Source organism: Bufo gargarizans, chromosome 11 (genome assembly GCF_014858855.1).
Source record: "Bufo gargarizans isolate SCDJY-AF-19 chromosome 11, ASM1485885v1, whole genome shotgun sequence".
NCBI lineage: Eukaryota > Metazoa > Chordata > Amphibia > Anura > Bufonidae > Bufo > Bufo gargarizans.
Genome location: NC_058090.1, coordinates 10,450,435 through 10,594,613, shown reverse-complemented (window position 1 = coordinate 10,594,613; position 144,179 = coordinate 10,450,435). Strand labels below are relative to the sequence as shown.

At 45.3% G+C, this 144,179-nt stretch overlaps 2 protein-coding genes across 2 annotated transcripts; one reads left to right on the top strand and one right to left on the bottom strand.

The window, feature by feature from the left end:
- Positions 1-26,192: 26,192 nt before the first annotated feature.
- Positions 26,193-37,850, top strand: FBXO33 (F-box protein 33). Its single transcript, XM_044272017.1, has 4 exons — positions 26,193-26,958; positions 30,119-30,229; positions 30,574-31,259; positions 36,601-37,850. Exons 1-4 carry the CDS (start codon positions 26,540-26,542, stop codon positions 36,870-36,872), a joined length of 1,488 nt encoding a protein of 495 aa, XP_044127952.1. The 5' UTR covers positions 26,193-26,539; the 3' UTR covers positions 36,873-37,850.
- A 23,716-nt stretch (positions 37,851-61,566) lies between these two features.
- Positions 61,567-106,670, bottom strand: LOC122921942 (melanoma inhibitory activity protein 2-like). The gene is given in 34 exon segments (XM_044272278.1): positions 61,567-61,983; positions 64,014-64,221; positions 66,131-66,198; positions 66,787-66,921; positions 67,373-67,531; positions 68,054-68,176; positions 68,683-68,712; positions 69,561-69,640; positions 69,897-69,964; positions 70,070-70,105; positions 71,002-71,062; positions 71,136-71,237; positions 72,907-73,001; positions 73,003-73,046; positions 73,165-73,255; positions 74,532-74,578; positions 74,662-74,785; positions 75,366-75,488; positions 76,583-76,687; positions 77,961-78,032; positions 78,121-78,231; positions 78,791-78,862; positions 79,039-79,127; positions 80,251-80,272; positions 80,489-80,542; positions 80,544-80,621; positions 91,768-91,859; positions 92,628-92,771; positions 94,755-95,576; positions 99,807-100,439; positions 101,477-101,582; positions 102,223-102,309; positions 102,829-102,962; positions 106,495-106,670. Coding segments are annotated over 34 exon segments (4,521 nt in total). The 5' UTR covers positions 106,613-106,670; the 3' UTR covers positions 61,567-61,795.
- Positions 106,671-144,179: the final 37,509 nt, after the last annotated feature.

The window sequence follows — 144,179 nt, the reverse complement described above, 5'->3', positions numbered from 1 at the left end:
AATACTGCTCCTACGTACAAGAATATAACTACTATAATACTGCTCCTACGTACAAGAATATAACTACTATAATACTGCCTCCTATGTACAAGAATATAACTACTATAATACTGCCTCCTATGTACAAGAATATAACTACTATAATACTGCTCCTATGTACAAGAATATACTACTATAATACTGCTCCTATGTACAAGAATATAACTACTATAATACTGCCTCCTAGTACAAGAATATAACTACTATAATACTGCCTCCTATGTACAAGAATATAACTACTATAATACTGCCTCCTATGTACAAGAATATAACTACTATAATACTGCTCCTATGTACAAGAATATAACTACTATAATACTGACCTCCTATGTACAAGAATATAACTACTATAATACTGCTCCTATGTACAAGAATATAACTACTATAATACTGCTCCTATGTACAAGAATATAATTACTATAATACTGCTCCTATGTACAAGGAATATAACTACTATAATACTGCTCCTATGTACAAGAATATAACTACTATAATACTGCTCTATGTACAAGAATATAACTACTATAATACTGCCCTTCACTATGTACTGCTCTAGGAATATAAACTGCTATAATAACTGCTCCTATGTACAAGAATATAACTACTATAATACTGCCTCCTATGTACAAGAATATAACTACTATAATACTGCTCCTATGTACAGGAATATAACTACTATAATACTGCCTCCTATATACAAGAATATAACTACTATAATACTGCCTCCTATGTACAGGAATATAACTGCTATAATACTGCTCCTATGTACAAGAATATAACTACTATAATACTGCCTCCTATGTACAAGAATATAACTACTATAATACTGCTACTATGTACAAGAATATAAGTACTATAATACTTATCCTTTGTACAAGAATATATCTACTATAATACTGCTCCTATGTACAAGAATATAGCTACTATAATACTGCTCCTATGTACAAGAATATAACTACTATAATATGCTACTATGTACAAGAATATAACTACTATAATACTGCATCCTATGTACAGGAATATAACTACTATAATACTGCTACTATGTACAAGGATATAACTACTATAATACTGCTCCTATGTACAGGAATATAACTACTATAATACTGCTCCTATGTACAAGAATATAACTACTATAATACTGCCTCCTATGTACAAGAATATAACTACTATAATACTGCTCCTATGTACAGGAATATAACTACTATAATACTGCCTTCTATGTACAAGAATATAACTACTATAATACTGCCTTCTATGTACAAGAATATAACTACTATAATACTGCTCCTATGTACAAGAATATAACTACTATAATACTGCTCCTACGTACAAGAATATAACTACTAAAATACTGCCTCCTATGTACAAGAATATAACTACTATAATACTGCCTCCTATGTACAGGAATATAACTACTATAATACTGCTCCTATGTACAAGAATATAACTACTATAATACTGCTCCTATGTACAAGAATATAACTACTATAATACTGCTCCTATGTACAAGAATATAACTACTATAATACTGCCTCCTATGTACAAGAATATAACTATGATAATACTGCCTCCTATGTACAAGAATATAACTACTATAATACTGCTCCTATGTACAAGAATATAACTACTATAATACTGCTCCTATGTACAAGAATATAACTATAATACTGCTCCTATGTACAAGAATATAACTGCTATAATGCCAGTACTATAGTTGTGCGTGCATTATTACCCCTGAAAGACTATCATGCTGCCTTGCTTTGTACCCCATCCCACTTTAAGATGCTGAATAGACCATACACCTTGCAAGGTTTCAGTCATATAAATCAGACCATGAATTATGGAGTGGCCTTGCTGTCATACACTTAGCAATATAATATTAGATTTTAAATTCCCACTACAACCTGCTTTCTGTTCCCCTTAATCATTTTTGTGATAACAGGTGCTATTCAGTCAGCAGGGAAAAAAGCAATCGCAGGGACGTTCCGGCATCCTTGGCTCATGTTGTGATTGCCACATAAACCAATGGCGGCTCAGAGATTGAAGAGGCTAATAAATGTTAGCCAAAGAAGTGGCCATTTACTGCACAGAACGCAAAAGAGCGATGTAGTGGAGAGAGGAAATGTCCAAGATGACAGCTTGTTTTTGAGAAGACTCAGAGGTCACCCCGTGATTGTCTGATTTCTTCGATTTAAAGTTATTCCTTCACCATTTATGACCCATATACAATCTATGTAAAAATGTGAGTGAGTATCTGTAAAACTAAATCACTGTGCACATACATTACATTACTTATCCTGTACTGATCCTGAGTTACATCCTGTATTATACTCCAGAGCTGCACTCACTATTCTGCTGGTGCAGTCACTGTGTACATACATTACTTATCCTGTACTGATCCTCAGTTATATCCTGTATTATACTTCAGAGCTGCCCTCACTATTCTGCTGGTGCAGTCACTGTGCACATACATTACATTACTTATCCTGTACTGATCCTGAGTTACATCCTGTATTATACTCCAGAGCTGCACTCACTATTCTGCTGGTGCAGTTACGGTGTCCATACATTACATTACTTATCCTGTACTGATCCTGAGTTACATCCTGTATTATCCTCCAGAGCTGCACTCACTATTCTTCTGGTGGAGTCACTGTGTACATACATTACATTACTTATCCTGTACTGATCCTCAGTTATATCCTGTATTATACTTCAGAGCTGCCCTCACTATTCTGCTGGTGCAGTCACTGTGCACATACATTACATTACTTATCCTGTACTGATCCTGAGTTACATCCTGTATTATACTCCAGAGCTGCACTCACTATTCTGCTGGTGCAGTCACTGTGTCCATACATTACATTACTTATCCTGTACTGATCCTGAGTTACATCCTGTATTATCCTCCAGAGCTGCACTCACTATTCTTCTGGTGGAGTCACTGTATACATACATTACTTATCCTGTACTGATCCTGAGTTACATCCTGTATTATACTCCAGAGCTGCACTCACTATTCTGCTGGTGGAGTCACTGTGTACATACATTACATTACTTATCCTGTACTGATCCTTAGTTACATCCTGTATTATACTCCAGAGCTGCACTCACTATTCTGCTGGTGCAGTCACTGTGTCCATACATTACATTACTTATCCTGTACTGATCCTGAGTTACATCCTGTATTATCCTCCAGAGCTGCACTCACTATTCTGCTGGTGCAGTCACTGTGTACATACATCACTTATCCTGTACTGATCCTGGGTTACATCCTGTATTATACTCCAGAGCTGCACTCACTATTCTGCTGGTGCAGTCACTGTGTACATACATTACTTATCCGGCACTGATCCTCAGTTACATCCTGTATTATACCCCAGAGCTGCACTCACTATTCTGCTGGTCCAGCCACTGTGTATACATTACTTAGGCCTCTGGCACACGAACATTGTGCATCCGTTCCGTGCATTGGGGACCGCAACCGTGTGGCGGGCGGGACGGATCGAGACCCATTCAACTTGAATGAGTCCGTGATTCGTCCACACCGCAAAAAAATAGAACAAGTTCTATTTTTGGGCGGTGTGGAGGCACGGGCAGAAACACCACAGAAGCACTCCATGGTCCTTCGGTGGGGTTCCAATCCGTGCCTCTGTTCCGCATCTCCGTGATTGCGGACCCATTCACGTGAATGGGTCCGCATCCGTGATGCGGAGTGCACACGGGCCAGTGCCTGTGTATTGCTGACCCGCCGTATGCCGGTTGCAATACGGCCACGGACACACAACGTTCGTGTGCAAGAGGCCTTATCCTGTACTGATCCTGAGTTTTATCCTGTATTGATGACTGGTGGCATCTATAAGGGGCAGTATAGGGGATGGCAGTATATATAAAGGAAAGTATAGGGGGTGACAGAATCTATATGGGACAGTATAGGGAATTCCAGTATCTATAGGGAGCAATATAGGGGTGGATATATATATATATATATTTATATATATTGTGATGGATTAGCTCTCTTTCGGGGGTCAGTCTCACAATTATCTCCACCAATAACTGGATTTCTGTTCCAACGTGAGATTTATTTTATAGATTTATCATACAAAATAAAGACCTGCCCGTCAAGGCACTAACTACTACAGGGAGTGCAGAATTATTAGGCAAGTTGTATTTTTGAGGATTAATTTTATTATTGAACAACAACCATGTTCTCAATGAACCCAAAAAACTCATTAATATCAAAGCTGAATATTTTTGGAAGTAGTTTTTAGTTTGTTTTTAGTTTTAGCTATTTTAGGGGGATAACTGTGTGTGCAGGTGACTATTACTGTACATAATTATTAGGCAACTTAACAAAAAACAAATATATACCCATTTCAATTATTTATTTTTACCAGTGAAACCAATATAACATCTCAACATTCACAAATATACATTTCTGACATTCAAAAACAAAACAAAAACAAATCAGTGACCAATATAGCCACCTTTCCTTGCAAGGACACTCAAAAGCCTGCCATCCATGGATTCTGTCAGTGTTTTGATCTGTTCACCATCAACATTGCGTGCAGCAGCAACCACAGCCTCCCAGACACTGTTCAGAGAGGTGCACTGTTTTCCCTCCTTGTAAATCTCACATTTGATGATGGACCACAGGTTCTCAATGGGGTTCAGATCAGGTGAACAGGGAGGCCATGTCATTAGATTTTCTTCTTTTATACCCTTTCTTGCCAGCCACGTTGTGGAGTACTTGGACGCGTGTGATGGAGCATTGTCCTGCATGAAAATCATGTTTTTCTTACCTTGCAGACTTCTTCCTGTACCACTGCTTGAAGAAGGTGTCTTCCAGAAACTGGCAGTAGGACTGGGAGTTGAGCTTGACTCCATCCTCAACCCAAAAAGGCCCCACAAGCTCATCTTTGATGATACCAGCCCAAACCAGTACTCCACCTTGCTGGCGTCTGAGTCGGACTGGAGCTCTCTGCCCTTTACCAATCCAGCCACGGGCCCATCCATCTTGCCCATCAAGACTCACTCTCATTTCATCAGTCCATAAAACCTTAGAAAAATCAGTCTTGAGATATTTCTTGGCCCAGTCTTGACGTTTCAGCTTGTGTGTCTTGCTCAGTGGTCGTCTTTCAGCCTTTCTTACCTTGGCCATGTCTCTGAGTATTGCACACCTTGTGCTTTTGGGCACTCCAGTGATGTTGCAGCTCTGAAATATGGCCAAACTGGTGGCAAGTGGCATCTTGGCAGCTGCACGCTTGACTTTTCTCAGTTCATGGGCAGTTATTTTGCGCCTTGGTTTTTCCACACGCTTCTTGCGACCCTGTTGACTATTTTGAATGAAACGCTTGATTGTTCGATGATCACGCTTCAGAAGCTTTGCAATTTTAAGAGTGCTGCATCCCTCTGCAAGATATCTCACTATTTTTGACTTTTCTGAGCCTGTCAAGTCCTTCTTTTGACCCATTTTGCCAAAGGAAAGGATAATAATTATGCACACCTGATATAGGGTGTTGATGTCATTAGACCACACCCCTTCTCATTACAGAGATGCAGATCACCTAATATGCTTAATTGGTAGTAGGCTTTCGAGCCTATACAGCTTGGAGTAAGACAACATGCATAAAGAGGATGATGTGGTCAAAATACTCATTTGCCTAATAATTCTGCACGTAGTGTACTGAGCCCTGACTTACCTATACAGAGCACTAGTCACACAAGGAACACTAGTGCGGCTTTCTCCAGCCCTATAGTCCTGCAGCCTCCTGGCTGTAACTTTTCAACAGCTTCTGCGGGGATTGTGGCCCAGTAGTCCTCCCGACACCGGCCTCATGACCCTTAGTCCCAGGCGTTACCCAAAGTTCCGGCTAGCATCCAGCCCTGTGGCCCCTCAGCCAACCCGGTTGAGACCACTTGTACAGAGCCTCCACAAGACTCTGTTTCACAAAACACTCTTCCCTGACTGACAGTCTGGGCTGGGATCTTATCCCAGACTGTGGCACCTGGCGCTGCCTCAGACCTGGTGATTGCCGGGGAAGACATGGAAACTCCTGCCATAAATCTCCCCTAGCAGCCATAAGGCCTGTCACTGCCTCACATACACCCCCCCCCCCCCCCCCCCATTGTTCAAGCCCGGAGGGGTGAACTCTAGCATCAAACCAAGAGGCTCGTGAGAGGGCAGCGACCTGGCCTACAGGTCTTCCCCTTATTCTGCCAGACCCAGGACAACAGCGCTTGGTTTGTCACCAACATGAGTTTATTACGGAATAGATAAGACCTACAGGATTTTCTTGCCCATTTCATGATGAGGTACTCTCTTTCCCGAGTGAGGATGAAGCACTTTCGCACCCGTGACCTCTCTCTTTTCTTTTTTCTTTTTCTCTCCACATCTGGCATTCGGCCTCTGGAACTTCTCTCAGAAGAGGTTTTTATACAATCGGCAGGCTTTCTTTTTAGATTCTCTGGCATCTGCACATGCTCCTCATGTCCTTTCTTGGACTGCTGCAGCTCTTCACTGAACTGTTTCCAGTCATGGTGGTGTCCCGACCCTTCCTCCTTTGCCTTGCGGGGCTCCTTCAGCAGAGCATGCTTGTCCCCACTCGCTTCTTTTATGGGTCTACTGTGCACATCTTCCTTCTTTCCAGGAGTGGGTTCCCCCGCTTTGGCGGCAGTTTCAGAGACCTCTGCTTCTTTAGTGGTTTTTCCCACTACGGTAGCCGCTCCTTCGGTCTCTGCAGCACTTGAGGACTTCACGTCCTCCAACACCTCGGCCTTAACTTCTTCAGCCTTTGTTTTCTTGGACCCGACATCATATACTTGCCCTCTTAAGTCCTTCTCCTCATTCTCATCAAGGAAGGAGGCACCAGGGACTTCACCAGACTCGTCGACTTCTGGCCTTTTCTCCAGAGACTCACTCAGGACACTGTTCTCCTTTCAGGAGGAATTCAGGAGAGCCAGCCCATAGTAGTAGACAGGATCTGCATACTGGCCATCCATTTCCTCGTATTTCTTCCCCAACAGGCTGCTGGCTACTTGGAAGGCCTTGTAGGCGGAGGGTATGTCTTTTGTGACCAGGTCCTGGCTACACACTGCTACACAAGTCCTGGCTATACACTGCTACACAAGTCTCTTGGCCTCTGCACCCACATCAGTCCCATCAACGGGTTCGGCAGAAAGATCTTCCATCTTCTCTGCCTCGGTCGGCACCGCAGCATCACCATCCCCATATCCCTTCTTAACAGGCTCTGGCTTAGACTTCTTGGCCTCTAACTCTTCAGGCTTAGTCTTTTCCAACTCATAGATGTTCTTCCCGACGTCATCCTTTGAGCTCATGAGATCCTCCATCTCTGCTCCTTGTTGCTTGTTCAGCCTCTTAAACTCATTTAGCTCAACGGCTCTAGCCAAGGAGAGGGCCTTGGTTTCCTTCTTCTGATCATCAGCCTCCGCTTGGTCACGTTCTTCGGCATATCGGGCCGAGATGTACTTCTCTTCAGCCAGGAGCCGGTCAAACTTCTTCTGTTTCTTCTTAGTTTTTCACACCAGCTTGTTGGAAGCGCCCCACTCTTGGACCTCCGGCACCAGCGGCTCTTCGCTTTGTTTTGCTGCAACAGCAGATGTAGGAGTACCACCATTCTCCTTTAGACACCCTGTGGGAGTTCCACCCAGGCACTCTTCAAGCCAGTTGTCGATGTCTACTGTAGACCTTTGTGTCTTTCTGGATTCTTTTCTCTTCTGGACATAAGGCCGTAGACTCTTTAATTCCCTCATCTTTTCTGGGGTCTCCTCCTTTGACCCCTCTGCCGCCTTCTTCGGTGACTCTGTGCAGACAGCTAGTCCCGTCTCTATCTTATCTAGGGACCGGGTGGAGAGAGAGAAATCGTCTTCCTGATTGCAGCTGTACCGACATGTCAAGTCACCTACCACTGCCTGGGTATGGGTCTCAGACACTAGGCTGACGTTTCCCCCCCATCAACTCTCGTCACATCAGGTACTGTATACCTATCATCTGGTCGCTACCAGTAACCAACTCAATTTCACAAGACCTCGACATGGTAGCTTCCCTCTCAAAATTGCTAATGGTCACAGCACATACGTCACATATACTGCTCGTGTCCTTATTAATCCTGACCGCTAGGGGCACCGATGAGCTGATCCCCACCTGGGACACCTCCCCATGGAGACCGCATAACCACCTCTGGTATGTGCGGTACACTCTAATATTGCCAAACCTTCCGGTTTGTACACCGCATTGGGTTCCCCTAGCTGTATTTACTCAACATTTATCAACACCTCTGTCTTTTTTATAATTTTTCTTCTAGGGGTGCTGTTCCCCTGACCACATCTTGCAACGGTAAAGACATGTCAATACCATCACATTTTTAATAACAAGTCACCTTTTCATTATGCACTTTATCAGCACCATTGTTTCTAATGGCCACTTCACTTAAAGGGTTAGGTACCAGTTCTGCAGGAGTCTCATTACTGACTGCAGAAGTGTTTCCACTTCCCCACAAATTACGAAAGAACGGGAAATCACTGCCTAACATTCCCTCATACATGAGTGTATTTATGCCTGCAAGTCCATCAGTCCCAGCTGTCACCGTAGTCTCACGCCCAGTCCTTATTAACCGCATGTTGTCCAGCACATTTATCACTTTACCATTCTCAGGCTTTACTTTTGTGCTACCTCTTACCCGGGCTAGCATGGGATCTCAGATTTTTGCCATCCCTAAACTAGCTTTGGTCATGGGCAATTTAGGCAACACAGCAACACAGTCACTTCTTTTTTCACATTGTCCCATACTTTGGCAACAGTTTCTTGCCTCGGTGACTTATCGCCTACCGGCCCAGCAGGTACCAACTGCCGCAGGTTCACGGTCACTGGGTCTGCCACACAATCAAAAACAGGAACGATCTTACCCACTGTTGTCACGGTTCGGCAGTCTCGGGAGACTAGCACATTCCATGGACATCTCTACCGAGATCATCATCCAAAATCCAGCTTTTGGAGACCTGCCCTTGATTCCTGGTACCATGATCACCTGCAGACTCTGTGAGGCAACCGTTGCCACTAGAAACGACATGGCCTGGAGTCCAGACCTCTCCCGGACAGTCACTCCAGCCGCAGACGTTGGGACTCTGTGCACAGTTACAGGGTATATGGGAACTCCTGAGAATCGCACCGCTCTCCACCTCCTTTTCTTCTCAACGGTTGCCCTTGGCAATGGCACACTTCCGGGTGTGCACACTTATGCAACCACATTATTTTAGTTTTCTTCCCTCCACCTAAAAGATTTCAGTTCGTTTTTCAATTGAGTTGTACAGTTGATAGGTCACATTAAAAGGTGCAAAAAGTTCCGAAATTATTTATCTTTATCTCATTTTTTTACATCACAGAAACCTGACATTTTAACAGGGGTGTGTAGACTTTTTTATATCCACTGTATATCAGTATTGGGGATCTTGGAATCTATAAGGGGCAGTATAGAGGCTCCCAGTATCTATAGGGGGCAGTATAGAGGATGGCAGAATCTATAAGGGGCAGTATAGAGGCTCCCAGTATCTATAGGGGGCAGTATAGAGGATGGCAGAATCTATAAGGGGCAGTATAGAGGCTCCCAGTATCTATAGGGGGCAGTATAGAGGATGGCAGAATCTATAAGGGGCAGTATAGAGGCTCCCAGTATCTATAGGGGGCAGTATAGAGGATGGCAGAATCTATAAGGGGCAGTATAGAGGCTCCCAGTATCTATAGGGGGCAGTATATGGGATGGCAGAAACTATAAGGGGCAGTATAAGGGATCCCGGTATCTATAGGGGGTAGTATAGAGGCTCCCAGTATCTATAGGGGGCAGTATAGAGGATGGCAGAATCTATATGGGGCAGTATAGAGGCTCCCAGTATCTATAGGGGGCAGTATATGGGATGGCAGAAACTATAAGGGGCAGTATAAGGGATCCCGGTATCTATAGGGGGCAGTATATGGGATGGCAGAAACTATAAGGGGCAGTATAGAGGATGGCAGAATCTATAAGGGGCAGTATAGAGGCTCCCAGTATCTATAGGGGGAAGTATATAGGGTGGCAGAATCTATAAGGGGCAGTATAGAGGATGGCAGAATCTATAAGGGGCAGTATAGAGGCTCCCAGTATCTATAGGGGGAAGTATATAGGATGGCAGAAACTATAAGGGGCAGTATAGAGGATGGCAGAATCTATAAGGGGCAGTATAGAGGCTCCCAGTATCTATAGGGGGAAGTATATAGGATGGCAGAATCTATAAGGGGCAGTATAAGGGATCCAGATATCTATAGGGGCAGTATATGGGATGGCAGAAACTATAAGGGGCAGTATAAGGGATCCAGATATCTATAGGGGCAGTATATGGGATGGCAGAAACTATAAGGGGCAGTATAAGGGATCCTGGTATCTATAGGGGCAGTATATGGGATGGCAGAATCTATAAGGGGCAGTATAAGGTATCCTGGTATCTATATGGGGCAGTATAGAGGATGGCAGAATCTATAAGGGGCAGTATATGGAATGGCAGAATCTATAAGGGGCAGTATAGAGTCTCCCAGTATCTATAGGGGGCAGTATAGAGGATGGCAGAATCTATAAGGGACAGTATAAGGGATCCCGGTATCTATAGGGGGCAGTATATGGGATGGCAGAATCTATAAGGGGCAGTATAAGGGATCCCGGTATCTATAGGGGGTAGTGTATATAAAGGGGCAGTATAGCGGATCCCAGTATCTATAAGGGACAATATAGGGGTGACAGTTTCCCAGCCCAGTAGAAGAAAATGACAAACGTAGCCGAGTTCCTCCTCCCCCTTCCAGGACATGTAATCAATATTCAGGTGAGACATTCTGCAGGTAAATAACGAGGAACCGGGGTCCTAAATAATTTGCATAAACACAGTAGAAATGTAGATTTTTTTCGGTTTGCCTCGTGGCTGATGAGGATGTATATGAGCGCAGGCACAGTGGACGCAGCGCACACAATACAAGTATTCGCCGCCTCAGCAGTCGTCTCTATTTTTTTAAAATATTGAAACGTTTCCTTCATTTCAAAGCCTCAAACACAAAACAAGAAAGAGACTTGTAACGCGTCAGCGTCTGAGGAAAGAAAGTTCTGCTTATCTAGAGTAAACATACCTCATGTATCGTCAATGCCAGAACCGCAGGCTAATACAAAGAGATCCCACATCACAGGCGAGTTCAAAGCGCGTTTCAAGACAGAAGATGCGTTTAAATGAAACAATATTTTGGCAAATGTTTATGAAGACTCGTTCGGCAGCAAAGAACCAAATGGCTCTGTCTGAGAATGGACGAGGACTGGGTCCCATGATCATAAGCAGGTAGGGACATCATACGAACATATGGGGTACATCATGTTGTGCAAAGTTTGGATCGAAGTGTTAATTTATGAGTAGTGCAGCGCGTTTTGGGCTGAACTGGTTCCTTTCTCAGAAATATCGCAGCTAGGGAAAGACGGGATGGTCACTTCTACTTTGCATCTTATTTCTTACCATATCAACGCATTTCAGGTTAACCTGACTGGCCTCCTGAGAAATACTGTGGTGGTTACTTCAGCCTTAGTAATGTGGAAGACAAAAGATGCTATAAGATGGGATGGTTTCCGCCACTGCCAGTCCGCCATCTGGAGCGGACACAGGCAGGGCTGTTAAGCCTTTTTCCCTGACCTGTAAGGTAGGTTCACTCACTTCTGGATGCCTGTGGGTACTTAAGGTGCCTTTCTCAAGGGATAGGTGTCTGAGCAATAGGTTTCTCTAAGTTCAGTTTTATCAGACATTCAACACGTTTCAGGTACACTTGTCTCCTTCTTTACAAAAGCAATGTGTATCAGGGCAACCTGTCTCCTTCCTGGGAAATGTAACGCATTTCAATTCAACCTTTCCCCTTCCTCAGAAATGCAACATGTTTCAGGTCAACCTTTCCCCTTCCTCAGACAGGCAACATGTTTTAGGTTATCCTATCTCCTTCTTTAACAATGCAACACATTTCAAGTCAATCTGTCCCTTCCAAAAAAATGTGTATCAGGTCAACCAATCTCCTTCCTTGAAAATGTAACGCATTTCAGGTCAACCTCTCTCCTTCCATTAACATGCAATGTGTTTCGTTCCTTAAGAAATGCAGCTCATTTCATATCAACCAGTCTCCTTCCATGAAAATAAAATGTGTTCCAGGTAGACATCTGTTTGCTCTGAAATGCAACGCATTTCAGGTCAACCTGCCTCCTTCCTCAGCAATGTAACCCTTTTCAAAGCAACCTGTCTCCTTACTTGGAAATGCAATGCGTTTAAGGTCAACCTGCCTCCTTCCTCAGAAATGTAACGCATTTCAGGTCAACCTCCTTCTTGGAAATGCAGTGTGTTTTAGGTAAAATGGTCTCCTTTGGGGATATTTATCAATAATGGCGCAATTTGAGGCAAAAAAAATACTAACATTACAAAACCAAAGTGGTGATTTGTTTCACCTCATATATCAAAAGCTTAGTAAATGTCCCTCATTTTGTTTGCACACAGATCTACCCTGCAACTTGCGGGTGACCACATTTTGTCATGGCGCCGCAGTCTTAGGCCTCCTGCACACGAATGTGTGCGCCCCGTGGCCGTGCTGCAGCCAGCAAATTGCGGCACCCACCGCGGGGCAGCCGCAGCGGATCCCGGACCCATTCACTTTAATGTGTCCACAATCCGGTCGTTTCGCAAAAAGATAGGACATGTTTTATCTTTTTGCGGAACGGAAGTACGGGACGAAACCCCACAGTAGCACTCCGTAGTGCTTCCATAGGGTTCCGTTCCGCACCATTCTGCATCTTCGGATTTGTGGACCCATTGAAGTGAATGGGTCCGCATCCGTGATGCGGAATGCCCACGGAACGGCACCCGTGTATTGCGGATCCGCAAATGCGGTCCGCAATACGGCAACGGGCAGCACACGTTTGTGTGCAGGAGGCCTTAGGGCTCATGCACATGAACGTATTTTCTTTCCGTGTCCGTTCCGATTTTTTCGCGGAACCATTCATTTCAATGGGTCCGTAAAAAAAAAGGAAGTTACTCCGTGTGCATTCTGTCTCCGTATGTCCGTATTTCCGTTCTGCAAAAAAATAGAACATGTCCTATTATTGTCCGCATTACGGACAAGGATAGGACTGTTCTATTAGGGGCCAGCAGTTCTGTTCCGCAAAATATGGAATGCACATGAACGCATCCGTATTTTTTGCGGATCTGTTTTTTGCGGACTGCAAAATACATACAGTCGTTTGTATGAGCCCTTATAAGGAAAACATCAATCTCCTTGAAGATTTGTATAAAGACTTTGTTCTAATTATTTATTTTGAGGGGGGGTTATATATACACAATATTTATAAATAAATAGATATATAGACTCTGAACTGGTGCAGATGTACACATCTTACATGACGCCTCCTGACATCATGTACCTCTTAGGTCTGTGGGCATGAAGCGGTTAACCAGCCCAGCTCAGATCCCAGGCCGCCATAGACGTAGACATATTAGATTTTGGATACCTCCATTTGCTTGGGAGCTTCATCCATCACTGTCAGCGGCAGGTCTGATCCTCGATAAGAGCATATTTCATATTGTGATTTCTTTATCGCGTTGCATTGATAATCCCCCCTCCCCCTTTTCCCCAAATCCCAACCTCCCCCCCCTAAGAGAAGCGGTGCTTCCTGAAGCTTTGCTTCCCTCCGACAGGAGTCTGCCCACAGAACATCATTTGTTTTGTCATCTTTCCCAAAGTAGTCGAGGAAATAATTGGCTGCATTGAATGGAAGCGTATTATCTGCCGCCGTTCCTCCACCTGTCTCTGCGCTCCTCCGCCAGGTTTATCTCAAAAGCGAAAACCGTTGACAGAATAAGAATGCGTTCCTGCCATCTGGGGACTAATTCCAAGTGTTCATTAGAGCCATCCATCATAAGAGGGCCGGCAAGATGGAAGCTGCGGCATATCAATGCCTCTGCTCGCTGCAGCCCCTAATCAGGAGAGGCCCCCTTTAAATGAGGTTTGCGTTCTGCAATTTGCGGAATGGAACGGGCAGTCCATAATACAAATGCCTATTCTTTTCCACAAAACGGACAAGAATAGGACATGTTCGATTATTATTATATATTTTTTTCAGGGCCGTGGAGCAGAGCGAGTGATGCGGAAAGCACACGGAGCGCTGTCCGCATCTTTTGCGGCCCCATTGAAGTGAATGGGTCCATAGCTGAGCCATAAAAAAGATGCGGACCCAAACAATGGTCGTGTGAATGAGGCCTTATAGTAATAACTCTTAAAGGGGGGATATGCGCTATCTGTAGAACGGAGCCCGCAAAGTGAAGGAGGGCTCGCGGCACATGCGTGGCCGCCCTCCTTTCATTCCTATGGGAGCGGCGAAAATAGCCGAGCGTCACACTCGGCTATTTTCGGAAGTCTTATTGAAATGAATGGGAAGCGAACTGCGCAAGCACGGGCACCACTCCATTCACTGACGGAAATAGCTCAGAGCTCCCATAGGAATGAATGGAACACTCCCAATGTCCAGGATCAGACAACCCCTTTAATTTTTGTAAAAGATTTGCACATTTCCTGTAGACTTTCTGTTTCCATTCCTTGCCATTGCTTGCTGTCAGTGAATGGAAACACCTTTCTGTAGGCTGACAGGCCCATCCTGTCCTAGATAAAGGGTTTGGCCCATCTGGCACATAGATGGCATATCGTTAGGATATGGCAAAAATGTCAGATAGGTGCAGGACCTGTTCCTATCTGCAGAAGGGGAAGTGAAGAGAGAGAAGCCGTACGTGCGCAGCCACCCCTCCGTTCAACGCTACGGGACTTAAGAAAATAGCTGAGCGAGAACTCATCTATCTCTGGTAGTCCCATAGCGGTGAAGGCAGAGGTGACCAAACTCGCGTGGCGAATTCTCCTTTCACTGGTATGGAACGCGCTGGCTCAGCTACTTTCGGAACTCTTATAGCAATGCATTGAGAGCACGCCGTTCATGTGCAGTGCACTTTCCTTCACCTCAGGGGACCCTTCCTGGAGATAGCAGCGGGTCCCAGCGGGTCCCAGAGGTGAGACCTGCACCTATCCTAGTAATATTTCATCAATGGACCAACCCTTTTAAAGGGCATCTATCAGCAGTTTTGTCCCTGTGACACTGGCTGACCTGTTAGATGTGCACTTGGCAGCTGAAGACATCTGTGTTGGCCCCATGTTCCTATGTGCCCCCATTGCTGAGAAAAATCATGTTTTAATATATGCAAATGAGCCTCTAGGAGCAACGGGGGCGTTACCATTACACCTAGAGGCTCTGCTCTCTCTGCAACTGCCGCGTCCTCTGCACTTTGATTGACAGGGCCAGGCATGTTGATATTTTCACTGCCTAGTAATAGTTTGGGGTATTAGAGGAACATGGCTGAAACAGGAGCAGCATAGTATGGAACAGTAGTACTACTGCTTCCCAATTCTAGTGCTAATATCGCCACCTGCTGCTCGTTTTGTAATTTTGCAAATTTTATCTCCTTTTTACAGGTTTTATTAAGCCCTTTCTAAACTTTAAAGGCTACAGCTGACCCCTCAGATTTATATTTTTTAAAAGGCATTTTTTTGGTCATTAATTGCCCTTTTTACAGTTGTTGTAAGCCATGGGGGGTTTAATTTAGCCGTTTATACTTGTTTCCAAAGGGAATACATTTTTTAGTGCAATTACTCAATGTGGATTTGAAGCTCTCCCATTTATCTCCCATTATGTGAAAGTAGCTGCCCCCAGTCTGTGCCCTGAAAAGATGCGCTCAACCCGGGGAAATTCAGTGTTTTTGCTCTAGCAGCCAGATTTTGCTTCTTATAGTTTAGGGGGAATATAATTATATTGTGGTCACTATTACCTAGTGTTTCTCGAACGGTAACATTTCCAACAAGCTCTGCATCATCAGAGATTACCAGATCCAACAGAGCATCGCCCCAAGTGGGAGCTTCTACAAACTGGCCCATAAAGTGGTGCTGCAGAAGGTTAAGGAATCTTCTCCCCTTTGCGGTTGAGGCAGAACCATGACCCCAGTCAATGTCTGGGAAGTTAAAATCTCCAATTATAACCACTGTACCAGCCTGTGCCGCTGCTCTATTTGATTATACAGTTGAACTCATATCTCCTCTGGGATGTTAGGGGGTCTATAGAATACACCAAGTATTATTTTTTTCAGTGTTTATATCCCTTTGTAATTCCACCTATAAGGTTTCCACATCCTCACCATCCGCACCCACAATTGCCTCTTTCACACTTGTCTTCAGATCACTCCTCACATACAGGCTCACACCACTGCCTTCTCTATTGACCCGGTCTTTCCTTAATAGTGTAAAACCCTGAATATTAACAGCCCAGTCATGTGAAGAGTCCAACCGTGTCTCAGCCACGCCAACTACATCTATGTGTTCTTCTAGTACCATAGGCTCCAGCTCCCCCATTTTTGCTTACTAGACTTTTGGCATTTGTGAAAATACATTTAAAATTACTATTTAATTTCTCACATTCAGTTCCCGTAAAGTGAAGGTCTGTGATTTTTTGGCTTCCTTGGTTGATGCTGTTTGTATGTAAGAGGTCCATGTTACCAGCAGCTCCATTTCTCAGCCGTGTACAGATCTGCCCAGTCACCTCCCTACTTTCCTCACTAACCCCAGCCCCCAATAAATCCCTATTGTCACCTCCTATATGCCACTCTCTATCTACACTGTCTACCCCCCCATCCTCCCAGATCCTAGTTTAAAAGCTCCTCCAGCCGTCTAACCATTCATTCCCCCAGAGCAGCTGCACCCTCCCCATTAAGGTGCAGCCCGTCCCTACTGTAGAGCCTGTAGCCTACAGAGAAGTCCCTAATCTCCCACTGTCTCTCTAGTGACGCTACCCTGGAGGCCCTGACTTTGTCATTGGTACCAATGTGGACCATGACCGACGGGTCTTCCCCAGCCCCACCAGCAATTTGTCTATCCAATTCGTAATATGCCGAACTCGGGCACCTGGAAGACAACACACTGTTTGGCATTCATGGTCTCGGCGACAGATGGCCCTGTATGTTCATCTAATAATAGAGTTCCCTACCACTCTCCTAGTTGCAAGGGTCAATGTCCTGCTGCAGTGTTGCTGGCCCTAATATCAGCCAAACAGCCTCCTTGGCACTTTCCATCTACCCATTCTTGTAACATTAACGAAACTTCTGATCCCACATTCCTGATCTTGCCCCCCTCCACCAACCTCCATTTCACTGACCCCAGCCAGTTGTCACAAATACAGGGGATGGGAGGGACACAGAACTAGGCATCAAGGCTAGGGAGAGGAAAAAGGTCACCTCCTAGGAAGCCCCTAAAACCTGGCCCTGACTCCTGTCAGTATGTATAGACCCTGAAGGTGGGAAAATACATACGCCGGAACCTAGACCCTAGGAGCCCTGAAATTCCCTAGGTACTGGCAGGGAATGAGACTCTTGGTTCCTTCCCGGGTGAACAAACCAGCGTCTCCCTGAGGCCTAATAACAACAAGCACAAGGGAAAACCAAATACAAAGAGCAGTACAACTTATCTTATAGAAAATGGATGAGCAGGAACACAGGTAAGGTCCACACACCAACTCTTCCAAATCCAAGCAAAGAATATCAACCGCATGGTATGAAGTGTGAGACCAAACTAAATAGGGAATGCAGTAATGACCATGGGCTGCACCTGACAAGAGGTGTGGTCATTACCAAGCCACAACAATTAGAATCAAGAGACTGTCAGTTAACCTCACGTGCAGTCAGTCTCTCCGATCTTCTAACCTCTGTCACAGAAGGTACCGTGACACCAGTACCTGCACAGTGAGGTCTAAACCTCTCTCCAGGTTTGCAATGCCCCTAAGTATTGCAAGCTGCGCATTTAGATCCAAGATCAGGGCTTCCAAATTTGCAACATGCTTGCATCTAGTGCAAATGTATTCACCCTCAAATGGCTCTTCGAGGCACGCATACATTGCACAGGACACACATTTAGTAGCATTGTCCGTGGAGCACGTTTAAATAGGGATGAACAGTAAAGAAAGAAAACAGTAAGGCCTCATGCACACGGACGTTCCGTGCATCGGGGACCGCAATTTGCAGTCTCCAATGCACGGGCAACATCTGTGCGGCGGCCAGGACAGATCGAGACCCATTCAACTTGAATGGGTCCATGATCTGTCCACACTGTAAAAAAATAGAACATGTTCTATTTTTTTTGCGGTGCGGAGGCACGGGGAGAAACACCACTGAAGCACTACGTAGTGCTTCCGTGGGCTTCCGATCCGTGCTTCCGTTCCGCACCGCATCTCCTTGATTGCGGACCCATTTAAGTGATGCGGGGTGCACACGGCCAGTGCCCGTGTATTGTGGACTCGCTGTATGCGGGCCGCAATACGGCCACGGCCGGGCAATGGCCATGTGCATGAGGCCTAAATCTCAGTTTAGATTTAGACCCCTGTCTGCTGTAATTGGAGAACTTCCTAGAATCAAGCAATGTACAAGGGAACGCTATCAAACCTTAGTTTTTTGCTCCTCGTCTTAAACCCTGGTTCTTTAACTCCACTTATTCACAAGCCCACTTAGTCAACCAAGGCCAGCAAAGGTAAATGTGAATAAGCCTCTGGGTCCAGATGGATTACAGCCAAGAGTTCTTGGAGAGCTCAGTTCAGTTATTGATGTGCCTTTGTTTATAATTTTTTAAGATTCTCTAGGTACTCGTACAGTGATGAGTGATTGGCGCAAGGCAAATGCTGTGTCCATATAAAAAAAAAGGATCTACTGTAGGTCCTCCACAGGTAATTATAGAACAGTTAGCCTAACTTCTGTTGTGGTAAAAAATATTTGAGGGATCCTTAAGGGACTATATACAGGAGTATGGGACTGTTAATATTATAAGTGATAAGCAACATGGGTTTACCAAGGACAGAAGCTGTCAGACTAACCTGGTCTGGTCTTATGAGGAGGTGAGTAGAAGCCTGGACAGAGGGGCGGCTGTGGATATAGAGTTCCTGGATTTTGCAACAGCTTTTGATCCTGTCCCTCATAGAAGTTTAATAGGTAAAGTAAGGTCTATAGGCTTGGAAAGTATAGTTTGTAATTGGATTGAAAACTGGCTGAAGGACCGTGTCCAGAGAGTGGTGGTCAATGATTCCTATTCAGAATGGTCCCGGGTTAAAAGTGGTGACCCCAAGTTTCAGTGCTGGGTCCTCTATTATTTAATTTATTTATTAATGATATAGATGACAGGATTATTAGCACCATTTCTATTTTTGCAGATGACACTAAACTGTAGAACTGTACAGTCTATGGAAGATGTCCACAAACTACAAGCTGACTTGAACACTCTGAGTGATTGGGCATCAACTTGGCAAATGAGGTTCAATGTGGACAAATGTAAAGTTCTGCATCTTGGTAGTAATAATCTCTGTGCTTTATATATCCTAGGGGATGTAGCGCTGGGAGAGTCACGTATAGGGAAGGATTTGGGTGTCCTTGTGGATGGTAGATTAAATAACAGCACACAATGTCAATGTCACGACGGGGAGTGGCGAAAACCCCCCACCGTACAATGTCAGAGATATATAAGTTAGCAACTAAGCCTGGATGCTGGGATCAGGGAGCTGGTCACCTCCTAAAGCATCCCTAAATCTGGCCCTAGTCTCCTCTCTGTATGAGCCGACCCTGATGGTGGGAGGGCCCATACGCCGGAACCTCAGAACCCTGAAATCCCTGAATTACCCTGAGGAAAGGAGAAAGAGACAAGAGATCAACTGGTTCATCCAGGACACGGATGAACCAGAGTCTCCCACAGGCTTAGCAACAAGGAACAACACCAAGGAAATTACAGGTAAGTAACCAGTGGCCAGAGACAACAGAACCAAGAACAACAGTAAATCTGGTCACTAACCTGCAGCAGCTGCTGGAAGACACCAAAGAAGAAGACAGCTGAAGTAACCTGGAACCCAAACAGACACGCTGCCATCCAAACACCTTCCGGATGCAGTCCATACTGACACACAGGAACCAGGACTCCAGCAACTGCACATCCTAGGAAAATGGTTCACCCCTCAGGGAAACCAACCCCCTTTCGGAGGGACAACACACACAGAGAAACATATTGCACTCATGCAGGGACAAACACCAACAACATCCCAGACATGTAACAACAAACAAGACGTACAACAAACCCTGAACATAAACCCACACCAAACATACATGTGAGGTTGGGTACATAGAGGATACAAGGGAGACAAAGGAATGGCATTGCTAAGAGACCTTAATGTCCACCAAGGTGGCCCTCAATGACTGTGCAGATGGAATAGCCACAGAATGGAGTATAGCTTCCAGCCGACAGCAAGGCTAGAGCACAACTAACCTCCAAGCTATAATCAAAGGCTAAATAGCTAGAAGAGACCACACCCTGATCTAACCAAGTCAAGATATAAACCCCACGCACATCACACAGCAGGGAGACACAACTTAAAGGGGAAGTACACGTGCAAACCGCAAACTACACGTTGCCACAAGCAATGAGTCTGCACGGCAACCGCGTAACGGTCAAACAACAATATGACCGTGACAGTCAATCAGCTGCTTCTATGGCCACCAGGATATTTTCATGCATTAAACGAGGCATGGACTCGCAGGGCAGGGATGTAATATCACCACTTTACAAAGCGTTGGTGCGGCCTCATCTGGAATACGCAGTCCAGTTCTGGCACCAGTCCATAGAAAGGATGCACTACAGCTGGAAAGAGTACAGAGGAGAGCGACTAAACTGATAAGGGCCATGGAGGGTCTTAGTTATGAAGAAATATTAAAATAAATAAATGTATTTAGTCTTGAGAAGAGACGTCTAAGGGGGGACATGATTAACCTATACAAATATATAAATGGGCCATAAAAAAAATATGTTGTTCCATGTAAAATGCCCTCAAAAGACAAGGGGGCGCTGCCTCCGACTGGAGAAGAAAAAGTTCAGTCTCCAGAAGAGTCAAAGCTTCTTTACTGTAAGAACGGTGAATCTGTGGAATAGACTCCTCAGGACGTGGTCACAGCAGGAACAGTGGACAGTTCTAAAAAGGGTTTAGATGAATTCTTAGAAGTAAATTAAGTTAATCCTTATGAAAACGTGTAGAAATCTGAGTCTCACTTCCTTCTGGGATTCGCGTCCCCACCTATCACTTGGTTGAACTTGATGGACTTATGTGTTTTTTTAACCGTATTAAGAATAGCATGGAACAGTAGTACTATCGCTTGCCATTTCTAGTGCTTATATTGCGTCCACGTGCATCTAATACCCCACACTAGTAATAATGTGCAGTATTAGAGGTACGTGGCCCAAACAAGAGCACTAGTAATAGTGTGGGGTATTAGAGGCATGTGGCCAGAACAGGAGCAGCATGGCATGGCCAGTGCATAGGGCGTGGTGCAGAGGAGTAATTCTGAAGAGGGTGGGGGTAGTGAATGGAGAAGGGTTTGATCAGGGGATGAGATAGGCTAAACTAAAAAGATGTGTTTTAAGGGAGTGCCTAAAACTGTAGATGTGAATTAAGCTAATTTCTTAGGGTAGGGCATTCCAGAGAACTGGTGCAGCTCAGGAGAGGTCTTGGAGATGAGGGGGAGGAGTGAGGATTATGGTGGATGTTAGTCATAAGCCATTAGCTGAATGGAAGGCACGAGTAGGGTGGTAGACAGAAACAAGGGAGGAGATGTAGGGGGGTGCTGCATTGTGGAGAGCTTTATGCGTGAGAATGAGGACTTTAGGGATTTTTTTAGGTGTATGAGAGGGCAAGAGATTGCATATAGGGGGCAAAGGAAAGATCAGTGTCAAACATAACAGAGACAGCAGTCGTGCTGCCTAGGCGTGATGATGGTGCCACACACTGAGAGAGAGACATCAGGTTCAGGTAGGTTAGTAGATGGAGAAAACACCAGTAGTTCAGTGTTTGAAAGATTAAGGTAGAGAGAGGACATGATGTTAGACAGCTACAGTATGGGGTGATATCACGGGAAAAAGTATATAGTTGGGTGTCATCAGCATAGAGATGATACTGAAAACAGTCTAAGGCTGTGTAGAGAGAAATAAGGAGAGGACCTAGGACTGAACCCTGAGGAACCCTAACCGCAAAAGGGAGAGGAGGGGAGGTAGAGCCAGCAAATGACACACAGAGAGCGGCCAGAGAGACAGAAAGAAAACCAAGTTAGACCTTAAGGTTAATAGATTGAAGCATGGTGAGGAGGAGATGGTAGTCTCCAGTGTCAAATGCTGCAGTAAGATCAAGGAGAATTAGTAGAGAGTAGTCACTTTTGCATTTAGGAGAATTAGTGGAAAGTAGTCACCATCGCATTTACCTGTCAGTAGGTCGTTGGTCACTTTGGTGAGGGCAGTTTCTGTAGAATGTAGAGAGCGGAAACCAGATTGTAATGGATCAAGGAGAGAGTTAATGGAGAGATAACAGGTGAGGCAAGAGTACATCAGACGCTACAGGAGTTTAGAGGTGAAGGGGAGATTAGAGACAGGTCTGTAGGTATCTGCGCAGGATAGGTCAAGAGAAGGTTTTTTTAATAAAGGGGTTATATCAGAGTGTTTGAAAGCAGAGGGGAAGATGCCAGAAGAGAGAAAGAGGTTGAAGATTTTGGTGAGGTGAATGGTGACAGCCGGAGGGAGAGACTGAAGGGCAGAGTTATAAGTTGTCAGCATGAATTCATAATGGAATAAGTGTTGTGGTGTGCAGGTTTTTCTCCATAGCCATTCGGCACTGCTGGAGTATTGCTGGAGGAAGCGAGTTTGAGGTGTAAGCCTGGGTTGCTTTCATCTCTGTTTGGAGGTTCTGAGTGTAGGGGGCGCTACTTCATCCAGGGTGCTTCTGAGGTTATCATTATAATGTTTGGAAGCAAGATCAGGACAGGAGAGAGAAGAGATTGGAGACAATGATGACTGTTGGGTGTCTGTAGGATTCTTAGTGTCAATAGCATGTAGTGTTCTGAATGTGTACTAAATGGAAGTGTGCTGAGATGCAGGAGGAGTTGTGACAGTGAAGGAGAGAAGGTTGTGGTCAGAGCGCAGGAGAGGAGAGTTAGTAAAGTCAGGAAACAGGAAGAGCCAGAAGAAGACCGGGTCAAGTGTGTTACCGTCTTTATGCATCTGAGAGTTAGAAAGTTGTGAGAGGCAGAATAGTGAGTGCAGCTCTGGAGTATAATACAGGATGAAACTCAGGATCAGTACAGGATAAGTAATGTAATGTATGTACACAGTGACTGCACCAGCAGAATAGTGAGTGCAGCTCTGGAGTATAATACAGGATGTAACTCAGGATCAGTACAGGATAAGTAATGTAATGTATGTACACAGTGACTGCACCAGCAGAATAGTGAGTGCAGCTCTGGAGTATAATACAGGATGTAACTCAGGATCAGTACAGGATAAGTAATGTATGTACACAGTGACTGTACCAGCAGAATAGTGAGTGCAGCTCTGGAGTATAATACAGGATGTAACTCAGGATCAGTACAGGATAAGTAATGTAATGTATGTACACAGTGACTGCACTAGCAGAATAGTGAGTGCAGCTCTGGAGTATAATACAGGATGTAACTCAGGATCAGTACAGGATAAGTAATGTAATGTATGTACACAGTGACTCCACCAGCAGAATAGTGAGTGCAGCTCTGGAGTATAATACAGGATGTAACTCAGGATCAGTACAGGATAAGTAATGTAATGTATGTACACAGTGACTGCACCAGCAGAATAGTGAGTGCAGCTCTGGAGTATAATACAGGATGTAACTCAGGATCAGTACAGGATAAGTAATGTAATGTATGTACACAGTGACTCCACCAGCAGAATAGTGAGTGCAACTCTGAAGTATAATACAGGATGTAACTCAGGATCAGTACAGGATAAGTAATGTAATGTATGTACACAGTGACTGCACCAGCAGAATAGTGAGTGCAGCTCTGGAGTATAATACAGGATGTAACTCAGGATCAGTACAGGATAAGTAATGTAATGTATGTACACAGTGACTCCACCAGCAGAATAGTGAGTGCAGCTCTGGAGTATAATACAGGATGTAACTCAGGATCAGTACAGGATAAGTAATGCATACCTCCCAACCGTCCCGAATCCAGGGGGAAAGTCCCGGATTTCAGTGGCTGTGCAGCTGTTCTGTTACGGGGAGGTATAGCCCGCTTTTTGGTAGCTGTCTGCCATAGGAAGCAGAGATAGCTGCCTGTAATGATGAAGCAGAGAGCTGTCCGTCGGGTCCCTGCTCCATCATTCCTCCCCCTTGCCGTTGTTCCACACTGCAGGTCTGGGCCGGGGGCTCAGTGTATCCTGCTGCTGAGGAAAAAGGTGACTATGTGGAGTTTTTTTTTTTTACTGCCTGTAGAGGGGACACTATATTGGGCATATTACTATGAGGGGGCGCATATCTGGGCATATTACTATAAGGGGGCGCATATTGGGCATATTACTATGAGGGGGCACATATCTGGGCATATTACTATGAGGGGGCGCACATCTGGGCATATTACTATGAGGGGGCGCATATCTGGCCATATTACAATGAGGGGCACATATCTGCGCATATTACTATGAGGGGGCACATATATGCCCATATTACTATGAGGGGCACATATCTGGCCATATTACTATGAGGGGGCACATATCTGGCCATATTACTATGAGGGGGCACATATCTGGCCATATTACTATGAGGGGGTACATATCTGGTCATATTGCTAAGAGGGGGCACATATCTGGGCATATTACTATGAGGGGGGGCATATCTGGGCATATTACTATGAGGGGGCACATATCTGGGCATATTACTATGAGGGGGCACATATCTGGGCATATTACTACGAGGGGGCGCATATCTGGGCATATTACTATGAGGGGGCGCATATTACTATGAGGGGGCGCATATCTGGGCATATTACTATGAGGGGGCACATATCTGGCCATATTACTATGAGGGGCGCATATTGCTATGAGGGGGCACATATCTGGGCATATTACTATGAGGGGGCGCATATCTGGGCATATTACTATGAGGGGGCGCATATCTGGGCATATTACTATGAGGGGGCGCATATCTGGGCATATTACTATGAGGGGGCGCATATCTGGGCATATTACTATGAGGGGGCACATATCTGGGCATATTACTATGAGGGGGCACATATCTGGGCATATTACTATGAGGGGGCACATATCTGGGCATATTACTATGAGGGGGCACATATCTGGGCATATTACTATGAGGGGGCACATATCTGGGCATATTACTGTGAGGGGGCACTTAGGGAGCCGGATGGGATTAGGGGCTTAGTTATGTTTTGGGCGGAGTTAGAGGCGTGGCCTAGTGGGGAAAGAATGTGTGCGCTGCACATAGTGTCGCTCTTCCTTCTTTTCAAAAGTTGGGAGGTATGGTAATATAATGTATGTGCACAGTGACTCATCTTTTTATGTAGCTGGAAAATGTTCAAACACAGCAAGCAGAGTTCTTGAAATGTTGAAGGAATTAAACATAAATCATATGAAAAGTTGAATACGTTTGATCAGATTTTTATTTGGTATATGAAATGAAGAATGTTATAAAAGGACGATTTTTTTTTTTTGCAAAATTCATAAAATATTTACAATTATCATTGAAAATCGATTCTAGTTGTCGCAGATTTCAGGCTGTGACGTCACCGCAGTGGCACGCGTCAAAACAACCGCAACATCCTCCGGACCGTACCATAAAAACGTAGGGAAGGGCCGCCGTCACACCCCCTTCAGCTACCTTATTACTTTCCCTTCCAGCCTCTAACACACTCAAAATACATAACTACGAACCCCTGTTATTCCTGCGGGGTGGTACAATCTAAAAAACGCACTATCCTTGGTCAAACTGGAAGATACTATTTCTCAGGAAGGGTAAATATCATAGCAAAAAAAACGAGAAGCAGCGCCCGATTTTTAGTCTTTGTTTTTTTTCTTATTTTCTCAGAAAAAACGGTTTTACAATACTAACGGACAACTTATGCCAGTGACATATGACAGAAGGGGTAACCTTTTCTCTGTCCCCTATTAGACATGAAGAGTGGTACGACCTGTATACGCAGTTGCTCGCTGTGAGATATACCATCTCAGTGCAGAGGGGGGGGTTCTGTCGGTGAGGAATGACACGGGTGGCACGACGTCCCTGTCCTCTCAGTACAGTCGTTCTCCTTCGTTGTTTTCAGGCAGTTTCCGCTTAATAATTATAAATAAATGAGAGAACGGACTGATGTCAGGTCACCTCCCCCCCGGCCTCGGTGCAGGTGGTAGATTCCGCAGCGCAGTGTGAGCTGGGCCCGCCTTCTCTGTCATCTCTGCTTGCTGTTCCCCGGGGTCCGGAGCGGACACTCGGCCACAGGCGGCGCTCGCTTCCCGGACACTTCCATGGCTCTGTGCGGGGATGTGGGAGCCTCGTCCCTCCCCAGCGAGCTGGTCGTGCATATTTTCTCGTTCCTCCCGGCCGCAGACCGGCTGAGGGCCTCGACGGCTTGCTCTCACTGGCGGGAGTGTCTCTTCTATCCGGCGCTGTGGCCGGAGCTGCGCCTGAGCCTTCAGGCTTCCCTGGCGGAGAGGCCGCGCCTGGAATTCCTCATGCGGAAATGTGGTTGCTTTGTCCGGGAGCTGCGGGTGGAATTTGCGGCGGAGAATTACCTGTCCGGCTCTGCCGAGCCCAGCGGCGCCTCTCCCCCCTCCTGCTCCACACAGGACGACGGGGACTCGCAGCCCTCCGGTAGGTGGCTGGAGGTGCTGAGGACCTACCTGGAGCTGGTGCTGTGTGTACTGAGCAGTATCCGGGGCAACAGGTGAGTGACCGCTCAGAGCCCCGCCCCCTGCCCCTCCAGATGTGCACTGTACAGGGACCTCCCCCCACACTGTGTGACCTCTCCCCCCATCCCTCTAATCTAGGGACCTCCCCCAGACTGTGACCCCCCCCCTTCCCCCTAATCTAGGGACCTCCCCCAGGCTGTGACCCCCCCCCATCCCCCTAATCTAGGGACCTCCCCCAGGCTGTGACCCCCCCCCCATCCCCCTAATCTAGGGACCTCCCCCAGACTGTGACCCCCCCCATCCCCCTAATCTAGGGACCTCCCCAGACTGTGTGACCGACCCCCTCCCCCCTAATCTAGGGACCTCCCCCAGACTGTGACCCCCCCCTCCCCCCTAATCTAGGGACCTCCCCAGACTGTGACCCCCCCCCCCCGAACCCCCTAATCTAGGGACCTCCCCCATCCCTCTAATCTAGGGACCTCCCCCAGGCTGTGACCCCTCCCCCAGGCTGTGACCCCCCCATCTCCCCTAATCTAGGGACCTCCCCCAGGCTGTGACCCCCCCATCCCCCCTAATCTAGGGACCTCCCCCAGACTGTGTGACCGACCCCCTCCCCCTAATCTAGGGACCTCCCCCAGACTGTGTGACTGACCCCCTCCCCCCTAATCTAGGGACCTCCCCCAGACTGTGTGACTGACCCCCTCCCCCCTAATCTAGGGACCTCCCCCAGACTGTGTGACCGACCCCCTCCCCCCTAATCTAGGGACCTCCCCCAGACTGTGTGACCACCCCCATCCCCCTAATCTAGGGACCTCCCCCTAATCTAGGAACCTCCCCCAGACTGTGTGACCCCACCCCCCCTAATATAAGGACTCCCCCTCCCCCCCCCTAATATAGTGACCCCCCTCCCTCTAATATAGTGACCTCCCCCCAATATAGGGACCTCCCCCACACTGTGTGTGACCCCCACCTCCCTCCCTCTAATATAGTGACCTCCCCCAGACTGTGTGACCTCCCCCCCCTTCCCCTAATACAGTGACCTCCCCCAGACTCTGTGACCTCCCCCCCAATATAGTGACCTCCCCCAGACTGTGTGACCTCCCCCCCTAATATAGTGACCTCCCCCAGACTGTGTGACCTCCCCCCCCTCCCCCTAATATAGTGACCTCCCCCACACTGTGTGTGACCTCCCTCCCCCTAATATAGTGACCTCCCCCAGACTGTGTGACCTCCCCCCCCTCCCCCTAATATAGGGACCTCCCCCAGACTGTGTGACCTCCCCCCCTCCCCCTAATATAGTGACCTCCCCCAGACTGTGTGACCTCCCCCCCCCCTTCCCCTAATACAGTGACCTCCCCCAGACTCTGTGACCTCCCCCCCTAATATAGTGACCTCCCCCAGACTGTGTGACCTCCTCCCCTCCCCCTAATATAGTGACCCCCCCTTACACTGTGTGTGACCCCCCTCCCCCTAATATAGGGACCTCCCCCAGACTGTGTGTGACCCCCCCCCTCCCCCTAATATAGGGACCTCCCCCAGACTGTACATAACACCCCACATTATTATCAGTGCTCCCCTCCAAATATCTACAGAGCAGATTTGTCCCCTCTTATTATCGCTGCCCCGGTCCCTACTTACCAAAGAGACCCCATTCCTCTTCTTTATCCGTCCTATCCCCTCTAGCACTGTACCCCCCCCCCCTATATACAGAGCCCCCCTATACTTACTGTGCAGCCCCTCTATTTACTGTACACTATATCTATACAGACATGTTTTACGGAAACGCAATGCACACTGAATAATTTCAGGTTTTTTTTTCAAGCCCCATTGAAGTGAATGGTTCCGTGTATAGATGGGTAAAAAAACGGAATGGAAACAGAAAAAAAATACGTTCCTGCGCATGAGCCCTTACTGATAGGACACGAGCGGACTGGCATTTTGGCAGAGATGGTGATACTTATAGATGTGACTGCGGGAAATGGGGCGCTATCGACGGAGCGGTCACTTGCCCTCTACCCCAGCACTGGTAGCTGCCCAACTTGCTCTCCAGCTGTTGCAAAACTACAAGTCCCAGCATGCCCAGACATTGTTTTGCAGCACATGAAGAGTGACAAAAATGGGTCATATCTATAAGGAGGCTCCTGCAGATCGGGGGACAGCGAGTATGACAAGGCGCCAGGAATACGGCAGAAGCTGGACGTTCCCGTAAGCTGCCGGGTCCCATTGATGCCGGATTACGGGAACTTCACTCTCCTGGTTTGCAGCGCGATGGATCCGTTTCACGTTTTCTTGCCGGTTCAGTTCTAGTCTATGTGAGGCGATCCATCCGCGTCTCCATAGCAGCAGCCAAGGACGCAGAGCCGCGTTTCATCACCTTCGTCCCTTGTGAACCTGCACGTTTGTGGTAGCCGCCCAGAGAATCCTGCGAGTCTCTACGGATTCGCCCTACGTACGAGCAGGCACATAATGCCGGGCACGACCTCGCTGGAGGCACCTCAAACAGCTGATGGTGGGGGTGACCGGAGTCTGACCGCCGCCAATCTCATACTGATGACCTATCCTGAGGGTAGGTCATCAATGTGTAAACCCTGGAGGGGTAGAGCCAGGGGCGGACCGGCCATAGAACCTACATGGTGGGCCGATACCCAGGGGGTCACCCCGGGTACATAATGATCTGATGCTCTCTGTTGGAGCCCACCTGGCTGGCGTCCGCAGGTTCCTCCTGAATTCAACTGTACCGCCATCCTCAGGATGATGATACAGTTGAATACTACAGCAGGGGTGGCAGTATCGTGCTGCACTGTGGTATTTGGTTCTGCTGGGGCAGGTATTTTGTCCTGCACTATGGTATTTCTGGCCCCACCTTCTGTCAGTTTGGACCCTGGGGTCACTTTTGTTTTGTTTTTTGCCAGGACCTCTTTAAGTTCCCAGTCCACCCCTGGGTAGAGAGCTATGACTGAAATCGATGCCTATGGTCACGGTTCCGTCAGGAATCGCCTAGAAAGTAGGTTTCCTGTATATAGAGTAGGTCACTAGTACCCTGCCAGGACCTTCCTCCTCTCCATAGAACGTACAGGGGGCTCACACCACCCAGTAGGAAGCAAAAGGGCCACGAAGGGCGGTTGTGAGCTTTGATGGAGACCCCAAAACTCTCACTCCCATCATCTGATCTTTACTTGGTTTCCTCCTTTACAGGAATCTTCAGAAGCTGAGCCTCTTTGGTGACATCAGTATTTTGCAACAGAACGGCACCATAACAAGTACCTACCTAAATAAAGTGGACCCGGGCGGCAAAAAGATGCAAAAGTAAGTCGAGCAATGTGGCCTTCGCTTTGTCTAATCAGAAACCATGTCCTAAGACTTCCCATAATCCTCTACAACGGGGGTCAGAAACCCTCTGGTGCGCTAGTGGTTGTGAAACTACAACTCCCAGCATGCACAGTTGCTCAGCTGTTCTCAGAACTCCCATAAAATTTAATGGAGCATGCTGGGAGTTGTAGCTTCACAACAGCTGGAGCACCAAAGGTTGCTGACCACCTCCTCATTCTACTGCATGGGGTTGGTAGTGTTTCGACTACAACTCTCAGCATGGCAGAGTCATTTCTCCGGAAGTCTTGTGCCGCAGAACTTATAGAAGTTTCTATCTGCAGGATCCAGCAGCTGTTCGAGGAGATCCTGGCAAACAGTCGGCAGCTGAGGTGGCTCTCCTGTGGATTTATGCTGGAGATCGTGACGCCTACCTCTCTGGCGTCCTTGTCTAATCCAGTGGCCAATACCATCGAGCACCTGAGCTTACTGGACAACCACACGTCGGTCAACACCACCCTGTTGACGGCCATTGAGCTGGAACGCTTCGTCAACCTGCGCTCCCTGGCTCTGGACTTCTGCGACTTCACGGCGGAAATGACGCGAGTGTTGGCGAACAATAACCACGTGCCTTTGCATCGACTCTCTCTCCTGGTCCACAACACTTCCCTAAAGAGTAAAACCCTGGACAAGATGCCAGAGGACGAGGACTGGAGAGCCTTGACCCGAAACAGCGGCAACCTCCGAGTCTACATGATGGCGTTTGACGTGAAGAGCGACGACATGTTACGAATACTTAAGCCCAGCATACCGCTGGAGAGGATTCACTTTGACAGCTACATCACGTGCGTGTCCGGGGCGGTGGTGGACCTCATCTCCAGGCAATACGACACATTCCTCACGCACTTCATCCTCATGAACGACGTCAACGACATGTCTGGGTTTCCCGATCTCAGTGACAATAGGAACGAAGACCCTCTGGTTCTCTTGGCTTGGAGGTGCATGAGGCTGTCCCTGCTGGCTATCCACGGTAAGGAGGGTTATGGGTGCTCTGATTGTGTGCACTGAAAGTAAAGAGATCATACGTGCTGTGTGCAAGAAATTCTTAAAGGGCTTGTCCTGTTCAGCAAAGCCACTTTCATACACCCTGTTCTGAGCTGGTGGTCCTCTGTTCATGGTCCTCATCTCTTGTCCAGCTACAAAGGGTACCTGACATGTCCTTCATAACATAACTGACCCTTTGATAATGTACAGGCACCACATAATACTTAAAGGGATTCCTCAAGCTATAGATATTGGTGACCTTTCCTCCAAATAGGTCATCAATATCAGATCAGTGGGGGTCTGTCACCTGGAACCCCTGCTGATCAGCTGTTTAGGGCTGCCACTGTGCCGGTGGCTATACAGTTTATAGAGCTGAAGGCAGGCAGCGCCACACAGTGTAGTGGCTGTGTCGGGGTACTGCAGCTCAAGTGAATGGGTCGACTGCAATGTCTCTACAAAGTAGACGGCGTTCAGGTAAACATTGGAGAGGACACAGAACTTGCATGACTGTTGGGAGTCGGACCCCTGCCGATTTGATATAAATGAACTGTCCTGAGAATAGGTCATCCATATCATGAAACCGAACAACCCCTATAACCCTATTGGTACGGCGATGGGTAAACATGGCCATGGATGGTGGGTTTCCACTGTTTCAAAAAGCAGATGCCATGATTAAGTGTGATTACGGCATCTAAAAGCTGGGCTTTTTACCGGCATCCTCTGCGGCCAATGAGAATGCCAGTAATTAAATTCAATACCCAGGGTCTCTCTGAAGAGACCGAGGGTATTGGAGCTGCAATTCTTATTTTGGCCAGCACGTGGCAGGCCAACATCAGAAATGTGCAATTCTGCCATCGTGGATCTTTATGAAACATGATGTTACAGAATAAAAAAATAAAAATTTGTGAGTCTGTAGCCTCAAACACGAGTTACAAAACCATAAAGTATTAAAAAAAATTAAATCGCCCCCTCTTCCTTAGAATAAAGAAATAAATACATAAATAACAACAAAATATAAACATCATGGGCATCAGTGTCCAAAACGTCCGTACTATTAAAATGTATGGCGTAATGGAAAAAGGGTCAAAGTGCCTCTCTTACCCAATTTTTTTATTTTTTATAAAATGTGATAAAAAAAAAATTCGTAGCAATAAAAACTACAGGTCGCCCCCACACAGCTCAGTAGGTATAACTATTATGGGGGTCAGAATATGGATGACATCTTTTTTCAAAGTTGTAATTTATTTTTGCACTATTTAGACATAAAAACCTATACATATGTGGTATCTTTGTAATCGCACTGACCCAGAGAATGGTGCGCACAGGTCAATTTTGCCGCAAAGGTAATGTGTAGGAACAAAACCCGTAAAACGGTGGAGTGATTGCGTTTTCTTTTCCAATCCAGCCCATTTGGAATGTGTTTTCCCGCTTCCCACTACATGCTATGCAATATTAAATGGTGGCATTAGAAAGTACAACTTGTTTATCAGAAAATAAAAAAAGGTTTTGCTACGGGAAGATGGAGAAGAAAAATAAAAACAAAAAAAACCTCCGGCATCCAAGGGCAGACCCAAGCCACTCTGTGCACCCTTTCTCCTCCTGTTTCTTCTGCCAACCCTTCCGTCTCCTTGACTTTCTACATAGTCATTTCACCTGACCCTGTTGGTAAAAAAAAAAATTGTAGAGTAGCACAAAATATCTATAGGGGCTGCTATAAGTGCTGTATACACTGCTCACAAAAAGTTAGGGATGTTTGGATTTCGAGTGAAATTTATAGAAAACATTCCAGCTCCAGTGATATTATATCGTGAAAGTCGGACATTTAAGTAGAAGCAGTAATGGTGATTTCCTCATCTCAAACAATTTATTGCCACAAAAGCTGACACCAGTGCTGGGTATACCGCCACAAAATGTCAGTGTCTCAATAATTTGTCATGTGGCCTTGAGCATCAATTCCAGCTTGACAACGACGTCTCGGCTGTTCACAGGTCGACTCCTTGTCTGCTGAGGCATGGCATCCCACTCTTCTTGAAGGACGGCCCTCAGGTCATTGAGGTTCTGGGGTACAGAGTTACAAACCTCTACACCAGGGATGTCAAACTCGTGGCCCTCCAGCTGTTCCAAAACTACAACTCCCATCATGCCTGGGCATACTGCAGCTATCAGGGAATGCTGGGAGTTGTAGTTTTGCAACATCTGGAGGGCCATGAGTTTGACATCCATGCTCTACACCGTGACTCAGCTGATCCCATAGGTTTTCAATGAGATTCAGGTCTGGAAAAAGTGCAGGCCACTCCATTTGAGGTCCCCCAGCCTCCAGCAGCTGTTCCCTAATGATGTGACCTTGATGAGCTGGAGCATTGTCCTCCATGAAGATGAAATTAGGCCTGTGCTGTTCATGCAGAGGCTCGATGACTGGATTAAGTAGTATGGGCTTGTCACTGCACCATTCACAAAGTGTAGGGCAGTTCTGTATTGACTGGACACAACTGTCCACACTAACACCACCACCACCAGAGGCTCGTCTGGTGACAACAGTGGCTGATGCATAGCGCTCTCCTTGAAGTCTCCAACTTCGTTGGCGGCCATCACTTCTGCTCAGCGTGCATAGACTGTCATCAGTGAACAGCACTGGTCCCTCGTCCAACGTGGATGCTCCCTGGCCCATGTAAGACCATTACGCCTGTGCCTGGTGGTGTGGTCAGGTATCCTTGCAGGTCATCTAGCATGCAGACCACTGCTGATGTAAATGGTTTTGAATGGTCTGATGTGCCTCTCACCTCCCATGTGCCTGGAGTTGCATGGCATTCATCATCAAAGTATAAGGTCCCCATAAAGGGGTTATCTGGGAAATTATAGTGATTGACCTATCCTCTGGATAGGTCATCATTATCAGATCAGTCCCAGCACTCCTGCCGATCAGCGCCGCCGCACAGCCGGCTCCCTGCATCTCTCCATAGCACAGCGCCGTACATTGTATAGTGGTTGTGCTTGATATTGCAGCTCAGCCCCATTCACGTCTGTGGCGCTGAGCTGCTCCTACATAGGCCATGTGACCGATGTACGGTGAAGTCACATGGCCTAGAAAGAGGCGCATCGCTCACAAAGTGGCCGGCCTCATCTAACAGCTCATAGGTCATCAATATTAATTAAGGGAAAACCCCCTTTGTCGCAGTGTGAGACCCCTTATTGCCTCCAGTTTGAATGCTCATCCACCCCACGTTCCCCCGATGAACAGGTCTGCTCTGTTCTTTGCTGTGACTGTTCATGGCTCAGTTCATGACGTCACTGCATCGTGTCTTCTGCTCCGAACCATCGGAGGCAGGGGAACTGTGAAGCAGAGCGGACGGGCTGACTCCAGTCTACTGTATGTGTGTCCTGAGGACATGCAGGGTCTGGACAGCGGCTAGCCTCCTTCCTGGTTCAGACTGCAATCTGACAGTTGGAAGTTTCTATCCGGGGCATCTGCTGGAAGCTCGGGGCGTCTCTGGTGGATGGATTGTGATGTCCTCATATCTCTGGCATCGCTCAGATTTTTTTATTTTTTTATTTTTTTTAATCTGGATTTGCCTGTGGAAAAATCTGCACCGTGTAACGTGGCAGCAAAACGGAAGAGATGTTAACAAATAATGTTGTCCACACAGTGCAAAAAAGTCTGTGTAGACTTTTAATTCTTAGCGTGTACGTTATTTATTTTTATTTTATTGCTAATTTCTATTGCAAGGACAGGGTGCTGTTTGTTTGCCGTTGTCCAATCTGACTTGCGGATGATGGGGGGGGGGGGGGGGTCCTTAGCAGAGGGGACCCTCCTCAATAACAACCGTAAGCTCTAATGAAAAGGGGCTCTCAACATTGTAAACTTCAACTTCTGCAAATTTCAATATTCTTTCAATGACTCGTCTTCAAGATCTCTGCCTGCTGTCAGTGAATGGGAATATTGTTCGCTCTCAGAAGCTGAAAACTTGGTTTTATGACGTTGCAGTGTGCGACATTCGTGTTGCTGTCGCGTGCTGCGTGGCAAGACCGTTCATGTTTCACCATACTGCGCTACGTAGCGGCTTAAAACCAAAACAAAAAAAACTTAGGCTATGGACATCTTTGAGGCAGTTTTTGTTTGACTGCATTTTACCAAATTTTGGCTAAAAATCATATTTTCAATTGGCCTTTATTAAAAAAATATTGAGCCGCTCTGTCACAAAGGGGTTAACTGGTTTTCTAGCTGTGTGACTGGTTACTTTCACTTTGTGACTGTAATCTAATAAAGCTTATCTGTAAACTGCTGAGGTCTTAAATGCTTATATAAGCCACGTTATCGGTAAGACAAGAACTGAGCTATAATGTCAGAGAGCAGAGATATGGAGCCCGTCAGCTCCCCAACTGAAGGAAAAGAGAGAGACGCCAAAGGCTGCTACTAAAGACCAAATGAAGAAAATGAGTACAGCGCAATAAAAAAAATGTCCCCAAAGGTGTCCTTAGCCTTTAAAGGCTATGGAAATCTTCAGGCATTTTTTTTTTTTTTTTTTTTTTAATGATTGCATTTTACTCATTTTGGGCTACAAATCCTTTTTCCACTTGGTCGTTATTACAGTGTTCAGGTATTTTTGAGATTACAGTTTAAAAATCAGTCTGTTTGCAGACAATCATTCCTGAGTTTGGTCAGCTGACGGCTCATGTGAATCCTTTTGCCCATCTCCTGGCCTTATAAACACTCGTTTAGTCTTATTAATTTGATAAGGGTTTAGCTATAATGAGTGTTTATAAGGTCAGGAGATCAGAGATGAGGCTTTACATAAGCCATCAGTTGATGGGACTAAGAAGTGATACTCTGTAGACTATTATTATTTTTTTTTAACCCTTATATCTCAAAGTTGGCTTAAAATATTTAATAAAGACCAACTGAAAAATGCTTTTAGCCCAAAATGAGTACAATGCCGTCTTAAATTTTTTTGCCTCTAAGGTATCCATAGCTTTTAATGCTCAGCAGGTTCAATGTTTTTCTGTGTGATTATTGGCCGCGCTGTTAATCATCACGTTATAAAAATCATAAATTGGCCATGCAGCATGCTTCTGCAACATTTGAACCCAGCCTTACAAAAAAACACCAGGAGTAGTCCCCCACCCCTATAAAATAGAAGAAAAAAACCATCCGGGTACTTCTGCTTCCTGCACACGTGGCCGGTATCGAACAAGTGTATGACGGGCGTATTTACGTGCCCGTATTGCGGATGAGTGTCAGATTGGCGACTGACCCGGACTTGCCTGTAAAATATGATATATATCTATTCCACCCACTCTCCAGTAATACTCTCATCATCTCCCTCCTACAGGTTACACAGTCTGGGCCCACAACCTGATAGCAATCGCCCGTCTCCGAGGTCCAGACCTGAAAGTCCTGGAAGTGACCGAAGAAAGCATAGACTTTGACCAAAGCGAGCTGGCCGACCAAGACGTGGACCCGGTGCACAACCTCATAGAGCAGGTGTCCATCGGGCTGGCCCGGCCCTGGCGCGCTGTCATGGACATCGAATTGCTCAGCGTATTCACCGAGCCGGCTCGCCACTTTTACCGAGAGATGCAAAACTTCAGCGAAGGCATTTAAACTTTTTTTTTTTATTTTTTTTTTTTTTTTATATCCAGATTTTTTTTATTTTATTTTATTTTTGCTTCCGCCCCCCCCCCCCCTCCCCACCTTTTCCTTGTGGTTACAATATGCAAGTAGGGTCTTTATCATGTTCCCTCAGTAGAGTGAGTTAACCCCTTTGTGCTGTGTTTAATCAGTATTAGCGCTATGTAAAAAAAAAAAAAAAAAAAAAATTGTCCGTGTGTATCTACTCTATCAGACTAAGGAACGGGTGACCGGGTCTGGGTTCAGAAGCTGAAAGCGACGCCGTTCAGGCTCTTCATGGTTAAAAGTGATTCTCCTGGACACTGGAGCTCGGCAGGTCATGGGCGGACAGTAGAGAATCTCCTTTCCTGCGCAGTTAGCAAAGAACGAGAGCACTTACGGCAGAAACTTCTTGTGCAGAACAAAAACCTTCTTGATCTTCTTCTTTTTTTGTTGTTTGTTTTGTTTTTACTTTTATTTTTTTTAATTTTTTTTGCTTTACCCCTTCTACATAGATGTTTTTTGATTTGCATGAACTCCACTGTGGGGCTTGTGTCTGGAAAAGGATAACTGGCGAAATTGCACTTGCCCCTTCCAGGTCAAACAAAACTTAGGGGGGATAAGTGCCCTTTAAAGGGGTCGTCCAAGACTTTGCTATTGCTGGGCTATCCTCAGATCGGTGAGGGTCTGGCTCCCGGCCGATCATAGACTCTGCGGCAGGGGTCAGCAACCTCCGGTACTCCAGGTGTTCTGAAACTACAACTCCCAGAGTGCTCCCTTCACTTCTAGGGAAGTTAGAAGAACAGCCTGCTGGGAGTTGTAGCTTCACAACAGCTGGCGTGCCGATCCCTGCTCTACAGCGAGTGCAGCGGCATCTTCCTGGACCAGTGATGTCACCTTCATCGGTCACATGGCTGATATTGATTACCTGGTCAGCAATATTATATGCGTTTTTCTGTATTTTCATGTAGGCGGGGGGGGGGGGGGGGGCTTCTTTTTTCCTTTTTTTTTTTTTTTTTAAGATAATTTAATAATCTATGCCAGCGATTCTCTATCGGATGTGCGGTAATCGTGTTGTTGAGTAGTTTAGAGTATATATTAGCAGTATATATTGTGCTTGGTAAGGGTTATCTCAGCATGCCTTATTACAGGTTAATTGAAGTGTTTAGTCCTTTCCTATGTAAGACCAGGGGGTAGGTGGTGACTTTAGGCAGGCTGTTTCGGCTGCAGCTAGGTCACATGATGCTTTTATCCCCTTTTGGGTCATGCAATATTATAATTTTTTTTTTTTTTATGTTTTTGGCCACTAGGAGCAGTGACACTCCAGAATAGCAGACCATTCAAGCCACAGCGATCCATATGATCTGTGCTGGAGAGCTGCCACCTTCAGGCGTCACTTTTTTTTTTCATGCAGTGCTGTGGTTGCAACGGCAGGAGGTGTGTGTGTTGTGTTTTTTTTTTTTTTGTTTTTTGGTATCAATAACTTTATTTTTAATTTTTTTTTTTATTTTTTTTTTTTCCTCCCTTGGAATATCTAATGGTATTTCTATGTACAGCATTAGATGCTTGCAAGCTTTTAGTCGTGAGATACCCGACAACAGGGTCACTGGGTTTTCTCTGTCAGCGCCTGTTTCAGCTGCCAAAGAATAGATAAAAAATAAAAACTTTAATGAAGTGCCCACATGCTGGCAGGAGGGGAGGGTGGGGGAGGGCCCTCGCCGCCTTCAGGGGTGGCGTCGGCCAAGATACTGCTAGATTGTAATATAAAAAAAAAAATATAAAAAAAAAGGTCGGGTTTCGACCTGCGGTACGCAGCTGTGCTGTGGTTCAGTGTGAACAACGCCTCAGAATTCTTAAAGAAACACACACCTGTTTTCACTGTGACTAGCGAATGTAAAAAAAACAAAAAACAAGTGAAGAGCTATCGCTGGTGTAAGCTGCTATCATGCGTTACTACGAAGAAAACATTCCACGAAGTTTGTTTTAATATCTCGTTCTATCCGAGAGGCTTGAAAAGCCGACTTAATCTCGTTTCAGGGCAACCGCGGTACGGACGTGGTCTCTGTGAGACTTCCATCTGACCCCAGTTTTAAGTGGTACGAATGTTGTGCATTTAACGAATTAAGAAGAAAAAAAAATTCTATATATCTATGGACAGTCTGCAATAATGAAACAATAGCGGACGAAGTGTGTGCGTGTAGTTGGGGGGGTGTCCAGCAGAGCTGACTGCATCCCGGGCCGCGACTTCGGAAATCCGACGATCTTATACGTTCAAACTGATGTCCGGCTGCGAATTCTATTTATGGGAATTATATTAAAAGTTTAAACGAAGTTTCTATTGTGTTTTACTAAATGGTTTTACCATCTCGTGTTTAAGGACGCTGCTCTGGGACAGGTGTGCGCTGCGTTTATCGCTCCAGCACATACCGTAACGGGTGATTTTATATGACGTACATCAGCGAAGAGGAACCGCTGGCACGCTGTGTGTGTGGGGGAGGGCGGGGGAAACAACATACATGCCAGATGTGGTGGGAACGATGGCGGCGGTGGTATATTTTTTTATTTTTATCAGCAAGGTCTGAATGAAATGGGGGAGACTAATTCAGTAATTCCTGACGGGAAGAAAAAAAGGAGAGGAAACAGCCGAATGTTCGCAACGACTGATGTTGTTTGGTTTATGTTCAATGTATGTTCTTTTAATCAGTGAATAAAGCATTAAAATACTGCAGCCGCCTCGACTGGTTTCTGACACCCTACGGAGTCGCTGGTGTCATGATGGCATCATTTATTTATTTGTTTTTTGGGGGGTTGTGTTTGGTACAATTTATTATTATTTTTATTTTATTTTTTTAAGATTACACTTTACTCATTTTGGGCAAATTTTTAATTTTTTTGATGATTGCAATTTACTCATTTTGGGCAAAAAAATAAATAAAAAATTCCCATCGGACTTTATTAAAAATGTTAAGCCATTTTTGACATACAAAGATTATAAAAAATCAGTCTGCTTGCCAAGTATCACTTCTCAGTCCCATCAGCTGACAGCTCATGTGAAGCCTGATCCCCTGACTTCATAAACCTTCCTTATAGCTTAGGCCTCTTTCACACTTGCGTTGTCCGGATCCGGCGTGTACTCCACTTTCCGGAATTACATGCCGGATCCGGAAAAACGCAAGTGTACTGAAAGCGTTTTAAGACGGATCCGTCTTCAAAATGCTTTCAGTGTTACTATGGCAGCCAGGACGCTATTAAAGTCCTGGTTGCCATAGTAGGAGCGGGGGAGCGGTATACTTACAGTCCGCGCGGCTCGACCCGGGGCGCTCCAGAGTGACGTCAGAGCGCCCCATGCGCATGGATGACGTGCCATGTGATCACGTCATCCATGCGCGTGGGGCGCCCTGACGTCACTCTGGAGCGCCCCGGGAGCCGCACGGACGGTAAGTATACTGCTCCCCACTACACTTTACCATGGCTGCCAGGACTTTAGCGTCCCGGCAGCCATGGTAACCATTGAGAAAAAGCTAAACGTCGGATCCAGTAATGCGCCGAAACGACGTTTAGCTTAAGGCCGGATCCGGATTAATGCCTTTCAATGGGCATTAATTCCGGATCCGGCCTTGCAGCAAGTTTTCCAGATTTTTAGCCGGAGCAAAAAGCGCAGCATGCTGCAGTATTTTCTCCGGCCATAAAACGTTCCGGTCCTGAACTGAAGACATCCTGATGCATCCTGAACGGATTTCACTCCATTCAGAATGCATTAGGATAAAACTGATCAGGATTCTTCCGGCATAGAGCCCCGACGACGGAACTCTATGCCGGAAGAAAAGAACGCAAGTGTGAAAGAGCCCTAAACTCTTATCAAACTGAAGTCAGAAGAAAAGGCTTCACATAAGCAGTCAGCTGACGGGACTGAGAAGGGATATGCTGCGAACAGCCTTTTTTTTTTTTTTTTTTTTTTTTTTTTTTTTTTTTTTAACCCTTGTATGTCAAAAACGGCTGAACATTTTTAATAAAGATCAATTTAATAAAAATGATTGTTGGCACAAAATGAGTAAAATAAAATCAGGTATCCATAGCCTTTAAGGCAGGGATGCCCAACCTGCAGCCTTCCAACTCTTGCAAAACTACAATTCCCAGCATGCCTTCACACCCTACAGCTGTCAGCGCATGCTGGGAGTTGTAGTTTTGCAACAGCTGGGGGGCCTCAGGTTGAGCATGCCTGGTTTAAGGAATTTTGTTCAAAACTTCTATACTGATGACCTGTCCTTAGGACAGATCGTCAGTATCCGATCACTTCGGGTGCGACCTCCAGCATCCCGGCTCATCAGCTCTGAAATTGCACAGCTCCGTGGATACGGCAGCATTCACTGCAGTGGGGGCAGCTCTTTCCACTGCTCATTTGCCTATAGATTGGCGACACGTTTTTTCCAGAAGTTACTGATCACATTTAGCAGAGCAAGCCCTCAAAGGCAGTGTGCCTGTTGTATTTTCCAGTGGCAGACTCCATTTAATTCATGTTATGAGAGAAATTCAGGGAAACAGCGATTTTTCCATTAGAATAAGCAATAATTCCTTTATTTTTGAACAATATGTATTATTTTCCCTCCCGCCCCCACGACAGCACCACCGAGAGAGGATCTGCCCCAGGGAGAGGAAACCTACAGAATGAAAAGGCGGAGCCCCTCTCCCACCTCAGTGGTTTCCTGTCCCTGCAGTGGGAGACCTGCAGTTTTATTTTCAGGTCCGTACCGCTAGTCTGTAAGTCCCAGATATGTTCTGGAGGACTAGGTGGTAGTATACCTGCTGGGGTCCATCGCCCAGAGGATGGGCTGGCAGGACCCTAGGAGATGGTGGTTGTCTGGGGCTTCCACTTTGTTCTTGCGGCAGGTGCGTGTGCTCCTCCAGGGGAGTGAGGCCTCGCGATGTCCAGAGTGGAAGGATCAAAGGAAGCAGCCCCAGGAGGGGGTGTTGCATTCAACCGCATGCGGCCCGGATCCATGGGGGAACATGTCTTCCGGAGCCTCCTCTCAGTGTGTGGCCCAGACAAGGGAGAGAGCGCAAGGGTCCTCTGTGAGGGTTGAAGACGAATCTTGATTCCCCTGATCTGCTCTTTTTCTTTACATTATAAGATTGTCCTGATTGGATGCAATGGAGGAGGAAAAGAGGCCTGATTCGGCAGAAGGGGAGATCCTTGCATCGGTACCGGTTCTGTTTTGGAATGAGTGGGTAAGTGCCCAACAAGTGGTACTGTGTTGATATTTGGTTATTTATTTATTTATTTATTTTAGACAAGGCCTAAAAGTTTTGGCTAAGGGCTCTTTCACACCTGCGTTCTTGTCTTCCGGCATAGAGTTCCGTCGTCGGGGCTCTATGCCGGAAGAATCCTAATCAGTTTTATCCCCATGCATTCTGAATGGAGTGAAATCCGTTCAGGATGCATCAGGATGTCTTCAGTTCCGGAACGGAACGTTTTTTGGCCGGAGAAAATACCGCAGCATGCTGCGCTTTTTGCTCCGGCCAAAAATCCTGAAGACTTGCCGCAAGGCCGGATCCGGAATTAATGCCCATTGAAAGGCATTGATCCGGATCCGGCCTTAAGCTAAACGTCGTTTCGGCGCATTGCCGGATCCGACGTTTAGCTTTTTTAGAGTAGTTACCATGGCTGCCGGGACGCTAAAGTCCTGGCAGCCATGGTAAAGGGGAGCGGGGGAGCAGCATACTTACCGTCCGCTGCGGCTCCCGGGGCGCTCCAGAGTGACGTCAGGGCGCCCCACGCGCATGGATCACGTGATCACATGGCACGTCATCCATGCGCATGGGGCGCTGTGACGTCACTCTGGAGCGCCCCGGGAGCCGTGCGGACTGTAAGTATACCGCTCCCCACTACTACTATGGCAACCAGGACTTTAATAGCGTCCTGGGTGCCATAGTAACACTGAAAGCATTTTGAAGACGGATCCGTCTTCAAATGCTTTCAGTACACTTGCGTTTTTCTGGATCCGGCAGTGTAATTCCGGCAAGTGGAGTACACGACGGATCCGGACAACGCAAGTGTGAAAGAGGCCTAAAAGAAAGGAATAAAGAATGTGCGTTATGTGGATGTCCCTTATCTTCCTCATATACTAAGAAGCTTTGCCAACAAGACAGTAGCGGAGGAGCCTCCATGTCTTCTGAAGAATATAAAAACACTCATTAGGCCAGTTCCTTGAAATCCTGTAAACGTCATCAGAAAAGATCTGCGCAAGGCTGGTTATCATATATGGATTCTACAGTTGATAGTGAGGAAGTGGTGGAAACATACGACTCAGATTTTTCCTCATCCTCTGAAGATGATATGGAGGGTAGAGCTTTATTTCCTGTAGAAGATACTGACAAATTATTGAAAGCTATTTGTTCTACTCTGGATTTAGAAGATGTTAAAGATGATAAATCTGTAGTCGATTCAATGTTTGAGGGACTTCAGGAAAGGCGGCGTAGATGTTTCCAGTTACATAAGTGTTTTGGCCCTCGTAAACAGAGTCGAAAAAAACCTGATAAAAAGGCATTGAAGTTTTAAAAGAAAGTATCCCTTTGAAGAAGAGGCCTCTTCTTGGGATAAAGCGCCAAAGATTGACGTAGCTATATCAAAGATTTCTGAAAAATCTTCCCTACCGGTCGAAGATGTGGGTTTCTAAAGGACCCATTAGATAAAAAAGTAGATTCCTGTCTCAAAAACACCTAGGAAGCAGCGGCTTCCACGTTTAGACCGAATATTGTGACCACGGTTACGGCCAGATCCATGATTATCTGGTTGGAATGATTAGAATGTCAGATTAGGGATAAGTGTCCTAGAGAGCGAATTCTAGCCTCCTTGCCCACTTTACAGAAGGTGGCTTATTGTCAGGGAGAGTTTTTGTTTGGGCCTGATTTAGATTCCCTTTTGGAGAAAGCTGCGGATAGGAAAAGGAAACTTCCCGGTCTTTCTCCAGATTATTCTTCAACCTCCCTTTCGTTCCTCATCTAGATTTCGGGGAGGAGGTCAAAATAGTGACAGAAACCAAAGTTTTAGATCTAAAGGTTTTTGGGGGTAAAGGCTCCCTGTTTGGAGGTTCCTCTTCCCAGCCTAAGAAACTGCCTTAGCAATGACGCCGGGGTGCTGTGGGTGGAAGACTGAGTTTCTTTCTTCCCGCATGGAAAAAAAGTAGCAGGAAAATGGGTCCAGGAGCTCATAGGAGAAGGTTTGAGGTTAGATTTTTGTTCAAAACCCCCTCCAGAAATTTGTGGTCACAGAGGCTTAAGGTTCTAGGAATGTCTGCTATGGAGGTAGAAGTCTTAGAGCTGTTGAGAAGCAGGTTCTAATTCCAGTTCCAGTGGCAGAAAAAAATGGGGTTCTCCTCTATTTCTGGTAAAGAAACCAGACATCTCTTTCCGCACGATTTTAAATCAAATTCCTTCTTTTAAGAAAATTCAAGATGGAGACAGTAAAATCAGCAGTTAATCTACTGTATCTCAATTGTTTTATGGCAGTCTTAGATCTGAAAGACTCGTATTATCACGTCCCCATACACCCTTTGCATCAGCAGTTCCTCAGAGTGTCAGTGACTGTCTAAGGAAGTATTCATCACCTTCATTTTCAGGAGCTTCCGTTTGGCCTGTCTATGGGCCCCTCCAGCTCACGATAAAACCCCTCTGCACGGAACAGACTAGACCAGGTCCTTGGCATGTAAACAGAAGAAAAGGTTCCAGCATCCAGGATAAAATGTTGCCAACTTCTTTATTAAACTTCGGTTACAATCCAATTAAACAGACATGATCTCCCTCCACTGCTCGAGCGATGGAGGGAGATCATGTACTGTTTAATTGGATTGTAACCGAAGTTTAATAAAGAAGTTGGCAACATTTTATCCTGGATGCTGGAACTTTTTCTTCTGATAGCAAAAGTAGCCTCATTTATAAGGAAAGAGAACATTTTATTCCTTCCTTATCTGGACGACTTTCTAATTATAGCAGGCTCTCGGCGGGACTGTATGATGGCGGTGCAAAAGGTGACAGGAATTTTCGAAGATTTAGGCTGGATGATCAATCTAAAAAAATCCTGAATTATGCCGGAAACTAGTCAGGTGTTTTTGGGTCTTCTCTTGGATTCAGTAGTCCAGAGTTTTTCTGACCAAAGAAAAGCTATCCCGTGTTCATACAAAGTTGCAGATGCTGAAATCATCTCAGAGCCTGACTATTCGGAAAGCCATGTCAGTCGTGGGGTCACTGACCTGTATTCCAGCGGTAGAATTGGCCCAGTTTCATGCTCGGCAGCTACAGGCAGAGATTCTTCTAGCACTAAAGAAGAGTAGGGGGATCTTTGGACTCAAGGAGGGTAATTTCAAGGAAAACGTTAGAAGATCTGTCCTGGTGAGAAGACAGCACAAATCTAAGTCAGGGGATTCCTTGGAGTTGTTCCGATACAGTGGTTTTGATGACAGATGTCAGCCCTTGGGGGTGTGTGGGGGGCATATTTTTCGGACCAAATCATTCAAGGACAGTGGTCACCTGTACAGAGTACATTCTCCTCAAACAGAAAGGAGTTGCTGGCTATAAGACTGGCCTTGGAGACAGCAATACCCTTTATTCATTTAAAACATGTGAGGATAATGTCGGACAATGAGTCAGTTGTAGCTTACATAAATCATCAGGGGGGGGAACAAAATCAGTTTCCCTCATGAAAGAAGCAGATCTGTGTTCCGAAATCTGGAGCGGAAGGTCAGTCATATTTCTGCTCTCCGCATAAAAACTTCCAGGTGGATTTCCTGAGCCGTCCTCAGCTGAGACAGGGGGAGTGGTCTCTGAACCGTTAATTTTTTTCGGAGATAGGTTGATGATCTTTTTGCCACCAGAATAAACAGGTGGAGAGTTTTTGCTTTCTCAACTCGAGAGAATTCCCAAATGGGGTGGATGCTTTTCTTCAGAAATGGGGGTTCCACTTAGGCTACGATTTTCCTCCCTTCCAGCTTATTCCTCTAGTTCTCAAAAAGATCAGAGATGAGGGTGCAAGAATGATTGATACCCCCCTTCTGGCCGAGAAGGGCATGGTTCTCTCTCCTGAGGTCTATGTCAATAACAGACCCCTGGATTCTTCCAGAGATCCCGGACCTTCTGATGTAGGGCCCAGTTTGTCATCCAAATGTCAGGGGCCTACACCTTATGGCCTGAAATTTTAAAAGGTCATTTGTCACGGTCCCTCCCATGACAGAGGTGAGAAGATCTTAGAGACTGGCGGCACGTGAGGGTATCTGACAGTCTCTCTATGGAAAAAGAGATTTTGTCCAGCTTGTGGTTGTGGTAATCCAAAAAGGCTTTATTCAATATTCAATAAAATCCTGGTGCAAAAATGCAGAGTCTACATGTTTCGGGTGCAATTCAATCTCAGCCCTTACTCATGACTGTTTCAATAACACTGTTGAGTTTACCTTTACCTTTTTCTGTCACCACCTCTTATTGGTTTTTGAACCTTTTCAATACCTTGTACTGACATATAGGAGACATCCCCACCATGTGCCATAGCAAAATGGAGACTTGCCGCCGATATGTTGCGGTTCTCATGGTGCGGTATGTCTGATATATGTTTTCTGATACGTGTTTTTATTGCGTTTGTTGTACATCCTACATACTGCAGCATGCAACTTGTGCAAGTTATACAATAAATCGCATAGGTGGTGTTGCAGTTTAAAAACCTGGCCATTAGTGCTGGATTCAAAACTTTGACAAATTTTTATATATTTACAGCAAGTGCAGATGGAGTGTCCACATTTATAGTTTCCTTTTGTTGACAGCCATGTACTTTTTGTTCTAGATTTATCATTTTTGAAAAGGGATGGGCTCACAAAGCTGGCTACGGTGGGTGCCTTCCGTGCTGCACATTTAATGCCTATTTTGTGCCATTGTTGCCCATTTTTTGTCACATGCTAGCACTGGGAAGTGCTTTTTAACAATATTGCAAATTCGGATATATTCATTGCTGTATTGTGTGACAAAAATATTTTTCTTTTCACATTTGGAAAGCTCTCTGGTTTTTTTGTCCCCTAGTTCCCACATGTGTAGCCAGCAATGTGTTTCTGTTCATATTTGAAATATCTCTGTTGCATTTTTTTCTACATTTTTTCTGAATATGCTCTGTGTGCTAACCTTCTCATAATTTCTTGCGCCTCTGTCTCGTCGCTGCAATTTCTTCTAGCCCTGATTAGTTCTCCTTTGGGTATATTTTTGATTGGTGTGAGTAGGGTGGCATGATTTCGCATGCAATAACGTATTTCCTGCTGTTGTTTTTTTTTATATGTGCTGGTGTATATGGAGGCTGTGGCGGAGTCCCCCCCCCCCCCTGAGACGGAGATCCAGGAACTCTATGTTCCTGGCGCTGTGTTGAACAGTAAATTGGATACCGTTCACACACGCGTTCAGATATTCTGCAAAAGACGGTATGGCCGCCACATCCCCAGACCAGATTAAGATCAGGTCATCGATGTAACGGCCATACCATCTTATGCTATCTGAAAACGGGTTGGTGTCGATGAGGAGAAAGCCCCTCTCCCACCATGCCATAAAATATTAGCTATGGAGGGAGATAACTTGGCCCCCATCGACACCCCCGATGTCTGCAGGAAAAACTTTCCATCAAACATAAAATAATTCCGTCTCAGAAGGAAGTCCACCACATATTCTGTAAGCACTGCCGAAACATTTCCAAAATTCTCCAGAAACCACCCTAGAGAAATGTTAACCAGGTTATGGGGGATACTAGGATGAAATGCAACCACATCCGCTGTCACCCATAAGTATTCTTGGGACCACTCTAAATTTTTGTACTGCTTGTAAGACGGATTTCGTATCCCTAAAAAAAACAGGGATATTTGGGATCAGGGGTTGCAGTAATGAGTCTACCCATTGGCAGAGGCGTTCTGAATACGACCCTATACCCGAGACGATTGGTCTCAGGGGAGGGGGGAAAATTGATTTGTGCACTTTTGGCAGAGCATGTAAAATTGGAATAACTGGAAATGCAACAAAGATATAGTCATGTCCTTTTTGGTTGAGAACACCTATGTTAAATCCATGTGATAACCGATCTTTTAATTCTTTCTGGAAAGTGGGGATCTGGTCACCCGGTAAGGCGCTATAGATCCTATCATTGTGTAACATCTGGTGAATAAGGGATCTATATAGTTCACTATCCAGGATGACCACCGCTCCCCCTTTCTCAGCTTGTTTCACAACAATGTCATCCCTGTTGCTGAGATTTCGCATTGCTAGGGATTCTTTTTTAGATAAATTATTTGAGCAAAACTTTTTGTGTTGTGAAACAGAATTGTTCAATGAGACTAGATCCCTTATAATTAGTTCTTGAAACCTATCCAGTGCATGTGATCTGGACTGCACTGGATAGAAATCGCGGTTGGAAGGGTTAAAGTCTGACGAACAATGAACAGGATTGACAGGAGGACACAGGTTTCCCAATTCTAGTAGGTCATATACATGTAGCATTTCATTGAAAGACCTACTGGCTGAATCCAATGTATACTCCGGTATTGAGGTTGTATTATTGGTCGCTAAATCAAAATCTGCATTGGAGGCGAGCACATCGGCTGCAGCATCTCCCGGACTAGACACCTGTGCGTCTATTGATTGGAAGCGCTGCTGCAGGGTTAGACTGCGAGCCAATCTGTTCACGTCCAATATACCGTATTTTTCGCTTTATAAGACGCACTTTTTTCCCCCAAAAGTGGGGGGAAAAGGGCCGTGCGTCTTATAAAGCGAATACTTCGCTGGCCGCTATGCTGCACAGCGCGGCCAGCGAAGTATCAGTGTGGAGGGAGGAGGCGGGGACACTCATGGCGGGGCCCGGTGCAGTGACTCTACTCTAATACACTGGGCCCCGCAACTGTTAAACATTCAATTTGATCTCTATATCTAATTGTAGACGCGCTGTACGGTACTTACTGTAGTACCGGAGGTATAACATTAAGACGGCGCAGCGCCTGCCCCAGCTCCCTCCTCATGCGCCTCCTGCCCCAGCTCCCTCTGTCATGCGGCGCCTCCTGCCCCAGCTCCCTCTGTCATGCGGCGCCTCCTGCCCCAGCTCCCTCTGTCATGCGGCGCCTCCTGCCCCAGCTCCCTCTGTCATGCGGCGCCTCCTGCCCCAGCTCCCTCTGTCATGCGGCGCCTCCTGCCCCAGCTCCCTCTGTCATGCGGCGCCTCCTGCCCCAGCTCCCTCTGTCATGCGGCGCCTGCCTGTTCATTCATAAAGTGAGATAAGCAGGCATGCGGCGCATGAGGAGGGAGCAGGGGCAGGCGGCACATGACCGAGGGAGCTGGGGCAGGCGGCGCATCAGGAAGGAGCTGCGACAGGCGGCGCATGACCGAGGGAGATGCCGGTCTGCGCCGTCTTAATGTTATACATCTGGTACTACAGTAAGTACCATACAGCGTGTATACAATTAGATATAGAGATCAAATTGAATGTTTAACAGTTGCGGGGCCTGGTGTATTTGAGTAGAGTCACTGCACCGGGCCCTGCCATGAGTGTCCCCGCCTCCTCCCTCCACACTGAACCATCTGATGGGGGATCTGTAGATGACACTTATGGGGATCTGTGGATGACATAAGTGTCATCCACAGATCCCCCATCAGTGTCCTCCACAGAGCCCCCCACAGTGCCCCCCACAGTGTCCTCCACAGAGCCCCCCACAGTGTCCTCCACAGAGCCCCCCACAGTGTCCTCCACAGAGCCCCCCACAGTGTCCTCCACAGAGCCCCCCACAGTGTCCTCCACAGAGCCCCCCACAGTGTCCTCCACAGAGCCCCCCACAGTGTCCTCCACAGAGCCCCCCACAGTGTCCTCCAGAGAGCCCCCCTCAGTGTCCTCCACAGAGCCCCCCTCAGTGCCATTCACAGATCCCCCCCCCATAACAGTGCGTCATCCACAGACCACCATTAGTTCAAAACCTACCAAAAGCACACCTTTTGATTCAAAATATTTTTTTCTTATTTTCCACCTCAAAAACCTAGGTGCGTCTTATCAGGTGCGTCTTATAAAGCGAAAAATACGGTAGTTTTGTACAAATCGAAATTGCATGACGGCGCAAAGGTTAGACCTTTCCCAAGAATCTTAAGTTCATGGTCCGACAATAGGCAGGCTGACAGATTTATTATTTGTAGTTCATTTTCCCTCTTCTGAATCTCGCGGGATAGCGGCGACTTACGGTGTCGTCGTCCTCCTCTGCGTTTTTTGCCGCCTGTCTGTGTGAATTGGTTCCTTGTATAGGGCGGTTGCTAGAGGTTTCTATCTGTGTCGCGTTGGTATCGCATTCTGATTCGGGTGAATCTGCCTCCGTGGAGCTAAATGAGACTCTACGGCGTTGACCGTTTTTGGATCGCAGGCCTCTTAGTATAGATCTTGGTGTATGTATTCGCGTTTGCGACCAGGTGTACACTTCTTTGCGGCTGTAGTCCAGCAGATCTCTATTAAATTTCGACTGGTTCATTTGCATGAGAGCCTCCTCAGTTAAGGCGAGATCCTCTTTTAATTTATTATCAAATTTGAGAAAGGCTGGGTTGTTGATGTGTTCAAGTAATGAATCTTGCGTAATTTTAATCTCTTTTCTTAACTCTTCCAGTGCCTGTCTTTCGTTGCGAACAATTAAGTCCATCAGTTTTAGGGAGCAACTGGACAGGATGGATTCCCATTCTTCTAAAAATGCATCTGAGTAAATGGTAGACGGTTTCTTTTTTAGGCGTAGGCCCCTTGGGATCATTTCTTTTTCAATATATTTTTGCAATGAAGTAAAGTCCCACCAGGTGCGAAGCTCTTTTAATAGCAGTTTTTCTAGTGTAGACATCAGTGTATTTGACAGCAAACTGTCCTGGATGTCCTGCTGTGGCTTTTCAAAAATGGTATAAATTTTTAGGAATCTCTCCTGTTCGTCCTCTATGGGACGTAATGAAGCGTGTGCCATAGTATCACCAGTGTCGCAGGAAAGCTGTATTGCAAGCCAGGGAAGGGAGTGCACGCTCTCGGGTTGTAGATAAATATTGTGAAAATATCTCACCTGCCAAGGATTCCACTGTTATAGCACGGAACGACTCCTTCACCCGAATCAGGAGCAATGACGAAAATATGGAAAAAGAGGTTTTGTCCAGCTTGTGGTTGACAGTCTCTCTGTTTTCTCCTTGCAGTATTGTTTGGTAATGACCACACCTCTTGTCAGGTGCAGCTTGTGGTCATTACTGAGGCTCTATTTAGTTCTGACTCACACTGCTTACCATGCGGTTGATATTTCCTGCTGGAGTTGGTTGAGCTGGTGTGTTGTTCCTTTAGATCTCCTGCTCCTCCATTCTTTTTTTTTAAGCCAAGTGCATTTTGTTTTGCATTTTGATTGTTCGCTTGTGTTTGTTGTTTTCTATGCCTCAGGGAGATGCTGGTTCCTTTTATCTGGGAAGGAACCAGTAGTATCATTCCCTTCCACCGCTCCTAGGGTTTTCCAGGGTCTCCAGGGCTAAGGTTCTGGTGTATGAGTATTTCCACCTTCAGGGTCTACTGATATTGGTAGTCAGGGAGAGGTCTAGGGATTCCTAGGAGGTCCCCATCCCTCTCCCTTAGCTTTGAGGCCTAGACTCCGGTCTATTTCCTTCTGTGTGTTATCTGGTGTTTTCCCCTCCCCATTACCTGTGACATCATTATTCATTTAGATGGGGGTTTTCGGAAAGCTCTAGTATCCACTTTACTAAACAGTAGGAAAGCTGTGACAGTTTCCATCTATGCTAGGGTTTGGAAAAAAATGTGTAGAATTTTCAGGCATCAAGGCAGGTTCTTTGCCCTCTGAGACTTCGGTCATTCAGATCCTGGAGTTTCTCCAGAGGGGTTTGTCTCTGGGGTTAGCAAAAAAACACTCTCTACCTCATGGGCTGAAAGAGCTAATGTTTCTATTGAGCAAATCTGAAAGGCTGCCTTGTGGTCTTCTCCTTCTACTGTCTACTGTCACTATCTGCTCCAACTGAATTCTGCTTCTGATCTTCTGTTTGGTAAGAAGGTTCTACAAGTAGTGGCCTTCCCGCGTAAGGAAGGGGTATTTTTCTTCTCTGAAATCTCTCTGTGGTGCTGTCATGTCGGTAAGGGAAAAATGATGATTACACTCACCGGTAATCAGATTTTCCAGACCTAACGACAGCACCCTTCCTTATTCCCTCCCTGGTGTTTCGTGGTTCTCTGTCTTAAGTTGCACCGGGTGTAGCAAAAAAAAAAAAGTATACATATTTAGATGAACTGACCTAGGTTGGAGGCTCCACCTTATTCTGCAGGTTTCCTGTCCCTGGGGGTGGATTCTCTCTGTGGTGCTGTCGTGGGGTCTGGAAAATCCAATTACCGGTGAGTGTAATCATAATTTATTTTTCACCTATGAAGATATTAACCTCCCTGGGATGTTAAGTGTTTAATGCTGGTGAGCTATCTTCCGGATAGGTCATCACTGTCAGTGGTCATCAGTATCTGATTGGTTGGCTCTGACTCCCGGAACCAGTCAGCTGTTTGAAGAGGTTGCAGCGCTCCCGCGAGGCCCACCGCCTCTTCCTAGGCCAGTGATGTCGCGTTCATCGGTCACATGACCTAGACGCAGCTGAGTCCTATTCAAGTGTATGGAGCTAAACTGCAATACCAAGCACAGCCACTATCCAATGGGCGGCGATGTGCTTGAAAAGCTGCGAGGAGGCCATAGACCTCTGGCCTCTTGAGGCTAAACGCACATGATCAGGATTGCATGCGGAAAATCCGCACCGTAGGTCATGTACATTGTATTCTATGAGAATTTGAAGTTCTCATGCATACAATGCGGATTTTAAAATATGCAGCATGTCAATTGATGCGGATTTCCCTGTGAATGCCTGCGGATTTCAGTACAGATTTTCCGCACCTAAATCCTGAACGTGTGCATTTACCCTCAAACAGTTCATGTGCTGGGGGTCACACTCCCACCGATCAGGTATTAAACACTCTGAAAACGCCTTTAATACACTTTATATTTAAAAATTGTGTTTGCTGGGGTTTTTGTTGTTGTTAGTTTCCCTTTATTTTTTTACAGTTTACCCATGAAGAGAGAGAGATAGATAGAGAGATATATGCGTTTTTATTTTAATTGCTTAATTAGTATAATTTGTATGATTTTATCTTTTGAATCTAAAAGTCCCTTCTCTTGGTTTTATTTTCATATGTGTTTTAATAACTTTTATTTTTTTCCTGAAGGGATACACACACACACATATATTGGGGTGCTGTTCCAACACATCTGTGGTCTCCACTGTTCCCTTCCTGGTCCCGGGCTTGTCACACAGGAAATTGCTTGATCTATCTGCTCAGCCAATCAGGAGCGGAGGCGGGTCCGAGTGGGCATTCCAGTCCATTTTCTGCGTCAAGCCTGGGACCAGAAAGTAGAGAACAGTGTGGATCTATGCAATGATGGGGATCAATAAGGGTGAGTGATGTGTGTGTTTTTTTTTTTGTTTTTTTCTTTCATTTTTAACCCATCCCACCATTATTTTAACCTTTTTTACGTACATAACTTTTCATCCCTCTGTGTCACTAACCATCCCTCCATAACAGAGTGACGGTGAACAGCTGAAGAAAGTAAGGGGCGAAAAAGGACCGTACAGTATAAAGTGTGAGTCAGAAAATCCTTTTCATCCACTGGAATATAGAAATGTGTGGTACATTATACTATTTATGCAATTTTTTATTTTATTTTTTTAGATGGAATCACTTTTTCTCCAGTGCTCTTATAATATGAATGGTGACTATTATTTTATTTTTATTTTTTTGTCATTGTGGCGTACCTGTCACCAGTTTTTGGAGGTTTATTTATTATCAGTTTGATCTATTCTCTTGTGTGTATTGGCGTACCAAAAAAATAAAAATAAAAAGGGTAGACCATGTGATTGCCATGAGGCCTAAAAAGAGGCCTGTTCTTGAGATAGTGGAAGGTCCCACAACCTGTGAGGAAGACTGGCTGTAAGTGTTCAGTTTGCCTGCAGCGCCTCCACAGGAGAAATGAAGCATTGCAGTATGCCTATTCATATCAATGGGCGTAATGCAGGGCAGGTCCTACAGAGCAAGATAGATGGTTTTTATAGCTGCTTCCCACTCTGGCCAAGAGATGAGGATCCTGAATAGAAGACTTCAGGATAGGTCCTAAATAGATCGGACACCCCGCACCTCCATTGATCAGCTGTTTTGGGCAGTCACTGGAAACTACGGTATACAATGGAGGGGAAGCTTCATCCGCTGGTTGGTTTCTGGCGTACTGCTGCTTGGCTCCCAGAATGACTGTGCTGGTATGACCAGTACACACTGTATGGAGCCTTCTACTTCTGGTCTGTCAAAACAGCTGATTGGTGGTAGGTGCTGAGTGTCGGACCCCCACAATCTTACATTAATGGCCTTAAAGTGGACTTGTCACCACAAAATGCACTGCAGGCAGCGGGTACATAGAGCAGGAGGGGCTGAGCAGATTGAGATTAGGTTTTGTGGGAAAAGGTTCAGTAAAACTTGTGATTTATACATTTTTATCTTTGCCTTTTCTGACTTCAGTTGTACACGGGGGAGGTGTTTATTAGTGAAAGCATTGTCCGTGTAAGGGCTAATGCACATTAGTGTAATTGCTCAGTGCCCGTGCTTGAGCACAGTACATGGGCACTGGCCGTGTGCACTCCTTTTGCGGATGCGGACCTATTGACTTGAATGTGTCGATATGGTCAAAGATAGAACATGTTGTTTCTTTTTGCAGTGCACGACCCGAAAGCCCACGGACCTGTTTTGTAATACTCCATGCTTCAAGTGATAGGGTCTGCATCCGTGATATAGAGTGCACACAGCCCGTATATTGCGGACCTGCTGTTTGCGGTCCACAATACGAGCACAGGCGGCTTACAGTCAGGTGAATGGGCCCTTAGTGTGTACATAGAGAGAGCTGTCAGTCACTAATAGCTGTACACAGGGAGGTGTTATTAGTGATTGATAGCATTCTCTGTGTAAGTTTGTGTATAAAAAGATAGCTGTCAGTCAGGGGCGCAGCACCAATGAGGCCAGGTGAGGCGACCGCGTCAGACAGCACCACGTCGGGGCAGCGGAAGGGCCATGGGCAATGAGTGCTTTCATTGTGGCGAAGGGGTTAGGTTAAGAAATTGGCATGGGGGGGGGAGGGGCTTCAGTTTTCGCCTTAGGCAGCAGAAAGGCTAGGTGCACCCGTGCGGTCAGTCACTGATATCTGTACACGGGTTGGTGTTAATAACATAGTTATAAGGCTGAAAAAAGACATTTGTCCTTCCAGTTCGGCCTGTTATATCCTGCAAGTTGATCCAGAGGAAGGCAAAAAAAAAAATCCCTATTAGATTAGGTAGAAGCCAATTTTCCTCACTTTAGGGAAAAAAATTCCTTCCCGACTCCAATCAGGGGTCCCTGGATCAACGACCCCTCTCCCCGTATGTACGGGTGACTTGCATTATTCCTTCCCATGTGCATAACCTTACATTTGTCAGTGTTAAACCTCATCTGCCTCTTCTCTGCCCAAGCCTCCAATCTATCCAGATCCCTCTGTAGCAGTATACTGTCTTCTGTAATATATATATATATATATATATATATATATATATATATATATACACAACACAATATACTGTCCTCTGTAGTAGATATTTTACTATGCAAGCCTTCTACAAGGTCAATAATAAATATATTGAAGAGAATAGGGCCCAATACTGACCCCTGTGGTACCCAATGGCGTGCCTAGGGTGTTTGGGGCTGATCCTTTCTCTGATACCTCCCCCGCCCCCAAATACTTAAAAAAAATTGTACCCCCTCCCAGTAGTATTGCCCTCATTGTACAACCTTCACAGTAGTTTTGTACAGATGTTTGCCCCCTCACACTAGTTATGCCCACATTGTGCCCCTTTCACAGTTGTAATGCCCTCTTTGTGCGCCCTTCACAGTAATAATCCTCATTGTGCGCCCTTCATAGTAGAAATCCCTATTGTGCCCCCTTCCCAGTAATAATGCCCACTGTGCCCCCTTCCCAGTAATAATGCCCACTGTGCCCCCTTCCCAGTAATAATGCCCACTGTGCCCCCTTCCCAGTAATAATGCCCACTGTGCCCCCTTCCCAGTAATAATGCCCACTGTGCCCCCTTCCCAGTAATAATGCCCACTGTGCCCCCTTCCCAGTAATAATGCCCACTGTGCCCCCTTCCCAGTAATAATGCCCACTGTGCCCCCTTCCCAGTAATAATGCCCACTGTGCCCCCTTCCCAGTAATAATGCCCACTGTGCCCCCTTCATAGTAATAATGCCCACTGCGCCCCCTTCATTGTACTAATGCCATCTGTGCACCCTCCATAGTAGAAATGTCCATTATGCCCCCTTCACATTAGTAATGCCCTCTGTGCCCCCTCCATAGTAATAAAGCCCTCTTTACCACCTCTGTATAAAAAAACTAAAAAAAAACTAACTACTCTCCTTGTCCCGTTCCTGAAGCTCACATACCTCTTTTCCCTGCAGGCACAGATTGCGCTGCAGCACTGTGTGGGCGGAGCTTGTGCAGATTTCTGGGCTGCAGGCTCCGCCCACACAGACCGGCAGGGCGATCTGTGTCTGCAGGCTGAATGGTGGAGCAGGGAGACATCTGTATTGATGGAAGCGCTCATTGCTTCTGGCACCCCGACTGAGAGCCGACTGCCGGAGCGGACTGCCCCCCTTAGTATGCCACTGCAGTGACCCAATCTGAGTGTGTACCATTAATAACCACCCTCTGTTTTCTATCACAGCCTGTTACTTACCCACATACAGACAAGCATTCTCATTTTATATACTAACCTTGTATAAAAAATATACACATAAAATCACCTCAGGTATATACTGCACTTTATTCTTGATGTCTTTTGTCTCTATTTTAATAACGCTTTGTATATGTTTTTGAATAAAATTTACTATATATTTGGAGCCTTTTTTAGACTTAGCCTTTTTTCTTTTGTGTTGACATAACCCTTTATGCAGTACAGTGTCAAATGCTTTGGAGAAGTCCAGATATACGACATCCATTGATTCGCCGCGGTCAAGTCTAGAACTTACCTCCTCATAGAAACTGATTAATTTAGTTTGACATGACCGATCCCTCATGAAGCCATGCTGATATGGCGTTATTTGCTTATTTTCATTGACTTACTCCTCCAAGATAGCATCTCTTGGAAAACATTCAAACAGTTTACCCACAACAGATGTTAAACTTACCGGCCTATAGTTTCTGGGCTCTGTTTTTTTTTTTACCACTTTTTGAACATTGGCACCACATTTGCTATGTGCCAATCCTGTGGAACACTCCCTGTTAGTATAGAGTCCTTAAATATCAGAACTAAGGTTCTGGCTATGACATTAATTCTCTTTGGATACAGGGTGTATGCCATCTGGTCCCTGCGATTTGTCTATTTGAATAATTTTAAGATGCTGCAAGATATCAGTGATTGATAGCATTCTCTGTGTATACAAAGATATCAGTCACTGATGGCACCTCCCCTGTGTACAGCTATCAGTGATGGCGCCATCAACAAGTTGGTTCGCTGCTGCATGTTCCCCGCTCGTGCCGGGCTTCCTCTGCTTCTATTTTAGTTTTTCTTTCGAGCCTCGTTTTTTGATGAGGCTGCCAAAGCACTACAGAGTTCACACAGCCGGTGCCCTTGTATCGTGGAACTGCTGTTTGCTGTCGGCAACACAGGCACAACGGCAATATGGTTGTGTGAATGGGCCCTAAGTCCATTTCTGATTGGTGGTGGTCCTACTCCCGGCACCCTCATCATTCAGCTGTTTAAAAAGCTGTGGTGCTTGCAGCAACAGTGCCATAGGTTGCACAGTGGCTGTGCTTGGTATTGCAGCCCAGCGCAATTCACTTGAATGGGACTGAACTGTGCCTAGGATATGTGACATCACTGGCCTAGGAAAAGGCCACAGCGCTCAGCGGAGTGTCGTGGCCTCATTAAACAGCTGATTGGCAGGGGTGCTGGATGTGGGGCCCCCCCCCCCCTCAGATATTTATGACCCATCTTGAGGACAGGTCATTAATATTCTATTCCCAGGAAAACCCCTTTAACATGTTTAGAGTAGCAACCCTCTTAGCCAAAATGTATATAGACATGGGACACATTGACAAGCCTATAGGTAGACTTCTCCTTTAAGCATTTGTTAACATCCTCTGAGATCCGAAGAAACAGCGAACTGTCAATTACCAATCATGAGACGACCGGATTCCTCAGCGGCCGTGAATAGTCTCAGACATTGTTATTCAGGGCCCTCCGACTGTTGCCCAAGGTAAAAACTGTTGCGTCTGTGACCTTTGTGTTATTCCTATGAGATTAAAATGTACTTGGAGGAAGAATTTTCCAGTTTTGATCAGTGGAGGTCCAGGTGCTGAGACCCAGCTGACTGCTAAGACAAAGGAGCAGAAGCACATATTTGAGTGCTGTGCCCCTTCTTTCTTTGGCTCTCCTCCTGAGCGTGTGGTGTATAGATCAAATCAGCACTTCTTCCCCTTCGTGGGGTTTCAGCAGTGGCCCCAAAGATCAAAACTTTCGCCATGTAACTGACAGTGTCAAAAGTTTTTCATGGAGTGGGAAGAACCTAAAACAAGTCTATGCAGCACAGAGAGGTGGTCTACTGTAGACGCTGCAGCCACCCTCTATTCACCACTATGGGAGTCCCAAAAACAGCTGAGCGTGCTCACTCGGCTACTTTCAGAACTCCCATAGAGAAGAATGAAACGCATGCTGCACTCTTGTCAGATAGGAGCATGTCCCAGAGGTGGGATCCAGAAGTGAAGGGAGAGCAGCCGCACACACGGCCACCTTCCATTCACCGCTTTGGGAGTTCTGAAAATAACCAAGCTCCGGCTCAAAAATTTCCAGCAGTCCCTGTGGTGAATGGAGAGGTGGCCGCATATGCCGCCAATCATTCTCTATGGGATTGCTGGAGAGTTGGTAAAGGATTAGAAAAACACGGCTGTTTAATTCCAAAAACCGTGCCACACCTAGCCAGGATTGTCTTATCCTGTACAACCCATTTAAAGATCACCATGATCAGCCCAGAAATATGAACAGAAGGGGAGCAGTAACAATTTAAAACTTAACTTTTACTGTGTCTATTATCCCAAGGTAGGGAATAAAAGACCCCTTACAAACAAAAATACACAAAAAGACAGACAGGGGAGTTTATAGTTTAGTGCAGCATAGATACTGCTGTGCACCAACACAGATGTTCTCCTTCTCCGGCCGAGACAGTTTCAAAGACCTATGACGGAAGGACCACGTGATCCCTAGTAATGGAAACCCTCAGAGTAGTCAAAGGGTCCAACGTATAAAAAAATGGAAAAATCTTACCAGTTTTTAATAGGGCCTCACTGTGTGTTTAATGGGTTAAAACAGGAGGTGGTCACATGTGGCAGGTAGGTGCCTATATACTATTAGACACGCACAGTCATTTGTGCGTACTTTCATTTCTATCCCATTGATTCTTGAGATATATATATATATATATATATATATCTAATTTATATCTCTAATTTATATCTCTACCTGCCCGAAGATAGAGGTTTTTGTCCTTAGTCACCCTTTTGTCAGGGTTATCTAGGGCTTCCGCATCAGGGCAAGGTTCCGGGCAGGGCACGGACCCAGTGTTAGGTCACTAGGGCCGGATAGGTCAAGCAGGGAGGTACTAGGGTGAGTTTCTTCTTTGAGGCTACTCTGATACCGGATTATATGGATACTTCTGATGTCCTTTCCTGCCCCACAAGTACTTCAGACGAAGCACCTACCTGCCACATGTGACCACCTCCTGTTTTAACCCATTAAACACACAGTGAGGCCCTATTAAAAACTAGTAAGATTTTTCCATTTTTTATACGTTGGACCCTTTGACTACTCTGAGGGTTTCCGTTACTAGGGATCACGTGGTCCTTCCATCATAGGTCTTTGAAACTGTCTCGGCCGGAGAAGGAGGACATCTGTGTTGGCGCACAGCAGTATCTATGCTGCACTAAACTATAAACCCCCCCCTCCTAGGGGTTATGTCTGTCTTTTTGTGTATTTTTGTTTGTAAGGGGTCTTTTATTCCCTACCTTGGGATAATAGACACAGTAAAAGTTAAGTTTTAAATTGTTACTGCTCCCCTTCTGTTCATATTTCTTACTCTCCTGAGCGGTACCCAGGTGAACTGCCGCCGCAGCTATATATCCTGGAAGGACATCATATTCTCTACATGATCAGCCCAGGCATACTGCTGGTAGGGTTGATCATGGTGAATTAAACAAGGCCTGCATTACTGCAGTTGGTATCACCATTGCGGCAACATGCTTAATTTTATTTGCATGCAAATGCGGGCTCTGAGCACCAAGGGGCTGGCCTACCCCTCACAGCATTGCTTCCCACTCCCCATGAGATTGACAGAGCCAGGCATCCTGACTATTCAGATGAAACATCATGCATGCAAGGATTCAATCGGCTCCTGCGCAGTTGATCTAATGAGCCTCGTCCCGCTCAGATATCTGTACTGCACATGCACCGAAGCCTGTGTTACACTGGCAGATTTTCTAACGAGGCTTCCGTAGTAACAGTTGTTAGCGATGATCTGTCAGTCTAATACTGCCGCCGATTACCCGCTCGTTCATCAGGCAATCGTGATCTTTCAACATGCTTAAAGATCACAATTTGCGTGCCATCTAATTGCGAACTGCTGCCGGCGAATAATTAGACAGCATGGGGACGAGCGATGACATAATGATTGCTCCTCCCCCATGCTGGGGAGGAGATCGCTGCATGTAATAGCAGCGGTCTCCTCTGCTAGCGAGCAGGTGATTGGCAGGAAGGAACACTGGTGTAATGCAGCCTTTAATCTTTAATCCCACACGTGTCCAATAGGTGTGGGTCCCACACGTGTCTCTAGTACGGGCTGGATTACCGTGAAGGGAGAGCAGCCCATATGCATGCTTGACTGGCATAGAAATGAATGAAGAGCCAGTCAAGCATGCATATGCTCTCCCTTCACGGTAATCCAGCCCGTACTAGAGACACGTGTGGGACCCACACCTATTAAACATTTGTTATAGCCACAGTTATGACTTCCTATAACCACCATGAACCCACTGATTGTCAAACACTTGTAATGTTGCATGTCCGATTAAAAGGACCTCGAGTGTATAGATACACAAGTAGGCTCAGGCTTAAAGGGAACCTGTCACCAGGATTTTGTGTATAGAACTGAGGACATGGGTTGCTAGATGGCCGCTAGAACATCCGCAATACCCAGTCCCCATAGCTCTGTGTGCTTTTATTGTGTAAAAAAAAACTGATTTGATACATATGCAAATTAACCCGAGATGAGTCAGAGCTTGAAAATATGACTCTTCTCTGGTCACACAAGTAAGATATGACTCTTATGTTAATTTGCATATGTATCAAATAGGTTTTTTTTACACAAAAGCACACAGAGCTATGGGGACTGGATATTGCGGATGTGCTAGCGGCCATCTAGCAACCCATATCCTCAGCTCTATACACAAAATCCCGGTGACAGGTTCCCTTTAAGAGGCATCTATAGTGTCCTCATATATACAAAAGACTGGACTTTACAAAAAAAATCAACCTCTTAAGACAAAGGTCCGCTCCTTTAATGAAAAAGAAGATCTTCACTTCTAAAATGAAATCTTATCCAGAGCGCCAGAAAGCATGCAGCCCCCGTACACAAAGCAATTATTCGCCGCAGGGAGCTTATTGCATTTCCTTAGAAATCTAGGTCCTAAAATATCCTTAATTTGAACCAAAACTATAAATATTTCTGGATTTGCAGCCGTAAAGTCTCTTTTTCATCTCCTGCATCAAGTTGTCGGCTCTGGTAACTTGTCTTGGGGTGGGAGGCTGCTGGTGGGGGGAGGAGCAGAGTCCGAGGCAGGATCGTTCCTTGTTGGGGGTCTTATAGGTTGTTGAGAGAAATACGCCTCGCCGTGCATCGGGAAAGGAGGAGGAGGGTAGTGATGTTGCTGGAGCGGGTGCACAGGGCTTCTCACTGCAGTGACAGAAGAAAAATGCTTTTAATGCAGGTCAATCGTTGTATGGCAAAGCAGTTTGCTGTCAGTGAATGGAAACATTCTTCTAGGCTGAAAACCTATCCAAACGTAAAACAATGCGACCAGGAGGCTGCTGTGTCATACAGCCGGCACCCGACGTGTTTAGAGCGAGCTCAGCGCATGAGCCTGCTCCATGCATTTCCCACACAGAAATGCTGTGCCTCTACATCATTGTGTTAAAAGGGGCTTCTGTCACACACACCACCACCACCCCCCCCCCATTGTGCAATGTTCATTAGCTATTTGCTAATGTCAGCTGAGTGGTGCAATCAGACATGTCCTCCCTTTGTCTGTGGCTTATTTCTTGTAAAAATCATACTTTTATCATATGCAAATTTCTTCAATACCAGCAAGTTGGGCGTGTACTTGCTGGTAGCTGCCGCTTCTAGACACGCCCCATCTCCTCTTGATAGACAGGGCCAGCGAGCGCTCTCCTCCCCCCGCTGGCCCAGTCTGCTGCTGAATTCCCGCGCTGCAACGTTCCTCGATCGGTGCAGGCGTACTGAGTGAAGGACGCACGCTTGCCAGCTCCTTCCTCAGGGTGCCTGCGCGGATTACATCACACTACAACCGGAAGAGAAGACTGCCGATTATCGCTGATGCCGGCAGTCTTCTCTTCCGGGTGTAATGTAATCGGCGCAGGCGCACTGAGGAAGGAGCTGGCAAGTGCGCGTCCTTCACTCAGTACGCCTGCGCCGATCGAGAAACGTTATGGCGCAGGCGTGGGAATTCAGCAGCAGACAGGGCCGGTGGGAGGAGGAGAGTGTTCGCTGGCCCTGTCTATCAAGAGAAGATGGGGCGTGTCTAGAAGCAGCAGCTACCAGCAAGTACACGCCCGACTTGCTGGTAGTGAAGAAATTTGCATATGATAAAAGTATGATTTTTACAAGAAATAAGTCACAGACAAAGGGAGAACATGTATGATTGCCCTCAGCTGACATTAGCAAATGGCTAATGTCGGCTAATGGGGGGTGACAGAAGCCCTTTAAGCGGTAAAGGGAATCTGTCACGTCATTTTCACCTATATAACCAACAGCATTGCCCCACAGGAGATTGCAAACGCATTACAAAACATACCCGTGTGTACTTTGGGGTACTGGCATAGATCTGTCACAGATTGCAGCACAAAGGCTATTTGCGCCGTAATCTGTGACTTTTGCCCATTCACGCCAGGTCATCATTTTCTACACCTGTTTTAGGTGTAGAAAATGGTTTAAATTTAAGCCAGCAAGGAAGCTGTCTTACATTTAGACCGGCGATGGATGCGCCAAAGTTATGCAAGGGCTTGTGCCTCTTCATAATTTGGGCAGATCCAGTGCATGGGGTCTAAAACGCCAGTCTTAATAAATGACCACCTTATTCGCTAGGCTAGGCTATGCCCCCATTGTCTGATGGGACCTGCACCTAACTCTGGGGCCCGCACCTACACTGAGAACGGAGCGGTGCTATTTTCAACAGCCTCATAGGAATGAATGGGGGGCGGCTGCGCATAAATCCTCCACAGCTTTCAGGGCTCTGTTCTCAGTGAGGGTCCCGACAGTGGGACCTGCACCTATCATACAATGAGGGCGTATCCTAGCGATATGCCCCCATTTTCTGGTTTGCTTTGGGCACAAGAAACAGCTGGGCACTTGGGAGCCATTTTGCAGCGGCACAAGCAGGCGAGTCAGGACGACAGATGTGGAGTTGCATTCTTTATTCATTACCTTTCTCTTAATTCATTAAGAATACAAACTCCACAGTCGTGACTCACCTGCTTGTGCCGCCATCATACTCCTATTTATACCTTATTTTTCCCCAACCTACCAAATGTGTTTTAGTAGAAAGTAGGACAGATGGGCAGGACTATCGGATCAGACTACACAGCGTTTGTTTGTAGTCTGTTACCATGGAGACACATACCTCTGACTAGGATGGGACTGTTGATAGGTGACAACACCAGTGTCACACAATGGCAGATGTGACTTACTTTGCATGAGGGGCGGTGGCATTCCTGGATAGCCTGGTGGTCCGTACATCTCCATTGGAGGAGGAGGCATAAGAGGTCTTCGGAAATATTGTGCCCTGGGGTCTCTGGGTAACAGGGGAACCCTCATGGGTGGAGGGGGGTGCATGGAAAACTCTCCAGAGGGTCCATCCATTGCTTCATTATCCTGACTGGGTGCAGCAGATATGTTCTGCAGAAGAGAAGCGTTCTCCAGTTAGACTGTAGTTAGAGGGTCGGTATCCCTCATGGTATAAAAGCACAAATGTCTCTCATAACTGAAGGATTGACAAAGCTGTGACCATTAACCCCTTAGTGACCACCCATACGTGTTTTTACGGCGGTCACTAAGGGGCCTTAGGCTGGGCTGCCGCGTTTTTACGGCGGCCCGGTCTAAGCGCTGCACGGCTCCCCCGTGCAGCGGGGAGCACGGACCCGGCTCTCACAGCCCGGACCGGCAGGAGTGCCGATCCGGGCTGTTTAACCCTTTACATGCCGGGCGCAATGGCGCCCGCTGCATGTAAAGTGGTGACAGAGGGAGCGGACTCCCTCTGTCTCCCATCAGCACCCCGAAAATAAGATCGCGGGGTGCTGATGTGTTCGGAAGCTTACCTCACTTCCGATCAGGGCCCCGAGCCTGTCTTCAGTTATTTCCAGCAGGCCGTGCCTCTCTGGCGCCACCTGCTGGTCAAGTTTTGAATAGCATCCCTATTGAAATGCTATTGAAATGTAATGCCTTATAGAGATAATGCATTACATTTTAAAAGCAATCAAAATACTGTATATTATAGTCCCCTTGTGGGACTTTTAAGTAGTAAAAAAATAAATAAATAAATACACATTTATTAAATAAAAAAATTCCATAAAATAAAAAAATATGCTTTTTTTTCATTGAAAATACGCTTTTCAATGAAAAAAATTGCAAAAAGAAAATATCCCCCATATGTTTGGTATTGCCGCGTCCGTAACGACCCGGACTACATAAATATTACATAAATTATCCCCTATGGTGAACGCCGTAAAAAATAAAAATAAAAAAAGAAAGAATTTCTAATTTATTCTTAGTTTCCACCGAAAAAAAACGTAATAACAAGCGATCAAAAAGCGCCATTTACTCCAAAATGATACCAATGAAAAATACAAGTTGTCCCTCAAAAATCAAGCCCTCACACAACTCCATAGAAAAAGAAAAAAAAAAGTTAGGGGTCTTGTGAAGTGGCAATGCAAAATCATTTTTTTGGTTAATAAAAGGGGTTTTATTGGAAAAAAAAGTAGTAAAACGTTAAAAAAATTATAAGTATTTAGTATCACTGTAATCGTACTGACCCAGAGAATAAAGATATTATGTTATTTGTACCGAAAAATGAACGCCGTAAAATTTATAATGTAAAAACGCAGTGGCAGTATTGCTATTTTCCCCCATCTCCCTCCCAGAAAGAGTTAATAAAAGTTAATCAGAAAGTTATGTGTACCCAAAATGGTTCCATTAAAAACTACAACTTGTCCCGTAAAAAACAAGCCCTCATAAAGCTATATATACGAAAAAATAAAAAAGTTATAGCTCTTGGAACGCGACGATGAAAAAAGGAAGAAAAACGCTTGGTCATAAAGGCCCAAACAGGCTTGGTCACTAAGGGGTTAAGGCTTCGTTCACATCACCGTTCAGCCTTTCCGTTCTCCTGCTCCGTTTAGGGGCTGGAGAATGGAAAGGATGGATAAGCACATAACTGACGCCAAACGGAGCCTGAGGACCCCATAGACTATAATGGGGTCCGTTATGTTTCTGCTCAGATTATTTTTAAGCGGAGACAAAAGTTGTGCATGCAGGACTTTTGTCTCCGCTTAAAAAATCATCTTCTGGGCGGAAACATAACGGACCCCATTATAGTCTATGGGGTCCTAAGGGCTCCGTTTGACATCAGTTATGTGCTTATCCGTCCTTTCCGTTCTCCTGCCCCTAAACGGAGCAGGAGAACGGAAAGGCTGAACGGTGATGTGAACGAAGCCTAAGGTGGGGAGGTTCCTGTCGTTTACCACATTCACACCATCCCAGCCTGAAAGGGCAGATAACCGGTAGCAATAGTACACATCCCAATACTTACATTGGCTTCTTCCTCCCCATTTCTACTTGTATTTGTCCTTCCCTTATACTCTGGAGAAGATCGGCCCTCTGTGGATGCAACACAAACATTTCACCTCAGGCCGCTGTTTTCTTGGTTATATCAGATTCTGGGAAAGTTGGGTGATAATCAAAATGGCCACCGCCAGGATAGTCACTAAGCTTTCCCACACCCCTAAATAGAAAGTCCTATAGGTATAACGTCACACAGACTTACTATGCAGCACTCCAAGAAAGCTGGGCGGCAACCCGTGTAGGAGCTAGAGCAGTAGCCATACTGTAACCCAGCTTTCCTTGAAACAGATGAAACTACACAAACTTTAGTAGAACCAGTAAAAATGGCCGTATGAGGGCAGTCACCCAGATTTCACTGCATGGCAAAGCTGCAGCAGTGCAGGGAGAGTGGCCATTCAGAACTCTAGGAAAGATGGGCGACATTTAGCGTAGCCATTATTATAACACAGCTTTCCCAGAAACAGATACAGCTAAACACAATTCTTTTAACAGAAGCAGATAATTCCAGACTACCAGTCTGTGGTACCTCTGATTTTAGGGGGTGCGCATGACATAGGATATTGTAGGTGCCGCCCCCGGCCAGGTCTTCTGTATTTTTCTAATCTGCATTGGTCATAACTTTACCTTGTGAGTCCATGAAGGGTTTGCCTTGATTCCTTGTAAGTTCTGCAGGTCCGGAGAACCTCCCCGAAGGTGGTGGGTAATGATAAAACCTCTCTGCCCGTCTGGGTGGAAACAGGGGCTCAGGGTAGGGCAAACCTGAGGAAATGCGTATAGATACAATGTAACAAACCACTATATACAGACATTATGTAAGTGCAATGTTGTTGCAGGTCAGAACAGCAAAAGTGGAATTTTTCTTGAAGGGATACTACATTGATCCCCCAGGGGCAGCTACTACACCCCCATCCTGACTGCCATATTGTGCCGATCATGTGGCGAAGGAGAAGACTCTATGGCTGTCTTGACCAAGTGCCCCTATGTCAGAGGTGTCTAACCTGTGGAACTACAATTCCCAGGGAACAAATCACAACCTGTAGCAGTAATAGCGTGCTGAGAGGTGTAAAAAAAAGTAGAGAGTAAAGTAGTCAGAACCGGGGCGCACGTAAGGCGATTCCCGTTGGGGGTCTGCCCGAAAGGGGGTGTCTGCAGTGTCACCGCTGTACTGTTTAGTGTTATCTGCGGGTATAGATTTTGGGGCAGCTGTTACCTGGTGGAGGCATGTTGTTTCTCTGTTCCCTGTCCCAGGGTGGTGATAAAGAGCCAGCATCTGATGAGGTCCGCTGGTGGTCCGCTCTTCTGTCTGCGTTTATTTCTCCTCGTTCTCTAGGCCCAGGGTATCCTGGATAATATCCTGGTGCTCTCACACCTGTCATGAATGCACACAGTCATCATTAGATCTAGATTCACTTCTCATATAAAGACATTATGCTGCAGTTTGTGCTCCAGAGCAGCTTTTCCTACAGTGGTTGGGTCACGCCTGATCTTGCCGCAGTGCACCATGGGAGACAGGCATCCAAACGTTTCCTCTAAGGGTATATGATCATGAGGCCAAAAACACACTCTGGCAAAATCTGAGATGTATTTGCCATAAATCCAAACCAGACTTTAATTTCTGTAAATTTGACCCATCACCCATGTGGCATGTGAGACAGTGACATACCGCATGGGTGACAAGTGACTGCAGCAGCCAGCGATTGGCCGCTACGTAACGTGGACCCCCCCCCCCCCCCCCCCCCGTCAACAGGATGTTGATTCCCAGAGATCAAGGACTTCTGGAGGCGGCCATGGAGGAATGAACCCCACCACGGGTCTGTTACACAAGTTTAATCTTTTATTAACCTCTTTAAATTGTCCGTTTGCCCCAATTGAAGCTGTAGTGCTGTCGTACCTCTGTCTGCTGCAGGGAGCATCGGGGATAGCCTCAACGGACCCTCCAAAAGAGTGGGGGGCGAGAGGAAAGCGCGACTTTCAGGGAGACGATTGATTGGAGAAATCCCAAACGGCGAGTTCTCTACAAATACCATAAGGCAAAATATAGATGAGCACAAGTGGAGCGCACAGAACGAGCAAAAATATGCAGATCACAGCCAAAAGTATGTGTCCCCTGTTACATTTTAAATAAGTAAATGTAGCCATTACGGCCGCACCTGTCAACAGGTTACGTGCGGTATTGCAGCTCAAATCTCTTCACTTCAATGTGGCCAAAACACCAAACGCCACCCACAGACGGGTGCTGCCACTCTGGAGGTGAGAAGCCATGTTTTGTTTTATAACTGCAGGGCCGTGAGCTCGGATAAAGGGGTTGTCCACAATCTCCATACAGGACCAGCAGCAGAATGGGTCACAGCAAAGGTCTCAATTTGGCAGGGATGTTGAGAAATGGGGTAGGGGTGCACATACTTTTGCCCAAGAACGGAGATGATGTAGACACGTGAGCTGAAGCAGGAGGACTATGTCACAAAGCACAGGACTTTACAGCATGCAACAAGACGAGAGACTCAAAAGGGTTAAATATACCTTGATGGTTAATAAAAGCATCTGCATAAGCTACCAGGAGAAAAAAAGATAGAAACGAGACATGTTTAGGGCAGGAATTATGGAAGATAAGACGCAGAGCAGTAAAGCAAGTGCTGATCATTTGAAGACTGTTTCCATGCAATTTGAAAAGCTCCACATATAAAATACCACCATACGGTGTGTAAATACTGCCACATAGTGCCCACTTAAAAGGGGATTTCTGGCAGTAAGATATTGATGGCCTGTTATCAATATCAGATCTGTGGGGGTCCGATGCCATGCTCCCCGATCAGCTGTTGGAAGAGGCCGCAGCTTCTTCTGAGGCCAGTGACGTCTTCTTCAAGTGAATAGAACAGAGCTGCAATACCAAGTGCAGCCACTATACAATGTAAGGCGCCGTGCTCGTTAACCTGCGAGAAGGCCCCTTCAAACAGCTGACCACTGGCAAGCGTCAGCCCCCCACCTATCAGATATTGATGATATCACACTCCTGGAAGACCCCTTCTCGAAGTTACACAATACCAGAAATGCTGTGTATCCCCCTAAAAAAAAAAATAATAATAATGCAGCCCAAAAAGTTCACCCCGTAAAGAGTGAGACCTCACAAAAGTTATGGGCAACACAAAGGATCTGCTTAGTGAGGGGTCTGACCGCTGAGGTCCTTGCCAATCACAAGGATGGGGGATCCTGTATTCCCCAGTCTGACTGGGGCGGGGGTCATGCATGTCTGTACTCACAGAGCGGAGCAGACTTGTGTGACCACCACTCTATACAAGCGGAGTAACCCAGATTCTTGGAATTGGCCGGTGTCCCGCAGGTCAAACCCTGCCAACCACACACACACACACACAACGAGACAGGATAAGCGGTGGCATTACCTCTACCAATTGCTTGTATCACGTCCAGGGCAAAGGGATCTTTCTCCAGAAGTTCCAGTTTATATTCGGCCTCTGTTAACCTATCAGCAGATTATGAAGAAGGGTCACGATTCTGCTCGGAATTTGATGTGCTGTTCTATTCTCTATCCACATCCAGAGCAGTATTCATCATTCTGCTGGTCTGCAGATCATTGTGGTGGAGCTAAACTACAGCCCGATTCCCAGGGTGACCAGCATCATTCTAATTGCAGCTCTGGGTGTGTGTGGAGAAAGCAATGATTCAGAATTGCTACAGAGCAATTAAAGCAAATTTGGACATTCACTGCTTGCACTCACTTCTGTCTCAAGTGCCCGGTTTCCTTTTTCACATCACTCAGGTATCTCTCTGCCGCCCTCGCAGTGAGCTACGGGTGAAAAAGCACACATCACAGGAGACTGAATGAGAAAGCCATCAGAGACACAGCCTTACTGAGACGGTGCATCCCATGCAGTGGTCGGCGACTACTTACCCAGTTGTCATGAGACTTCTTTTCGTATGATGTAACCTGAGAAGATAAAGAGGTAACAATATCTTACTGAAAAGGCTCGGATGGACTATGACTAATTATATTACCCTCCAGAAGCAGTGGACATGACTTTGAATGACATGAGATTGCTAGCCTCCATTGTACTCCACAGCAGCATTCACAGTACTGCTGGTTGTTAATAGAAATAGGAAGTTTGTCCATCTGATACACACTGTACTGTAGCTCCTATGATGCAAGGGGGCATTAACTTTTCCTATCAGATGGTCCAAAATTACCAGAGCAGGCTCTATACAGACACTAAAGCAGGGAATGCTGGGAGATTTTAGCACCAAAGCCTGCAGATTGGCAAGTTCTAGAGCATAATACAAGATGTAATTCAGGATCAGTACAGGATAAGTAATGTAATGTATGTACACAGTGACTCCACCAGTAGAATAGTGAGTGCAGCTCTGGAGTATAATACAAGATGTAATTCAGGATCAGTACAGGATAAGTAATGTATGTACACAGTGACTGCACCAGCAGAATAGTGAGTGCAGCTCTGGAGTATAATACAGGATGTAACTCAGGATCAGTACAGGATAAGTAATGTATGTACACAGTGACTGCACCAGCAGAATAGTGAGTGCAGCTCTGGAGTATAATACAGGATGTAACTCAGGATCAGTACAGGATAAGTAATGTATGTACACAGTGACTGCACCAGCAGAATAGTGAGTGCAGCTCTGGAGTATAATACAGGATCAGTACAGGATAAGTAATGTATGTAACAGTGACTGCACCAGCAGAATAGAGAGTGCAGCTCTGGAGTATAATACAGGATGTAACTCAGGATCAGTACAGGATAAGTAATGTACGTGCGGTGACTGCACTAGGATGGACACTTTCCCAATATATGACAAGAGAACACTGACCTGGTTTTGATAGGAGGAGACAGTCTTCTCCATTTCCTCTTCCAGTTCAGAGACTCTTGTCCTAGAAGATACAAGACTTCTGAGTAATTAGAACCGGCAGAGCGTGCAGAGACCAACTGTAGGACTGATCTTACTTGACAGTGACGAGTTCGCTGGTCGCCATGTTCATCTTCTTATCTGCTTTAGACAGATTTGCCTCTTTCTGAATCCGCTCCTTTTCCTGTACAGTAAGTTTCCTGGAAAATTAAAAATGTATCTACAGTAAACCCTAGAAGTAAGAGTGTTTCTGACTGGACTACAAAGAGGACTACCCTCCAAAAAGAGGAAGCAGAGGGAACAGCAGTAACACGAGTGCAGGAGCTACGTGGGAGACATGTCTGAATATGGCTGAAATCACGTATGCAGTTTTTGCTGCACGATCAGAAACAGATTCTTAGGAAAGCCAACCATAGGCGGCACTAGGGAGTTTACTTTGCCAATTGGCTTGTTATCAGAGGTTTCAGGTGGAGCAGGTAAATCACACACAAGGACCTCGAGACCTGAGCGTACACCGATAGACGTAATGGCTGACGTAGTTGCGAGTCTAAAATGGTGGTGCAAATGGGCATTAATAGGGTACACTTACACGTCTTCTTTCATTCGAGTGCACCCACTTATAGTTTAGTGCACCATTTATATTTTATGGCCCTCTGTGGTCACTTTGCATGTTTGGATTTCTCAGGGTGTGGAGCAATTATGGGTTTCCTTCCTGGAGGTCGTAGGGGGTGTAGCAATTAGGTTCCTCACCCTCTACACCCCTAGCTCCCCCTTTTGGAGGAACCAAACCTAGAATTTGAGCCCCGGCTCCTGTTTGGATCCAAATACTGGAGCACAGAAAGGTTCTCCTTGAAGGGGTCCTTCCAATCTCGCTAGGACAAGGATCAGCAACCTCCGGCACTCCAGATGTTCTGAAACTACAACTCCCAGAATACTCCTTTCACTTCTATGGGAGTTACAAGACTAGCATAGAACAGAAAAGTGTGCATGCTGGGAGTTGTAGTTTCACAGAAGCTAGATGCTGATCCCTGCGCTAGCATATGCTACCAATGTCAGATAGGAGCGGGTCCCAGTGATGGGGAAACACTCCTATCTCCAGAACGCCCCCCCCCCCCCCCCAAAGAGAGGGAGAGCGCACCATGCAAGCACAGCTATGGGGAGTTCTGAAAATAGTCAAGAGCTGGCTCAGCGATTTCTGGCAGCCCCATAGCAGTGAATGGAGAGGTGGCCGTGCAGTCGCCACTGAGCGCAGCCATTTTTGGACCTCCCATAGAATTTAATGGAGAGCATGGTGCCTTTCCTTCACTTTGCGGAATCCATTTTGGAGAGGTGGGACCCGCATCTATCCGACACTGGTGGCAAAGGGAGGTCAATGTGCCGCCAACCTTGCAGGTTCTTCTGGCCCAGAAGGAGACAGCTTGCACAGACCGCACCCAGAGCGAGCACCTGTTCATTCTTGCAGACTTAAGCCTCAGTCACACGACCGTATGTATTTTGCGGTCCCCAAAAAAATAAAAAATAAATGATGACACCCGTTTGATGTCCGTGTTGCATCCGTTTTTTCTTGCGGATCCATTGTAACAATGCCTGTCCTTGTCCACAAAACAAACAAGAATAGGACATGTTCTATTATTTTTTTTACGAAATGGACATGTGGATATGGAATGCACACGGTCATTTCCGGTTTTTTTTTCCATTTCTATTGAAATGAATGGTTCCGTATATGGACCTGTAAAAAAAAAAAAAAAAAAAACGAAACGGAAGAAAAATACGTTCGTGTGCATGAGCCCTTACTGCGCATGACTAGGAGGATCAGCACCTAAGTAATAGGATGTTGTATATATTATTCTACAGTGTAATATCCTTCACCTGTGCAGCTTCTGCTCATTCTCCTGGTACACCTCCATCATGACGCTCATCTTCTGATTCAGTTTCTCCACCTCTTCCTCCAGCTGGCCCTTCTCCTGCTGACAGCGACTGGCTGGTGTTCTGGAGATTGGTGATACACTCTGCACATACAAACAACGGGGAAGAGATCTGTATGAATGGTGCCCAACGCTCTAGGGCCGCAGGCAGGGTCCCCAGTAAACCAGTTATTGCCCTGCAGTATATAAAGGGTCACTCCACCTGCCAGCTGCTCTTTCGCCTTCATTTCATCAGACAGATTCTCACACAGATGCTTCTTCTCGGACTCCACGCTTTTCAGAGATGCGTTCAGCTACAACAGAGATGGTGATGAATAGGCAAACCACAGCTGAAGAGATAAACGCACGTCTCCTAAATTTCTAAGGGCAGTTTCACACCATTTTGGGCAAGGAAAAAAAACCTGATCCGTAACCTGCATCAGGCTTTTTCCATGCCTCTTTTCCCCGTGACGCGTTTTGGTTTCTGCAAGGATGGTCATACTTGGCCATTTGGAATGCTGGACGTGAATTCCACGTCAAGAACGGACAGAACACATCTTTTCCACAATGTAAAACCGGATGCAGAAAAAATAAATAAAGCGCCATATGGATTAACATGCAGATTCCCCACTGAAAGCAATGAGGAGGTTCTGCATAAGCGGTTTTGGCACAGAGTCGGTCCCAAAATACTCGGTGTGAACTTAGTCTTACAACGTATATTAAAAAGCAGGACGGTTCTGATCCAGACTTCCAAAATTGTCTGCTACTCTTCACACAGCACCATGAAGGACTTCTGTCTGCCTGCAGCCAGCACAGTTCTGACGCAAGCGATTAAGGGGTTAAAACACACTATCGCCATCTAGGTTCACTAGGCACATGTTACATCAGGAAAGGTTCTCTTCCTCAGTTTACAAGTCACAACATAAAGGGCATCTGTCAGCAGTTTTGTACCTGTGACACTGGCTGACCTGTTACATGTGCACTTGGCAGCTGGAGGCATCTGTGTTGGTCCCATGTTCATATGTGTCCGCATTGCTGAGAAAAATGAAGTTTTAATATATGCAAATGAGGCTCTGGGAGCAATGGGGGCGTTACCATTACACCTAGAGGCTCCGGTCTCTGCAACTGCTTGCGTCCTCTGCATATTGATAGTTAGGGCCAAGCAGTGAAAATGTCATCACTTGGCCCTATCAAAGTGCAGAGGGCGCAGCAATTGCAGAGAGAGCAGAGCCGCCTAGGTGTAACTGGCAACGCCCCCATTGCTCCTAGAGGCTCATTTGCATATATTCAAACAATTTCTCAGCAATGCGGGCACATAGGAACATGGGACCAACACAGATGCCTCCAGCTGCCAAGCGCACATGTAACAGGTCAGCCGGTGTCATAGGTACAAATCTGCTGACAGATGCCCTTTAATTCAGGGCCGGTTCATCCATCATGTTTTTGCTCTGTATCCCGGTTTTACAATGCTTTATAGCAGCAACCTGATGATACACTGTAACGAATCAACTGCAGGTTCCCCACTGAACAGTGTAACCCAAACCCTTGTGTCATGTTAGGGGTCTGCCTGCTCCTACGGAGGACACTTACCATGGCGGCATAGATCAGCTTCTTAATCCTTTGTTTCTGGGGATCCCCTAAAATTAAGAGAAATCTGTAAAAAAAACTGAATTCTCATAGAGGAGGAAGAGATGGCGGCCATTGACCTGCCGCTCCTTACCCAGGGGCTCGCCGTTCTCGAAATCCCATTTGATGCTGGACAGAATGGCGTTGTCGTCCTCGTCATGGACTTCGTCCAGCTCCGAGCTCCAGTCTTTCAGGGACAGCAAATTTTCAATTAGCGACTGGGGGAAAAAATAAAATAAAATCATAAATCATCAGGGCGACGATCGTATAGTCATCATCCAGCTTTCCTGGACTCCTGATAGGAGGCGGCTCTGCCGGTCAACGCCTTAGTCTAACCGGGTATCTACTAGTCTGATGATGGGAAAACTGAGTGACAACCAACGTGGCCAAAACCACAGCTCCCAAGAAACCTGAACGGCACCTACATTAGGAAGAGAAATGCACTTCTATTATTAGGGAGATGTGTTATTCAGGAGCCTGGGAAAGCTGGGTGTGAGGGCAGCAGTGAAGGTCATACTGGTTGCCACCCATCATTTCCAGAAACAGGTCAAGCTAGGATGTAATGAATCCCTATAGGTCCGGGGTCAGCAACCTTCGGCACTCCAGCTGCTGTGAAACTACAATTCCCAGCATGCTCCTTTCATTTCTATGGGAGTTCTGAAAAGAGCAGAGCAAGTACGTATGTTGGGAGTTGTTTCACAACAGCTGAAGTGCCGCAGGTTGCCTACACCCGCTATAGGTGACGTTTTGGGTGGGGGGCAGGTGATAACACATCGCCCCGTCTTTACCACTGCTCACCTTGATCTGGCTCTGTTTGCTGCTCAGATCTTCTTGCATCACTAATACGGAGGAGCTGAGGAGTCTGGAGTTCTCCGACAGTTCACTAAACCTTTCTTCCCAGCCCTCCGCTTCCTTTGAAAGCTGCAAAGCAAATGTCCATTAATGCACTTCAGAGGTCAATCTGATCTTCGTCTCTCCACAGAATACATTGGATTTCATCCTGTATTATTCCAGCAGAATAGTGAGTGCTGCTCTGGAGTATAGTACAGGATGTAACTCAGGATCAGTACAGGATAAGTAATGTAAGGGCTCTTTCACACCTGCGTTCTTGTCTTCCGGCACTAGAGTTCCGTCGTCGGGGCTCTATGCCGGAAGAATCCTGATCAGGATTATCCTAATGCATTCTGAATGGAGTGAAATCCGTTCAGGATGCATCAGGATGTCTTCAGTTCCGGAACAGAACGTTTTTTGGCCTGGAGAAAATACCGCAGCATGCTGCGCTTTTTGCTCCGGCCAAAAATCCTGAAGACTTGCCGCAAGGCCGGATCCGGAATGAATGCCCATTGAAAGGCATTGATCCGAATCCGGCCTTAAGCTAAACGTCGTTTCGGCGCATTGCCGGATCCGACGTTTAGCTTTTTCTGAATGATTACCATGGCTGCCAGGACGCTAAAGTCCTGGCAGCCATGGTAAAGTGTAGCGGGGAGCAGCATACTTACCGTCCGTGCGGCTCCCGGGGCGCTCCAGAGTGACGTCAGGCCGCCCCACGCGCATGGATGACGTGATCGCATGGCACGTCATCCATGCGCATGGGCCGCTCTGACGTCATTCTGGAGCGCCCCGGGAGCCGCGCGGACTGCGAGTTTACCGCTCCCCCGCTCCTACTATGGCAACCAGGACTTTAATAGCGTCCTGGCTGCCATAGTAACACTGAAAGCATTTTGAAGACGAATCAGTCTTCAAAATGCTTTCAGTACACTTGCATTTTTCCGGATCCGGCGTGTAATTCCGGCAAGTGGAATACACGCCGGATCCGGACAACGCAAGTGTGAAAGAGGCCTAATGTATGTACACAGTGACTACACCAGCAGAATAGTGAGTGCAGCTCTGGAGTACAACAAAAGGTTTTATTTTGCTAATATCAAATCATACAATGTATGTTGAAATTTACTCATTTTCATATTTAGATGACATAAAATTTTAAAATGTTGTCCAGAGCTTTAAGGTCGTCGTACCTGTTTAATGCTTTCCTCCAGCAGAGATTTCTCCTCTGTTGCATCTTGAAGCGATGACTCCAAACGGCCTTTATTAATTTCAAACACCTTCTGGGTTGTGCGAGTCTGCAGAATAAGACGAGCTCCTGTGACTGCAGAGTAGAGGACGCACTGCTGTTACACCCCCCCCCCCCCTACAATCAGCCGCTCCAAATGAACTATCCCTTTAACCTCTTAAAGGGCACATGAAAAAGCAGACTTTTCATCTCCACATTTTATAAATATGATTTTTTTTTCCTTCTTCTATCAAAATAGCAGTAAAAGGGATTGTAGTGACATTTTAAAGAGAACCTGTCACCTCTCCTGACAGGTCTGTTTTAGTAACCACTTGCATTCCCCATGGAATAACCATTCCGGAGCATCTATTCTTATGACTGGGTTGTGCTATTCCTTTATTATTCCTGCTAGAAGTTTACAAATAAATTGAAAGCAGTCTGCAGTAACGAGTGTTACCAGTAACCTGTTCAATCAGTGCTGCTAGTGTCAGACTGTGCAGGGACACACCCCTGACTGGTAACACCCATCTGTACCTTTACTGCAAGCTGCTGAAAATTCATTCATAAACTTCTAATAGAAGTAACAGAGGAATGGCAGAACATGGAGGCATAAGAATACCTCTAGATATGTACATAGACATACATGGCATCTAAGGGGTGAAATAGCCAGCACCAGCTTCCATACCGTCTGCTACAGCTGGCACCTGCTGCCAAGGATGCATGTGCCTTCGCTGTGCTGTACATTTATAGCGCTGTGCATTAAAGGGGTCGTCTCATCTCAGGAAGTGGTATTTATCATGTAGATTAAGTTAATACAAGGCACTTACTAATGTATTGTAATTGTCCATATTGCTTCCATTGCTGGCTGGCTTAATTTTTCCATCACATTATACACTGCTCGCTTCCAGGGGTTAGACCACCCCTGCAGGGCAGACACGAGGTGGCTGAGACGGGAAGTGCTGTGCATGCGCGCTCCCACGATCTCGGCCACCTAGAGAGGCCGGCGCTTTTTCCTATAGTACGCAGAACGATCACCGCTGCTGGACCTCAGGGTGGTTGTAACCCCTGGAAACAAGCAGTGTATAACGTGATGGAAAAATGAATCCAGACAGAAAAAGGAAGCAACATGGACAATCACAATACATTAGTAAGTGCCTTGTAGTAACTTTCTATATGATAAATGCCATTTGCTGAAGTGAGACGACCCCTTTAAGTACCACTTGCCAGGGTTGTAAATGCACAGAGTGTTGCAGAAAGGGGTTAAATAAGGCAGTGCATCATCTATGACCACAAGTGCAGGGGTGCACTCCAGGTCAGGACACCATCTCTCCGCTGTGACTTACCTCTTCTTTCTGTGATGTTTCCTTCTTGATATCTTCCTCCAGAGCTTTGATTTTCTCATTTAACTCTGCAAGCTGAAAATTACAAATGTAAGAACAGAGAGGAAAAACGATCGTAGCGACATTTACAGCAATCCTATAGGCTTCACCGCAGATCTATTACCGCATGGTCCACCTCTGATCCCCGCGCTCTCTCCTCCTCCAGGTCCCGCTCCAGCTTGGCAAGGTTTTCTTCCAGTTCCTTGTTTGAAGCCTGCAGAGATTCCTGTACAGCCTGAAATATGGAGGAATGGGACAAGTCAATGTCATTACCAGGGAGGTGTCTGCATGTCCTCTCCTCCAGGTGACCTAAAATGTCCCAGAGGAGCCTAAGCAAGAACAGTCCTACAGCCTATGCCAAAATCCCTCAGCCCAACGGAAAGAAAAGGGTCACCAATACCAGCCGCCCCTCTTATAACGCTCCAGCACTGATATAACATCCAGAGACATTACATCATATGTGACAGATATCAGCCGCTCCTCTTATAACGCTCCAGCACTGATATAACCTCCAGAGACATTACATCATATGTGACTGATATCAGCCGCTCCTCTTATAACGCTCCAGCACTGATATAACCTCCAGAGACATTACATCATATGTGACTGATATCAGCCGCTCCTCTTATAACGCTCCAGCACTGATAACCCCCAGAGACATTACATCATATGTGACTGATATCAGCCGCCCCTCTTATAACGCTCCAGCACTATTATAAAATGTTGACTTTAATGTTACTGGCCCTTTAACACCAGTTTCCTTGTAATTCATGGACGTCCTCTTCTGTATATACCTTCTGTTCGGAGATCTCGGTCACTAACTTCTGGTGACCCGATTCCTGTAACTTCTGCTGTACGTCTTCATACTACGGAAGGAGAAGAACAAAGCTTCAAGTTACCAGCAGCATAACGCACCTCCTGCTGGGAGGTTATTATTTATATCTAGAATTATTCCGCATTAGAAGTGGAGGATCTGAGCCCCAGTATATTTAAACCCTGACATGAGCGATGAGCGAGGTACCCCCCATGGTCACCCCTGTACCTGCTTCTGTACGATGCTGAGTTTTTCCAGGACTTCCCTCTTACTGCTCAGAACTTCAGTAATCTGATTACCAAGTTTACATTCCCGACCTGTGGATGAGAAATATCGAGTGATTGAAGTTACTGCAGTGAACCAGCGAGGCACCGGAGGGGGTAATAGCTGTACACATCTCTCTAAGTATATTGTATGGTGGTATCCTGTGGTCTTCCCTGTTGGGCAGATTCTTGATTTCCTGTAGGATTAGCAGCCACTTATTTCCCTACTCTATTGAAGACGCAGGCCTGATCAGCCAAACTGAATACACACATATTCCATATGCATGCGTGGACCCCTCCATTCCCCACCCTACAGACCCCTCCCCTCTCGGTGCACCCTACAGTCCCCTCCCCTCTCGGTGCACCCTACAGACCCCTCCCCTCTCGGTGCACCCTACAGACCCCTCCCCTCTCGGTGCACCCTACAGACCCCTCCCCTCTCGGTGCACCCTACAGACCCCTCCCCTCTCGGTGCACCCTACAGACCCCTCCCCATCTGTGCACCCTACAGAACCCCCTCCCCCTTCTGCGCGCCCTACGCACCCCCTCTGACAGTAGTGGGGAGTTGAGACACCCCCCATACATATTAACCCAATGCTGCAAAAATTGGTAAGTTCAGTTAACACTCTTCTAATGCATATGGCCAGCTTAAAGTTGTCGTCCCACCTGGAAATTTATGGCATATCCGGAAACTGGGAGGCGTGCACACATGTGCAGTTCTCTCCATTCACTTCCATGAGTAAGTGTGCTCAGCCATTTTCGGAGGTCCCACAGAAGTGAATGGAGAGAACCACACACGTGCGCACACCTCCACTCCGGCGGTGTGAAATAGGGTCCCGTTCTCACGGTTAGAGAAGGTTCCAGAGCTGGGACCGCACCAGACATTTATGGCACATCCTGTGTAGATGCCATAAACGTCCAGATGGGAAACCTCTTTAAACCCTAAGAGGGCATCACATTAAACTAGAAGAGCGGAAAAAGACCTAAACCGCTGAGGCGGCCAGTGATTGGCTGCTGCGGTCACATGAATGATGCAAAGTGACATCACTGCTGCAGTGACCACCAGAGCGCTAGGGGTTAAAGGGCAAGTATGATTATTTTTTTTCTGTTATACCAACTACTTGGGCCGCGTCACATTATAAAACACAAACCAGGGATCACCACTGCAGACACTTACCGGCATAAAATCTGCTTTTAATCTGAAAAAGAGGGAAGAAACTGTAAGAAACCAATTCACTATAAAACAGCTGATCGGTAGGGTGTGCCAGGAGTCTGACCCCTCCGATCACATACTGATGAGGATAGGTCATCAATATGTACTGGCAGCACTGCCCCTTTAATTTCATGGCCAGACTATCGGCCAATTGACCCCAATCCTGCAGGCAATAGTATAAGGCGGCACACATCGCACTTACGCATCGCATGGTTCTGCACATAAACATCAAGACGGAGAGAAATCCGAAGAGTGCAGGTGAAAATCACAACATCCCAGGAACAGCCATAAAAATCTGCGCCGGGCTGGAGGTCCTCCGGTAACAGCGAGGCAACCTACGAGGAAACAGAATCAATAGGCGTCAGCTGTGCAGAGAAAAACTACAGCTGTAACAAACCCTCAGCTGCGAGAAGTATGGGGTCTTCACTGATCTGGATGTAAACAAAATGACAGGGCTCTGCTATATCCCGCAATCCCACAGATAATACATGCAGCGGTAGGAAGTATGCACGACCTCCCGCACCATCAGGTCAGGGGAACGGGACCCTTGTTCCAGGGATCAGTCGGGGTCTCAGCGGTCCCTCACTGATCAGTTAGTAATCCTCTAGTACAGGGTAGAACTTCCATACTTGGCACAACCCCTTTAAGCCCTGGTACAGGTCCAAGGAACTAATCGGCACCCCCTAGATTTTGCACAGGTGCTGATCGGAGGCCAGGATGAAATGACTGGTGGAGAACACTGGAGAGGACTCTGATGCCGGTCACTGCTGGTGGATGTCAGATGTATTATACAGCCACCACCTGCGGCACAGGTTCGGCTCAAGAGCCCGCTCTGCACTCCCTTTATGCCATTATGCAGTAAATGTATGCCACATGGCGCCAAGCAGGTTCATAGAATTTTCTCTTTCACAAACTTCCTACTCAGTTCCAAGATCTCTGCTTACTGTCAGTGAATGGGAAATTCCCTGTTAATGTGGAGAGGCGGAAAACCCCTCTTGACCTACTCCTGCTTTTGGTTTGCTATAACGTATCAGTATACCAGGGCGGCAGAGTCGGCCCAAACCTCCGACATCTCTGCGGCAGGATCGTGACTGATGTCCCCTAGAGACACATCACTACTGAAGCCAGGCATTGGCGGCAGCAGAGCAGGCGATCATGCACGTGCTGGGGGCTAATCAAACAAGTGACAGACTGGAAGATGGACATGACACATGAGCAGCGAGGAGTAGGTAGGCACCATTCTTTCCATGGCAGAGGCAGGCTGTGGGCACCGGTGAAAAGTCACTTATTCTCAGATAACACCTTTAAAGCTTAGTTCACACTTCAGTGGTTTGATCAGTGATTGTGAGCTATGGTGACGGTCAAAAACACAGAACAGGTGCAGGTCTTTCCACTATATCTCCGAGGAGGCTCCACTTCTGGTTTAAGCTCACAATCACTGATGGAAATCACTGATCAAACCACTAAAGTGTGAACTATAGGCCTAATGCTGTAATCCTGTCTAGCAATTTTGAGCATGTATCGCACAGGTTCAGGCATTCTAACTAACGGCCTTGAGGCATCATGAAGATACCTAGTATAAGGACAGGAGAGGTGAGAACTGATTATCTATCACCACTAGAACACCCTGCTTATCGCTGATTATAGTATAAGGAAAGGAGAGGTGAGAACTGATTATCTATCACCACTAGAACACCCTGCTTATCACTGATTATAGTATAAGGACAGGAGAGGTGAGAACTGATTATCTATCACCACTAGAACACCCTGCTTATTACTGATTATAGTATTCGGACAGGAGAGGGGAGAACTGATTATCTTATACTATAATCAGTGCAAGGTGTTCTAGTGGTGATAGATAATCAGTTCTCCCCTCTCCTGTCCTTATACTATAATCAGTGATAAGCAGGATGTTCTAGTAGTGATAGGACAGGAGAGGTGAGAACTGATTATCTATCACCACTAGAACACCCTGCTTATCACTGATTATAGTATGACAGGAGAGGGGAGAACTGATTATCTATCACCACTAGAACACCTTGCACTGATTATAGTATAAGATAATCAGTTCTCACCTCTCCTGTCCTTATACTATAATCAGTGATAAGCAGGGTGTTCTAGTGGTGATAGATAATCAGTTCTCACCTCTCCTGTCCTTATACTATAAATCAGTGCAAGGTGTTCTAGTGGTGATAATCAGTTCTCCCCTCTCCTGTCCTTATACTATAATCAGTGATAAGCAGGGTGTTCTAGTGGTGATAGATAATCAGTTCTCCCCTCTCCTGTCCCATCACCACTAGAACATCCTGCTTATCACTGATTATAGTATAAGGACAGAAGAGGGGAGAACTGATTATCTATCACCACTAAAACATCCTGCTTATCACCGATAACTGTTTATAAAACATAAAATAAATTTGTGATTAAAGTTTCTAAATATCTCCACAGTTATATTTAAATCCGTACATTTTCATCGACTCCACCGCCCTGTTGGCCAGCTCAAGTTTTTTCACCCTCTGTTTGTAAACAGCAAGCAGGGATTTTGAAAAGAGTCAGAAATTGAAGCACGAAGTATGGGAGAAGTTCAAAAAGTTCATTATTCTAGGATTAGGCCTCGATTCCTTAAATCTACATTTGTGTTTTAGGGGTTGAACAGCTGAGACTAAGCCGCCCAGGAAACAACACCAACTCTACTACATAGGAAGCCGTTACACAAGACTAGCGGAGGGGAGGGGGTGTGTTACCCCTCCAGCCGAAAGCTACATCAGCAACCAGATCACAAGACACCACTGCACGTCTGACAAAATCCACTCCGTGCGTTCCTGTGACCCTACGGGTGCCAGATTATCAGATATTCTGGATGATCAGTTATGTAATCATTGCAAAAAATATATATATAAAAATTATTATTTTATCTCCCCACCATTTATAAGATCTCTGCTGTCTGTCAGTGAATGTGAACATTCATTTACACCCAGCGGCAGATAAACCGGTCTTCTAATATGCAGCTGAGGCTTTGTTACCATTGTATCCAGACTAGGCAATCATCTGCGAGTCCAGACTGCACTGACACATTGTAACAAACCATCAGGAAATAATTTTACAGTAAGTATATTGCAGTTTCCGCGCCATTCCTGCTGTCAAACACCCAGAGACCCAAAACAGAAAGCCGACGAGTCCGCGGGGGTCTGTAGATACATTGACTTCCATCCAGAAACGTACGCAGCAGAGCGGTCACTGCGTGGTAATAAACGTAAATCTGCCGCTGGTGTGAACGGAGCCTTAACAGCAGGTGGATGGCAGGTATGTCCGTTTCAGTGCATACGTTCACCTGCGGCTAGGTAACAGCCTATCAGACATTTTTTGCACTGTTTTTGAGACTAAAATTAGTGATTTTGCTAAAATGGCGCACACGTATAGCGGTATCACGGTCATACGTGTGCACTACAGCCCAGATATAACGCACAGTGCCAAACTACCAGTGCAACCTGTTACTATATGGGGTGCTTATATTTTTGCAACCTCCTCATGCAGGTGCAGGGGTGCAGCAGTCACTGGTTACTGTGGGGGCACCAGTCACTGGTTACTGTGGGGGCAGCAGTCACTGGTTACTATGGGGGGCACCACTTTCAGGGAGCTGGCTCCCCCTCCATAGCATAGTATAGGCCTGTCAGACTGAGTCAGAGGTGAACGTGGTCAAAAGCTGGTCCCTGACTCACCTGCCTCACCGTGCCCGCCATGTAATCGCCGCTCTCCGCCATCCCCGGTCATGAAACCACAAGCCAGCCGCATCCCGCAGCCCTCAGTCACCGGCAGGACGCTACCATCTGCCCAGTAAGTAGGGGGGTCGTACCATTCACCGTCTAGAACCGCGGACACTGCACCCAGGAACTGGATTTGTATTCTTATGTTCATATCAGCTTAATATTATCCTATAAACCAAGTCTTCTGCGAGGCTATACAGTATTCAAGACTCGGTACCCCCCCCCATCGTCATCGTTTGGTTTAGTCCAATCTAGCGTCAGGGGAAGAGGAAAGAGCGGAGCTGTACGTGTCCATGGAAGGGGCGGGGCTTCCGAAGCCGCGGCGGCCATATTGACTGGCAAAGCCTCCGCTTGAAAAATTAAAGGGGCAATCCATCTAAACTCCTATTAGATAGAGATATAATCAGGGGCGTTGTATAAAGAAAGCAATACATGCCACAGTTCTCATTTATGCCCCCAAATGATGATTTACACCTAAATGAAGTACTCTAGCTTCCCCCAATGTGGGAGGGGCTTCTGTGTTTTTTCCCCCCTCTGCAGTCAGGCTACTGAGAAAGTGTATAGAACTTTGTAAGTGCACATATATATTGCCTGCTGGCCATCAGATATCTTCAAAGCCATATAACAGGGATGCTCAACCCGCGGACTTCCAGCTGTTGCAAAACTACAACTCCCAGCATACCCTAATGGCTGTAGGCTGTCCAGGGATGCTGAGAGTTGTAGTTTTGTAACAGCTGGAGGGCCACAGGTTGGGCATCTCTGCCATATAACATCATTCTGCCCTACAATGGCTTTATAAAGGGACAATACTACATTAAAATCAGCTTACACACAGAGGCGTACATACAGGGGTCGCCCCGGCCGCCTGTGGGCCCCTGGCCCCTGCAGTAGTGCCACTCAGACTCAGGTGTGGGCCCGCGGTGGCGGCAGGTGACAGGGAGATGAACGCTTCCATTGTGGAAGCGCTTATCGCCATAGGGATCTGTATCGCCGTCCTCAGGATGTCTGTGCTGCGGCCGGGCAGGGGGGCGTCTCCCTTCCCCTTCCTCTGATAGGCTGCCGGCACAAGGCCCACAGCCTATCAGACAGGTGCAGGCGGTGCGAAGATGTCATTGCGCCGCCTGAGCCGCACAGCGCGGGACACAGGCCAGAAGAGGCCGGCATCGCATCACTGCTAAGGAGGTAAGTATAAGGGTTTATTTTATTTTTTTAAATACCGGACTTTACTGGGACACGAGGAGGCACTTCTTACTGGCAAATGAGAGAGAAGGGGTTGGCACTTCTTACTGGCAAATAGGGGGGGGGGGGGTTGGCAACTTGGCACTTACTGGCAAATAGAGGGGGTTGGCACTTCATACTAGCAAATGAAGGGGGGTTTGGCACTTGATACTGGCACATGGGGGGTTTGGCACTTGATACTGGCACATGGGGGGTTTGGCACTTGATACTGGCACATGGGGGGTTTGGCACTTGATACTGGCACATGGGGGGTTTGGCACTTGATACTGGCACATGGGGGGTTTGGCACTTGATACTGGCACATGGGGGGTTTGGCACTTGATACTGGCACACGGGGGTTTTGGCACTTGATACTGGCACACGGGGGGTTGGCACTTGATACTGGCACATGGGGGGTTGGCACTCGATACTGGCACATGGGGGGAGAGGCATTTGTTACTGGCACATTATTGGGGGCACTATTGGGGACCACAGGGCACAGTATTGGGGTAGTAGGATGTTTTGTCCAGAAGATGGTAGGATGATGGAAAAGTAGTAAACTAAGATATTTTTTTGTTGTCAAACTGCAGAGATTAAAAGCGGCGTAAAAATGGTGGTCTGGTCTGAAAGGAGAAGACGAGGACAGAGAACATCTACATCGAAGGAGACGTCACTGGATGTAAGAGGTACGGGCACGATTTATAAGTGGGGCTGTATGTGGGTGTGGTTTGAGGGCGGGTAGGGACACAGGGGCCCGGGGGGAAGGGGCCCCATGGATTGTGTGTACGCCACTGCTTACACAGTTTATGAAATGCACTTGCTTTCTCAGCTGCTGCTTGACATTGAGCGCTGCTGTCTGGGTTAGCCGCACAACAGCAACGTTGGACACTCCAGCTGCAGTGAAACTACCACTCCCAGCATGCACACTTGCTTGGTTGTTCTCGGAACTCCCATAGAAGTGAATGGAGCCTGCTGGGAGTTGTAGTTCCAAAACAGCTGCTAAACCCTGCAGTATCCTCAGGGTCCTTCTCTTGCTTAATGCATACAGGGCCTATGGACAAACCATCAGGGAGGCGTCTGATCGGCTCCAAATTTATTCTGCATCAGGACAACGACTCCAAACATCCAGCCAATGTCATTAAAGGGCTTGTCTCACCGCAGCCCTTAAACGGTGGCAAAGTGCGCAGCCGCCCTCTGTTCATTTCTATGGGGCCTCCGAAAATCCCATAGAAGTGAATGGGAGCTGTGGCCATTCACTTGTATGGGGAGCCGGCTTGGTGGTGGTCGGACCTGAAGTCCTCCAGCCACCTCCTTGCAGGTTTTTTTCCCCGATATAGATGTGGGTCCCAGAGGTGGGACCCGCATCTATCAGACAATGGGGGCATATCCTAGTGATATGCCCCCATTGTCTCCGATGAGACAACCCCTTTAAGAACTTTCTAGAGCGTGAAGAAGAAGGAGTCCTGGAAGTGATGAGAGAACCCTGTTCTCCAGATCATCCAGTCTGCCTGGGACTACATGAAGAGACAGAAGGGTCTGATCAAGCCTACATCCTCAGAAGATCTGTGCTTCGTCCTCCAAGATGGTAACAACCTCCCTGCCGAAGTCCTTCCAAACCTGTGTGAAAGTCTCCCTAGAAGAACCGATGCTTGGATTGGATTTAGATTTATTTCTCTTTTCTTCCTTCACTTTGCATTCTGTTAGGGCCTCATGCACACGACCGTTGTGTGTTTTGCGGTCCGCAAATTGCGGATCCGCAAAACAGGGATGGCGTTCGTGTGCGTTCCGCAATTTGCGGAATGGCACGGACAGCCATTGTTATATAACTGCCTATTGTTGTCCGCAAAACGGACAAGATTAGGACGAGTTATATTTTATTTTTTGCGGACCACGGAACGGAGCAACGGATGCGGCTCGGATGCGGACCAGAACTACGGTCGTGTGCGTGAGGCCTAAGTAATAGAAAATAAACTTTTAACGCTTCTGTATGTGAAATCCTTCTCATTTTGCAGCATGTTTCCACGCCTGCCTGTTACTTTTGCCCAGTTCACTATAACTAGGCTTCTATTCTTCATCTTACGTCCCCCTCACCTTTCTTATCTTCCCACATCCTTGTCCTAATCCGGCCACCTCTCCTCCTGCCTGATAACAGCGAGCGCGGCCTCCGCCAGACAAAAGCGCTTTCCTCTCCCTCAGGCAAGCGAGGCATTAATCATTAAACCCAAACCCCGACCCTACTGCACCAGAACATTACCCCACACCACCACCATCAGGGGTGCACCTAGCCTTTCTGCTGCTGCCCCAGGCGAAAACTGAAACAGCGCCCCCTCCACCATGCTAATTTCTTAAAGGGAACCTGTCACCGGGATTTTGTGTATAGAGCTGAGGACATGGGCTGCTAGATGGCCACTAGCACATCCGCAATACCCAGTCCCCATAGCTCTGTGTGCTTTTATTGTGTAAAAAACCTGATTTGATACATATGCAAAGTAACCTGAGATGAGTCCTATCCCTGACTCCTCTCACGTACAGGACTCATCTCAGGTTAATTTTCATATGTATCAAATCGGTTTTTTTACACAATAAAAGCACACAGAGCTATGGGGACTGGGTATTGCGGATGTGCTAGCGGCCATCTAGCAACCCATGTCCTCAGCTCTATACACAAAATCCCAGTGACAGGTTCCCTTTAACCTAACCCCTTTCCTTCAGCCCATGTCCCTCTCTTGCCTGAGGCGATCGTCTCACCTGCCCTCATTGGTAGTGCACCCCTGCCCCCCCCATGCTAGTCCAGGAAGCTGAGATCTCAGGTGCTGTAGTTATAACCCCTGACATAGAGAGGTCTCTGGGGAATGTAGCATTTCTAGGGGGTCACAATGTCTATTCCTGCCTTCGTGAGACTATTCAGGAATTGCTATGTAGGCAGTTTCCTGATATACAAGCAAAGCGTCACAAACGATCCTATACCTATAGACGTCTTCTACGTATTGATAGGATATATATATATATACAGCGCCATATCCATCTGATCAGCTGTAACCCGTACAGATACCAGCCTGGGCTCCCCACTGATACATTGTAACTAGTGATGAGCCAAGTATTCATAAATACGATTCGGCTGCTCCGCCGAATTTTACCCCAAAAAATTTGCATTGTGACAAATAACATTGTATCCCTCAGATGTCGCGTTCCTACATGATCGCGGCATCTGATAGCAATAATCGGGTGTAAAATAAAAAATAAAAAATTCATTAAATCACACTTCCCTCATCCATTTGCTCGCAACGGGCCAGCTGCCGCCATCTTGATTGAAAATCTGGCGTGAAATCTTCAATCAAGGTGGCAGCGGCCGGCCCATCGTGAGCAAATGGATGAGGGAAGAATGTTTTTTTGTTCGTTTTTTACGGCTATTTTTTATCTGGAAAAACTGATTTTTAAAGGTCTGCGCAGCCGGATCTGTTTTGCCGGTGTAGTGTTATACGACCCTACCTCGTGAGATTTCCCTACCTCCTGACTTCCCGTCGCACTGCTAATGACGTGAGGAGGCGTTCCTGAGTTTTGACGATCTGCGCAGGAGAGCCTCAGTAGGGAAATATTACGGCCCAGCGCGCAAGCGCGGCTAACTAGGATAAAACAGATCAGTTTTTTTTCCCATATTGAGCCCCGAGGACGGAACTCAGCGCCGGAAAACTTTAACGCAAGTGTGAAAGTGCCCTTAGTCTGTAGCACATTCAGCTACCTCCGTCAGTCCCATAGACTTGGATTGAAGCGGCAGCGTGCATACGTGACAACCGGGTCCGGAATAGCGTATACGAGAAAGGGGTCTGCCTTTATTAAAAAAATAAAATAATAGCCCCCCCCTTCCCCACAATAATCTGAAAGGAGCTCTAGTAACCCGGCACTGGGCACTGCAGGAACTTCTGGCCCCGTAACATCTGCTGCCTCGCACTTCCATTGGCAAATGTCCGTAAAAATTGATTATAAGCTGCTGCACCTACCTCCTCCTCCCCCACTGCTGCGACTGGAGGCTCCATCCGAATACTATAGAATTAAAGGTTCCAGGGGGCGTCACAAGGCCCAGCGGACATGCTACCTGCACAGAGGGCGGCAGGGTCACTGCTGCTTGCTGTAAGGTGATCCTGCCTTGTGCAATGCCGGGGGTGACGCAGGCGGTTTAATGACAAACAGCACAGACCCTTATCTGCCCCTGTCCGCGGCTAACAGCCACCTGTTACTTTTCATGTTTTATTTACCTAGAGCGCAGATGTAGCAGAGCTGAATTGGATCACTCCAGAAGAGATCTATAGTCTGCTCATCCTGACCTTCCTGTTTCATGAATAAAATGGAGACAACTACTGAGAAGACTCTCACAGGTAGTGAAGGAGCAGGACAACAGCCTCACTGTATAGGCTCCTTTATAGACACATGGACAACATAGAAGGGCTCCCCTGCTCACGGACCCCAAAGGAAGACCCCCCCAAGTGTCCCTCTTTTTGATCTGAGGTATAGATTTTCATTACTGCATTTACTATATTGACCCACAAAGTGTTTGTCCGGTTCCTCTCTGTATATTGGAGCCCGCCTCGTATATCATTTCATTATTTGATGCAATTAGAATTTTGGAAATTTCTATTTTCCGATCATTTTTGCGCTATTTTATAACAGAAAACTATTGACGTGTATAAATATGCAGGAAAAATGTATGTTTCACGTAGTGAACCATAAGGCTGGGTTCACACGGGTCGAGATTTCCGCGCGGGTGCAATGCGGGAGGTGAACACATTGCACCCGCACTGAATCCGGACCCATTCACTTCTATGGGGCTGTGCAGATGAGCGGTGATTTTCACGCATCACTTGTGCGTTGCGTGAAAATCGCAGCATGCTCTATACTGTGCGTTTATCACGAAGTGAATGGGGCTGCGTGAAAATCGCAAGTAAGTGCGGATGCAGTGCGATTTATATGCATGGTTGCTAGGTGACAGTCTATTCACTGTATTATTTTCCCTTATAATATGGTTATAAGGGAAAATAATAGCATTCTGAATACAGAATGCTTAGTACAAGGTCAATTGAGGGTTAAAAAAATATATATAACTCACTCACCTCCTCTTTTTGATCGCGTAGTTGCCGATCTCTTCTTTAATCGTGAGCTGCCGGCTAAAGGACCTGTGGTGATGTCACATCACATGGTCCATCACCGTGGTGATGGACCATGTGATGAGCACAGTGATGTCACCACAGGTCCTTTGACAGGCCCTGAAGAAAGAACAGGAGACCGCCAGCTACGAGATCAATTGGAGGAGGTGAGTTAAGTTTTTTATTTATTTTTTAACCCTCAATTGACCTTCTACTAAGCATTCTGTATTAAACCATGTTATAAGGGAAAATAATTACATCTACACAACACCGAACCCAAACCTGAACTTCAATGAAGAAGTTCGGGTCTGGGTACCACATTCAGTTTTTTATAACGTGCGTGCAAAACGCATCGCACCCTGAAAAACGGAACGCAATCGCAGTTAAATCTGACTGCAATTGGGTACCTACTTGCGCGGGTTTGCCGCAATGCACTCGGGACGCATACTGAGCCAAAATGTGACGCCCGTGTGAACCCAGCCTAAGGCCTCATGCACACGACAGTATTTTTTCACGGTCCGCAAAACGGGGTTCCGTTGTTCCGTGATCCGTGTCCGTTTTTTTCTTCCATGTGTCTTCCTTGATTTTTGGAGGATCACCAGACCAGAAAAGTGAAAAAAAAAATCTAAGTCAAGCTTGCCTTGAAAATGATAGGAAAAAAACGGACACGGATCACGGACGCGGCTGACAATCTTGTGTGCCTCTGTTTTTTTCACGGACCCATTGACTTGAATGGGTCCGCGAACCGTTGTCCGTCCAAAAAAATGGGACAGGTCCTATTTTTTTGACGGACAGGAAACACGGATCACGGACGCGGATGACAAACGGTGCATTTTCCGAGTTTTCAACGGACCTATTGAAAATCAATGGGTCCGCAGAAAATCACGGAAAACGGAACAACGGACACGGATGCACACAACGGTCGTGTGCATGAGGCCTAAGTGTCCCTCTTTGAACGTCCAGCAAGTTGGGAGGTATGCAAAGGTAAACCTCCTGGCTCAGTAGTCAGCTCTGCTACATCTTGTACGGAAGCAAATGTCTCTGGAGGTACCTAAGGGAGGGGTCCACTGAAGAACACTACAGTCAACGTCTTCAATGGCTGATAACAGAGAGCAATAGATGCAACTGGAAAGAAGGCTATGCTTTTAGAGGTTGTCTCATCTCAGACGATGGGGTCATATCGCTAGGATATGCCCCCATTGTCTTATAGGTGAGGGCCCTGAAAGTGTTGGAGGGCGCTCTGTTCCCAATATAGGTGCCTGTAGGTGCACCTTTAAGACAATCCTGGCGATATGCCCCCATTATCTGTGAAGAGACAACCCCTTTAATGTTAATTCCGCCATGCAAGTTAGGTGGCGTACCTTGCCAATTTTACTTGTCACCAAGGACCAGACGGGCATAAGATGGTGGGTGTGGACATCATTGTATCCGGAATATATCTTCCTCAGCATCGCTGTGTGATAAAAACATGATACATTGTGTCACATTGAGCTCTGTCATTACATTGTATCTATTTGTCTGCAGCGCCCCCTACATTCAAACAGCCCCAGGTGCATCTGTCAGCAGTTTTGTCCCTATGACACTGGCTGACCTGTTACATGTGCGCTTGGCAGCTGAAGGCATCTGTGTTGGTCCCATGTCCCTATGTGCCCGCATTGCTGAGAAATATTATGGTTTATGATATGCAAATGAGCCTCTGGGAGCAACGAGGGCGTTGCCGTTACACCTACAGGCTTTGCTCTCTCTGCAATTGCCGCGCCCTCTGCACTTTGATTGACAGGACCAGGCGGTGTAAACGTCATCACACCTGGCTCTGACTTCTCCTAAAGTCAATCAAAGTGCAGAGAGAGCAGAGCCTCTTGGAGCAATGGCGACACCCCCGTTGCATCTAGAGGCTAATTTGCATATATTAAAACATCATTTTTCTCAGCAATGCGGGCACATATGAACATGGGACCAACACAGATGCCTTCAGCGGCCAAGTGCACGTGTAACAGGTCAGCCAGTGTCATAGGTACAAAACTGCTGACAGATGCTCTGTAAAATGCATTAATATCGGCTTCTAGGTAATAACCAATATGGCTGACACCCTAAATCCTTCATCCAGCATTCCCAGATCCCTGAGCAGAAAGTCTACAGTACTGCCCCTATCATGGTATCACTAGAAAGATTTGCCATTCAGGGGTCCGGGAAAGCTGGGTGCTAACATAATATAACTCACCTGTGAAAGCCAGGACCCCCGGATCGGATTGTATTGGCCCAGGGGTCTCCTCTGCCCCCTGTGGTCGCTTCCAGGGCTGGTGTGGAGGTTTCATACATGAGGTCCCGGCCGCCTCCTCGGCATCAGAACATGAAGAAAATTCATCTAGAAAGCAAAATAAACGGTTTTATCAGATTTTATGATCTGCAGATATGACTACAAAACCTTATTACACAGACTGGTGGAGGGAGGAGATTGGGGAGAGGGGGTCACAGGGTGAAAGTCACCCCTATATTGAAAGCTACGATCCTGAATTAATCATTGCCCATCTCTGAGGGCTTCACTTGAGCCTGGATTTGTATGTGGTTGCTCTGGTGGAGGAGCACAGTTGGCCAGGAGCATGTCTCTGAGGGTCGGTGCACGGCATTTCTATGGTTGCCACTCAATGACACCCAACTATCTCAAAGTCAAAAGGACCAGTCCTGGATTTTGTCTGGTGTCCCGCTTTCCTACTGCAGCTCCATCACTGACCCTTTGACGTCATCCGTGGGGGGGTTCCAGCTTGTGTTCTGCTAAGGTGGTATTACTATTAGTATTTTAATAAAACTAAGGAGACATCACTAGGGGCACTATTTCTGAGTGAGGGACCCTAAGGGGGCATCACAAATGTGAGGGAGCACTTAGAGGGTATTCTTACTGTGCGGGGGGCAATAAGAGAGCATCACCACTGTGAGGGGGTCACCCTTAATTTGTAGAGAGGCACTAAAAGGACATCACCATCGCTTCTGTTTGGTGGGGGCATCCTTACTGTATGAGGGCACTAAGTAGGTATAACTATTGTGAAGGAGACACTAATTAACCTAAGGGACGCAAAGGGTGCATCATCACTGTGTGCCACACAAAGAGGGCACTATGTGGGTGCGCTATTGCTGTGTATTACACGAAGGACGGTACTGTTACTGAGTGGGAGCACAGAGGGATGTATTGGGGGGGGGGGTGGAGAAGGACTGGGCAGGGTTAGGGCATGGCTTACCATGAAAAAATTGCAGGAGTGGTCTCTTTTTACTCTCTTTGAAAGTTGGAGGCTCTTTGGTTGGCACTGTATAAGGGTTTCTGTGGGTGGTACTATATGGGGGTCTCTGTGATGGCACTGTGTATAAGGGTTTCTATAGGTGGCACTTTATAGGGCTCTGGTGGCACTGTATAAGGGTTTCTATAGGTGGCACTTTATAGGGCTCTGGTGGCACTGTATAAGGGTTTCTATAGGTGGCACTTTATAGGGTTCTGGTGGCACTGTATAAGGGTTTCTATAGGTGGCACTTTATAGGGCTCTGGTGGCACTGTATAAGGGTTTCTATAGGTGGCACTTTATAGGGCTCTGTGGTGGCACTGTATAAGAGTTTCCATAGGTGACAATTTATGGGGTTCTGTGGTGGCACAGTATATAAGGGTTTCTGTAGGTGGCCATCTATGAGAACTCTGTGGTTTCTGTGGGAAGCAATGTATGGGGGCTCTGTAGGTGGATGTCTCTGTACATGAGGTATATTTTACTGCACTGAGGACAGAGAATTGGTATGATGCACAACTACACACATATGGAAAAATTCCCTATCCACGCTGTCCTGTCCTTCCTCAATAGCACATGCCCCTAAAATACAAAACCTTCAGTATGACTGTCACCATTACAGATCCCACAAGGGGTGCTTGTCCTGCTCTCCTAGACCCCTAAATAGCACATCTTCAGAGATATGGGAAGATACATCCCATACGCCCATATGTTGGCAGATATGAATGTTTATCTTTTCCTCCTTGTAAAACTTCCCCTTTTGTCAGTATCACCTTCACTTGACTTACTGTCCTCCTCTTGACTCCTGAGCTTGGGACTTGTGGGTCTATTGCTGGTGTCTGCAGACCCCAAAATGACACATTGAGAGTCTGTTTCCAGCCTAGTGTCTGGTCCCTCTGTTTCCATCCCACCCATTGTGGTCTTATCAGCTCCGTAGGTAAAGCGGACTGTAAATCTATGGTGTCCATCACATCTTGATCCAATGTGTGCAGTACTTAGGAAGTCATGATCCATACTTGTGGTGCACACAGGTTTGTCTTTCCTTTCTATTGACCCCTTGGTCTCTATTTTAAGTTCTTCACCTGTTTTTTCTTCTGTATCATCTTTTGTCTTTTGGTTGATTCTGGTTGACTCCGTTGATTCTGGTTTGTCTATGAGATGATGGGAAGCCAAATAGATATTGTCTTCAAGATTTGGGTCTTCATCTTGTTCTTGAGTTCTAATTGGGTTGAAGGTTTCTTCTAGTCTCTTGAAGGTCACTTTACTTCTTTCTTCCATTGTCCGTTTATTTTCTTGAGTAATCTTTGACTGATATAAATCTTCAGAATTTATGACTTCAGTCTTATCATGATCATCTGTGATAACAGAACCATGCTTAACCCAATCTACAATCTCCTGTGACAATGTCTCAGAATATTCAGGAATCGTCTTCTCTATATGTTCTCTGGGGTCTTCTGCTTGACTAGTTTGTGTATGATGCTCTGCTTCTTGATATCTCAGTTTCTCACCATAGTCTTCCTCTTGTATTGCCTTGTCCTTTTCTGTTGTCAATGCCTCTTCAAGAGGCTTTAGTAGATTCCCCTCCATAAGCATTTGAACGTCATCCTTGGAATGCTCATCTACACCAGAATTCACTTCATGTCCGAGTCTATTTAGGTCAGTCCCTTGTGACAATGTATCAGAATACTCATTGATGTTCGTAGCTACCTGTTCTTGGTAATCATCAGCTTGAGTAGACACTAAGGTCTTTGTAGAATGATCTTCTTCTTCAAGCCTATGTTCCTCTTCATAGTCACCTCTTTTGTCTTGAAAAGAACTGTCCATCTTGGTCAATGCATCTTCATGAGGACCTTCTGATTGATGTTTGTCTTTAAGAATGTTGAATTCATCCTTAGCTTGGGCATCTACAATAGAACCAAGTCCATTTAGTTCACTCCCCTGTGACAATGTATTGAGATGTTTATTTAAGTCGTTATTCAAATTTCATATTTTCTTTTTCAGATATTCTACTCATTGTTTTGTTATGTGAGGGTGCAGAGGAAGATGGATTCTTGACAGGAACGTCGCCGATGGTGTTGGTCGAGCATGCTTGGCCGAACACCAGTTCGGCTTGAGCATCACGATGCTCAGCACATCGAGGTGTTTGGCCGAATACCGCGTGTGCTCAAGCGCGATGCTCGAGTCTCCTCCCGCACATTTGTTGGCTGCAGGTAAGTACTGACACTCACGTAGCCATGTTGGCTGATGGCATTACAGTGATTGGCTGGCCGGAACGCGTCATCAGGTGTTATAAAGCTCCCGATGACACGTGGTTCGGACAGTCTTAGTCAGGGAGAGCTGTGCTGTAGAAGGGACAGATAGTGTAGGGAATTGAATTTTATTTTTTTGTTAGGCAGGGTTGGTATTAGAACCCAAAAGTCGTTTTAAGGACTATTGTTGTATCTGGCAGCAATATATATTATTAGCGCAACCTGCGCTAAATTGCATGCAATTGTTTGGCCGCTGCAGACAGCGACATTATCTGCGCTATATCTCCTATGTAACGTGTGTGCAGCCTAAAAATATCTGTGACATCCAGTGTACTTTTTCTGTAGACGGTGTCCGCTGCGGACAGTTACATTACCTGTGCTACACCTCCTGTATAACGTGTGTACATCCGAAATATCTGTGACATTCAGTCTAATTTATTTGCGCATACACTTACAAAACCTGCGCTACTGTACGTGTGACATACTTTGAAGCATATATACCATTTAATAAGCGCAAGGCGAGCAGTAAGGGACGGGGAAGTGGCCGTGCTCCTGATAGGGCACGCAGAGGCTAAAACTGTGCCTGCTGCCAGAGCACAAGGAACGCCGGGACAGAAGCTGACGTCTCCTCCCTTGTGCGAAGATAGTACTAATTAGCATACAGCGCGGCAGACGGTAACGGAGGCCACATCGGGCAAACGGAGCAGCGCCCAGATATAATAGTAAGTGCAGGGACATCCCTGGGTGCCGCTCTACATGTCCTGCTAAATAGTTAACAAAGTCCGGGCCCATGAAAGGTCCTCTTTAACTGACTACTACAATTCTCCCATTGTTTTCAGAAAACTTGCATTCTTCAAAACTGCCACAAGAGGGCAGCAGAGCTCAAACGCGCCAGTACGTTTCTACAAAAGGCGGCAAGGACACAGATCATGTCCTCCTCTGGACTGCAGCTGCAGCCCTATTCCAAAGATGGAAAGCTGGCGCTGCTGCTCTACAAAATGTCTGTAGCCCCAGCCTGACCTGTAGCCATTAACTATAGAACGTGTCACCCGATATATGAGGCTTGTGTCCTTGTGATTTCTTCTGTGCATTGAAGCAGTAACTGTTATGTTAATACTAACTAGGGTAATACTTCTCCACCTGTGCCATCTCCTGTCCGGGGGCATGGTCAGCGGCTCAGCGCTCATGTATTGTGACTATACCCTGGTGAGTGTGACAATACATGAACTCTGACCATGCCCCGGACAGGAGATGGCACAGGTGGATATGTATTACCCTAGTTAGTATTAACATAACAGTTACTGCTTCAATGCACAGATATAATCACAAGGACACAAGCCTCATATATCGGCTGATGACATGTCCGTTTTGATTTTGAATGATTTAATTTATTTTTACTAAGTATTACTCTAGTACTCACTCTCACACAGTGCTACTAGCGTTGGCGTAATGGCGCTACAAACTTGCGAAGCAATAGCAGGTCGGCCGGCCGGCAGCGTAATTTCGTCACTCACTGCGTCACACGCCTGCTCCTCCCACTTATGAAGCAGGCGCGTGACGAAGTGAGTGACGATACGCTTACGCTGCAGTCCAGCCAGGCCTGCCTGCTGCGCCTGCGCTACTTTAATAGTGACTCGTCGCGTCATGAGTGAGTAGTACATACAGTAGGACTTGGAGGGGCAGCTGCCCCGCGGACTGCCCTGCAGGAGCCTCTCACGGGGGCGGGGCGGCCCCCTAGTGGCCGCGGGCCCTCGGTCCATGCCCAAGTGCCCAAATGGTCAGTCCGCACCTGGTTGTGCGACGTGAGCATGCGCTGGAACTCAACGTTCCACATGTTGGCCAGGCGTTGTGAGCCGCAGAGGGCAGTAGTGGAATACCAGCTGCAACATGGTCGTCGCCTTTCCAGTCAGCTTCCGCTCTTCACAAGCGATGAGTGGGCATTGATGTCTGACCTCTGTGAGGTTTTATGCAACTTAGAGGAATCGACACAGATAGTGAGCGGCGATAACGCTATCAGCGTCACCATCCCGCTACTGTGTCTACTGAAACGCTCGCTGCTCACAATGAAGGTGGACGCTTTGCATGTGGAAGAGGTGGAAATGGGGGAAGACGGTACACAGGGTGATAGCCAGACCACCCTCCGCTCGTCTTCTCAGAGCGAATTGGATGATGAGGAAGAGGAGGAGGAGACAGTTGGCTCTGCTACAGAGGGTAGTACCCACAGCAGGTTTATTCCATTTGTTCAGTGTGGATGGGCCGAAGAGGATAAGGAGATTTAGAGTCATCCTCCTGATGAGGACAGCGAAGTCTTGTCTGTTGGGACTCTGGCACACATGGCTGACTTTATGTTAGGCTGCCTTTGCAGTGACCCTTGCGCTGTACGCATTTTAGATAACACGGATTACTGGGTGTTCTCTCTTCTCGACCCCCGCTACAAAGAGAACTTCTCATCTCTCATCCCTGTGGTGGAGAGGACGAGCAAAACGGTGCAATACCAGAAGGTCCTTGTGGAAAAATTGCTCCAAATATTTCCAGCTGACAACGCTGGCGGCATAGTCCGTAGTTCCTTGGCCAACAGAGGAGGGGAGACGAGGGGAAAACACAGCAGTTCCGACAGAGGCAGGGCAACACTCTCCAAAGCCTGGGCCAGTTTCATGACACCCCGCCAGCACCCTCATAATAACTGATAAGCGCATCCGCCTGTCAACTGAAAATACTGACCAGTTGACTCTTATAAAATTGACCAAGGCCTGGATTGCCCCTGACTTCTCGACTCCACCAGAGGAAAGCGGCTGAACATAAAGGCACTTTACATGTGGCTTTTATGGTGCATTGAATACACTGTATTCCCATGCACCCCTTCCACCACAAACAAGGGTATATGGTTCAATTTTCCTTTTCTCCTCCTCCATCATATCAACATATTAGGCTGTACCCCAATTTTTTTTTGAAAGGTCTAATTTATTGCACTCACAAATAAAACACTTGAGTATAGAACTACATGCTATACTCAAGTGTTTTATTTGTTAGTACAATAAATTATACCTTTTAAAAAAATATTCGGGTTGTGCACTATGATCTGTTCCTTTTAAAGGAAATTGCATTGCTGGTTGATATCGAGATCGTGCACCGGGGATGCATCTGTGAAGTTGAATTATCTCCGGGAAGACCTTCTGTTTGTGAAATATTCTTCATTCAAGTATAGCACGGACCCATATGTATGTACTTTCTGGTGATTTTATTGGAGAAGGGACTTACTCCGACGTGATTGGGACTGCTGCTTATTTCATATTCCCGGGATCACACAGACATTTTATTTTTGTCTCTCCTATTCCCGACAGGGCAGCTGTTACTGCTATGGCCAGGGAATGTCAATGCTTCCACAAGCCCTAGTGATAGTACTCCTCCCTTTCTTGGCCGTCTCTACCAGTTCTTTTTAAATTTGACTCTGAACCTATATCACTGTTGAAATCTGTCTGTCCTGCACACAGAACTCAGACTCAGGCAGAGGTCCAACCAACATTTTGGCATTAACCCTGTATATCAGTCTCTAGTTCCTCCTGGAAAACACCAACGCTTATGCATCAAAATGTTCCATGTTGTCACCGAAAGGTTCCCGGAGAACGTTCTCTGCTGATGATAAAAACCTCCTGCAGAATGGTTGATAAGTGCTCATAATCAGGGCTATGTACAGTAGGTCCTGCACTAAATACACCCAGGTCACCCCTTTACCCCAGGACAAATGCCACCACATAACATAGTCATAGAGTAACATAATGAAATGTAAGAACAAATGCAACACATAATTCACACAGAGGAGAACATTCGGATACACACAATACATACACAAGCCCGCTCAGTATGCCTCAGACTCATCAGACCCACCTTTCTTTTGTGCATTGGGTGGAGTTGTGTCTTCTTCTTCAATGTTGTCCTTTGTCTTGTCCGTTTGGTCAGGTCTTGAGATCTCTGACTGATCTGGCATCAGATTACTCTCCACTGCTTCTTCTTGACTCTCCGATATCATCTCATTGTCTGCTTCATCCACATTCAAGTTTAGTTCTTCTTTCTTCTCACTTTTAGCCCCAAAACCGAAAACTTCCCTAATTCTGAAATTAAACCACTTTGGCTTTGAGTCTTCCCTCTCCATATTTGTATTACTTTGCTCTTGCTCGGTCTGTTGGGTTGAGGTGGAAGCATTTTCTCCATAATCCTCATTATCCTTGCTTTGTGTTTCATCTCTTTGTCCTCCAAATGGCAGGAACGTTTGGATTCGGCCACCAAGCCAGCCGGACTTTTCTGGAGGAGCTTCCTCTGGTGGTTCCTGAGGTTCAGTTTCCAAGTTTGTTTCTAAGTCTATGTTTTTGGCATCAGTTTCTGCATCTTTATTTTCATTCGATTTTCCCATGCCAAACCACCCTGCAATGCCAGAAGGAACCCATGACTCTTTCTGTGGAGCTTCTGGCTCTGGTGCCACCTGGGTGATGGCATCTGGTTGCCCTTCAGGAGGATGTCCACCTATAGAATGAAGCAATGTAGCTGAGTTTCTGATATTATACATTGTATTTATTTAGGATCTGACCATGACAAACCCACTTTAGTGTATTAGGAAATTGCTTAAACAGCTCCACACTTTTCCAAGGGTCGTGCCTGATATTGCAGCTCAGCTCCACCGACGTGAACGGGGCAGAGCTGCAATACCATCCATCACCTGTGGACAAGTGTGGGGCCTTTTTTTTGGAAGACAAGATCCATGTTTTTTTTTTTTAAATCCTGGACAAAATTTAATATTAAGATATCTATGGATTCCCAGAAATAGTGCCACTCTTGTCCATAGGCTTTGTCTGGTATTACAGTTTATCCCTTTTGAAGTGAATGGGGTGAAGTCGCAATGCCTGTCATGGCCCATAGGCTAGAGTGGCGCTGTCTTAGAAAAATAATCTTTTGTCCTAAATGTAGACAACCGCTTTAAACCTTCCTGACATCGAGCATACATGTAAACTGGCTACCAGGTCTTTAAAGATGTCACCCGCTCAGCAGCTTAGTGGGCACCATAGCCACCAGGTCCCTGCTAGTGGCAGTGTCCATGATCGGCAATAATTCAGATCATGGACTTTTAACCCCTAAGATGGCGTAGTCGATTGTTAACGCGGCTCCTGAACAGTCGGCGGCGCTCCTAGGGTCCGAACAGCTAGATTGCGGGAGCCATTCAGTTCTTATGGCACGCTCAAGCCTTCTAAAGGCTCTGAGCTCTGTCAAAGCAAACTTCCTATCAAGCCCTGCCTGTGGCAGGTAAATAACATGGTGATTCTCCCATACACTGCAATAGGTAAATCATTGCAGTCTATGGGATAAGCAATCAAACAATTACATGTTCAACCCCCCTAGGGGGGCAAAAACTCAATGTGAAAAAAAAGTTTCAAAAAAAAAAAACAGAAAATGAAAAAGTTATGGCTGCTGGAAAGGAAGGAAGCAAATGGTGGAAAATCTCTGCATCAGGAAGGGGTTAACACGTCTTTACATTAGGACTGACCCCTCACCTCCCGTCCTCTTACCTCCCTGGACACTGTGGTCTTCAGGGTCTTCTCTGATGTCACCTAGGACACTATCCTCATTCTCAAAAGAATATTCTCCGCCGTGCAGACACACAAAATCTATTTCCTGGGAGAGAAAATAAGAAGTGTTTCATTCATAGTATTTTTCACCCTCAGTTATAAAGACTAGCAGTGCCGTGCCTAAATAATGCCGCCATATACAGTGCCTACAGTATAGAACCATACACTGAACACACAGCAGCACCAAACCAGTCCTATTAGGGTGGAAGTTTTACAGCGAGCTGTCTCTTGAGGGCTGGGTGATATAAGCCCATGCATTATGCTGCAGTGTAAAGCATGGAGGATCAGCAATTGTCTGACCCTCTGAAGACAATGGAGGTGCATTTCAGACTCCAATAGACAATGCAGTCAAACTGCAGTCACTGATCATAACTGTCCTCAAATGGAGCAGAGCTGCAGTGTAAAGCACAAGGGAGGGACAACAATGCTACTAAACTGGAGTCAGTAATCATATCTGCGCAGAGCTGCAGTGAAAAGCACAGGGGAGAGACAGAGCAGGGATGGAATTCAGACTACCTCAGACATCAACAGACAATGCTCAGGCAGACCTACTGATCATACATGTTACTTAATGGAGCAGAGCTGCAGTGTAAAACAGTGTAAAGATAATATGTAGCAGCCTGAACCAGGAGTGTGTGCAACTAAGCTGGAGTCACTGATCATAGCTGACATATATACTTTGTTACCTGTGCGGGGACCTCCATCTCCTCACTTAGATAAACCTCCTCAATGGTGACTGCATCCTTGGGAAAGAAGCCGTACGCTTTTCCTTTCTGAAAAATATGGAACGTGATACAATATAACCACAAGCCACCTGTGGCCCGCCAGCATGCTGGAACTTGTAGTTCCAGCTGGAGAGCCACAGGAAATGAGAGGATACCCAGCGATGATTGTTCCTATTAAAGGACAGCAAGCAGAGGTCTTGAAGATTACGTAAAAAGTTCATTGGGCAATTAATTTGCCCCAAATGTAACTTTTCTACCCATGACAACACCTCCTGCACTGGAACGGCTCAGTGTTATCATAGGAACCCTGGGTATCGTCATAACCAGTCCCGATGCTTCTCGACATAACACCAGCTATATTCTGATTGGTGGCTATGATGCCAATTCTTTCTATGATAATGGTGTACTGCCAGAGCACAGGGGCAGGAAGTGTTATCATAGGGACATAAGCAGAGAAGCCCAAAGGACCTTTCTCATACACCTTCTAATCATGGCCATAAGGATAATGTACTGGCCAGAAATCAGCCAGCCGTGCCCGGGTGGGGGGGTCCACGCTGGGTAACTTACACTTCCTTGCCACAAGTCTTCTCTCCTTCCAGTCAGTTTATAATAGACATTAATTTCATCTCCTGTCTTAAAGGTTAAGAATCTGCAGTCGGGGCCGGAGTAATCTTCTTTCGCCGAAACCCGCAGCATAAGACCTTAAAGAGAAAGGATAATCATGTGATACACTGTAACAGAAGCGCCCTGACGGATTGTCTCAGAGCCCCCACTTATCTCAGAGCCCCGACTTATCTCAGAGCCCCAATTTATTATCTCTGAGCCCTGAAGTATTGTCTCAGAATAAACTCATCATTTCAGAGCCCCAACATATTATGTCAGAGCCCCAACTTACTACCTCAGAGTCCCTACTTTTTATGTCAAAGCCCCAACTTATTATCTCAGATCCTTGACTTATTATCTTAGAACCCTGACGTATCGTCTCAGAATCAACTCATCATTTCAGTGCCCCGACTTATTATCTCAAAGCCCGACTTATTATCCCTGAGCCTTGACTTATTATCCCAGAGCACCAACTTATTATCTCAGAACCCCGACTTATCCCGGAGCCCGGACTTATTATCTCAGAGCCCTGACTTATTATCCCAGAGCCCAGACTTCTTATTCCAGAGCCCCGACTTATTATCTCAGAGCCCTGACTTATTATCTCAGAGCCCCGACTTATTATCCCAGAGCCCAGACTTCTTATTCCAGAGCCCCGACTTATTATCTCAGAGCCCTGACTTATTATCTCAGAGCCCCGACTTATTATCCCAGAGCCCCGACTTATTATCCCAGAGCCCCGACTTCTTATTCCAGAGCCCCGACTTCTTATTCCAGAGCCCCGACTTCTTTTCCCAGAGCCTCGACTTTTTATCCCAGAGTTTCAACTCATCATTTCAGAGCCTTGACTTATCTCAAAGCCCCAACTTATTATCCGAGAGCACCAACTTATTATCCCAGAGCCCCGACTTATTATCTCAGAGACCCGACTTATTATCTCAGAGCCATGAAGTATTGTCTCAGAATAAACTCAGCATTTCAGAGCCCCAACTTACTATCTCAGTCCCTACTTTTTTTTGTCAAAGCCCCAACTTATTATCTCAGATCCTTGACTTATTATCTTAGAACCCTGACGTATCATCTCAGAATCAACTCATCATTTCAGAGCCCCGACTTATTATCTCAGAGCCCTGACTTATTATGTCAAAGCCTGACTTATTATCCCAGACCACCAACTAATTATCTCAGAACCCCGACTTATTATTCCAGAGCTCTGACTTATTATCCCAGAGCACCAACTTATTATCCCAGAACCCTGACTTATCTCAGAGCCCTGACTTATTATCCCAGAGCCCTGACTTATTATCTCAGAGTCCCAACTCTTTCATTTCAGTGCCCTGACTTATTATCTCAAAGCCCCGACTTATTATCCCAAAGCCCCGACTTATTATCTCAGATCCCTACCTTATTATCCCAGAGCCCTGACTTAGGCTAGGTCTTCACGACAACATTTGTCGCGCGACAGATAGGGCGCAACATTTGTCGTGCAACATTTTGTTGCACCAATGTCGCGTGTCAATTTTTAGAATGGCAGTCTATGGTGTCGCACTGCAACATGCGACATGCTGCGACTGTGCCGCAACAGTCGCAGAAAAATCCATCTCGAATGGATTTTCTGCGACTGTTGCGTCGCAGTCGCAACATGTTGCATGTTGCAGTGCGACACCATAGACTGCCATTATAAAAATTGTCGCGCGACATTGGTGCAACAAAATGTGGCGTGACAAATGTCGTCGTGTAGACCTAGCCTTATTATCCCAGAGCCCTGACTTATTATTCCAGAGCCCCAACTTTTTATCCCAGAGTCTCAACTCATCATTTCAGTGCCCTGACTTATTATCCCAGTGCCCCAACTTATTATCCCTGAGCTCTGACTTATTATCCCAGTGCCCCAACTTATTATCCCTGAGCTCTGACTTATTATCCCAGTGCCCCAACTTATTATCCCTGAGCTCTGACTTATTATCCCAGTGCCCCAACTTATTATCCCTGAGCTCTGACTTATTATCCCAGTGCCCCAACTTATTATCCCTGAGCTCTGACTTATTATCCCCGTGCCCCAACTTATTATCCCTGAGCTCTGACTTATTATCCCAGTGCCCCAACTTATTATCCCTGAGCTCTGACTTATTATCCCAGTGCCCCAACTTATTATCCCTGAGCTCTGACTTATTATCCCAGTGCCCCAACTTATTATCCCTGAGCTCTGACTTATTATCCCAGTGCCCCAACTTATTATCCCTGAGCTCTGACTTATTATCCCAGTGCCCCAACTTATTATCCCTGAGCTCTGACTTATTATCCCAGTGCCCCAACTTATTATCCCTGAGCTCTGACTTATTATCCCAGTGCCCCAACTTATTATCCCTGAGCTCTGACTTATTATCCCAGTGCCCCAATTTATTATCCCTGAGCTCTGACTTATTATCCCCGTGCCCCAATTTATTATCCCTGAGCCCTGACTTATTATTTCAGAGCCGCGACTTATTATTGAAATAATAAGCCAAGTATTTGATCCAAATAGTAATGCTAAACTACAAGCAACTTAGACCATCAATGAGGAACAGAAGGTCATCTCCCAGCCTGAGATGAGGAGCCTTAAAGGGGTATTCTGAGATTCTGATATTGATGACCTATATCAGGATAAGTCATCAGTATCTGATCAGTGGTGGTCTGACTGTCGGCACCCCTGCAGATCAACTGTTTGAAGAGGTTGTCACTGACCAGGCCAGTGACATCACGTTCATTGGTCACATGGCCTAGGCTCAGCCCTATTGAAGCGAATAGGGGGGGGAGCTGCAGTACCAAGCAGAGCCACTATACAACAGATGGCGCTGTGCTTGGAAAGTTGCAAGGAGGCTGCGGCACGCACAGGAGCACCATGACCTTCTCAAACAGCTGATCAGCCGGGCATCGGACCCCCTGCCGATCTGATATTGATGACCTAGCGTGAGGATAGGTCATTAATATTAAAGACCCCAAAAGAATATTGGAGACCAAAGAGAATGATGTTGCAGTAGTCCAGGTGGGAGATGATTAGGATGGGTAAAAGCCTTTGGTTCACATGCGTTCGTGGAAAGAGCTGATTTGAGGTTTTTTTTGGGGTTGTAAGGACTGAAAACAATTGTAACAACCTCCCAGCTGTAACAAGTATAAATTCTCTGCTTCCATCCTTCATCCAAACCACTGTACAGGACGTATAGAAGGTGGCTGTATAAAGTGGACATCCCCTTTAAGCTGCAGCTAATTAATCCAGGCTTCAGTTTACTCTTCCCCTGCTTTCATTATCTGTAGCCATAAACAGACTGGACGACCTTTGCCCCCCTCAGTTTCGTAACGCGCTGCCTGCTTTCAATCCCAACCACAAACTGCATATAGGGCGCACTTATATATGCAACATAAAATGTAATATAAGATACAAGAAACAGTAAAGCACCTGTAGAGCGTCTTTGGGGATGTGTGACCCATGCACACCTCTCAGGGGGTCAAAATGTTCCCAAAATTCATGAATGTATGTCAGTTATAGGTGGAGGTCATGACGATGGATACATACCAGAACTTTCATCCTATCTCATCCTTGCTCCTTTATCTATGGGCAACTTAACATTGCTTGTTAGGGGGTGCACTTACTTTGGCAATGGGGGTCTCCGCATTTCTTACGGTCAGAGAGAATCTTCTGGCTGTAGATCTGTGTAGTAAATAGTAGTACCAGGGTAACCAGCGCCCTGAAGACCCTGAGATATTCCATAACTGATCCTCATGGAGGAATCTGCTGCAGGAATGACGGCCGCCTCACGCCAGGTCGGTCCCTGAGGCCTAAACTGCTGCAGTGGGTTAATGGTTAACTAAACCTCTGTGAATCTTGTCCCTGGAGGCCACAACCCCAATCATCCTCACTCCCTCCTATCCATCTCCATAGTCCCAATGCTTATGAACATGGAATTTATTCTGAAAGCTCATGTCTCCCAAATCTGCTTAGTTATAATGTGATATGTAGATAAACCCTCTACAAATTTATTTACTATGTAACCGGGAAGATTTTTCATTCAGGTTTCTCGAAATGTACTATAAAGATAAGAAAACATCAAGGAATATTTCAGAATGTGCCATATTTCCTCCAGTATTATACTCCAGAGCTGCACTCACTATTCTGCTGGTGCAGTCACTGTGTACATACATTACTTATCCTGTACTGATCCTGAGTTACATCCTGTATTATACTCCAGAGCTGCACTCACTATTCTGCTGGTGCAGTCACTGTGTACATACATTACTTATCCTGTACTGATCCTGAGTTACATCCTGTATTATACTCCAGAGCTGCACTCACTATTCTGCTGGTGCAGTCACTGTGTACATACATTACTTATCCTGTACTGATCCTGAGTTACATCCTGTGTTATACTCCAGAGCTGCACTCACTATTCTGCTGGTGCAGTCACTGTGTACATTACATTACTTATCCTGTACTGATCCTGAGTTACATCCTGTATTATACTCCAGAGCTGCACTCACTATTCTGCTGGTGCAGTCACTGTGTACATTACATTACTTATCCTGTACTGATCCTGAGTTACATCCTGTATTATACTCCAGAGCTGCACTCACTATTCTGCTGGTGGAGTCATTGTGTACATACATTACTTATCCTGTACTGATCCTCAGTTACATCCTGTATTATACTCCAGAGCTGCACTCACTATTCTGCTGGTGGTCACTGTGCAAATACATTACTTATCCTGTACTGATCCTGAGTTACATCCTGTATTATACTCCAGAGCTGCACTCACTATTCTGCTGGTGCAGTCACTGTGTACATACATTACATTACTTATCCTGTACTGATCCTGAGTTACATCTTGTATTATACTCCAGAGCTGCACTCACTATTTTGCTGGTGCAGTCACTGTGTACATACATTACATTACTTATCCTGTACTGATCCTGAGTTACATCCTGTATTATACCCCAGAGCTGCACTCACTATTCTGCTGGTGCAGTCACTGTGTATATACATTACTTATCCTGCACTGATCCTGGGTTACATCTTGTATTATACTCCAGAGCTGCACTCACTATTCTACTGGTGGAGTCATTGGGGCCATCTAAGACCATCTTTTTATGCAGGTCTTTTGTTCGTCTAAAACAGTCCAAATTGCTTAATAAATAGATTTGCTATTCATAATTTGTGTACTCACACAGTGCAGCATCCTTAGCTGATAGGCCATACTCAACATGACCACTAGGTGAAGCCAAATTACAAAATAACTCTCAGATCCCTGCAGGTTCTGCTGCCTGTAAGCAAATGTTGCACAATGTATTTAATAAGCAACAAAACAAAAACAATTTAGAAATATTTTAGATTTTTATGAAAACATAGTGTTCCTTAGAGTAAGGGGGCATTCACACAACTTCATCCAATTGACTCCATTTGTGCTTATTTTATTAGAAAAAAATAAAATATAAATTGGACATTGTAAATTTAACCACGTTCTTGTTGGTGATGTCATAGTAGAATAGATGGCATGTGGCCCCGGGGCCCTGGATGTGTTTTGCATTAGGGCTCATGCACACGACTGTAGGGCTTTTTCAGTGTTTTGCGGGCCGTCTTTAATGGATCAGTTTTTCTGTTTTTTGTTTCAGTAGTGTTTCCGGTACCGTTCCGTTTTTCTGTTCCGTTTTTCCGTATGGCATATACAGTCTACAGTACTTACCTAGAAAAAATTGGGCTAGGCATAAAATTTCCAGTAGATGGTTCCGCAAAAACGGAACGGATAAGGAAGACATACGGAGTGCATTCCGTATGTGTTTAGTTTTTTTGCGGACCCATTGACTTGAATAGAGCCACGGAACGTGTTTTACGGGCAATAACAGGACATGTTCTATCTTTGAACGAAACGGAAAAACGGAAATACAGAAATGGAATGCACACAGAGACACTTCCGTTTTTTTTTTGCTGACCCACTGAAATGAATGGTTCAGTATAAGTAAGGGTACTTTCACTCTTGCGGCAGAGGATTCCGGCAGGCAGTTCGGACGCAATCCGGACGCAAACGGATGGCATTCGTCAGAATAACCCAGATGCGGATCCGTCTGATAAATGCATTGAAATACCAGATCCGTCTCTCCAGTGTCATCCGGAAAAACGGATCAGGTATTCATTTTTTAGCATTTTTAAAGGTGTGGAAAGCCGGATCCGTTTTGCCGGAACACTTAACGCCATATCCGGCACTAATACACTTCAATGTAAATTAATGCCGCATCCGGCATTCCGGCAAGTGTTCAGTATTTTTGGCTGGAGATAAAACTGCAGCATGTTGCGGTTGTTTTTCCGGTCAAAAAACGTAACAGGAACTGAACTGATGCATCCGGAACGGATTGCTCTCCATTCAGAATGCATTAGGATAAAACTGATCCGTTTTTTTTCCCGGTATTGAGCCCCTGTGATGGAACTCAATACCGGAAAAGAAAAACGCTAGTGTGAAAGTACCCTAACGCATACTGAACTAAAAAAACGGCCAGTATATTGAACGCAAAAAACGTTCGCGTGCATGAGCCCTTACAGTCCAGGAACTTCCAATTCAATTTTATGTTTCAGGGCTACATGAGAGCTTTGGCTGCGTGACATGAATATTATAAGACTGCATTGCTACATCGCAATTAATGACGAGCGTTGGTTGTGTTGCTACACGACATTCACAAAAAATCCAGACTTGCCGGATTTTTGCTTGCAAGTCATTTACATCTTTGCCAGCCCAAACAGGTGTGGCATGTCTGCGAATTCATATATATATTTTTTTTTACTAAGGCCTTATTCACACTTCTCTGTCCGTGATTAAATCTGCGATAAGACGGTCAGTGATTAGTCCGTAAAGATTTTAGTGAAGAATCTGCGTTTGGTTTGTGCGTCCGTTTTTTGGTCTCTGCACGGACACTGCACATCTGAAAATTTATTTTCAGAGCATTTCCTAAAAATGGTCTGCGAAACACGGATGGTGTCTGTGTTGGGATTTTGTTTTTCACTGACCCATAGACTAGAATGGGCAAAAATAGGGGAAAACAACGGACGGTGATAAAAAACGGATGTGTGAATAGACACGCTGAAATGAATGGGTACGCGTGCTGTCCGTGGAGAGCATTGACAGCACACGTTCGTGAATCATGGGCATGTGAATGAGGCCCAAGGCTGGGGTTACACTGCAATCTTGCTACTGCTTTGGGGCCCAAACTCATAAGGGGCCCTCCCGGGAGAAGGACTAAAAGATTTTATTGTAAGGGCCCCCCCCCAACAGTATTATACAATGACATTATATACAGTGACACTGTAGGAAACGGATGGAGCTGCTGCCGGGCCTCATCTGAAAGTGCGATCTTGACTAGCCATGGGAGTGGGGTTTGCGAAGAATTTGCTGTGGGGGAGGGGCGTTCACAAATTTGCTGTGGGGCCCATTCATTTCTAGTTGCGCCACTGGCTGTTGTGAAGAGTTGGCTGTGGACTAAAGATTACTGGACCGATGGACTCAAACGTTTTCTAGCACAAAGCGCCGTTGATGTGGAGTTTTATTGTTGTAGTTCATGAGTCTTCTGATATTCCTTTTCAAAAATTTTAGGGTGCATATAAAAACTTTGAGGTAGTGCACCAACAAGAGGGGTTCCTGTCTGGGCTGCCTCACCCTGTGGCTTCCCTGGGAAATTTGGAAGGGGCGCAGTGGGAGACACAGTCCGCACATCCACATGCCATGCTCATCTAGACCCTGGAGCCATGAGGAGAGACGTGCTGGCCGGACCTTATGTCCACATGAAGCCAGACAGGAGATTGGTAATTAACCCATTCAAGCGACAGCCAGTTTGGATCAAATGCCAGAGCCCCATTTTTCAAATTTGACATGTGTCAGTTTATGTGGTAATAACTTTGGAACGATTTTACTTATCCCAGCCATTCTGAGAATGTTTTCTCGTGACACATCATACTTCATGGTATTGGTGAATTTGAGTTGATACATTTCACCTTGCGGGATTAGGAACATGATACTTTTATAGATCAGGTCGTTACGGACGCTGCAATACCAATTATGTGTAATTTTTTTTATTTATTTCATTTTTTAATGACAAACGAACGGATAAGAGAAAAGCCAATTTTTATTTAGTTTTTATTTTAATTTATGTTTTATCTTTCCCTTTTTTTTTTACAATTTGAGTTGATACATTTCACCTTGCGGGATTAGAAACATGATACTTTTATAGATCAGGTCGTTACGGACGCTGCAATACCAATTATGTGTCGATTTTTTAGTTATTTCATTTTTTAATGACATAAATGAACGTATATGAGAAAAGCCAATTTTTATTTAATTTTAATGAATGTTTTATCTTTACCTTTTTTTTTTTACAATTTGAGTTGATACATTTCACCTTGCGGGATTAGGAACATGATACTTTTATAGATCAGGTCGCTACGGACGCTGCAATACCAATTATGTGTAGATTTTTTATTTATTTCCTTTTTTTATTACATTAATGAATGGGTATGAGAAAAGCCAATTTTTATTTAATTTTTATTTCAATTTATGTCTTATCTTTACCTTTTTTTATTTTTTTACACTTTTTAAACTTTTTTTTACACTTTTTATTTTATTTATCTAGACCTATTTGGATCTTGAAGATCCAGCGGGCCTGATGGCTATACAGTGCATTGCAATAGTCATCTATTGCAATGTACTGTATAGTCTGTATTACAGTTACACTAAGGCTGATCAGACCCTCAGGGTCTGATGAGCCTTAGTTAGATGGCAGCCCGAACGCCTTTGTAAGGCGTCCGACTGCCATGGCAACCATCGGCCCGCTGCCATCGCACCAGTGGCGGCCCGATGCAAGAGAGAGGGAGCTCCCTCCCTCTCAACCACATAGATGCCGCGGGCAGCTACTGACCGCGGCATCTATGGTGTTATACGGCCGAGATCGGTGCCAGCACCGATTTCGGCCGTAGCAGCAGAGTGTCAGCTGTAAATTACAGCAGACACTCTCTGCTGATGGCAGCGGCTCTGTTCCTGAGCCGCTGCCATCATAGATGGCATAGAGGATCAGGCTGCAGGGGGGCATCAGGAGGCAATGCGGGCATCTGGGGTGCATTATGGGGGCCACTAAATTACTGGGGGCAATATAAATATCATGGGCACTGGGGCATAGTGGAGATCACAGCCTGAAACCAGCATTTTCACACTAAAGCACTCTGATTGGTTAGTCTGCAGAGACTAACCAATCGGAGCGCTTGCCGGCAAGGGACCACTCTATTGGTCCTTTGCTGGCTTCCCCAGTGTGTCTGCTCTCCGGGAGAGTGGAGACTCCGGGGCTGTGACACTTTATAGTGTCACAGCCCTGGTAAGCAGTTTGGACGTGACTGTACGTCCAAATGCAGTAAATTACTTGCAGGCGATTGTTGAGAAGGAAGTGTTCCTTCCCGGCAATCGCTTGTTCGTCAGTGGAGGAGACAGCTGTATTTACATGCAGTGACTTCCTCCCCAAGTATGGTGAGTAATGATCACTAATGCCATTGCTCTTCCCCATACAGAATCATTACTTGCCGGCAGCAGAGAGTAATTGCTGGCAAACGATGATTTAGGTGCCTGCATAAACGCTGGTTCGTCGGGTAATTGCCGGCACCTTAATAGCGCCAGATAATGGCTCACGAGTGTTGCCACGAGTGGCTGTTAGCGATTATCTGGCCTGTGTAAAGCAGCCTTAAAGGAATCATTCCATTAGTCTCGTTAGTGTCTTGGGGGCCTCGATTAAGCCATTGTTCGCCCAGCCACTACTCCCAACAGGGGGTCTCACGTGTAGCCTCAGGTGAGGGGCTCGGCCTCAGGGAAATACATCCAGCAATACATAGTTAGCATTGGGTGGGGGTGTTCCCAGGGGGATGAGCTCAGACCTGAGGGCGGCAGTAGGGTATGTAGGACACCGACTGTGGGGATGATGTGGTTGTTGTCGTGGTGTCCGTCGTCTGGATACGCATTGGCTGTGACTGAAAAATATACCGGCGGATGATACTAAAGCTGTGGGCCAACCGAAAACGTTGGGAGGCAGCTGGTAGAGCCTGATACGGGGCAGTGGAACTACAGGTCCCAGTTCAGGATATCATGGACTGGGTCTCAGAGGCTGTCCGCCGGAGTGTCCAGGGGTGCTGCCCGTCCGGGCTATCTATATCCTGCCTAGATAATTATCATGACCCAAAACCCCAGATCTTCACACCTGTCACAAGAAGTTCCATCACTGTAAGGGCCGTTGCAAATTGCAGACTCAGCAGCGGATTGTAAGTAGCCCCCAAAAATCACCTCGAAGAACGTCTCAGCAAGTTGGTGTATCAGGAACGACGTGCTGAAATCTCTAAACCTGAAACGGTACCGAATAACGTGTGTGTGGGAACTGAAAGAGTCTGACAGAGCTAAAAGCGTCAATTGCTGGACTTGGTTGGTGACTATGATTGCTGACATTTGGGCCCATTGCTGGACTTCACGAAAAATGAAGCTTGGTTTCATTTATCAGGTCACGTAAATTCCCAGAATGCAAGGTACTGGTCCGCTGAAAATCCCCATTTGACTCACAAACACCACTTTACGGCCAGAAAATTTAGGTATTCACTGATAATTGGGCCCACTATTCGTGTCCCTAACACTGCACGTGTTAGGGACACGAATAGTGAGCCCAATTATCAGTGAATACCTCAATTTACCTGGAAATCTTAGAAAAGTTTTACAACCAGAAGAAAAAATGTCCTGTTTTTTTCCAATAAGATGGGACAACATGGCGACCCCATAGATTTCACTGGCACGGGTTATAGAGCAGCGAACTGTGAGCAAAGGGTTATGGCCGCCACGCTCCCCAGACTTTTCCACTGGCCATTTTTACCTGTGGGAAAATTTAAACCGGAAAGTGTTGGCTAACAATCCACATCCCCTGGATGAACTCAAGGAGAACATCAAAAACGCCATCCGCAGCATCACAAGCAGTATCAGCCAACAGAATCCAACCTACCCAAAGATACAGAGACCTGAACGGGGACCACTCTCAGCATCTTCTGTGACATGTGGGTAATAAATAAAAAAGAAAAATCATGGGAAATAATGCACTAAAACAATAGATGCAAACATTATATATGGACTAAGCCCTCACTCTGATATGATACAATCTGAGATTCTCAGCCAATATATTTTGATCAAAACACATCTGTGCCCATGTACCAGCGCCAAGGTGGTCTCAGTCAGGCAGGTCCTACTCTACAACTACCTATGCTGTTGGGCATCTACATTCAGAAGAGCAGACCCGGCACATATAGTGTGCTGCTCCTCAAGTATGAATACGCTTCTATTTTATCTTGGGAGCAGCATTTTTGTGCACTTTTGCCCTGCCTATCTGACAGGTGAACTTGATTAGGTGGTACATATAGTTGTGCGGGCCCCTACAGGTGACCTTGATTAGGTGGTACATATAGCTGTGCAGGCTCCCACAGGCGACCTTGATTAGGTGGTACATATAGTTGTGCAGGCTCTCACAGGTGACCTTGATTAGGTGGTACATATAACTTTGTGTGCTATTCCTCTCATTGGTTGCTTGATGCCCACAGAGGTAACTAGAGGCAGCACACTATATGTGCCCTGAATATAGATGCCCAACGTCATAGGTAGATTTAGAGTAGGACCTGCCTGACTGAGACCACCTTGGCGCTGGTAGGTGGGCACATATGTGTTTTGATCAAAATATATTGGCTGAGAGACTCAGATTTTATTATATCAGATTGAATGCTTAGTCTATTGTGTTAGTGCATTATTTTCTGTGATTCTTCTTTTATATATGTCAGGGATGGCCAACCTTAAAGACACAAAGAGCCAGAAAAAAAAAGTATGACTAATAGGAGCCACAAGCTATACATTTACACACAAGTCACCGTATTTTTCACCCTATAAGATGCACCTAGGTTTTAATGGAGAAAAATAAGAAAAAATATATTTTTCATCTGATCTGAGGTGTTTGCCTTTTTTTTTCATTAGACCCCCAATGTTCATCTGACCTAAGATAAGATCCCCAATCCTCATCAGAACTCCCAAAATAAGACCCACATTTCTCAGATAAGATAACACAAATCAGACTCCCAGTGTCAGACTCCCCTGTGCTCAGATCAGACCCCCCCCGTTCTCAGATCAGACCCCCCTGTGCTCAGATCAGACCCCCCATGCTCAGATCAGACCCCCATGCTCAGATCAGACCCCCATGTTCAGATTTGACCCCCCATGCTCAAATCTGACCCCCCATACTCATATTATACCCCCCCATGCTCAGACCAGACTCCCATGCTTAGACCAGACCCCATTGCTCAGACCAGACCCCCATTGCTCAGACCAGACCCCATTGCTCAGATCAAACCCTCATTGCTCAGATAAGAGCCCCTCCATGTTCAGATAAGATTCCCCCATGTTCAGATAAGATCCCCCCCATGCTGAGATCAGGGCCCCCCATGCTCAGATCCCCACCTCCTATTCTTAGATTAGACCCCCATGCTCAGTACTATAATTTAAAGAAATTGCGTACCTCTCTTGATTGGGCACCGGGCTCCTGATCAGGCACCTGCTATTCTGCAGGTCTGACACAGTCTCCACTGTGACATAATGCGCACAGCGTCAGGTCATAGTACGCATCTCTACCTACTACGTTCTGACACTGTGCGCATCAGGACGTAGTGGCGAGCGAACTGGAGCTGCAGAGTAGCAACGGTGCCCGATCAGGAAAGGAGATCTGAGCATGGGGTGGAGAGTGCGCTGGTCTGACTGCTTCCCAGCTCCACTGCTAGAGCCGCACTTGAAGAGGCAAAGAGCCACATGCGGCTCGAGAGCCGCGGGTTGGCCATCCCTGATATATGTACCATGCACATCCGCATATTCAGTTATCATAGATTCATATCATGCAGTATATTCTGTATGTTTTTCAGTGATTTTAAAAAAAAAAAACAACAACACTTGCTCATTTATCTTGTCATACTGTCGCTGGAGGCCGGCAACTTTTTCACGGGACACCCTTGTACAAGCATCGCAGGATTTCTTGCGGCTGTTGTGCCACTGTCACCATGAGACCCCATTCACTTTCATTAGCTGCAATGCAGGCTGATGTATAAACGTGGTCTTATGGGGGGGGGGGGGGAACTGTCATGGCAGCCAGCGAGGACGTCACCCATTTTTTCCAGATGACATCTCTAATCTGAGGATTTTTATTTACTGGGATTTTTCTCTCTTTTTTTTTCTAGGGGGAAATGTTCTTTGAACAGATGATACAAAACCGTAGGACATGACGGGATGGCGGTGATGCGCTCTGCAGAATTGTTAATTAAGGCTTGGTAATTGGATATTAGGAGCAGACTGCTGAGCCTTGTGCTGATTTACTTTCTGTTTATTGAAGAGATTAAACATTAAGATAGATTTATCAGAATTTATTGCTGCAAATTCATAAAGCAGCATGACAACATCGTCTGGACAGCACGTGAGAGTCACCCGTGTAACCTCTGGGAGGGCCATGTGCCTGCAGCTCACATACACATACATTCCTACACATAATACTTCTATGGAATTAGAGATGAGCAAATTTTTCAAAAATTCAATTCGCCGGTTTAAAAAAAATATTTGGCTTGGTCTGAATATATTAGAGACGAATCGCGTTAAAAAACATCTATTTCCTGGCTGCATAGAGCCTTTATAGTGGTGTAGAACACTGTGCCTTGCAGTAACACGCATAGAGAGTCTGCTTTGGTTGTGAAATAACAATGTGAGTCTGTATAACATGCAGATGACAGGCGTCGCTCTTAGAATCTGCAATGGCCAGGATACGGGTATTTAAAGGGGTTGTCCGGGTTCAGAGCTGAACCCGGACTTCCCCTTATTTTCACCCAGCAGCCCCCCTGAACCTAGCATCGGAGCATCTCATGCTCCGATGCGCTCCCGTGCCCTGTGCTAAACCGCGCAGGGCACGGGCTCTTTTGTTTTCAATAACACACTGCCTGGCGGTAACTTCCGCCCGGCAGTGTGTTCGGTGACGTCACCGGCTCTGAGGGGCGGGCTTTAGCTCTGCCCTAGCCGTTTTACTGGCTAGGGCAGAGCTAAATCCCGCCCATCAGTGCTGGTGACGTCACCGGGGTTCCTGTCAGCCCCATGGAGAGCCCCGGTACGTCACCGGAACTCATAAAAATGCCTTTGCCCTGCGCAATTTAGCGCAGGGCAAAGGAGAGCATCGGAGCATGAACTGCTCCGATGCTCCTGTCAGGGGGGCTGCCAGGGTGAAAATGGAGGGATGTCCGGGTTCAGCTCTGAACCCGGACAACCCCTTTAAAGTTCTGTATTTGTCGTGACGCCAATTGCAGCGTGCGCAGGGTACTACCCCAGGGCCCTTCCAAGGTGTTATAATGCAAGACCCAGATTAGGAATGCCAGAGTGGTGTAATGGCCTATAATGTCTCTATAGGGTGGTGATAATTGTGTCAACAGTGTCTCCTACCTGGGTACGGCTGGACTTCTGGCTCCTGGCTCACTTGCAATAAATTTGAGTGTAGTAATAGAGGAATTTTGCAGCAGAAATTATGTCCAGACCTTTAGATGAAGTTCAAACGTTTCTTTACTGAAGATAACTTGTATACAGCTTTGGTCTCTGGTCCCAGCAGGTTTTGGCAATCATTGGCAGGAATAAATGCTTCTGCTTTAAATCTGGAGCTTGCAGGATAAGTTGTCTGCTTGGTAGCTCTGTAACTGTGGCAAGAATTAATCTTCTGCACTTTTCTATAATTTCTGCTTTGTGGGGACAGACTAGCTGAGGAGGAATGGATTATCCTAGGTCTCTGGACTTAACTCACAGATGATTTCTCAGGAGATGCTGTCTTCCTGGAACTCTGGAGGTTGTCTGTAGTTTTCTGCTTCTTCATCCAGCTGAGGTTGAAGGAGCTCAGACTGGGAATGTGATCAAGTCTCAGCCGAGACAAGATCCTTGCTGTCTTCCCTATGCAGGGGATCTCCTCAGACACACCCTACCCCAGCAGGGGGTGGGCTACACTACCTCTAACTTCCTTCTCCACCCATGCTGCAGGATGTGGGAACAGCCCACTTAGCTCACAGAGGGGGAGCTAAGCTGGAATAATCCATTCCAACCTAGACTCACTAAACTGGGACTAATACATTGCCAAAGTTGCTGCTACCTGCTGGTGAACCTGGAAAATTACAAGAACAATTGTGTTTAACATGGTTTTAGATGCACATTTGTGAAGACATAATATAAATTACGTGGGGGGTTCAGTCAGCGCAACCCTATGCAGGTGCACATTGCTATGGCGAAATACAGATACAAACGCAAAAACACAAATGCAATCGCACTCTGCCCTGCCTCTATGCTGGATGTTGAATGAGGCATTGGTGTACATTTTGGCCAAAGCGTAATAAGCCTTACAGTCTTACAGTTTTTAGTTTTTTTTTCACTTGTGATCTTGATTCTCCAGGTCAGTATAAAGCTGGCGGATACCATATGGTATACCAATGGTTCAGATTTTGAGTTGTTGTGGAGAAAGCCAGGATTCGATTTCTTGATGAAGAACATGGAGCAGTTTTTCCGCTGTGTGATTCCGTTCGCCCAGGGAAACCAGGTGCAGAACAGCGTGAGAATGATGAGAGGGGTCACACATGGCTTGCATACACTATATGCCTCCAACTTAATTCTTGGATCTCTACATGAAAATAAATGTATTTGGTGTAAATCGCGAGAGGGGCATATTTGGAGACATTGACTTCACAAGAGATATAGAGCAGGGGAGTTTACTTTGAAATTTAAAATTTCAACACCACGTAATTCAGCCCATATAGCAAATATAGTGGTGTACAATCAGCCATCAATTTTCCCAAATAAAGCCAGTTTCACATAACACATTGCACCACTACGTTATTCGGCCCATCCTGCAAAAGGAGTTAGTGTTCATTCACCCATACATTTTCTGAAAAAGAGCCCGTTTCACATAAAGAATTTAACCACAAAGTTAGTTGCTCCATACCGCAAAAGGAGGTGTACAATCACCCGTCAATTTTCCCGAAGAAAAATGGTTTGAAATAAAAATTTTCACCAAAGAAAGGATAATAGAATTCGGCAATGCAGAAGAAAGTCTACTATAACCCATCAATTTTCCCCAAAAACCTGTTCCCCATAAATAATTTCACCACTATGTAATTCGGTCCATACCGCAAAAGTTGTTGTACAATCACCCATCAATTTTCCAGAAGAAAACATGGTTAAAATATAAAATTTCACCAATGAAAGGATAATGGAATTCGGTTCATACAGAGGAAAGTCTACTATCATCCATCAATTTTCCCCCCAAATAAACCAGTTTACCATAAAAAATTTCACCACCGCGTCATTCGGTCCAGCTCGCGAAAAGTGCTTCACCACATATAACTGCACCGCTGAACATCAATTAGGCCCTAATTTTTTTCTATTTTTACACAAAAGGTTTTTCAACAGATAAGTGCAACGATGAAAGGCGAATATATTTGTATTTTGCCAGTAATACACAGCAAAGTAGGCAGTAAAATATCTCACTGCACCGTTGAACGGCCATTTGTTCCCAATTTTTTTCTATTTTTACACAAAAGGCTCTTCAACAGATAAATGCAAAGCTGACCGGCGAATATATACACGACAAAAAGGGCTGTAGATGTCTCACTTTACCACACAACAGCTAATAAGCCCTTTTTCCCACTAATATAAGCAAAAAATGCTTTAGAACAGAAAACTGCACCGCACAAGGGCAAATAAGACGTATAAATATTTCCTTGTAATAAACCCTGTTAATAGCTATATCACCTCAATAACAAGAACGGTTTGCTGGAATTACAGAGCTGTATAATGGCAATTTGGATTCGCAATCAGTGTAGCAAGGTGTAATAGGACTGTTCCCATTACCCAGGCTGTAACCTCCTCTACTGAACCCTGTTCTACATAAATGCAGTGGAATGATTCCTCCCTATCCTTTCCCTACACCTTGAATAATCTTTCCCTGCACTTGTAAATCGTATTTTCTTAGCACAATTATGTTTTTTTCTAACACTGTCCCTAGCGCCTGCAGACGCATCTCCCTGCACTAAGTACACTGGAGAATGGCAGAATCTAAGATGACTGCGCTATTTATAGGGCTGTGACATCACAGGGCTGGATGGCTGCTGATTGGCTGCATGCATGGCATTATGGGTGATCCCGCCTTCCCACAGTTCCTTTCTTCATGTCTTCACACATGCAGCAGCCATTTTAGGAAAAATGCGATTCGTTACCACGAAGCGTGAGGAAATTCGCATCTGGTGCAAATTGAATTTTTCCTGAAATTCGTAATGAATTCCACTTCGTCAGCTTCAATTTGCTCATCTCTATATACAATACCCGTATACCCAGTGGCAGGGCCGGCCTTAGGTGTTCAGGCGCCCTGTGCGAGCTAACCTTGTGGCGCCCCCCCCCCCAAAAAAAAAAACCACTGCTTGTTGCTGGCATCATGGCATAGGCTGGCTGACTATCCAACCAAGTAGTTACCAGCCCTCACACCCCAAAGGCCGGTGTAATGTTATACTTCCCTACTTCGTGAGATCTCCCTACCCTCGTCACTTCCGGTCGCACCGGACATGACGTGAGGAGGTGTGCAGCGCCACGCAGGCGCACAACGACAGGTTAGGGAAATTTCACAGCAGAGTGCGCATGCGCCAGGAGCCTCGCCAGCGGTTAGGGTAGGGAAAAACTATGGGCCAGTGCGCAGGCGCAGTGATCGGATGGATGTTCTCAGCTGGACACCGGCCGACACTGCGCATGCACCGGGAGCCTCACCAGCGGTTAGGGAAGGGAAAAATTACGTACGGGCCAGTGCTTTTTCCCTACCCTAACCGCTGGTGAGGCTCCCAGCGCATGCGCAGTGTCGGCCGGTGTCCAGCTGAGAACATCCATCCGATCACCGCACCTGTGCACTGGCCCATAATTTTTCCCTACCCTAACCGCCGGCGAGGCTCCCAGCGCATGCGCACTCTGCTGTGAAATTCCCCTAACCCGTCGTTGTGCGCAGTGCGCCCCCCCCCAATATAATAAACATTGGTGGCGCAGTGCGCCCCTCCCAACACCCCAGTATAATAAACATTGGTGGCGCAGTGCGCCCCCCCAACACCCCAGTATAATAAACATTGGTGGCGCAGTGCGCCCCCCAATATAATAAACATTGGCGCAGTGTGCCCCCCAATATAGCAAACATGAGCGCAGTGCGCCCCCCAATATAACAAACATGAGCGCAGTGTGCCCCCCAATATAACAAACATGAGCGCAGTGCGCCCCCCAATATAATAAACATTGGTGGTTCAGTGTGCCCCCCCAACACCCCAGTATAATAAACATTGGTGGCGCAGTGCGCCCCCCCAATTTAATAAACATTGGCGCAGTGCGCCCCCCCAATATAGCAAACATGAGCGCAGTGCGCCCCCCAATATAACAAACATGAGCGCAGTGCGCCCCCCCAATATAACAAACATGAGCGCAGTGCGCCCCCCAATATAATAAACATTGGTGGTTCAGTGTGCCCCCCCAACACCCCAGTATAATAAACATTGGTGGCGCAGTGCACCCCCCATATAATAAACATTGGTGGCGCAGTGGGCAGTGCCAATGAGGGTTAAAAAATAAAAAAATAATTAACTCACCTCCTCCAATTGATCGTCTCCTGTTCTTTCTTCAGAACCTGTCAAAGGACCTTTGGTGACATCACTGTGCTCATCACATGATGCATCACATGATCCATCACATGATCCATCACCATGGTAATGGGCCATGTGATGAGCTCAGTGACGTCACCACAGGTCCTGAAGAAACAGGAGACCGGCAGCAACCCGATCAACTGGAGGAGGTGAGTTAATTTTTTTTATTATTTTTTAACCCTCATTGGCACTTCCCACTGTGCCACCAACGTTTCTTATACTGGGGTGTTGGGGGGGAGGGGGCCGCACTGTGCCACCAACGTTTCTTATACAAATACAGGAGGCGGGTGCCGGAATCAAATAGCCGGCACCCGACCTCTGTGACAGGGAGCTGCGATCAGCGGCAGTTAACCCCTCAGGTACCGCACCTGAAGGGTTAACTCAACTGCAGCTGATCGCAGCTCCCTGTCACAGAGGTCGGGTGCCGGCTATTTGATTCCGGCACCCGCCTCCTGTATTTGTATTACAGGTCAGTTATCTTCATTGGTGGCGCAGTGGCCACAGCCCCTCCCCTCCTCCTCCCATGTCTCTTCTTATTGGCAGCTGCGGGGGCAGCAGGCAGGTCAGACACAGGGGAGGAGGAGATGGAGGGGGCGCCCCGAGGGAGAACACAAGTGCAGCCTCGCCTGCCGCATATTACATTGCGAGCTGTCGGCCGCCCAGCGCCCCTGTTGCTATGGCGCCCTGTGCGGCCGCACAGCCCGCACACCCCAAAGGCCGGCCCTGCCCAGTGGTCACTGTATATGTCCATACAGTACCTAAACAATACTGCCATACCGTGCTCACATAATCTTACTATCCAATAATCACCCAGGACCATTCTGAATAGGAATCATTGACCACCAATCTCTGGACACGGTCCTTCAGCCAATTTTCAATCCAGTTACAAACTATACTTTCCAAGCCTATAGACCCTACTTTACCTATTAAACGTCTATGAGGGACAGGATCAAAAGCTGTGGCAAAATCCAGAAACACCTCATCCGCAGCTGCCCCTCTGTCCAGGCTTCTTCTCACCTCCAGGTTAGTCTGACAGCTTCTGTCCTTGGTAAACCCATGTTGGTTATCACTTATAATATTATTTACAGTCACATACTCCTGTATATAGTCCCTTAAGGGATAAGGGAAAATGGGAACAAGGGGAAAAAGAAGGAAGGGAAAGGATGGAGGGAGGAGAGAATGGTGTTCGGAATAAGGAATTGGGTAAGAGGGGCTCTAAAGGATGCCAAAAGCGAAAGACAAAAGGAATAGATAAATCGGCTGCTCACACTCAATAGAACCAAAGGTTCATACAGCGGCCCAACTAGTGGGTCGCAGTGGACAAAGACACAAAAAGCCCATGTGAGGAATCCGTGAATTAGACAGGATTAGACGTGGCTTATTCTCAGCTCAGACCACGCTTCTTTGTACCTGATGAAGGGGAGTGATTCCCCGAAACGCGTTGTATCGCTGCAATAAAAGATTCCTTCCTGATCCTGGTGACTGGTTGACGGTATTTTGCGCCGTGGGACGAATTTCGTTTTTTCCACAGAGATAAGGAATGAGGGAAAGAGCTGCACCTGTTCTTTTTGGCTCACAATCACTGATGAAAATCACTGACTGAACACTGATGTGTGAATGAAGCATTAGAGCTGCTTGTTTTGGCCTAGTATGTGCAGCACAGTTACAGATAGCAACTTTATTTGGTAATAGTATAGCATCTAGTAATGGTAAAATCAAGTCTTTATAATTTATGGTTTTCCCAGAAGGAAGTAACCATACCCGTATTTTTCCACTGTTGGGCAAACACATGCGATCTCTGTTACAACTATTAATTCAGCTGCTTGTGTTGAAAGATGTTTCGGGAGCAGTTTATCTACAAGTGCTTTTCTTGTGTTACTACGGCATAACCTACTGTGTTTGTCCCAGTACATTTGTCCTATGAGAAGTTTGACTTGTTTTTCCCTCAAGAACTTCTCCTCATCCCTTTTGTGAGACCCTGTGGTATATCCAAGAGTGCACCAACAATGAAGCCAGGTGAGGAAGCACCAGGAAGGGGCAAGAGGGGGGCAGCCGAAGGGCCATGGGCAATGAGCCCTTTCATTGTGGCAAAGGGGTTAGGTTAAGAAATTGGCATGGGGGGGCGTTGTTTCAGTTTTCGCCTCAGGCAGCAGAAAGGCGCACCCCTGGGTATATTGGCCATAGGGATTGTGGTGATCGACCCTTGGATCTACTTTTTCAGTTGCTTCTTTTTCCAAGGCCTCTGTTATCGATGAGGGTTTAACTGTAGGCTCCTCATCTGGGTGAATTATTCTTCTAGATGCCCCTGAATCACACAAAAATTGTATTCCGTTTCTGTCTATTCTTAAACATTAGGTTTTTATTTCCATTTGTCCTAAATTCAACACTTCTTCTTTACTCTTCCCATAACGTACTTGTCCATCCTTAACTAATCATACTGACACGTCTTCCTCATTTTCAGAGTCTGACCTGTCCTTTCTCTCACCCAATGTCCTGCCACACATAACAACCTCCATTATTCCTTCTTACTCCTCCTCTACCTCGTCCACTAGTTCAGCATTTCTGGCATAGTCCAGAGTAGTAGTGAGTCTACTAGTGTGTTGATCAATCATGTTCAGTTATGAAGCTGCTTATGTATGGAGGCTTCAGGTGTCCCCTCTCCACAATACCCTACTATTCCTAAAAATTGCCTCATTCACCATGGATTTCTCGGGAGAAAGGTTTGTTGAATGGACTTCAAACCTGGAAATATACACTGTCCTAGAAATGTGGCCATGGACTACACCATAGGAGGACTGGCCATAAACCCTACAGGGCTGCCCAGCCCTCTTTATGGCCACCTGCCAGGTACATAAAGATCTGGTGCGCTCAGCATTAATTCATGTAGGAACATCAGGCACTTATGCCTCTGGCCAGCGTCCACAGGTGTCCTCCTGAATTATACTGTATTGCCATCCTCAGGACGATAATACAGTTTCATACCGTGGCGAGGGTGGCAGTATTTTGTGCTGCACTGTGGTATTTGTTTCTGCTAGGGTGGTATTTTGTTCTGGACTATGGTATTGCAGACCCTGCCTACTTCTGTTGCCCCGCCTTCTGTCATGTTGTAACTGTCTACAACATGGGGCCACTTTTAGTTTTTTTTTTCCAGGGCCACTAAATTCCCAATCCGCCCCTGGACTACGCTAGGACTGCAGCTTATCTCTGGATACTTTGTTGCCTTTCACAAATAGAAATGATAAAAGACTAATAAATTCTTCAAACCCTCGCTGTCTTGCGCCACATACTGAGGGAACATCAACATATTACAGCAGATCATAAGTTAGCCAATAAACTACTGGTCGTCTCTTCAGTGTCCTCCCTGTTACTAGAAATAGGGCATGTTCTACAGAGAAGTACTTTTACGTATAATCCCACTTCCTGTAGCTAGGCTCCAATGGCCTTTTCCTGGGCGTGGCCTAGGAGGTGCTGACAAATACACTGAGGTGTGAACTAGGGCTTATTCTAACATGGGCAGGTCAAAAAGGCCTCCTGCCCAAACTACTTTACTGGTCGCCGCAATGTATCAGGTACCACTGACAATGTAGCTTGTGGCATAGGGTGTGGTGTGGTCTGAGGGTTAGCCATTGTAAGGCAGTATATGGAAAGTCGCGCCCCTTCAGTTGGGCGGCCTCACCCTTTCTTCTAACAGCCATTTTTACTGTTAGTCCAATCTCTACTGAACATTCGGTAACATTTCATACAGTCAGTAACTTAAAACTTCAAACATAACACCACAAACAGACAAGACACCATGAAGGGCCCCATTTACACATCGCATCATTCTCACATTGTCATTTCCTTAATATTAATATGTCTTGTTATTAATCCACAGTATTCATACACACACATCTCTTTATTATAACTTCACATATCTCTCATAGTCACACTTATAATTACACAAATGAAACAGGCTATGAATTCAATTCATTCAGTCATTGTCAACATCCTTAATGGCACCCATGACTGTTCTGCATAAAACATGTTGCGGTCATTCAACCATTCTGTTCTGTTACATCCTGTTTTCATTATTACATATCCAAACAGCCACCTGTTTACATTCCAGCTGGTTTTAACATACATTCACATTCTTTTATTGCAAGTTTAGAAATTACTTACACTGGGGAAAACAAGTATTTGATACACTGGGAATTTTGCAAGTTTTCTCACCTACAAAGAATGGAGAGGTCTGTAATTGTTATGGTAGGTACACTTCAACTGTGAGAGACAGAATCTAAAAAAGAAAATCCAGAAAATCACATTGTATGATTTGTCAATAATTAATTAGAATTTTATTGCATGAAATATGTATTTGATCATCTACCAACCAACAAGAATTCTGGCTCTCGCAGACCTGTTAGTTTTTCTTTAAGAAGCCCTCCTACTCCGCACTCATTACCTATATTAATTGCACCTGTTTGAACTCAATACCTGTATAAAAGACACACTCAAAATACACTTAATCGCACGCCAACCTCTCCACCATGGCCAAGACCAAAGAGCTGTCTAAGGACACCAGGGACAAAATTGTAGACTTGCGCAAGGCTGGGATGGGCTACAGGACAATAGGCAAGCAGCTTGGTGAGAAGGCAACAACTGTTAGGTCAATTATTAGAAAATGGAAGAAATGCAAGATGAGTGTCAATCTTCCTCGGTCTGGGGCTCCATGCAAGATCTCGCCTCGTGGGGTAAGGATCATTCTAAGAAAGGTCAGGAATCAGCCCAGAACTACACGGGAGAACCTGGTCAATGACCTGAAGAGAGCTGTGACCACAGTCTCAAAGATTACAGTCACTACGCTGTCATGGATTCAAATCCTGCAGGGCACGCAAGGTCCCCCTGCTCAGCACATCTCCAGGCCCGTTTTAACTTGGCCAATGACCTTCTAAATGATCCAGAAGAGGCATGGGAGAAGGTCATGTGGTCAGATGAGACAAAAATAGAACTTTTTGGTATTCACTCCACTCGCCGTGTTTGGAGGAAGAAGAATGATAAGTACAACCACAAGAACACCGTCCCATCCATGAATCATGGGGGTAGAAACATCATACTTTGCGGGGCAGGACGACTGCACCGTATTGAAGGGAAGATGGATGGGGCCATGTATTTCAGGATTTTGGCCAACAACCTCCTTACCTGAGTAAGAGCATTGAAGATGGGTCTTGGCTGGGTCTTCCAGCATGACAATGACCCAAAACACACATCCAGGGCAACTAAGGAGTGGCTCTGTAAGAAGCATTTCAAGGTCCTGGAGTGGCCTAACCAGTCTCCAGACCTGAACCTAATCAAAAATCTTTGGAGGGAGCTGAAAATCAATGAAGCCCAGTGACAGCCCTGAAACCTGAAAGATCGGGAGAAGATCTGTATGGAGGAGTGGGCCAAAATCCCTGCTGCAGTCAAGAATTACAGGAAACCTCTGACCTCTGTAATTGCAAACAAAGGTTTCTGTCCCAAATATTAAATACTGTTTTTCTATTGTATCAAATACTTATTTCATGCAATAAATTTCAAATTAATTATTTACAAATCATACAATGTGATTTTCTGGATATTTTTTAGATTTTGTCTCTCACAGTTAAGGTGTATCTACAATAAAAATTGCAGATCTTTCCATTCTTTGTAGGTGGGAAAACTTGCAAAATTGCCAGTGTATCAAATACTTATTTTCCCCACTAAATCTCTCTCTACCAGGTCCCAGACTCTGGAGTTATTCTACTTAGTATCCAGGTGCATCTCACATACTTCTCATAATGGGGGACATTTACTAAGCATGTTGCACCAGAATTATGGGGTAAAATGTGCCAAAATGAAAGGCGTACTTCAAATAAGCATACACTAGATTTGGAGAGAATTATTAAATCAGTTTAATATTTTTCATACATATTTTACATTTGACGATATATTACAATTGGCGAGCTACCATACCGCTATATAAAGCTTGAAGAGGGGGAAGAGTGAACTCAAAAATAATTTTCAAGCTTTAATAAGTCGGAGAATCTAATCTTCTGAAGAAGAACAAGTGCCAGACGTACCAAGACATGCTGATGACAGAAGCCCAGCCTTGACTCTTCTGAGGTTGTGAGTATGGAAATAATAAAAGTTATTGCTGATAAGAGTAGCTTACAATTTAAGTTTATGCCTAGTTAACAGTTAGATCTGCAGACAATATGGTTTAGTTTATATTCAGAATGTTAACAGGAAAACAATAATATAGACTGTAAGCGTATTTTAGTCAGTAAAGAGAAAGAGAAAATAAGGAATATTGTCCATATGGTGAAGGTCTTTCACAGACTAGTGTCAGATCCATGTATAATTGTACCAGATAAGGTTCCAACCACAGACGCTGTTATCTGTGAAGATTCATCAACTGAGGGTGGAATTGGCATTAAAGTAGAGGAAACTAAGAATAATGATGATTTGAGAACTCAGCAGGATGAGATGAAACACATATGTATGATCTCTGCTGAAGGTGACCATAACCTTATAGATGAGGAAAGGTCAATACAAGAGAAGACATTGCAGATCTCTGCTGAAGGTGACTGTGTCAGTAGACAATGACAAGTCTACACACCAGCTGACATTGCATATTAAAGAGGCCAGATACAATTAAAATTGCTGAAGCAATTAATGAAAATATGCAAACAAATCCCCACATATGATGCAAACCTCCATTTGTGCAGGAATTCTAAGATTTTTGAGAGCCACGCAGATAGATTTGAATTATCAAATGAACAAAGGAATTGATTATTTAGATTGTAGTCTAGCAATGAAACAGGTTGATCATAAGAAGGGGATTTGTCATAATAATGTTCAAAGATTAAAAGAGCTGATTTGGTGCACTAGAAGTGACAGGATGCCTACATATGAAATTGTAAAAGAATTAAAAGAGGAATCCACATTTGGATTTATGTCCATGTTTGAATTGACATACAAAGTGGGTATTGAGAATGGCAAACCTTCACATATCATCCACCTGTTTGTCAGAAAGTTCACAATTTTAGAGCCTTCTATATTAGTATTGGCATCACAGAAACCATCATTATTTCAGGCAACGAAGTTACTGGACATTATGAGGAAGCAAATGAAGCAGAACATGTCTCCATCACATATCAGAAGTATAGACAGAACACTGGTAGATGTAAAAATAGACAGAATCCAGCCTAAGAAGACTTAAATATCTTATACATGTAAAAAAAGCAAAGATACTCTTTATGAGGAACACAGAAAATTACATGTAATGTTTGGACCCTATCATATGATAAAACCAGACACAAATCCAGATATCAACTGTAACTGAACATAACTCTCAGTGTCAGCCATCTACAAATAGACTGACTCCAGGTCAGATTTCTGAAGTAGATATAAGTTTACAGACCAATGTAATTATCCTGTCATTATTGATGAAAAATTTAAGAAAATGCAGTCAATGGATTTCTTAAATTAATTAAAAGATTTTGACATTTCTAAACCAGTGACATTGAGCAGGATATTTCAGGATCTTATCAACAGAAGTATTGGCTAGAAATAAGTCTATTGAGGACAGACATATTGGCAATGGTTTTGGCCTGGATAAGGATAATATTTAGTTTTTCCCATTAAGGTTAGCTACATAAACGTTCTGATTAATTATAAGACAATGTATGACATCATTATTTTATGGTATAAAGGACAGAAGCTAATTACAGAAGCAACATGATCATATTCTCTATCTTGCCTTGAGTCTAAAGACATTCCTCTATATATTGCAGGAGGTCAGAGAATAGAAGAATATGATTTTTGTATATTCTTTATACAGATAATATTTTTGGGAAATATGTTTGTTGTATCTAATGTTATTTTCAATTTTTATATTTTCTCCAGTAGAAATGTATTTGAAAAGCAGCATTAGACCAAAATTACCCCTTAATTCCACATTTTTGTTCCCTATACTGCCTATTTTTACCTGTGCTTTAAATAGGGTTGCTAGGCAGGGTCCATCTATTTGTTGATAGACGGAGAACGCAGAAGCAGGCTGCATGCAGGCTCACATTACTGACAGCCAGGGACTGTAAGCAAATGATTAAAGCCAGGTCCTCCCCAACAGCTGATAACAGTGCCTGGGCTGTGTGCACTTCTCCCTGTCCCTGCGCTTGGCAGACGCTTCCTCACTCAGCAGAGCTGGAGAATGCAGAGTTGGAGCAGCGCACACCAGGGAAGGGAGATCTGCCATCTGCTCAGTGTATAAATGAAAGCAACATGTGGTAAGAGGATCCCTTTGTGCTGCAGGAGATTAACCCTTTAGGGGGGGAGAACTCTGGTTACTGACACTTTTGGGGGGCTATTGTTACTGGCTAGTGCATGTAAGGAGCTCAATGCATTGTAGGTAGTGAGGGCAGGCGGGATTAGCCTCAGGGTTAGGGCAGCGGCGGCCATCTTAACTGAATAGTAAAATTGCAGTTTTATGCAGACTGGTTGCTAAGGGCTGAATCTTATTAAATATAGGGCAAGTCAGTCTAATAGTAACAGATTCTGGAATATCATGTTATTAGTAACTACATATATGAAAATTGAAATTAGGGTCTAAATGTGACAGTTATTATTTAATCCATGTACCCATATTTTTCGCCCTATAAGACGCACCGGCCCATAAGACCCACCTAGGTTTTTGGGGAGAAAAATAAGAAAAAAAATATTTTTAACCAAAAGGTGTGCTTTTGGTGGGTTTGGAACTAATGGTGGTCTGTGGATGGCACTATTACTGGGGATCTGTGGATGGCACTATTATGGGGGGATCTGTGAAGGACACTGTTATGGGGGGGATCTCTGAAGGACACTGTTATGGGGGGATCTGTGGATGACTCACTCCTAATATTACCGTACACCCTAACAGCTTCTGTACAACACAGGCAGGCGCAGGCACGTGACATCAGGGACATTACGCTGCCAACCGCTCGGCCTGCCTGCCTGCATTCTACAGAAGCTGTTAGGGTGTACGGTAATTTTAAAAGTTGGGGGGGGGCATGTTTAATCACTTTTTATTAAATAAGACATTTTGTATAGTGCAGCACTGGAGCGGCGGGGCCGGAGTACAGTGACTGCACCGGCCCGCCGCAATTGTTGGCCCGTAGCTCCTCCTCCCAGTCCCTCCCCGCTCACTCATACATCGCAGCCTGCGAATTAAAAAGGTAAGCATTCGCCCCATAAGACGCAGGGGCATTCCCCCCCCATTTTTTAAGGGGGAAAAGTGCGTCTTATGGGGTGAAAAATACGGTAATAATTTTTGACTAACAGAATAACATTAAATATAAGATAATAAAATATTTGATCTTAGATTGTGAAGCATGAAGCATGGGTTCTTCTTGTGTTTAGCCATGGTGAGGAAAGCATGTGGTCAGTTGCTGGACAGGAGTAGTGTTGGGCGCAAAAATTTGAATCACGAATATTAATCACAAATATCGGCACTTTGAAAATTTGTGAATATTTAGAATATAGTGATATATCCGTAATTTCTAATATTTTAGATTTTTTTTTTCATCAGTAACCTCCCTTCTTGCTTGTGGGCCAATGAGAAGGCTGCAGTGTCTTTGTCTGAGCTTAGCAACATCCCTAGCAACCAATAGGAAAGTTGCCTACCCCTTACTATATAAGAACCTCCCCAGCATTTTCTACAGTTTTTTAAGTTTTAAGAGAGATAGCAGTGTCATTGCTGTGCTCTGTGCTTTCCACACTACATCAGATAGATAGTTAGATTATATATATATATATATATATATATATATATATTACAGATAGTTAGTGGGAGATAGTCAGTGTAGGTTATATCCTGATATAGGGTAGATGTTGCAGTGCAGGGTGTTAGGTAGTGTAATAGGTTCTTCTGTCCATACATACATGCAGACCTGCTTAAATGTGAAGTTTCACATATCGCGCCAAAATCTTTGCATCATTAGTGCAGATTAGCGCAATCTGGAATATGTTGGAGCATTCTAACTGCATATAAAGCCAATTTTAATGTTCTGTTGTGCCAACCATTTTCTCCAGTCTCGGGAAACTTTTAGCAGCTTGAAAAATGTAGCAAAAGTGACCCATGCCTGTATTTCACGCGCATTATGCGAATATTACATTGCCGATCTTTAGTAATCAAGAAAATAATCTTGATTTCTATTCTATATTCGTGAAATATCGCAAATTCAAATATAGCCCCTGCCGCTCATCAATAGCCAGGAGCACATGATGACATTTGAGATCTTTTGTCTAAGAATAGGTTAATGGTATGGAAAGGCCACATTTTAGAAATTCAAAGATCTTCAGTTTATGCAAAATACTAAATTATTGTTTATTTGTGGTCCACAAATGAAGTATTTCAGGTTTAAAACTGAATTTTTTTTATAATGCGCATTAAAAAATAAGACATACGTATGGATAATTTTATTAATTAAAGTTAATTAGCTATATGAACATGTGATGATATTAGAGTGATGTGAGCAGCTGCTGTGCCATGTGAGTATGTATGAATGCTATTCTAAGACCGAGCATACAATATTTGAGTTAGAAATGAATAAACAATTCTTGGCGTGGATCCACAAGGTAACCACGCCAAGAATGGACCTCTACTTTCTCGGCTTGGTCTTGGAAACTGGGCTGCAAAATGACATGTCAGCTATATGGAAACTGGGCTTACTTATAATGACATGTCAGCTATATTGTAGGATTATGCAACATATTTCATTAGTTGTGTTGACACAATTATAAAGGTAAAACTCAAAAAATTAGAATATCGTGCAAAGTTCATTTATTTCAGTAATGCAACTTAAAAGGTGAAACTAATATATGAGATATAAACCCAGATCAGTAGTTTCAAAAGTCCAGCTCACCTGTAATTCCGTCGTGCATGGCAAAAGTTGAAGTCAAACTTGTATAATCACGTAAAAACAAAGATGGTCTGGCACTGAAGGGTCCTATTTTTGACATTTCTTTATTGCCAAAATCTCAAAAATATATAGAACAGAACATAGAGCAGCCTTCTCCCTCTTACTCCTGTTTAGCCGACATGTTTCGAGCCTAGGCGGCTCGAAACATGTCGGCTAAACGGGAGAAAGAGGGAGAAGGCTGCTCTATGTCCTATTCTATTCCATATATGTCGAATATAAGAAACCCTTCAGTGCCGGACCATCTTTGTTTTTACGCAATATATGAGATAGACTCATTACCTGCAAAGTGAGATATTTCAAGCCTTTATTTGTTATAATTTGCATGATTATGTCTTATAGCTTATGAAACCCCAAAGTCACAATTTTGAGGTCCCCTTTGCTCAGGAGATATGGATTAAATAGCTGACTAGAGTGCGACACTTTGAGCCTAGAATATTGAACCTTTTCACAAAATTCTAATTTTAAGCTGCAAAAATGCAATTCCTTTTTAATTTGCATTACTGAAATAAATTGACTTTTGCACAATATTCTAATTTTTCGAGTTTCACCTGTATATCTAACATTTATACTGGAAATGAGATAAAGAAAATGTGTCTAAATTGTGTTAAGAATATGGATAATATTGAGGCCTTATAATAACAATGTGACACATACTGTATGTACAAGACACTTGATTCTAGTGTTATAGGTTAAAGGTTCTATAACATTATGTTATATTAAGTTAAATATTTGATGATCCAGTATATAGAACTCTAAAGATCCACAGGTAAAGGTTTCAATTTAATTTACAAGTGTTTAAAGGTAATATTTTTATGGGATTTACTTTATATAAGACTGTTATTTTGATTTTCAAAAGTGGTTTCATTTATTTATAGTGATTATTTATTATTGCTATTACACATACATACACAACTATATCCTCCTATACAGGACGATATTATATATTTTATACATGTTGGTAATATATTAGTCTTAATGTGAATGAATATTATGTATATATGTATATACACTCACCTAAAGAATTATTAGGAACACCATACTAATACGGTGTTGGACCCCCTTTTGCCTTCAGAACTGCCTTAATTCTACGTGGCATTGATTCAACAAGGTACTGATAGCATTCTTTAGAAATGTTGGCCCATATTGATAGGATAGCATCTTGCAGTTGACGGAGATTTGGGGGATGCACATCCAGGGCACGAAGCTCCCGTTCCACCACATCCCAAAGATGCTCTATTGGGTTGAGATCTGGTGACTGTGGGGCCATTTTAGTACAGTGAACTCATTATCATGTTCAAGAAACCAATTTGAAATGATTCGAGCTTTGTGACATGGTGCATTATCCTGCTGGAAGTAGCCATCAGAGGATGGGTAGATGGTGGTCATGAAGGGATGGACATGGTCAGAAACAATGCTTAGGTAGCCTGTGGCATTTAAACGATGGCCAATTGGCACTAAGGGGCCTAAAGTGTGCCCAGAAAACATCCCCCACTGTCACCACCAGACATCTGAGAAGCTCTGACAGATGCCTTTCAGAACCTCCTCCTTGAGCTTCCTTTGTTTTGCTTTCAGTTCCTCATCTCGTTAGCCTCTCTCAGCTGTCATGTAGTTGTACTGATTGCATCCCTTTAAATTCCTCCCCATAGTGCATCAGTGTGCGGTTTATATTTCTTCCTGGAGTGTGTGTGCATGCTGATCCTACTTCCCAGTCTTCTACAAGATAAGTGTTGTGCATTCATTTGTGTTTTTCTGTTTGCTGGATCCCAGGTGACCCTGACTCCCTCCGTATCTAGTGTAGGGAGCCGGTGGTCATGTCCCCTCACTATTATAGGGTGTTCAGGTGTTATACAGTCGAGGTACGAGGATATGCGATCATCTACCATTGGGATTTTCGCATAGGCTGAGCAGTCAGGGAGAGTGCCAGGTCTGATGCAGGGGTCTCCCTTTTTGTTCCTTAGTTTTGGATCCAGCGAGTCGTATATTCATTTTGTGTTGTCTTGTTTCCTGTATACCTTCCGTGACAACCACACCATTACATCACCACCACCAGCCTGCACAGTGGTAACAAGGCATAATGGATACATGTTCTCATTCTGTTTACGCCAAATTCGGACTCTACCATTTTTATGTCTCAACAGAAATAGAGACTCATCAGACCAGTCAACATTTTTCCCGTCCAATTTTGGTGAGCTCGTCCAAATTGTAGCCTCTTTTTCCTATTTGTAGTGGAGATGAGTGGTACCCGGTGGGGTCTTCTGCTGTTGTAGCCCATCTTTCTTTCCCATTCTGACATTCAGTTTGGAGTTCAGGAGATTGTCTTGACCAGGACCACAACCCTACATGCATTGAAGCAACTGCCATGTGATTTGGTGACTAGATAATCGCATTAATGAGAAATAGAACAGGTGTTCCTAATAATTCTTTAGGTGAGTGTGTGTGTATATATATAGTGGCGATCAAAATTAGAGAACAACACACAATTTCCTAAATGTCGAGGTCATAGTGTAGTCCTATATGAATATATCCTAACATGAGTAAAATAGCAGTATTTTAAGATTATTTCATAAATTGTATTTATTCTAAACCACAGAATAAAAATGTAAATGAGATCATTGAGAAAGAAGGCTGATCAAAATTAGAGAACACGTTCAGATACCTGCAAGTTATTGGTGTTAATCTGGCAACTGGTGCTAATTTCCTTAATGATCTGACAAACTCTATTTAACTGGCAGCCTTTACAGTTTTCACTGACCTTGCCAAAATGGTGTGCCGTTCCAAAGTGACTGAAACCCGCTGGCAGCAGGTTGTCTAGATGAAGGCCAAAGGGGTGACCCTATCAGCCATAGCAAGAGAAGTTGGTCGTTCCAAGTCTGTGATTTCTAGAATATTGCGTTTTCACAACATCACAAACTCATTCAATTTTTTGCCCGCTTCCCACTACATTGTTTGCCATATTAATGTACAACTTGTACCCTCATATGGATATGTGAACTGAAAAATAAAAAAGGTATGGCTCACAAAAAGATATCTTAATGGTTAAAAGAGTTATCCAACCCCTATTATGCCCCCCAAAATGCAACAGTTCTTCACCCTTATGGCCCCAGAATACGTCACATGCCCCTCCCCTCACAACAATGAGTTCCCCTCACTCACGGCATCTGAGACTGTTAAAAACCGGAAGTCGGGGATTCCTCTTCAGGCGCGCTTTTCCCCAGCAGAGATAAGGAAAAGCAGCATGTTCTATAAATAAGCCACAGCCTGTACTAGGCTTCCAGGCTCATTGTTAGTATATCCCAGTTTAGGCCAGTAGGTGGCAGCACTGAACTGTGATATAGTGATTTCTATACAGACTAATGGAGCAATTTACATTTAATGATTATAGGATGTGGTCCAATTGGGGGACCTAACAAAAAGTAAAAAAAAATAAAAATGTAAAAAAAAGTTTTGAAAATATTAAAAAATCTAATCATCCCCATTCCCCAAAACGCCTATACTATTAAAATATTTAAAAAAGTTTGCCCATATGGTGAATGGAGTAACAAAAAAATATTTTAAAAAAGTCAGATTTGCGTTTTTTCATCACTTTATCGCCCAAGAAAATTGAATAAAAAGTGATCAAGTCATACACAGCCCAAAATGGTATTGTCAAAAATGACATCATCCCACAAAAAAAATCCCCCCATATATCTCCCTTAGACATAACTATAAAAAAAGTTATGAGGATCAGAATATCGGGATGAAAAAAAATAAATTATGATGTGAGTCCTGTGTATTTAAGTTTTATTTAGACTCTATTTTTTAAATGTTTGTGTGAGGATTTGAACTCACAACCATCTACATTAAAGGCAAGAATCTTAACCACTGAGCTGTAGAGCTTAAAGCTAAGTCATTGCTGAAAAACCTCATAGAAGTTGCTCTTGTATTTAAAACCTCATAGAAGTTTCTCTTACATGACACAAGAGAAAATTCTATGAGGTTTTTCAGTAATTACTTAGCACCGAGCTCTACAGCCCAGTGGTTAAGGTTCTTGTCTTTAATGTAGATGGTTGTGAGTTTGAATCCTCACAGAAACATTTCAAAAATAGAGTCTTATTTAGACTTGTATACACAGGGTGTTCCCCAAGCATAGTGACCATGCTTGGGAATAACACTGACTCCATATATGGACACACCCATGTAGAGACTCCTAAGCCGGGAAATTCCCCACTCTGGAAACAAGCAGGGCCCGGAACTGAAGAAAAGTGGGTGGGGCCTTTCTTGTGCTCTGGCCCCCCTGTGCCACAGGCCCCATAGCAGATGCATGGTCTGCCTATATTGGCAGTATGCCACTGGTCAAGGCATAGTCATGTCTCCCAAGAGTTAAAGTCTAAGAATAATAGTCAAATTTAGTTAACTTGAGTGTCAATAAGTATTGGTATATGGAAGAAAGTATGCAAATACAAGGGTATGATGGAATATTATATCGTTATCCATTACACAATTGTATGAATCATCTAATCAGGATATGTGAGTGTGACATGCATGAAGTACATGGTAATCATGGAGTTACTGTAACCGTTATTTGGGATATTGTATTCCAGAGAGTTAATCCTGGATCACTGATAGGAATTGAAACTCATAAATGGTCATTAAAATATAAGGGTCAACTATATTGGAAAGCATTTTGGCTATGGGGATTATGTTAATACATATTTGTTGCTTTTCTAAACAAAAGGTTTATATTTACAGTTATACAGTATTTAAAAAAAGAGGAATACATTGATATTTAATAGAGTAATATCTCATATCTCATGCAGAATATTACTTTAGTAAAAAGGTAAAGATTTGGTTTTACTATGCAAAGATATATTTCCCGTGATCAATTAAATTAATCAATATAATTTTTAGTAATAAAAATTCCACAAACATACTCAAAAATACACGACTGAAGGAATCACAGATAAAAAGGTTACACCTACATAAAGGTGATTTAGTATTAGGATAATATTTCCAATAACATACATTTATATTATGTTGAAATATAATAATATGGTAATCAATGAATGGTATGGTACACTATTATAATATAGGTTAGCTATCATCACCAACTTTGGTGTAGCAATAGGAAAGAAGAAGAAGAAGATATCTTCAATCAAGACTAAAGTCAACAGGAAATGTAATGTATTCTAGAGTCAACAGGAAATGTAATGTATTCTAGAGACTGTGATATTCATGAAGTCTATAAAAATAAAGACTGATGTGCAGAGTCCCAGGAAAGGAATTGGAGGTAAACAAACCTGCGTTATATTCTGGGAAAGGTGTGAAAATTGGGGGGTGCTGCAGAGTGACCCAAAAAGACAAGGGTGAAGAGCACCTGGAGCACACCTGTCCTTAGACATCTCCAGAGGTAAAACTCACAGCAAGAAAGTTCCGTCTTGACAGAAATGAGGTCTGTGACAGAAGGACTGGCATAAAAAATGGAGAACTGAGCTCAAAGGAGAGCGATGAGAGTACTAAATCACTTACTGCTCAATTCAGTAAGTTATTTAGAATAGCTAGGGTTCAAGAAGTGAGATATTTAGCGCCTATGTACGGCCTAGGTTGGATTGATATAAACACCTCTGTGAAGTACAAGAATCTGCTACTTGTGATACTAAAGCTAAAAGCTTTGTTAAAGGACTACATTCATTTCACTTGATTGTCAAGAGCGTGAAATTCTTCAGATGAGGCTGAATGGACAGTTACTCCAAATTCCTTATAAAATTTTACCAAATTATAACTGGTCAGAAAGAAGGGGGATGACAGCTGTCCAGAGTGAGTTACATGACGCTTCAGAAGAAAACCAAGGAATTCCTGATATGCAAGTCAAAATCTGTGCCCAGGAAAGCTATGTCACCACAAATAGTAAAAAGTGATAGATATTGTACATGAACATCGAGATAATATGATACAACTCAATGTAAGGAGTGCACATCATCTACATACAGTTCCATCATAGACTTTGTGAGTCAAATTTAAGATGAATAAGTGAAACTACACTATCAAGACCATGACAAGACCAGAGGAAGATGATGAAGAGAAGAAGATGTCTAATAAGATATTAGATTAGTTCTTAAATCTATTTCATTGGTATTGAATCACAGTTTACCAAATTATCAGCAAATATTATTATTTTTTTGTCAAATAAATAATTGAAGGACAATTAATTAATATAAAGAAGAAAAGAAGAATGAAGAGTCCAAGATAATTGTAAAATTTGATTTTGTGGGTTTAAAAAGATTATTTCACCCTCAAGAGGGGGAAATGTTAAATAATATGTGATATAATATTAATTGGTATTTAATATAAAGGATGTATTACACTACACAGTGACACCATCTATAGTAATACACTTGGCAATGGCAGGTCTGTATGAGGACGTCCAGACTTATATTTGATGTCTCCATATATGCCAATGTAGAAACACCTACACGCCTGTATCTATGGAATAAATGATTGACAGACAAGGGGGTGGTCCTCTTACTCACTCTGCTGGAGGATGCTGTTGAAGAAGATGGAAGGAACACATGGAGAGAATTATTAAATCAGTTTTATATTTTTCATACATATTTATTTTAAATTTGGCGATATATTACACAAATATATCAACAGTTTTCTCCAGAATTTTCACCATAAAGAATGCATCACGCCAGAAACATGTTGTAAATGTCAAAGTGGGCGGGGTTATCAAATTGGCGCATATTACGCCTCATTTATCATCCTCTTACAGGCTGAAAAGGCTCAAATTGTTACAGGCAATTAAGCCATGTGTGGTGGTGCTTTGTGTAAAAAGTCACATTTATGGCAGAAAGATGCAACTTTTTGTCAAAAAGTCGCATTTATGAAAATTTACCACTGATAACGTAACAAATATGCTTCAAAAGTCGCAAATATGTTTCAAGAGTCGCAAGTGTGGTCTGGCAGGATTGGCTGAAATGGTGAATTTCTGTTTAAAAAAAGTTGAATTTTCATGCTATTGGCGTTAAAAAATCGCAAATCAAGAAAAAAAAGGTGAATAATCAAATTTATATTTTAAAAAGTAACAATTTAAAAGTGGTGTGCACCATTTGATATATGAGGTGAAACAAATCACCACTTTTGATTTTTAATGTTAGTATTTTTTTGGAGAAAATTACGCCATTATTGATAAATGTCCCCCAATATGTTATAGTACTTTTTACCCTATAAGACGCATTCCCCCCCAAAAGTGGAGGAAAATGCCCCTGCGTCTTATGGGGCGAATATTAATGAGCGCTTCTATTATAGAAGTTCTCATTAGTACCGGAGGACCAGGAAGTGGTGAAGGTTCTGTACTCACCGCTTCCTGGTCCTCGGCTGTCAGTTGTCAGCTCCTCACGCTGTGCGCGCTAGTTCACAGCATAGCCGGCGGCAGGATGAAGAGGATCACACTGGACGAGAGGAGGGGTGGCTTCCGAACCGGGAAAGGTAAGTGTTTTTTTATTTTTTTATTCCATATGAGGCTGATGGGGGCTGATATAACGTGGCTGGGGGCTGGTGAGAGGCAATGGTGGCTGATGAGAGGCATGGGGGCTGAAATGAGGCATATGGGGACTGATGAGAGGCATGGGGCTCTTATCTGAGGTCTGATTGGGGTTAACTCACATTGGGGTCTGAGCTGAGGTCTGAATGGGGTTCTGATCTGAGCTCTTATTAACATTGGGGGTCTGATTGGTGGTCTGACCAGAGGTCTAATGGAAATTTTTATTTTCTTATTGTCCTCCTCTAAAACCTATGCCTGCGTCTTATGGGCCAGTGCGTCTTATAGGGCAAAATATACAGGAAATACAAAAGGGTTTCCTTTATCTAACTCTTTCACTAATTTTGAACATGATTCTACAGTCAATTTACCATTAAACCCAAACTTCTTACGCCTTTTTTTTCTAAATATTTAAGTCCAAATTGATACATATTCAGATTAGTCTTATATTATACTAGAAGGGGGGAGGTATCCCTTTCTGATATTTCAAGCAACTTTAAAAGCATTACACATACAATAAACAATGTGATGAGACCCAAAACTGAGACAAAGCCTTCAAAACAGTAGATATCAATCCACTTGTAATTACTTAAATAGATATCAGTAATATTCATTTATAACAATAATAAGGATCTAAACAATCTTCTGAGATTATCGTATGTCCAGTTAGAAATCCTCTAGAACATTCTATATCAATCCAATAAAACTTTGTAATGGTAATCTATGTACACATTAAGTAATTATTTCAAAATTTGCTCAATAATCTACTCTTTCATGTATAAGATTCAATGATATATCAGTAAGATATATTTGGCATGTTGGAACTTTAACAAGTCTCACGGTACACCAACAAAAATTACAGCACATTAATTATAATGACCTATTAAAACGCAAACAACTGAAAGATTTAACAACAAAACATTTACAACAAGACTTTTAGAGCTCATTACCATCTTTAACGTGCTGCATGGAGTTATTTATTCCTGGAGTTTTCTCACAAGGACTTTGGACTCCACTATGTCTCTTATCTTAAAGACAACTCTTAGTTACAGCGTCCCATAAAAACACTAAAGAACTTATTCCTCAAAGACAATCAGTTCTTAAAGACATCATTACGTCCCGAAAACTTTAAACTTAGCAAAAAACTAAGAAGGAAGCCCCAAGAACTCAAAGACAGTCCTTCAAGACCTTAGTTACAACGTCCAAAACACTTTAAACTTAGTAAAAATACTAAGACGGATGCCCCATTAGGAGTGCGGTGGTGTGCTGGAGAGCATGGACCACTCCCTGCTTCATTGTCGCTTTAACACATAGGTTTACACCAGGGTGAGGACTTCCAACGGCTGGCCTAGGCTGGTCACTCTCTCCTATGCGGAATGGGCCTATGGAGCATTCAGACACCTTGGTGGTAGGGACCACAGCACTTTATTCTTAATCAGCTTAGTCATTAAGTACTACACGAGGCATGCACAATGCTTAGTCTCAACGCAGCGCAAAATCTTCCCAGTGAATGAGGTGGTTAGAAACATTATCGGAGAACTGGTGAAGGTGCACTCTCTGGAGTATGAGAGGTTGGAGCAGGTAGAGCCTCTCTCCTCTGGAGGGGTTTTGCCTTTGGGGTATCCTAGCCTGTTGTCTCTCTTCCCAGTGGTGGGCCGATGCTAACACTTTAGATTTTTGTTTTGTTTAGGTGGCTGTACGAAGACATAAGGCTTGCAGGTGCCAAACTTGGGCTTCAGTGATTGTATGTGGCTGAAAAGCCTCACTATGGTGGTATGGGTGGTCTGCCATGTATTTTATTATATATTGGTATGTAGTATGTATGTATGTATAATATATATATATATAAATATATATATATATATATATATATATAGTGTATTTGTATAGAGATGTAAATATTTTACAATTTGGGTTTTGTTGGGTTTGATGTTAGGTGTAGTGTAGTTTTGGGTGGTGGGTAAACGGGAGAGGGTTCTATGGGACACTGGGGACTTTTGGGGTATATAAGAAAATCCTGGGCTGGTTCATGGATGGTTATATGTGTGTTGTATTGTATTGAGGTGTCCCTGTGTGGGATTTTTGTAAGATTCCACATGACCAACCTCCTCAAAGGGGGATGACTAAGTGTAACCGTTGTTCTTCACAATAACTCTGATGGTAAGGATAGACTTTCCCGAGTGGTACACCAGGCCCTCCCTCTGAGGGGGGGTTGGAACACAAAGAAACGAGAATCTGGGTGTGGACAGCGGATCGCTTCCATGGGACAGTGTACAGATGCTCAGTGACACTGCTGAGGGGTGTGGCGTTGCTGTCACATCCTCATTTTAAGGGGTGCCAGGTGGCCCTGTCGCTCCAGTGGGGAAGGAAGAGGCCGAGACTGCAGCAAAAGAAGGAGCAGGAGGAGCCTCAGATCATTCATGGTTCCTAAGGTGTACACTCCACTGCAGCTCATGCTTTGCATTTAGATGCCTGGTCATGCAGGTGGTGCTCAGGTTTATAACATATATGAAACGCTTCAGGCTTTGACTGCACAGCATGGAAACCACCCATGTCTTGTCGTCAGCACATTGTCTGAAGAACTGCAACGCCAGGGATCTCCTTTAAGCTGGCTTTGGTGTGCTCGGTCCCTCGGCGCTTTGGGCAGTTGCAGGCATACTGGCTAGGGTCTGGCGCTGTGCTTTTTCCCCCTGCTCCTTCTTTTGCTGTGCGGCTGGCACTGCGTGACCCCCATCTCTTCCTCCAAACTGCACATGTTACTTGGATAACCTTGATTCTATATGGGGTATAGGTCCTTATCATCCTCCACATCATCTTCCACCCACTCCTCACCCCTGCCCTTCTTGCTGGTCTGCACAGTGCAGAAAGCCAGCAGCAGTTGACACCTGTGTTTCGTCATCAGAGACGTGCTGCGGTGGTTCTCCCACTTCCTCATCCTCAAACATAAGTGGTTGGGCATCAGTGCACTCAATCTCTTCCACTTCTGGGGTAGGGCTAGGTGGATAGCCTATAAAAACCCTCATCAAAATACATAAGTGAATGCTGCATGACTTGGGGCTCAGACTGCTTGGCTGATGTGCAAGGGGTTGAGGTCAAAGACCATTTGTATAGCGGTATTCTGGCCTACGAAATGACGCAGAACGTCCTGTTGCCTGCGTGCACCAGAGGAAGATGTTTCATTTTGGCGCTTAGCTGGCACAGATTGACAACATCCTCTCCATGCAGCAGGAGCTCCACCACCATCAACACCAGCAGCAAAACGACCACGGCCCTTATTTGATGCTCTCCTCATTCTTTGAGGGTGCCCTCAAAATTGACAGCCATATTAACTGTGTTTTGCGTCCTAAAAATATTTTTACTGTATGTCACCCACAGAATTAACAGACAGATTAACTATTAGGGCTGTTTCACACGAGCCGTGCGTGACATCTGCTCCGTGAATGACAGCCAAGACCCGATGCGAACTGCAGAAGCACGGAGCATTACCATGACTGATAACGCTCTGTGCCTCTCTGTGATCTCTTTACTACGAAATCACAGTGACAACTTTATCTCACTGTGATTTCGTAGTAAAGAGATCACAAAGAGGCACGGAGCATTATCAGTCATGTTAATGCTCCGTGCCTCTGCATCGGGTCTTGGCTGTCATTCACGGAGCGGATGTCACGCTCGGCATCCGCTCGTGTGAAACAGCCCTTACAGTATCACAGATGCAAAGAGGGTTTTGCAGCCTAAAAATGGGTTTATGTAACAGACAGAAATAACAGCCAGTTTAACTATTGTATTTCTGTGTCACAGGTGCAAAGGAGATGTATTGCACCCACAAAAAATGGCTATAGGTCACCCACAGAGTTACCATCCAGATGAAAAGCCTAAAACGGTTTCTCACTGAAGCAGCGTCCTGCCCCTACACTAGTTATAGCAGAATGGCGGCACAACACGTGATACAGCTTTTATACAAGCTGGGTCACGTGATGATGTGTCGGCGAGTCATATCCATGCCAATACTAGGTATGACTGTGGCATATAGAAAACACGTTTTTCCAGCTCACCATATCTT

Excerpts from the sequence above, each read along its gene's own strand:
- FBXO33 (XM_044272017.1), top strand. The coding sequence starts at position 26,540 with ATGGCTCTGTGCGGGGATGTGGGAGCCTCGTCCCTCCCCAGCGAGCTG. Across the intron at positions 26,959-30,118 it reads AGCAGTATCCGGGGCAACAG|GAATCTTCAGAAGCTGAGCC; the intron begins GTGAGTGACCGC and ends CCTCCTTTACAG. Across the intron at positions 30,230-30,573 it reads GGCGGCAAAAAGATGCAAAA|GATCCAGCAGCTGTTCGAGG; the intron begins GTAAGTCGAGCA and ends TTCTATCTGCAG.